The sequence below is a fragment of the Dipodomys spectabilis genome, unplaced genomic scaffold (assembly GCF_019054845.1).
Source record: "Dipodomys spectabilis isolate Male_0828 unplaced genomic scaffold, ASM1905484v1 ptg000030l, whole genome shotgun sequence".
NCBI lineage: Eukaryota > Metazoa > Chordata > Mammalia > Rodentia > Heteromyidae > Dipodomys > Dipodomys spectabilis.
Genome location: NW_024870707.1, coordinates 12,004,211 through 12,121,235, shown reverse-complemented (window position 1 = coordinate 12,121,235; position 117,025 = coordinate 12,004,211). Strand labels below are relative to the sequence as shown.

Here is a 117,025-nt window from a genome sequence, read left to right as displayed (position 1 = left end):
AGAAGCAAACCCAGGTCTTCATGTATGTCAGGCAAACACCCTACTACTAAGCCACTGTCCCAGCCCCATTTGAAGATTTTTTTTTTTTTTTTGGTCTGGTCGTGGGGCCTGAACTCTGGACCTGGGCGCTGTCCCTCAGCTCTTCAGCTCAAGGCTAGCTCTCTACAACGTGAGCCGCAACGCCACTTCCGGCTTTTTTCTTTTTGCTTATGTGGTGCTGAGGAATTGAACCCAGGGCCTCAGGCATGTAAGGCAAGCGGTCTACCACTGAGCCAACTTCCCAGCCCCCATTTGAAGAATCTTATCTCCAGTTTGCTGTTAATTAGCAAAAAGCTGGAAGTTGGGCTGATTCTCATATCTCTGCCTCTTGACTTTATAGTCAAAAGTCAATTTCCTTTCCATACGCAGACTATGGAAAGATCCTTCTGGGAGAGAGACCAGGCCCAGGTGTCTTTTTGTTGTGGTTACTGTTGAGTCTATCACTCCTAGCACAAAGGCAGGACTGCATGGAGAAACAGGAGTCAACATCGGCCTGGTGTAGAAGAAAAGAAAAGTATCTTCTACTAACCCAGCAGGAGTTGTAATGAAGGAAGTAAGGCCACTTAGCTCACGGAAAAGGCAGCGGAGGGGAAGGCCAGTCTTGAACATGGTATGTATGGAAGATGGGGGAAGGGATTGGCCCTGGAAATGTATCAGGAGTTCAGGATCAGGAGTTCTCTCCTGATGAACCCTCCCCTCTGCCCTCTAGCCTGGGCTTGGAGAGCAGAAGAGTGGCTCAAAGTTTCCATAGATTGTTCTGGAGAAACTCCTACCTAGCACGGCCAGCACTTCTCCAATGTTGGTGTCCGGTGGTGACAGGCTGTCAGTTTCTTTCCTTCCTTCATCCATTGAAGATAGTTGTTGAACAGATGGCACATGCCAGGCACTGGTGCTTGGCCTTGGGAATGGAATGCAGGAAGGGATAAAAGGAACACACTGCAGAATAATAACCACTGACACTTAAATCCCCGTGTGTGCAGGGCGCTGAACCCAGATGCCAGCTGGTCTCACTCAATGCTCCAAACATCCTTGAGGCCCAAGGCAAGCTATTCCATCTAGGAACCTCCTGCAGGTGAGGTCAGGGGGTCCTGAGGAAGGGCTATTTTCCCCGGAGCCAAGAAGGAGGGGCTGAGGAAGCATTTGTTAGGGATAAAAGAGGTTTTCAGAGGCCCTGAGGAAGGAAAGGGGCTTGGTTCTTATGGACGCCCCCACAACACCAGACTCAGGGCCTTTCTTTCCTTTTTTTTTTTCTTTTGGTCGGTGTGGGGCTTGAACTCAAGGCCTGGGCGCTGTCCTTGTGCTCTTCAGCTCAAGGCAAGCGCTCTACTTCTTGAGTCACAGCGCCACTTCTGGTTCTCTGGTGGTTAATTGGAGATAAGAGTCTCAGGGACTTTCCTGCCTGTGCTGGCTTTGAACTGTGATCCTCAGCTCTCAGACGCCTGAGTAGCTAGGATGACAGGCCCAGCTGTTGCTGCTGCTTCTTTTTTCTTCTTCCTTTTTCTTCCTCTTCCTCCTCCTCCTTCTCCTCTCCTCTTTTCCTCCTTTTTTCTTCTTCCTCTCTCTGTCTCTCTCTGTGTCTGTGCCCCCCTTTTCCCCTTCTCCCCCCCCCATCAGTCCTGGGGCTTGAACTCGGAGATAAGAGTCTCAGGGACTTTTCTGCGCGGGCTTGTCTTTGAACCGCGATCCTCCTAAGTAGCTAGGCGTGAGCCACCAGAGCCAGCTTAGGGCCTTACTTAGAAGTCCCTAGTGGACCGTGCCAGGACCTTTGACTCCTTCCTCCGCGACCCTTCAGAAGGTCACTGTGTCCCGGCTCTGTCCCGGGTGGCTGCCTCCGCGTCACCAAGTCTTTGCCGAGACCAGAGACTCAAGTCCTTTCCCTTCCGGCCTCCGCTGATCTCCGCCCGCCCCGCCCCGTCCCGCCCCGCCCACTTCCCCGCCTCCCCGCCCCGCCCCGCCCCGGTCCCTCCTCCGCCTCCCCGCCCCGCCTCCCGCCCCTCCCCGAGCGTCTAGTCCCCGCCCCCGCCGAGCGTCAGCACTCTTAGCCCCGCCCACACACGGCCGCGCCCTCCGGAGCCTATCGCGCATGCGTTCCGGTCTCGCGCGCGCCCGGCCGCCGTGCTTGGGGCTCGGTTTTCCCAGCCCGCCTGCGAGTTCCACCGCGAGCCCGTAGTCCCCACGCCGTGGCCGCTGGTATTTGCCGTGTGGGGTGGGGAGTGCGGTGGAAGAGATGGAGGGGACCTGGGGTTGGGTCCCAGCGCCACGTTCTCCTTTTTGCCGTTCCTGGGGCTCGAACCGCTCTTTTTAGAGCGGGTGCTCCCGGGACTGCGTGGGTTAAGGAGGTTGCAGCCGAGCTGGGCCGGCCTGCCGCGGGCCAGGGCCCCGGGGCGTCTTGGCCTGCCGCGCCCCACCTTTGCCTGTCCTTGCCCGGTTCTGGGCTCCGGGCGTGGTTCCCACCACCCAGCCCTCGGCCCGCAGCCTCTGCAGGGGAGGAGGCCGGGGCCTGACCGCCGCCCTGGGCAAGCATCGCAGCCGGCCGCTCCCGCCTCTGCTCCTTCCTTCCGAGGGTCTCCCCCGGGCGAGGGGGCTGCACCCCTGTGGCCTGGAGAGAGGGTGGAGGGGGTCCCCGCAGCCAGCCAGCGCCGGGCCTGGGCTTGTTCGCTGGGCCGAGGCGGCCTGGAGGGAGCTGGGAGGCTGCCCCCACCCCAGACCTGCTCCATCATTCCCAGGACCCTCAGAAAATCCGAATGTTCTGTTCAGAAGGCATTGACTTTTAGAATAGCAAGAGCCGAGCTTAGGAATAAGCTCCAGGCCTTGGCATACACAGCTGTTCGTCCATGAAACCATGAAGCTGGTCCTGCTAATCCTCTCCCCCCTTCCCCCCCCCCCCCCCATCTTTCCTCTTCTCCTCTTCCCCCACTCCTTTCTTCTCCTCCGCTTCCTCCTCGTTCTCCTGTTCTCCTTTGGTTTTGCTCAAGGCTGGCACTCTACCACTCAACCCACACACCTCCACTTCTGGCTTTTTGCTAGTTTATTGGAATTGAAGAGTCTCTGTTTTGTCTGCCAGATAGGGCTGGGTTCAGATCTCAGCCTTCTGAGTAGCTAGGATAACGGGAGCGAGCCTCTGGTGCCCCATTGTCATCTTTGATTACGTTCGTGATCTGAAAATTTCCTCATTTTCTCACTCCTGGGGCAGACCCAGGAGTAGAGCTAAGGCTAGCACCAGCAGTGTCAGAAAGGCACAGTGTGGGCCAGCAAGCCTGTGGACCAGGATGCTCAGCAGAGTACGTGAGATTGCAGTGTCCCAAATTTATCACTGGCTATTAGTCCCGACACTTCACCTCCTGTGGGTTTGTGCTCTGTAGGACTTCTGCAGCCTCAATAGCGCAAATTCCAGAGCCAGTCTCTGGATTTGGTTTTGAGTTAAGTAGCCCATGGCTGTCTTCAAATTTGTGATCCTCTTGCTTTAGCCTCTAGTAGTTGGGATTAGCGGTGTGAACTGCTACACTCGGCTGTCTCTGGTTTGACTAACCAAGTCACTTTGGGAGAACTGTTCAGTGTGTAAAGTTGTTTCTCATCTTTAAACGTGACAGTAGAGCTGCTCGCAGGTGATGCAATTTGGTGTGTCAGGTACTCAGAAAAGTGGCCACCAGTTAGAAAGGCCCAGTGGATGCCAGCTCTTGACACCATGTTGTTGCCTTTGAAGCAGTAGCCCTTCCTGGTTGGAGAGAAACAAGACAGGCTTCTAAAGACATGTTTGAAGGAAGGACAGACTTTTAGTTTTGGTAGAGGTGCAGGCTAAACCCAGCAAGCCTGGGGACCACTGAGGCAGCCAGTGGTTTGCAGCCCTTCTTAGCACCTGTGTGTGCACACAAGGCAGGACTAAAGAAGGGGAGGCCAGGGTGCAGTGTGTACTGCGGCGGCACTACTCAGGAAGCTGAGGGTAGCCTGAGCACAAAAGGACCTCTCCTCTTGAAAAAAAAGGAAGGCAGGGAAATAAATATGAGGTAGTAGAAAAGGCGATTGGATATTGGAAGGTTAAAGGAGTGTGCAGGTAACCAAGTGAGCTACTTGCAGTACTCAGCAGTGTTTCCTGGGTACTTATGTCCTCAGTTCTGTACCAGCTGATAGGTGAGCAAGACTGATCTCTGTCCCATGAAGTTTACAAGTCAGGTGGGCAGGCTGACTACTTAGAGGTACCCTCAAGACCAGAAGATTCCAGGAAATAGCTTTTGTTGTTGTTGCATTGGGGTTTGAACTCAGGGCCTCATTCTTGCTTGGCTTGCTTAGCTGGGACTTTACCACTTCAGCCATGCCTCTAGCCTAGCCTTTGGTTATGCTGTTGGAGTTGGAGTCCCCTGCCCCTGCCCAAGGCTAGCATTCTACCACTTGAGCTGCAGCTCCACTTCCATCTTTTTTGGTGTTTAATTGGGGATAGACCGGCTAGCTTTCAACTGTGATTCAGTTCTTAGCTTCCTGAGGAGCTAGGATTTTAGGCATGTTCTGGTTGTCAACATGGAAATAGGGTTGGACTGCAGGCTGCCAGATTGCTTAGGACTGTGGCTTCCACGTAGGGTGGCAGGGATGAGGATACCGAGAGGCACGTCTCTAAGATACCCAAGAGGCAAAATTGATGCTTTCTGCCTTCTGTTAACCACATCCATCATGGAGATCAACATCCTATCAGGTCATCATGGACTCAATGTCTTGTCAGTTTCTAGGATGCACAGCAGAACCAGAGAGGAACTCAAACAAGGCAGTGTGACCAATGCTTGCTTGCCTCAGGCCCTTCCAGGTTTCCAGCTCAACTTTCCTGAGACACACAAAGGGGTGCCGGTGTCTGGTCTTTGTTTAGAGGTTGAAAGCTTGTTCTCCACCTGCCAGACAGGAAATGCCAGCCATAGGGATGAAGTGGAGAAAATGCCAATCACAGCTGCTCTGCTTGGCAACTTCAGGCACTGCCTTGGGGGAGGAGGGCTTTCTGTAGCTTCATCCTGTTGCCTGTCAGGGGTGGGACATCAGGTACCTAGGCCTCTTCTAAGTACCATCCTTTTACTTCTTTTGCTTTGGGAGAGATTGAACATTTAAAAAAAAAGTTCACCTTGATGAAGCAAGTATGGTGTCTCTAGAAGTGTTGCTTTAAGCTTTTTTTTGTCACTGAAACAACAAAAAGCTAGTAAGGAGCGAGTCGGAGACGTGGGCACAGCGCTGCTGCCCGGCGGTGGCACCCTGGCCACGGCCACCAGCACCAGCCTGTGCGACCGGACTCATTCTCACAGACACACACGCCAAAGCAGAAAAAGGTTAGTTTTTGTTTTTAAAGTCTTTTTATTTAAAAACAAAAACAAAACAAAAACCCAAATCAAAATATTTCCCATTGGAGGCTATGTCTTTTTTTGTCTTTTAAAAATTTTATTACACAAATATCTCCCATTCCTATGTGTCAGAGGAAAGACATTCTTACTCTTTCTAAATCCCAAAGTGGAGAACTTTTAGAAAACAAAACAAAGTCCAACTAGCTTCCCTCCATCCCCTGGCCCAAAATAACCGTAATGTGTTGAGATAGTAAGATTCATCCCCTTAATGCTTACATTTAATTTAAAAATTTTAGCACAACATTGGAGATTGACTCTAAATCAGCAACAAAAAAATATATATTTACAATATTTTTCCCGAAAAACAAAAAACACAACCAAACCCTTTAAACATAGTGACTTTAGGAGTTTTATTTATGGAGCAGTTTTTTTAATCACCAAGTGATTTTATATTATTTATATATATGTATATATATATATAAATTTTCTTCCTTTCCTTTGTGGTTTTTTGCCCCGGTACATGGAAAGATGGAGGCAGAGGTCAGGCCCTACAGTCTGAGGGCAGGCTCTTCGGCACGGCTGCAGCTAAGAGTAGATGCAGGAATACGACGGAACTCCCCAGCTCCCCTGTTCCCAGAGATGTCTTCTCTTCCCCACGGGCCCACCCTCACCTCTTAAAACCATTCGTCCCTCACAGTCCCAAAGAAAGGGAAAAGCCAGCAAAGGTGTCGGTCCGTCTGCCACCATCCTGGGCTCCCTTACGGCTGACCAATTTACGTGCACGGTACAAATGCTTGTTTTTTTTTTTCCCAAACCAACCAATCAACAAACAAAAACAAAACCCAAAACAAACCATCAGTTTGGAAATTTCTGCGGGTGAAATGTCCCAAAGTCAGAGGCACTGTCCCGGCGCAATCCCTGCTCTGAAGGGGCCTCGCCTGCTCCCCTCCTTTATGAAAAGACAACAAAACTTAGTAATCTTTTTCAGTATTTTCCACAGGAGCAACCAAAAAGGGGAGGGCGAGGGGAGGAAGCGTCCGGTCATATAGGTCATTGACAATACTAAGGTTTCTGCTCAATACCCAGGGTTCTTTACAGAGAAGTTCCCCTAACTGAGGCACTCTGGAATAAGTCACTGGAATTTCCTCAAGGTTTTGGCCCCAGAATGCTAGGGCCTGGAGACCAATGGAAGGGGCGAAGGGTCACGGGAGCAAGCTGCTGCTGTTTTTAAGGTGCAGCCAAGAGAATCAGCAGATTGGAAGAAACAGACACAATGCTACCCCTACCAGACCCAGTTTTCCCTAAAATGGTGGCTTAATGCCAGGATCAAAGCTGGGCTAGGTGACAAAGAGGGAACCTCTCTGCTTCTATTGCTTTGGCAGTGGCAAGGGTGCAGTTGGCATCTCTCCTCAGGTGGCTCACACTTCAGACCCCTGGTGCTGGGGCTCTGTCCCCTCAGAATAGGGTTTGGGAGGAAAGCCCGAGACTGGGCTACAGTAAAGAGGGGGAAGGGGTGGGGCAAGGTTGTGCTATCAATCTCCTACAGATGGGGAGCAGAGTGCAAATTTGCATCTATCATATACACTTGCCACTGGCTGCTGCTACTGAGCATCTCCTCACACATTTAAATATTGACCCAAAACAAATTCCGACCTTTCTTCTCCTTCTCTTTTTAAAGTGCAAAAAGCTCTCTGCTGCCCTAGAGAGAGGATCTTTGGACAGGCCGTTCAATGCAAAGTAAAAGAGGGCAGCTGATGGGGCTTGACGAAGGGTGGTGGAGTGGGAATTCCATGCTCCCCTCTCCTGTACACACACGCGCGCAGCACACTCAGCCACTCACTCACTCACACTCACACACACACACACACACACACACACAGAGGCACATGCACACCCCCTTTCCACATCTGCGGGCAGAGGGTGGGTGACTGGCTTCCAAGCAAGACCCCTCTCCTCCCCTCAAAAGGTATCAGGTCCGCGAGCCACGAGGCAATGCACAGACCTGAGCTCAGGGGCTACACTAACCCAGAGGCCCAGAAAAGCCTGGTCTAGAGGCCACTCGTCTGCTCCCCTCACCCGGGGAACAGGCTGCTCCCTCTGGGGACATGCATCCTGGGAAAACCCAATTCAGGTGGGGACGAGGACACGTGGAAAAGGGCAGTGAGTGGGAGGCGAGAGGGGGACGAAGAGATGGTGCCTGTCTCAGAATCTGTCTGGGTAGCAATGAGATGGGGGTGTCCCTCGGGGTACAGTTCCATGCTCCTCTGAAGAGCTTCAACCCCAATAAGTGCAACAAGGACCTCACAGAGACTGGTGGGAAAGCTGGGTGGGGCAGGTGGGTCGCAGGGAGCCACGTGTGAATGAGCACGGGTGCTACTAGTGCTAGACAGCATCAAGCTCAGGGACAGGAAATGAGGACGAGCGTATAGACATTGGTGCGAGGCTTCAGTTATCACAGCACCAGTGGGACCTGCCGGGCCTGGCATCCTGGGGCTGCTGGCCCCTCCTGCAGAAGCCGGGAGAGTGAGATGGAGGAGACACGCACTGGACACCGCGAGGAGAACCTGGCCACGAGGACAGGGCACTTTCTTCCCTAGAGTTTGCACAGAACCAGGCGCTGCTGGGGACCACAGGTGGGAAAGCGGGTCGTGGGCCTGGTACAAGTGAAAGTTGCACAAACATCCCAAACTGAAAGCCTGGCCTCCTGACGGCACTGCCCGTGCTTTCCTCTTGGATCAACTGCTGTTCCTTTTTCCTTGGGAGGGAGAGGAGCAGGCAGGCAAGCCTGGCATCCACCACTCTCTCTGCCCCGCCTATGCGAGCGAGCAGGGCTCAGGGCAGGAGAGCAGAGAGGGAGTGTGCCGCTGGCCTGGAGCCTATGCAGGATCAGGGAAAGACTCTCCTCAGTGGGAAGGCAGGGGAAGATTGGTTTCCTGATGAGTCCAGGCTGGGTGTGTCTTAGCTGATTTTCTGTATCAGCTTCTCGTCAGACAGGCAGTACAGGCTGTTGATGGACAAGTCTGAGATGAAGTGCTCGCAGGCTTTTCGAGTGATCTGCTTGCATCCTCGAAGGTCAATCAAGGTGACATTGGCTATGCGCCGTAGGTAGATCAGGGTCTGGTCTGTCAATTTATTGCAACCTGTGGGCAAAATGAGCAAGAGAATCAAGTCACAAACACACAGCCCCAGATTCCTTCTTGCCATTCAGTTCCCATAACCCTCTCTAACGTGATGAAGGCTTTGTCAGTCTTGAAAGATCCTCTTTCAAAGAGCAGAAGTGCTGGCAGCAAGCACTGCGGCCTCTGAAGGCCTCCTGCTGCCTCCTTTGCAGTCCCACAAGGGTTGGCAGGCTCGAGGGTGCAGTTTGATGGTGGCCCTGCACAGAGCACCTCACTTAACTCCTCCATGCCTCAGTCTCCATCAGTTAAAAAAGAAGCAAAGCCTTTCTTGTGTTGATGGGAAGAAGTGAGCTAACATGGTTCAGTCAACTGACTGCAAATCATTCTGCTTACTGGTCAAGTTCCAAGAACACCCAGCTGGGTCTCCAGGAAGCAGGGGCACACTTAGCATGAACAAAGGTAGCAGCCTACCTGCCATATTGAGCTCAGTGAGGGAATAACGCGTGGAAGACCCGACAGCGGTGAGTAGGTTGGAGGACTGATCTGTAAGGTGGCTACAATGACTAAGGTCGAGTCGAGACAGGAGGGGCATGTGGCGAATGATGAGCCGAAGTGTGGCATCTGTGATGTCAAGTCCTGCCAGCCGGAAGTCAGTCATGTTCCGAAGCTTGCTGCGATTGTCCTGACCTGCATGGGCAAGCAAAGAACTTACAATAAAATTTCCTTTTTGGTGACAGTTCTGGGACTTGAACTCAGGGCCTAGGCATTGTTCCTGAGCATTTTTGTACAAGGCTGGTGCCCTACCACTTAAGCCACAGCTCCACTTCCAGGTTTGGGGTAGTTAATTGGAGATAAGAGTCTCATGGAGGGGCTGGTAATGTGGCTTAGTGGTAGAGTGCTTGCCTAGCATGCATGATGCCCTGGGTTTGATTCCTTAAGTACCACATAACCAGAAAAGGCCAGAAGTGGTGGTAGAGTGCTAGCCTTGAGCAAAAAGAAGCCCAGAGACAGTGCTCAGGCCCTGGCCAAAAAAAAAAAAAAAAAAAGTCTCATGGACTATCTTGCCCAGGCTAGCTTTGAACCGTGATTTTCAGATCTCAGCCTCCTGAATAGCTAGGATTACTGGGTGCCCAACCTTTTTTTTTTTTTTTTTTTTTTGCCAGTCCTAGGGCTTGAACTCAGGGCCTGCGCACTGTCCCTGAGTTTCTTTTGCTTAAGGCTAGCACTCTCCCACTTGAGACACAGCACCACTTCTAGTTTTTTCTGTGTATGTGGTACTGAGGAATCAAACCCAGGGCTTCATGCATGCTAGGCAAGCACTGTACCACTAAGCCACCTTCCCAGCCCCCCAACTTTTTCTTTAAAGTGGCAAAGCAAGGAAAAAGAAAACAGCAGGTTCCAGCTAGCTAGATGGCTCAAAAGCCAGGTTAAAGTAGAGAAAGAAGAGGAGAGAAACATTTCCTGCTCTCCAAGTAGGAAATGATAACTTTTAAAGATTCCAAAACTCTTCTATAATCCAGCTCCAAAGCCCCAGGCAGCATGTGTTGGCCCGGCCATCTTGACGTGATGAGGCTGAATTGCCCACACCCAACTCTGCTTCAGGGAGTGAGCAATGTCTAGGGACAGTTTCTAGAGAACAAGAGGAGTTTGCTTTCTTTGCAATGCGAGATTATGCTTCATTTTCATGGCTATATGCAGAATGCTCCTTTCCTTCCCACACTCCCGTGATTTTCTAGGCAGTCATTCGATGTTCCCCCTGAACCAGCCTTGTGAGACTTCCTTAGGCTTAGATTCTCTGGGCTTCAAACTCCAGTGACCCACAGAAGGGGCTTCTCCCTTTGTAGCAATTATCTACTTGTAAATAAGTTACAGTTGTGCAAGGCCCTTTACTCTTATCTTCATCTAGCACTCTTCCCTCCTCTCGTAGCTTCATTCTAAGATTACCTTGGAGTCAAGGAGTTCTGTTGAAAGACAAAGGTACCTTTCAAGATAAGCACACAGAAGCCAGGCCCAGAGCATACCTGGTTTATCAGCTGGTGGAGCCAGCAAATCTCGAATTTGAGGGTCCTTAATTCCTACTGCCCACCGAAGATCAAGGGTCCTGAGAAGGGGGCAGCTGGAAGTGCTGAGGGCAGAGACAGCAGACCAAGAGCAGCCAGCTAGGAGGAGGTCTTTCAGTCCTGCAAGCAACAGAAACAGAGCCATGCAACACACTGCTTAAGAGTTCATTGAGAGCCTCAATAACCAGCTGATCTGAATAAAATGAACAGGTTTCCAGTCTAAGGAGAGATAGATTATGCCCTAGTCAAGTCTAAAGATTTCTATGGTACTCTATTACTTCTGCTCTGGTGGTAGACTGATTGCTTGGCTTTCTCTCTGAGACCTCAAAATGCACAAGGACTTACAAGGGAACACTCCAGGCAACATCTGACTCAAGTTATCTCTCCAGTGGCTATACTACTGACTCCTCAGAGATGGATAGTTAAGGTGGCCCTGGGTAAATCTCATGCCAGGCAAAAGGTAACAATGACACAGGACCATAGCCACAAGCTGTCCTAAAGCAATGCTAAACGGTATTGCCAATGTTATCACCAACAGCAACATTCCCAGCTGTACCTTCTTGGGTTGTAGAAGGACAGGGCTGGCAGCTCACCTACCTGGCAATCTATTGACCAGCCACGTCAGTTGCTTTTTGGAGATGTTGGTCCAACTGAGGTCGAGACTAGCTGGCTGTCTCTTGATGATACCACTGAGAGCCTGGGGTACGATGGCCTTACACCTACTCAAGTCAATTTTTGTCCAAAGTCTCTTGTCGCAGCACCTGTGACAGAGGGAAGAGAACTAGCTCTTAATAACTCAATAGCCCTTGTCAGTGGAGCTCCCATCACAGGCTGCTGGAAGGCTTCTGGAAAAAGCAGTTCATCCGGAAGGTTATTCTAAGTTCCCCTACATGAATAGAAGGATCACACCCTTGCAGAATAGTAAAAAACTGCCTTTATCAACTATTCTTTATAACAAGTGTACATTTCACAAACCCATATGTTAAATAGTACATAACGACCAATGAACTTGGGACACACAGCAACAATACATATAAACCCTTCATTTGTAGTAAAATGGCATGGCTCCTACTGAAGGATGTATGAGAGAACATGTTAAAATTTCTGGACTTTTTCATTGCCTGAAGCTACTTGGCTTGCTCCGTTCTCTCCACTGACAGTCACTCATAGCTGAGAGAAATGCAGGGTGCTATTCAGAATCTCCACAACGCACTCTGCCGTAGCCAATTACTGTCTCAGGCCAAAGGAGCCTTCTCTATCAGGCCTAGAAGAGTCCTCTTCCACCCTCAGGTTTCTGCTTCAGCAGTAGCTTCACATTTTCTAGTCAGTCCAGGCCAGAACTGAAAGGAGAGGCCTGCCTTTCCACTGCAGTCTACAAATCCACATGCTACAGACAGCACTGCACCAAGCAAACTTCCACTTAGAATTTTATAGTCCCTGCCCCCAAGCCTGGCTCAGTCTGCTTGGCAGGAGACAGTGAGACATGCACACAATGAAAGTCTTATGGATGGTGGCCTGAAAAACAAGGGGTAGAAGCAGACAGGGCCACAAACTGTATAAAAAAGAATTTGGGTAATTACATATTAATTCTGATTTGGAACATAAACTCTTACTGACAAAAGAATAGGGTTATTTATTGTTTGAACAAAACTTTACCCATGGCACATCAAACTTCTATGGTAGAAGAGCTTCTCCAACTTGAGCACACAGCAGCATCCCTTAAAAGAGGGCGTGGGAGAGTATGCTCCAGGCCTGCCACAGAGATGGATTCAGCAGGTCTGGGATGGGCTCTGAAAACCTGCATTTCTGTTCTGTTCTGTCTGTGCTGGTCCTGGGGATTAAACTCAGGGCCTGGGCACTGTCCCTGGGCATTATTTTTTCCCTCAAGGCTAGCGTTTTACCACTTGAGCCACAGCACAGCTTCAGTATTTTTGCTGGTAAATTGGAAGATAAGAGTCTCACAGACTTTCCTGCCCAGGCTGGCTTTGAACTGCGATCCTTACATCCCAGCCTCTTCAGTAGCATTTCTTGTAAGTTACCCAAGAGAACATTCCCCAGGGATTTCCTTAACGAGCGTCTGTTCAACTTGAGAAGAAAATGGTTGGATTCATCAAGGACAATTAAGTCTCCAGACGCTTCACAACTGGACCCCGCTGGAGAAAGGAATTTGGATTCAGATTTTGGGGGATGAGAATTACAGTTGTGGAGAATTATGAACATCTTCAAATTCATTTGGAAAGCATGCCCACCATCTTGGGTGGGTGTCCTAGGCTCCCAATGAGTTTGTGATATGTTGAGGTAAGGGGGAAGTTTCAGGCCGGCAAGAGCCTGAAATTTTAGCAGGAACTGCACAAACCCACCCTCCGAATCAGTTGCCCTCCTTCCAGCAGTGCTGGAGAAGCATACAGCAGGGAAAGGAGGCGAAGGCCCCAATTCCCCTAATGGCATCTTCAGCCACGATGGACTACATCTTTAATAAGACCCAGGCTGGGCCCCTTTGCTCCTTACAGGAGGAACCCACAAGCCTTCAGGTGCCAAGGTACATGCCACTCTCATATGAAGCCCTGACACCTATTCCCATGCCCCTACATCTGACCCCGTGTATCCCTGCTCACCATTTATACCACGTCTTGCACACTCGCATACATTCACAAAGTTCTCTGCGGCTGAGGTAGCGGAAGACAGACATCCAGACCTCCCGCTGCATCCAGCTTTCGTCTCCATCCTGAGCCCAATTGCCCCGGCCATTCAGCCTGGCTGCACCCCCCTCCTCTGCACTGTCATCTTCCTCCTCCTCCTCCTCCTCCTCTTCCTCCTCTCCCCCCAGTCCCTCCTCATCCCCACGCTGGGGTGTTCGGGCTGGGCAGTGCTGCACTAGCACACGGGGGGAATGGCGAAGGTTGGCAGAGGAGGCCGTGATGGCCTGCAGCTTGGGCACAATGGATGTCCCGTGGAGCTCTTTGGTGGGCCTCTGTAGCGTGACAGTGAGGTACGATCCCCGGATCTTGGCCTTTTCAACTTCAGACAGCTCCTTTTTGCCGCTGGGATTGTTCTCCTTTTCCCGTACCATGGTGCGCTCTGTGGCCTGCAGCCGCAGCAACTGCCGCCGTTTGAAGCGCTCATCTCTGCTGGCACTGTGGTGGTCGCTGGGGCCAGCCCCAGGAGATGACCGAGTCACCATACCCCTGGGGGAAACGGGGTCATGGATAAGCTGCAGCATGGAAGTGGGGGAGTGAGGGGGGGGAGTGAGAGGCTCCTCGCAGCTCCGCAGGGGCCGCAGGACTTTGGCTTGCACAGCTTCTTCGTCGGTTTCTTCCATTTTCCGCTTCTACAAAACACACCCAGAAAAGCTACATCAGTGTTTCCTTTTCCCCAAATGTTCTAAAGTGACAGGGTCAGCCTGAGAGAAGATAGGTTACTGTTGCCAGAAAGGACCATCTTCTCAGAGCTCGTGTCTGTGTCAAGAGAATCCTACTTATGGAGCAAAAATCAGAAATTAGAAACCTACCTGTGACAAAAAGGTTTGTGTCCAAGTACAGAAGTGAAATCTAAAATATGAGCTACTTGATTCTATACCCTGGAGCCAAGCTAAAAAACTAAACTCTGGTCCTCTCCGGGTGCCTGGGTGGCCTTGGCCAAGTCACCATCTGGAGAACACAGCACTACGTGGGCCCTAAAGGGTTTCATTTCTGAGATTCCCATTCCCAGACTTTAAAGAAGATCAATGCCTGGCTAAGTGCACATCTATAATCCCAGAACCCAAGAAGGCTGAGGCGAGTTCAAGTTTGTTTTTTTTTTTTTTTAAAAAGGGGGTGGGTGGGGGAGGTGGCTTAGTGGTAGAGTGCTTGCCTTGCATGCATGAGGCCCTGGGTTCAATTCCTCAGCACCACATAAGCAGAAAAAGCTGGAAGTGCACTGTGGCTCAAGTGGTAGAGCGCTAGCCTTGAGCTGAGAGACAGCGCCCAGGCCCAGAGTTCAGCCTGGGCACTCTCCCTGAACTTTATCCTCTCAAGGCTAGCACTTTACCACTTCGGAGCCAGAGCACCACTTCCAGTTTTCTGGTGGTTAATTGGAGAAAGAGTCTCACCACAATCCTCAGATCTAACTCCTGAGTAGTTTAGGATTATGGGCAAGAGCCACCAGCACCTGGCTCTAGTCTCTTAATTTTGCGCCCCCACCCCCACCCCCATATTTTTGCTGGTCCTGGGGCTTGACCTTAGGACCTGGCACTATCCCTGAGCTCCTTTAGTCAAGGCTAGTGCTCTACCACTTGAGCTCCACTTCCAGCCTTTTGGTAGTTATTCAGAGATAAGAGTCTCACAGACTTTCCTGCCAGGGATGGCTTTGAACTGAGATCCTCAGATCTCAGTAGCTAGGATTATGAGCTACCAGTGCCTAGCCTACTTTTGCTCTTTCACCCAAATGATATGTCTATGTCTAATGTTAGACGAACTCAGGGCCTAGACATTGTTCCTGAGCTTTTTTGTGCTCAAGGCTAGCATCTTCCATTTGAGCCACAGTTTCACTTCTGGTTTTTGAGTAGTTTATTGAAGATTAGAGTCTTGAAGCCTGTCCCAGCTGGTTTTGAACTGTGATCCTCAGATCTTAGCCTGCTGAGTAGCTAGGATTATAGTCATGAATTACTAGTGCCCCAATTTTTTTTTTTTTTTTGTTTGGTCTTGGGCCTGGGAGCTGTCCCTCAGCTCCTCAGCTTAAGACAAGCGTTCCACCATTAGAGCCACAGTGCTACTTCCAGTTTTCTGAGTGGTTTATTGGACATAAGAGTCCCACAGACTTTTCCTGCCCGGGCTGGCTGAGCTAGCTTTGAACCTCAATCCTCAGATCTCAGCCTCCTGAGTAGCTAGGGAGACTAAAACTTTTCACAAACTCAGTTCCTAAGTAGAAAAAATAAGATAAGGGCATTCGCAGGGCACCGGTGGCTTGCGCCTGTAATCCTAGCTACTCAGAAAGCTGAGATCTGAGGATTGAGGTTCAAAGCCAGCCTGGGCAGGAAAGTCCGAGACTCTTATCTCCAATAAACCACTCAGAAAACCAGAAGTGGTAAGGCTCAAGTGGTAGAACGCTAGCTGAAGAGCTGAGGCACAGCGCAAAGCCCAGAGTTGGACTGACCAAAAAAAGAGAAGATAAGAAGGACATTCACCTATATCTACTTCCCCACTAGTAGAGACACTAGAGTGGCCACCCCTTTTAAATGCTCTCAGCAGATCTTATCTAGCCTTTGTCAGCAACCCTTCATTTTGGTCCATTGTCATTACTGGACTTAGACCAACAAAATTAGTTTACCTTGACCAAGGTCACAGAGCCAGTCCCTACCTCCCCTGGGGGCGGGATTGTCTTTGAATGGCAGGCACATTGGAGCATGTGGAATAGGCAGGTTTTTGTGAGGCCAAAAAAGGTGAAGATGACAAAAATGTGAACTGGCTTAACTGGAATCTCTAGTACACATTCTGGAAAACACCAGCAGCCTGTTACAGCCTCTCCTCCAGTTACACTCCTCAAGAGAGAACTGCATATTACCTAATTTTCCTTCCCAACAGACTAAAGGTGGTTCCGCCCTCTCTAGGGCCACAGAACATATAGCAAGGACTTCCAGCATTTGTGGACCCCAAGTTCAACATTCTGTTATATAAAAAGCAAAATCTAGAAACTCCCAGCCAGGTATCAGTGGCTCATGCCTGTAATCCTACTCAGGAGGCTGAGATCTGAGGATCACGGTTCAAAACCAGCCGGGGCAAAAAAAAAAAAAACTGTGAGACTCTTATCTCCAATAAATCACTCAGAAAACTGGAAGTGGCACTGTGGCTCAAGTGGTAGGGGGCTCTCCTTGAGCTGAAGAGCTGAGGGATAGCGGCCCAGTCCGAATTCAAGACCCACGACCGACAAAAAAATAAAAAAACCCAGGAAGTCAGGCTGAGATCTAAGGATTGTGGTTTAAAGCTGGCTCAGGCAGAAAGTACCTATGAAGAGACTCTTATCTCCAATGAACCACTCAAAAACAGGAAATGGTGCTGTGGCTCTAGTGGTAGAGCACTAGCCTTGAGCACAAAGAGGCTCTCTGAGGCTCTCTCAGGGTCTAGAGAGCCCAGGCCCTGAGTTCAAGCCCCACAGCTGACAATAAATATGTAAACAAACAAACATGCTCACAGACAATAAAAACAAAACCTCCCCCAAACAACAACAATAAAACCAAGGGGGGGGGGGAAATCAAACAAATAAAAATAATTTGTCTGTATTACAGGCAGCAATTTCCCAGACCTGACATTTACTTTCCTGTCACAAAGGCAGTATGGATATAGTCCTTTACCTGGGATTTCTCTGAGCTGTCTTCCTGGTAACACTTTGGACACTCCCAGCAATTTGGCAATTCCTCGTTAAGCAACCCTTCTCCATCCATCTATAGGAAGACAGGGATTTTTTTTTTTTTTTTAAACACACACACACACAAAATTCAGTCTCTTCTCTTCTGCCTTTACCACACAGCAACACAAGGTGGAAAAGAATTGGAATAGATACCATTTTGGTTCCCAAAGGAGGACAAAGTGAGAGCTAATTAGCTCCAAACAACCATTAAGACCCATTCCCAGACACTAAGTAACTGACCACTCTCAGCAATCTTCACTCCTGGCTATTTGACTAAAATTAGGCTCCATGGAGAGACTTCCACAGGTCTTTGTCAATCTGTGGTCTTCTCTCCTGACAGATTCTCCTGGGGGTCTATACCAGTGGCTTCAGATCTGATCTTAATGCCCAGTCATATTTATGACTATTTGACATCAGTGACTAATGATCCAGTCTCTGTAACTCAATGTTCTCAACTGTACAACGGGGATACGAGTAACAATATACCAGCTCAACTGTTTGGGATATGACACATACCATATTATAGGGTTGTGGTAAGAATCAAATCATGTATTATATAAAGTGTTTAGAAAGGTGGTTGGCATTTACTAAATGCTTTGTAATAAGTAGTCGGCACCTACATTCTCAGAAACCTATCTATCTATACATCTATCCTATGTGATTTCTGTTTTAAACTACAGAGCCTTCTGCTTGCTACACTGATGCTATACTACTCTGAGCTATGGCTCCAGCACTGCTTTTTGTTGGTTAAAAATGTTAAAAAAAAAAAAAAAAAAGGAGTCTAGTAAATTCTTCTGTTGGGGCTGGCTTCAAACTGCAGTCTTACAGATCTCAACCTCCTGGGATTTTATTTATGCAGTCCAGCTGAAAATATGTAATTAAAAAAAATAAATTTTGAGCTGGGAATGTGGCTTAGTGGTAGAGTACTTGCTTAGCATGCATGAAGCTTTGGGTTTGACTCCTCAGTACACATACTCCACATAATAGAAAAAGCTGGAAGTGGTGCTGTGGCTCCAGCCTTGAACAAAAGAAGCTCAGAGACAGTGCCTACAACCTGAGTTCAAACCCCAGGACTGGCAATAAACAAACAGCTCTACCACTTGAGCCACAGCACCACTTTCGGCTTTTTCTGTTTATGTGATACTGAGGAATTGAACCCAGGGCTTCATGCATGCTAGGTAAGCACTCTGCCACTAAGCCATATTCCCAGCCCACATTTTAATCTTTTGAAATTGGGCTGTTTCTCACAAATGACAGTCTAATACCACTGTCAGACAGGTGTTAGTCCTAACAGCTGATAGTTTCTGGCAAAGTAAAAAATGTACTAGTAACTATGTACTTTTTTTGAGACTGGGGTCTCACTACATTGCCCAAAATGACCTCAAACTCATAGGCTAAAGTGATATCCGTTAGCCTCCCAAATAACTAGACTACAAAGGCAGATATCACCATGCAAGCCACTTCTATATTGCAGACCAATTTCACAGGATTGTCTTAAAGATTAAGAAGAAAAATGCATGTAAAATGGTTGGTTTTCAGTGGGGTAACTGTGGCTCACACCTGTAATCTTAGCTACCCAGAAGGCTGAGATCTGAGGATAATAGTTGGAAGCCAGCCTGGGTAGGAAAGTCCATGAGAATCTTATCTCCAATTAACCAGCACAAAGCTAGAAGTAGAGCTGTGGCTCAAGTGGTAGAGCGCCAGCCTTGAGTGAAAAAGCTAAGGGACAGTGCTGGAACCCTGAACTCAAGCCCCAGTACCAATATATGTATGTGTGCGCGCGTTTGCGCGCGCGCGCGCGCGCACACACACACGCGCACACACACACGCGCACACACACACACACACACACACACACACACACACACACACACACACACACACACACACACACACACACACACACACACACACACACACACACACACACACCAGCCTAGTGGTATTCTGTTCTGACTATACATCAGGATCATCTGGGAGCTTTAGGAACACAGGACCTATGCTAGATCAGTAGACTCAAGTCTGAAGGTGAGTTCTGTTGGTGTGTGCCATCATGCCTGCATCCTTACTTTTTTTTTCTTTTTTTTTGACAGCCTGGGCTCTGACCTCTTCAGCTCAAGGTGAGTGCTCAACCACTTGAGCCACAGCACCACTTCTGGTTTTCTGAGTGGTTAATTGGAGATAAGAGTCTCACAAACTTTCCATTCCAGGGTTTGGCTTTGAATTCAGATCTCAGCCTCCTGAGTAGCTGGGATTACAGGCATGAGCCACTGGCACCCAGCTAACTACTTTTTAATAGCTCAGTTGTGTCCTAAGCCTGATATAGACAGTTGAAAATATTATTCTCACTTCCTATGGGAATCAGTGTCCAGAGAAACACTGAGATATATAGCAAAGACATCCTTAAATAAGAACCTGCAGTTTTACAATGGCCTAAGAATTCCAAACACAATATCCAGGGTAGACTATAAGTTCCACGAGGCTAGAACAGATTTATTTTGTATTTCATATTGTTTTATCAACTTCAAGGTCTAGTACAGAGCCTGACAGTAGATATGTGAATTAAAGGGCTAATGTTAGATCACTCTGCTAAGTGACCTCAGAGACGAGGGCCCAAGTGGGGATGGTGGCAGCCTCTCATGGCAGTGTCCCATCCTCCTGTTAGTACCAGCTGAGACTTCAGGAGCTTTTAGGCCTCTCCTCACCTGTAGGCAGCCGGGATGGACGATCTCATTGCAGATACAGCATTCCATAAGTTTTTTCTCGAAGTCCTGTGTCTCTTCATTTTGATCTACCTCTCCGCACAGGGAACATGTGACTGAGTGAGGCAATCTGGGCTATAAAAGGACAAAGAAACAAAAACATCAGGCTAGATCTTTCTTACTTCTGCTTCCCTTTAACTGAAGATGGGAAACTTGGTTGCTGTAACTCTATTACAAACATGTGAGGAGCATGGAGACAGTGTAGAGAGGAGAGGTTTTGGTAGAAAACTAGGGAAGAAGATAGAGGACTCACTAGAGACCAAAAGACCAATAAAATTATTTCACTTGGCTGGGAAGGTGGCTCAGTGGTAGAGTGCTTCCTTCGCATGCATGAGGCCCTGGGTCCAAGCAGAAAAAAGCCGGAAGTGGTGCTGTGGCTCAAGTGGTAGAGCGTTAGCCTTGAGCTGAAGAGCTGAGGGACAATGCCCAGGCCCAGGGTTCAGGCCCCATGACCGAGAAAAATAAATAAATAATTTCACTTGTTCTTGGACTATTTATTGGCTTGTCCTTGGTCTCACAAGCCTCTCTGGTCCACTTAAAGAGGGTACAGAAGGCAGTGACTTTCTCTTTAAATGCTGGTTTTTGTTTGAAAATTAGGTGAGGAAGCCCCAAATGCTAATTATTTTCACTACAAGGTACCTTTCTGAACTCAGAAAGAGGGGGACAAAATGAAGAAAGCCAAAGCGTAACTCCTTCTTAACTCTGCAATTGTACTCTCCCAACTGTATTCCAGTCCCCCAGTACCAGGGCACCCCCTCCCCGCAAGTCTTTACCCAGAATATTACTTACTGCTAAGCACTGTCGAAGGACACAGGACTGCTTCATGCGTCCAGGCCCCCCAAACTTCTTCATGTCCCTGCAGTAGTGGCAAACCCCACATTCCCCCTGCACACAGGCTTTGCATTTCCGACAGCGCACTCTTCTCCGCCTGGCTCCTGACACAATGGGAGAGGCAGCTGCAGGTCTCACAGGTGTTAACCGTGGAGCTGGCTTCATGGTGTGAGGTTTAGTGATGGGGATGGTAGGAACCCGCACCTTTGGCCTAGTGGGGAATTTAAGCTAGAAAAAGAAAGCAGTGAGGTCAACCATATCAGGTTGCTTTAAGACTGGAGAGGATAGAAGATTACATGGTAGTGCACCTAGCCCAGGAGTCAGCAAACTCTGGCCTGTGAGCAAATCACTACTTGTATTCATAAATAAATTTTATTGGAACATGGCCGTGCTCATTTGTTTATGTATTGTCTATGGCTGCTTTCCATGCTATGGTAGATCTGAGAAGTTGTGGTTGTATAGAGCCCAAACCTAGAATATTTACCAAGGCAACCTTCACAGAAAAATATGCCAGCCCTTGTCCTAGCCTATGGGCCTACCTACGTCTGCCATATCCTTTTCATTTTATAGAGTTGTAAGATCTGACCCTCCCTGAAGCTTGCTGGGGGTAATGTCAGATACTGAAGTTAGTCCAGAAGTTGGTGCTTCAGTATTTCCTTATACTGACTATTTAGAATCCACTCCTAAAGTACTGGACAGTGAGAAACTGGTCTCTTCATTTCTTTATCACTCCAAATTGGGGCACAGGACCTGGTTGGTACACAGCAAATATCCAATAACATTTTAATGTAGACTACACCTCTCAGATATATTTATTATAATGTAGTACTTATTTACCTTGCTAGTGACCTTTTCAAGGACAAGGACCATATCTTCTGCTTCTTTAATTTCCCACCATTTCTTAACACTTTCTGACACAAAATACTCAACAGCCAAAAATGACTGACTTGTTTTGAGGCAGTCCCACGTGGCCAAGTGGGACTCCTACACCTGGGAAGGGGGAGGAGGTTCTTTAAAAGACATCATTCAACTCCATTCTGCCTCAACACTCCTGGAATTAGATGGCTTTGCAAGTTTCAACTAGGAAACTAAAATTAAAGAGAAGACTAATTTATCTACCAAAAGCATGGTTAGACTCAGAAAAGTACCACTGAGTGCACCAATCAGGACAACATGGAAAAATATGGTAAAATAGTATAGATGACATAAACTAAATAGGCAAGAAAATTCATAACCAACAATTTAGTAGCTGAAAACAGTTCTTTTCTTCTCAGTTCCACACAGAAAAGTCTCAATTAAGTGGAATCTTAAGAACAAGGTGACAACAATAAACACTCTCGTCTCTCTACTATATATTTATTGTAAGGAGTTGTAAATCCTATCTGTGAAGATAACTGATTCACTAGATCAGCCAATTCACAACTTGGCATCTGAACTTGGAGGGAGGCCTGTCTCCCAGGGTGATAGTCCTGTTAAGAAAGTCACCTCCAAAGATAGCCAGTTGCTCTGACTTAAGAGTCAGGATGGAACTGAGTAATGATCTTCTGTTAGTTTGTACTCTAGTTGTCCTTTTGTTCTGGGAATGGTAATGATAAGCTGGCAAACAGTCTGGAGATCAAGCAGAAGAATTTCTTACCTTATCCCTTTTTGGCCACTGTACTATAGGAACTCCAGTCAGGGCTAACTTGGGGTCACTGTTGGCAAGCTCCTCCAGCAAAATCTATGCGTAGGAAAGAAGACAAAGAAAAAGCAGGACAGTGAAAGAGTCTATTCCTCCCAACAACATCCAGACTCAACCCCAATCCCCTCAAGTACCAAGGGGAACACCAAGCTGGCAACTATCTGCAATTTCCTCCATAGATTCATTACAAAGCAAATAAATCAAAGATAAAAGAAAAAAATGCAGGCTACTATAGTACAATCAAGACTTCAATTTTTTTTTTTTTGGCAGTCCTGGGCCTTGAACTCAGGGCCTGGGCACTGGCCCTGAGCTTCTTTTGCTCAAGGCTAGCACTCTACCACTTGAGTCACAATGTCACTTCTGGCTTTTTCTGTAGGTGGTACTGAAGAATCGAACTCAGGGCTTCATGCATGCTTGGCAAGCACTTGCTACATTCCCAGCCCAAGATTTCAATTTTTATCTGTCCACCCATCCTGGGTGTTCCTTTTGCTCAAGGCTGGCACTGTACCACTTGAGCATCACTTCCGACCTTTTCTGTGATTAACTGGAAATAAGAGTCTCAGGGACTTTCTTGCCTGGGCTGGCTTTGAACCATGATCCTCAGATCTCAGACCCCTGAGTAGCTAGGCCACTGGCACCCAGCTGATGGTGTTTTATTTTTTTGTTTTGTGGGTCATGGGGCTTGAACTCTGGGCCTGGCCGCTGTCCCTGAGCTCTTCAGTTCAAGACTAGCCTCTACCACTTGAGCCACAGTGCCATTTCGGTTTTCTGGTGGTTAATTGGAGATAAGAGTCTCATGGACTTTCCTACCCGGGCTGGCTTTGAACCATGATCCTCAGATCTCAGCCTCCTGAGTAGCTAGGATCAGAGGTATGAGAGCAACCAGTGCCTGGCCTTGTTTTGCTTTTTTTTTTTTTTTGGTTGGTCATGGGGCTTGAATTCTGGGCCTGGCCGCTGTCCCTCAGCTCTTCAGCTCAAGGTGAATGCTCTACCACTTGAGTGAGCCATGGAGCTACTTCCGGCTTTTTCTGCTTCTGTTGTGCTGAGGAATTGAACCTAGGGCCTCATACATACAAGGCAAGCACTCTACCACTAAGCCACCTTTCCAGGCACCTTCCCCCTGCTTTTTTAAAAAGCAGTATTGGGGAATGAACTCAGAGCCTTGCTACACAGACATTCTATCACTTGAGCCACAGTTCCAGCCCCAAGACTTCAACTCAACTTTGCTTCTAACATTATGTGCCTATTCCCACTAACATATCAAAGCATCTAGCTATTGTGGCAAGTGTTGTTATGCAGTTCTGTACAGAACAGTAAAACTTTATGTTGTTTCTTTACTTTTCTATGCCAGCCAGTGATGTTGTCGATATTAGCAAAGGGACATCAAGATGACTAGCTTAAGGGCTGGAAGCGTCACTTAAGGGGTAGAGTACTTGCCTTGTGATAGTACCACCAAAAATCAAAACAACAAAGCAACCAAACCAAGAAAGATTGGCTGATACTGCACTGTGTTAATAAGACAACAGCAGAACCTTAATATATTGATTCAACACTGATCTAAGGCTGATTACAGAAATAATTATACCCCCCTTTTAGTTAGAAACACATACATACACATTCAGCTATTTGCCTTTTTAATTATGCAGGAACAATCTTAGGCACAAGAGTTCTTAGGACTTTACCTGATCAATTGATGACTTAGAAAATACTACAATATGAAACTGCCATTTTAGTGAATTATCTCTTCAACTTGGGATAAATCTTTTTGTTGTTGTTTGAATGCCAATACTGGGGTTTGACTCAGACACTATCTCTTAGCATTTTTGCTCAAGGCTGGCATTCTACTGCTTGAGCCATAACTCCAATTCTGGCTTTTTCGTCATTAATAGGAGATAAGAATCTCACAGACTGGGGCTGGGAAGGTGGCTCAGTGGTAGAGCGCTTGCCTTGCATGCCTGAGGCCCTGGGTTTGATTCCTCAACACCACATAAGCAACAAGAAAAAAGCCGGAAGTGGCGCTGTGGCTCAAGTGGTACAGCGCTAGCCTTGAGGTGAAGAGCACAGAACCACAGTTCAGGCCCCACGACCGGACCCCCCTCCTCCCCAAAAAAAAGAATCTCACAGACTTTTTTTGCCTGGGTTGGCTTCAAACCATGCAGCCATCAGCATTATAGGTAGCAAGAACTACAGGCAAGAATCACTTCTTAAATGACTATATATTTTTGAAATTTTGTAATTTAAAATGTTAATTTACTTTTATTAAGTAGTTGTACAAAGGATTTTTCAATTCCAGGATTATTTTTATCTTTAAAGAAACTTTAATATCCTGAGAAGTTCCTTAACAAGATCTTCTGCCAAATCTCCAGATATTCCCTTCTTCCCCCAAACCAATCCCATTTCAGCCGTTTTATTTACTTCAAGTTGCTATGGTATCCTACAGTGGAGCCTCCGGTTAGCACCACAGTGCACGGGGGTAAAAAGGCAGGGTGTGGTAGCATGTGAGACATTGCTATAGTCTAGGCTCCTAATTTCCCTAAAGTGAAAAATTCAGGTTCATTCAAAATGTGTGCTGAGCGCATAGCTCCCCTCCCCCACTTTGCACTGCGTGGAGTAGGACTCTGCCCATTTCCTCTGCCGGAGAGAACTGAGCTCTGTCCACAAACAGGGACTTTCCACTTTCAGCAAAACAGATTACACAGAAAGATTTGTGATTGTTTGATAGAGCAGAAAAGGAACTTTACTGCTCACCAAAAGCTGTCTAATAATTCTACCTGTAAGGGGGGGGTGTTCAGGGAAGGGTAGGCGGAGAAACTGTGTTAGCAGCGTGGGGGGGGGCAGCTGTTCACACATGCACGGCTCAGTTACTGGGGTTATGTGTGGGAGTGGAGGGAAATGCAGATTTCCTTCCAAGCCTTATTTTACTGGGGCCATTTAGCCAAGCACACACTGCTTTCATCAAAAAAGGCAGACTCTAGCTGAGGCCCTATGAGAAACCATATAAAGAAGCCACCAACCTTCACCAGGGGAGGTTTGGGATGGGGGAGCAGGGGTGGAGTGTGGAAAAGCTGACGCCTAGTTAGGCTCCAGGCATTTGGGAGAAGATTCAAACACAGGCCCACACCCCACAGAACACAGAAAGGGAAAGAGGACTGAGGGCGTCAGGGCAGAAGGGAGAAGGATTCCCCGAAGCCAAGCGACCCAGTTCCAAAGCACATCCCACCAGCGAGGGAACAAGTGCAGCGACAGCAGAGCGAGCAGCACAAGTAACACTACGTCCCGGGCTCGCCCAGCAGCAGTTCTTCCGCCTCTGTGCAGAGACAAAGTCCCTACAGTTATACACACCCCAAACAAGAAAGGGTTTGCCGACCGCCCGACCGCCTGACCTTGTGTTTCTCGTTGCTCTGGAGCTGCGGAGGCTCTTGGGTGAAGTTTCCCCAGCGTCTTTGTTTTGTTTTCTATGTTGGAAGTTGTACGGAAGGAGTTGGGTTTTCTGCCTCTAGGTAAATCCTGATTTACTTCAAAATCCTAGAATCTCCCAGAGCACCTAAGGCAGGGCAGTCCGGTTCTAACCCGTCAGGGTGGTGAGAGCAGCGTGCAGTGCTCTGAGCTCCTTCTCAAGCCCTTCAGCTCAGCCGCGGCTTCCTGTGCCTGTGAACAATGCTGCTGCGTCACCCACATGCAGCTCCCAGAAATGCTTTGCAACGGAAGATGGCAGGAGGGGGAGCTGAGCTTGAGTGAGCCAGCCCGGCAGAGGGCCCAGCCGTTCTGCTGCAGCACCCGGAGGGGGTGTGTCCAGTGGCTGCTCTCCTCCCCATTGGAGGATGTGCTGCTGAGGGAGGGAGCTTTGCTACCCCGCCCAGGCTCCTTCCCTCCAACACCGCAATAGGAGAACCCACGGCCAGTCCCCTGAGGGCTCCCAGTAGCAGACTTGGAAGGCGCCAGCGGAAGGGAAGACTTTAACCCATTGTGCCAGCTGAGCTTAGGCACCCTAGCCCATATTTGTCCTTGTCTCAGCCCACACCCTACTCCTCAGGGTCAATTATTGTTGCAGCCCAAGCTCGCCCATTGAACAGCTGCCCCGTACTCAGTCAACACAGTTTCTCCGCCTACCCTTCTCTGTACATGAACACTCATGAACTCTCTCGTCCCCCACCTCTTTCAGCAAACTGGGATAGCTCCGTTAGATCTCTGAGGAGGAACCAGGCAGTAGGCTGGGCTCTTCTAGAGTTCTCTTTTCTTTCCCTGAATAGCACTGCTTCACCTGCCCATGATCAAGAACTAGCATATACGTTTCTGGAAAAACCTTCAGAAACAGCACCATTAGGGCCAATGCTGAGATAATCGACAACAGATGCCTGTTTCAGTTCCAGCAGTAAGGACCACCAGTATTCAAGATATGCCTACACAGCAATCTTTTTTCTTTTTGTTTTGTGTGTACCAGTGTTTAAACTCAAAAGCCTCAAACTGGCTCAGATGGTGCTCTGCCACTTAAGCCACACCTCCAAAGTGGCTTTTTTTTGGTGGTTATTTTTGGAGATGGAGTCTCAACAGATCTTTTTGTCCATGTTGGCCTCAAACTGAGACCCTCCACAACTCAGTTCCCTGAGTAACAAGGATTACTGGCATGAGATACTGGTGCTTGGCTATGCAACCACCTTGCACAGTGACCAAGTTAAATAGCAGAGGCACAACCTAAGGCTAAAGTGCTTTACTCTAGACAATGGTACCAAGCCGACCTCTACACAAGGTACAGAAAGCCATGGATTAAAACAAGTTTTCTCCCAACTCCAACAGATTCTGCCCATCAGAATGCTCCTTCTTCCTCTCCCCCTCCCCCCAATACTGTGGCTAGAACCTCCAGAACCTGGTGCATGTAATACATCTGGCTCTCTTATGTTGTTTTGAGACATGGTCTCTTCTTGTAGCTCAGGCTGGACTCAAACTAAAAATCCTCCAGCTTCAGTCTCCAAGTGCACTAAGTACAAACGTGCTTGCCTTATTCTTGACTTTGCACTCCATGAAGCACCCAGCACGAGCTCCTGTCGAACACTTCAATGCCACTTTGACAGCCATTCAACTGGTATGAGTTCCCGCCTCTAAGGACGAGTGAAGCTGACAGAATATATGCACTCTTGCTTTCTTTAGGCTTTAGGAGAAAAGGAAGGAGTGCCTACAAGTTGTTGTTCTTCAGAGATCTACAGTGTCCTATACACAAACACAGGGCAGGAGTAGAAGCCTAAGCAGCAGCAGTTTCTATCCAAATTTATGTAACTGTTCACACCCTCACAAATGTAACTTGGTTTTTCTTGAAATTACATGCACTGCTTTGACATAAATATCTAGCTTTTATCACTGAAACAGCCCCCCCCCATGCCATAGTTGTTTTAGTGAGTTTCTAGAACAGATTTAGTAGCTTAATACTTTCTGAAATCTGGGGCTTTGCTGCCAGAGACTGCATAAGAAACCTTTTGAGGGGCTGGGAAGGTGGCTCAGTGGCAGAGCGCTTGCCTTGCATGCATGAAGCCCTGGGTTCGATTCCTCAGCACCACATAAGCAAAAAGAAAAAATCCGGAAGTGGTACTGTGGCTCAAGTGGTAGAGCGCTAGCCTTGAGCTAAAGAGCTGAGGGACAGGGCTCAGGCCCAGAGTTCAGGCCCCACGACCAGACTCCCATAAAAACAAAAACCTTTTGAGACAAGGTCTCCTTGTCTTCCAGTCTAGTGTCCAATCCCTAGGGTTCAGTGATCTTCCTGCTTCAGCCCCCTAAGCAGTTTCAATTATAGGTGGGTAATACGTGCTACAAATGTTAAGTTTTACAATAGTTTACCTGAGATACTTTTGTGTTCTTGGTTGAGTTCTTCCTGGAAATAAGTATGTAGGCATCCTAATCCTAAATCTCTCCTTTGCACTTTAAGAATGAATGATCTAGGGCAATTTGCTTATTTCGTTTAAAAATCTTTCCTTCCTGGGTACTGGTAGGAGCTCATGCCTATAATCCTAGCTACTCAGGAAAGAGATGTAAAGATCATGGTTTGAAGCCACGCTAAGCAGAAATGGCCAAGCAGAAATGGCCATGAGATTCTTATCTTCATTAACTAGTAAAAAGCAGAAGTGAATGTATGGGTCAAGTGTAGAACACTATCCTTGAACAACAACAACAAAAAAAAACGGGACAGCGCCCAGGTCCTAAGTTCAAGCCACAGGACTAGGTGGTACACATGTACACACGTGCACACATGAACACACTCACACACACAACCATTATGCCAGGTGTCAATGGTTCACACCTGCAATCCTACCTACTCAGCAGTCTTTTTTTTTTTTTTTTGGTCAGTTGTAAGGCTTGAACTCTGGGCCTGGGCACTGTCCCTGCACTCTTCAGCTCAAGGCTAGCACTCTACCACTTGAGACACAGAGCCACTTTCGGTTTTCTAGTGGTTTATTGGAGATAAGAGTCTCAGAGTTTCCTGCCAGGGCTGGCTTTGCACTGAGATTCTCAGATCTCAGCCTCCTGAGTAGCTAGGATTATAGGCATGAGCCACCGGCACCCGGACTACTACTCAGCAGTCTTAAGAACTTAGTATAAATATTCAAAGCCAGCTCAAAGACTCCAATTAACTAGTAAAAATGCCTGTCTAAAGGCATGGCTCAAGGTAGCATGCATCCATGAGCAAGGAAGACAAGCAAGAGGACCAAAGCACCAAAATAGCTCCCCAACACTCTTATTAATGAAAACTATGAAGTTGCCGGGCGCTGGTGGCTCACGCCTGTAATCCTAGCTACTCAGGAGGCTGAGATCTGAGGATCACGGTTCAAAGCCAGCCCGGGCAGGAAAGACTGTGAGACTCCTATCTCCAATAAACCACCAGAAAACCGGAAGTGGCGCTGTAGCTCAAGTGGTAGAGTGCTCGCCTTGAGCTGAAGAGCTGAAGGACAGCGCCCAGGCCCAGAGTTCAAGCCCCACGACTGACCAAAAAAAAAAAAAAAAAAAAAACCAAAAAAACTACGAAGTTTTATTTCTTTTTTATTTTAGTTTTTGTTGGTTCTAGGGCTTGAACTCAGGGCCCAGATGCTATCGCTGGGCTTTTTTGCTCAAGATTAGTTCTACCACCACTAGAGCTACAGCTTTTGGGTGGTTAATAGAAGATGAGAGTCTCAAGGACTCTCTTGCCTGGAGCTGGTTTCCAGTCTCCACCCTAGATCTCGGTCTACTGAATAGCTAGGATACAGGTGTGAACCACCAGTACTTGGCTTAAAAGTTTGGTTTCTTTTTTTTTTTGGGGGGTGGGGGGGGAAGGGGAGGCCTGAACTCTAGGCCTGGGCACTGTCCCTCAGCTCTTCAGCTCAAGGCTAGCACTCTACCACTTGAGCCATAGCGTGGGCCACTTCCAGCTTTTTTTTTTTTTTCTGCTTATGTGGTGCTGAGGAATCGAACCCAGGGCCTCATACATGCAAGGCAAGCACTCTACCACTGAGCCACCTTCCCAGCCCCTAAATTTGGTTTCTAAAAGCTGGCTTAATGGCCAAGAATAGTGGCTAAAATCTATAATCCTAGCTACTTAGGAGGCCAGCCAGGCAGAAAAGTCCAAGAGATAAAATCTCCAAAACAACTACCAAAAAAACAGGGCTGGCATCGGTTAATTGGTAAAGCACCACCCTAGAAAGCTTGAGCCCCAAGTTCAAACCCCAATACCACTATGACCAAAAAAGGCTAAAAAGCAGATTATACAAGGTTTTCTATCAGTTCTTCTGTCAGATGAAAATTCTTGATTATTATTTTTTTTTTTGGTCTGGTCATGGGGCCTGAACTCTGGGCCTGGGCGCTGTCCCTCAGCTCTTCAGCTCAAGGCTAGCACTCTACCACTTGAGCCACAGCGCCACTTCCAGCTTTTTTCTTATGTGGTGCTGAGGAATCGAACCCAGGGCCTCATGCATGCAAGGCAAGCACTCTACCACTAAGCCACCTTCCCAGCCCAATTCTTGATTATAGTTACTTGTAACCATAACTCTTTGCTTTAATCCTGTCATACTATAAATATGTATAAATTTAGTATAAATTTTTAGTATTCATAGTATAAATTTTTAGATAATAATTACAAAAATGCTAGGATCTTAAGTGAGAGTAGCACAATGAACAGCTTTCTAATTTATAAATTGAGAATTATTATTTACATAAAATTATACTTCACAGTTTATGTTATCTACTAGGAAGTGAGAAGACTAATACCATCTCCATCCCATAGGCTAGGCTCTGCACCCTTTCAAAGTATTTGCCTTGTGCCCTGTGTCATGCATAGCACCTGCAAACTCAGACTCACTCACTTCACAGCCCACTTACACATCTGCTCTACCAGTAGACTGTGAGGTCATGGAGTATGAGACTGATGTTACTAGCATAGTTTTCCCTATAATACTCAGTCTGGTCTCTAGCACAAAGGAGGCAGGCTTTACTCATAGTAGTGGAATAAATTAACTTCATACATTTGTAACTCATTATACTAATGCTACTGGTTATTAAGTACTTTACTAATACTACTAGGTTTCTGTTGTTGTGGGCTGGAGGTAGGTGGTTGGCTAGTAAGTATAAGGCCTTGAGTTCAAACCTCAATACAGCCCAAAATTAAGTAAGTAAATGGCGCCTCCCACTTCCTTTTGATGCTGGGAACCCAAAACCTTGTACTTGGCTAAGCATATTTTACTCCATATCATTAATTTCAAGATATTATTATAAAGGAGAAAACAGACTTTCATATATACAGCAATTTGCCACAATTTATGCTTGACAGACTTATCAGAAAACTTACTTTATAAACATGAATATATTCTAAGAATTCCTTTACTCCCAAATAGATGCAAAGACCAATTGAAGTGTAAGGCCCTAAATTCAAACCCCAACACCAACAAAATAAACACCCTATACTTATTCAAATAAATCCCAGCAAGACACCAGTAATCCTAGCAAGGCTCCTGTAATCCTAGCTACTCAGGAGGCTGATACCTGAGCATCAAGGTTCCAGGAGACTCATCTCCAATTAACCACCAAAAAGCCAGATCTGGAGCTGTGGCTCAACTAGGAGAGCATAGCCTTGAGCAAAAAAAGAAAACTCAGGGACAGCGCCCAGGCTCTAAGTTCAAGACCCAAGACCAGCATATAGGTGAGCACGCACAAACACACACAAACTCAGGGACAGTGTATAGTCCTTGAGTTCAAGCCCTAGTACCTGAACAAATAGAGAGAAAAAAAAAAAAAAAACACCCTGTAGAAGAAGCCTGCTTCCCACCTCCAGTACACTGTTTCAGGAGTTGAGGTTACACCTTTTCCAAACAGAATTTCATCTTTACTGATTCATTTTAGCAGTAAGTCAACAACTTTTACTGAATTATTTCTGTTAATCTTCTCCTAATTCTATATATTTTAAATGTTAAAATGTAACATTTTTAGGGGCTGGGAAGGTGGCTCAGTGGTAAAGCACCTTGCATGCCTGAGGTCCTGGGTTTGATTACTCAGCACCACATAAGCAAAAAGAAAAAGCCAGAAGTGGCGCTGTGGCTCAAGTGGCAGAGCCCTAGCCTTGAGCTGAAGAGCTGAGGGACAGCGCTCAGGCCCAGAGTTCAGGCCCCACGACCGGACCCAAAAAAACAAAAACAACAACAACAAAAAATAACATTTTTAGGGCTGGGAAGGTGGCTCAGTGGTAGAGTGCTTGCCTTGCATGCCTGAGGCCCTGGGTTCGATTCCTCAGCACTACCACATAAGCAAAAAAAAGAAAAAAGCCGGAAGTGGTGCTGTGGCTCAAGTGGTAGAGCGCTAGCCTTGAGCTGAAGAGCTGAGGGACAGCGCCCAAGCCCAGAGTTCAGGCCCCATGACCGGACCCAAAAAAATAACATTTTTAGATCTTCCAATGCTCTCGGGGGAGGGGGGGGGGTTTCTTTGTACAACTCTTTTTTTTTTTTTTGGTCAGTCGTGGGCCTTGAACTCTGGGCCTGAGTGCTGTCCCTCAGCAATTTGCTCTACCACTTGAGCTACAGTACCACTTCTGGTTTTCTGGTGGTATACTGGAGATAAGAGTTTCACAGACTTTCCTGCCCAGGCTGGCTTTGAACTACAGTCCTCAGATCTCAGCCTCTTGAGTAGCTAGGATTACAAGCGTGAGCCACTGTAGCCTGGCTATTTTTTATTTTTATTTTTGTCATGGGCTTGAACTCTGAGCCTAGGTGCTGTCCTTGAGCTTTTCCGCTCAAGGTAAACACCCTACCACTTGAGCACAGGGCCACTTACAGTTTTCTGGTGGTTAATTAGGCATAAGAGTCTCACAGACGTTCCTGCCAAGGCTGACTTTGAATCGTGATCCTCAAATCTCAGTCTCCTGAGTAGCTAGGGTTACAGGTGTGAGCCACCAGCAGCCTGGCCTTATTTTTTATTTTTCAAAAGAACTTAAGTCCTAGGCTGGGAATGTGGCTTAGCGGTAGAGTGCTTGCCTAGCATACATGAAGCCCTCAGTACCACATAAACAGAAAAAGCTGGAAGTGGCGCTGTGGCTCAGGTGGTAGAGTAATAGTCTTGAGCAAAAGAACCTTAGGGACAGTGCCCAGGCCCTGAGTTCAAGGTCCAGGACTGGCAAAAAAAACCCCCAAAAAAACCAAAACAAACAGACAAAAAAAAACTTAAGTCCTCATTAGAGACACAAATTTTAGTATTTTCATATGTTATTCTAAGAATAAAAATACTGAGCATTAGCAAGCACATACACAAATTAACTTCTCTGTATTAAACCAAAGACTATTCTCCCTCCAAATCCAGAAATCGACTACCCTAGCCAAGTCAATAGTAGCTTACCTTTACGTCAGCAATGAGAGCATCTTCATCTTCTATTCCTGTGGGGACACACTTCTTGTGCAATGGAAGAGACTCCAACTTATCTACAAGGCAGCGAAGGCCTTCAAGCTCAAAATGGGTCAGATGCACTTGCCTGTCCTTTCGGGGACTACACTGGTGATCCCACACTTGGCCATTGTGGGAGCCCCGACCTGAGTCAGAGGAAGAGTCTCCGGACAAAGGTTTCTTCAGACTTGGAAGACCTCGGCAGGTTTTGCCGAGTCCGTCATAATCCAGGTTGATTCCATTTGGCACAGGGCTAGTGAGGACAGAGCGCCTACTGCTCAAGCGTCTGGATTCTCGGTCCGTTCCTTCCTCATCCCCATTTCCAGATTCCAATCCATTTAACTCCAGATCTACCAAGGTAAGACAAAAGCAGTAAGAGCATGCCAGTTGGCTATGTGATAAGAGAAACTAGGAGTATAATAATAGCCTTGTAGGGCCGGATGTATGGTTAACGCCTATAATCCTAGCTACTCATGAGGCTGAGATCTGAGGATCACAGTTCAAAGCCAACCTGGGCAGGAAAGTCCATTAAGACTCATCTCCAATTAACTACCAGGAAGCCAGAAGTAGTGCCGTGGCTCAAGTGGTAGAGCGCTAGCCTTGAACTGAAGAGCTGAGGGACAGCGCCTAGGCCCATAGTTCAAGCCCCACAACCAACAAACAAAACAAAAAAACAAAAGAATAGCCTTGAGGATATAAATGACAAGGCTGACATACTAAAACACAGTCTCTTCTGCCAGGTATAGGTGGCTCATACCTACAATCCTAGCTACTCAAGACGCTGAGATCCAGAGGATCACTCTGAAGCCAGTATGGACAGAAAAATCTGACACTGTCTCTAAAATAACCAGTAAAAACTGGGCTGACTGGGCAGTGGGTGGCTCATGTCTATAATCCTAATCAGGAGGTTAAGAGCTCAGGATCATGGTTCAAAGCCAACACCAGCAGAATAGTTCATGAGATTGTTGTTGTTGTTGTTCGTCTTGAGCTCTGGGCCTAGGTGCTGTCCCTCAGCTCTTCAGCTCAAGGCTAGCACTTTACCTTGTGAGCCACAGTGCCACTTCCAGTTTTCTGGTGGTTAACTGGAGATAAGAGTCTCAAGGACATTCCTGCCTGGGCTGGCTTTGAACCATGATCCTCAGATCTTGGCCTCCTGAGTAGCTAGGATTACAGGTATGAGCAACCAGCACCAGCAAAAGGCTGGAAGTAGAGTTATGACTCAAGTGGTACAGTGCTGGCCTTTAACCAAACCAAATCACCCCAAAACTAAGAGGAAGAAGCCCTGAGTTCAAGTCCCAGTATTGGTAGTAACTGGTGCACACACACGTGCATACACATGCTCATGTACAACCCCTCCACCCCACATACACATGGTATGGCTGAGGTGGTAAACTGCCAGCCAAGAAGGGAAGCCAAGCAAGTGTGAGTCCAGGTTCAAGCTCTAGTACTGGAAAAACAAAACAAAAATTCTCCTTATTTTAATCAATTTATCAATTATAGAAACTCAAGCATGGTTTTAGTAGAAATATAATAATAAACTGTTTGCTAGTAGCTCATGTCTGTAATTCTAGCTACTCAGGAGGCTGAGATCTAAGGATTATAGTTCAAAGCCAGCCCAGGCAGAAAGTACATGAATCCTGTATCTCCAAATAACTATCAAAAAAGCCAAACGTAGAGCTGTAACTCAAGTGGTGGCCTTGAGCAAAAATGCTGAGGGACAGTGCTCTGTCCCTGTGTTCAAGCGCCAGGACCAGTGCATACACATACACACAGACACACAGGCACACACATACATACATACACACACACACATAGAAATATGTATGCATACAATAATAGAAATAGGATCCTGTTCATTTTCTTTGTTTTTTTTGTTGTTGTTTTTATTTGGGTCCAGTCGTGGGGCCTGAACTCTGGGGCCTGGGCGCTGTCCCTCAGCTCTTCAGCTCAAGGCTAGCACTCTACCACTTGAGCCACAGCGCCACTACTGGCTTTTTTCTTTTTGTTTATGTGGTACTGGGGAATCAAACCCAGGGCCTCAGGCATGCAAGGCAAGTGCTCTACCACTGAGCCACCTTCCCAGCCCTCACAGAGCTTCTTGCCCAGGGTGACTTAAACTGCGATCCTTGGGGCTGGGAAGATGGCTCAGTGGTAGAGTGCTTACCTCACATGCATGAGGCCCTGGGTTGTATTCCTCAGCACCACATAAGCAGAAAAAGCCAGAAATGGCGCTGTGGCTCAAGTGGTAGACCGCTAGCCTTGAACTGAAGAGCCGAGGGAAAGCACCCAGGCCCAGAGTTCAGGCCCCATGAGGGACCAAAAAAAAGAAAAACAACAACAAAAAACAAAAAAGAACTGCGATCTTCAAATATCAGTCTCCTGAGTAACTAGGATTACAGGTGTGAATCATTGGTCTAGCTGGCCCTGAATTCTTGATTTTTCTAGGTACAACTGGCTTAACTGACAGTGTTTGTGGTGGTGGTGGTGATAGGAGAACTTCAATTTTAGGCTTCAAGCTCTTGTTCAGTTTTTTCCCCTTATAATTGGTGCTCTACTTCTTGAGTAACACTGTCACTTCCAGCTTTTCGCTGGTTAACTGGAGATAAACTGGGTTTGTCTGCCCCAGCAAGCTCCAGACACTGATATTTTAGATTTCACCTAACCAAGTAATTAGGATTTTAGGTGTGACTAAGCAGCACCTGGCTTCAATTCATTTTTAAAATGTAGGTTAGGTTAAAAGAGAGTCTTTGAACTGCATATTAGAAATAAGTTACTTATAGAAGTGTAGCTATCCTGATTATAAGTTTGAGCTTAAATTGAGAATTATGATTTTATACTATTCTAAAGGAGTAGACTATAAAGTTCATATACTTAAAAAGTAGTTTGACGCCAGGTGCTGGTGGCTCCGCCTGTCATCCTAGCTACTCAGGAGGCTGAGATCTGAGGATCACGGTTCAAAGCCAGCCTGGGCAGGAAAGTCCATGAGACTCGTATCTCCAATAAACCACCAGAAAACCGGAAGTGGTGCTGTGGCTCAAGTGGTAGAGCCCTAGCCTTGAGCTGAATTGCTGAGGGACAGCGCCCAGGCCCAGAGTTTAAGCCCCACAACCTACAAAAAAAAAAAAAAGTAGTTTGGGGGCTGGGAGTGTGGCTTAGTGGAAGAGCATGGGCCTAGCATGCATGATGCCCTGGGACTGATTCCTCAGTACCACATAAACAGAAAAGGCTGGGAGTAGCACTGTGGCTCAAGTGGTACAGTGTTAGCCTTGAACAAAAGAAGTTCAGGAATAGTGCCCAGGTTCTGAGTTCAAGCCCCAGGACTGGGGGGAAAAAAAGGTAGTTTTGTACAACGCTTGGAAATAGCAACACACATACAACAACAATAAAATTCCTAGCAAGTCAGAAAATGACTTTTTTGGTGTGCTTGCCCTGGAGCTTGAACTCAGGGCCTACACATTGTCCCCAGAGCTTTTCTGCCCAAGGCCTGGCATTCTACCACTTGAGACAGAGCTCTTGAATCTTAATGTTGCCATTGGTAAATTGAGGATAATTATACCTACACCTCATAATGAGATTTATAGATGAGAATTTGATGTAAGCTTTGTAGTACAGTACCAGGGAGAGTTAATTTGATGGCACATTTTCAGTTTTTATTGTACCAAGGACTATTTTTTATGTAATAAAACATATTAGGAAGTTATTAGCTTTTTTATTTTCCCTTCCCTTCATCTTTCTATGTACTGGTACTGGGACTTGAACTCTGAGCTTTTTTGTTTAAGGCTGGCACGTGTTGTATCACCACTTGAGCTACATACAACTCTATTTCTGGCTTTTATTTTATTTTTGTACCAGTCCTAATGCTTAAACTCAGGGCATGGATGCTGTCCCTGAGCTTTTTTGCTCAATGCTAACTCTCTACCACTTAAACCACAGCTCTAGTTCTAGCTTTTTGGTAGTTAGTTGGAGATCAGAGTCTCATGGACTTTCTAGCCCAGGCTGGCTTTGAACTGGGGTTCTCAGATCTCAGCCCCGAGTAGTTAGGATTATGGGTGTAGGCCTCAGGAGGCCTGCCAAACAAATTACTAGCTTTCTTGAGGATCTAGGTACTAGCAACCCAGATAAAGATCAGATCTACAGTATTTCACATTTAGCCTAGTAATCATACCTGGATGGGTATCTAGTATTCAATTCTAATGAATAAAACTGGTACTTCAAGTAGATAAGTAAAACCCCAAAACATAAGCAACAACCTCCTAAATATTCTTGGATAAGTTTTTTTTTTTTTTTTTTTTAGTCGGATGTGGGACTTGAACTTTGGGCCTGGGCGCCGTCCCTAAGCTCTTCAGGATCACTCAAGGTGAGTGCTCTACCACTTGAGCCACAACACCACTTCTGGTTTTCTGGTGGTTTATTGGAGATAAGAGTCTCATGGACTTTCCTGCCCAGGCTGGCTTTGAACCGTGATCTCAGCCTCCTGAGTAGCTAGGAATATAGGCATGAGCCACCAGGGCCTGGCTTGGATAAGGGTTTCTTGAAAGTGCATGTAGTCAGAACACTTACCCATACTGAGGGATTCTTTCTGAAATTCCTTAGTTAGGTGGGAGCGGTTGGTTATGCAGTATACATAGCGCTCCAACACGTACCAACACATCTCATAGTAGAATGGATAGCGGAATTTATTTGGAACCTGCACAGGAATAGAACAATGAAAGAAATAAGGAAAAATTATATTATTTTCCTTTTGTGTCAGCATTGAGGCTTCAACTCAGGATCTTAAGTTCTCCATTTACTGTTCTTTTCTTCTCCTTTACTCTTTTTTTAGGCCCAAGATAGACATGAGGGACTGGGAAGGTGGCTCAGTGGCAGAGTGCTTGCCTTGCATGCATGAGGCCCTGGGTTCGATTTCTCAGCACCACATAAGCAAAAAGAAAAAAGCCAGAAGTGGCGCTGTGGCTCAAGTGGGAGAGCTGAGGGACAGCGCCCAGGCCCAGAGTTCAGGCCCCACAACCGGACCCAAAAAAAGAAAAAGAAGATAGAGATGACCTCATACCTGTCACTTTTGCTCACTGGCTAGCATTCTACCAACTGAGCCATGCCTCCAACTCCTCAATCAGTGTTCTTGTTCATGGCTGGCACACAACTTGAGCCTTGCCTCTAGTCTAGCATTTTTTAAATTTAATTTTTGATTTTTATTTATTTATTTTTGCTGGTGGTATGGGCCTGGGTGCTGTCACTCAGCTCTTCAGCTCAAGGATAGTGCTTTACCACTTGAGCTACAGCACCACTTCCAGCCTTTTCTGCTTCTGTGGTGCTGAGGAATCAAACTCAGGGCCTCATGCATGCAAGGCAAATGCTTTACCACTGAGCCACCTTCCCAGCCCCTAAAATTTATTTTTATTGTAAAGGTGATGTACAGAGGGGTTACAATTACATAGGTCAGGTAATGAGTATATTTCTTTTTGAACAGTGTCACCTCTTCCCTCCAGTGTGGCATTTTGCTAGAGATGTGGTCTCACAGACATTTCTTTTTTTGGGGGGGGTCCGGTCGTGGGGCCTGAACTCTGGGCCTGGGCGCTGTCCCTCAGCTCTTCAGCTCAAGGCTAGCACGCTACCAATTGAGCCACAGCGCCACTTCCAGCTTTATTTCTTTTTGCTTATGTAGTGCTGAGGAATTGAACCCAGGGCCTCATGCATGCAAGGCAAGCGCTCTACCACTGAGCCACCTTCCCAGCCCCCACTCACAGACATTTCTGTCTGGACTGGCTTCAAACTGTGATCCTCTAAGTCTCAGCCTCCTGAATAGGTAAATTATAGGCATGACCCACCAGTACCCAAATGGCAACAGACAATTTTCAAGGACAGAGAGTAAGACAAATTGAATCACTGAAATAAGGAATCCAGGAAAAAAAACTTTTAAGTCAACATTCAAATTCAAGCTGGCATCTGAAGCAAGACTTTATCAATCTATCTACTTAAGAGAACGCTGGTCTTGAAAAATAAAAATAGAGAATACTCAAAAAGTCCTTGGCAGAAGTATTCAGAACCAAATTTTAAATAGGAAAGTTTATGGCTTTTGAGACAAGGGTAAAAAATGTTAAATTAGATATAACAGCTAGGAGTGGCATTAACACACTCTCAGCTGTTGGAGGGCTGAGGCGGGGGGGATTTTCAATTTAAGGCCAGGCTAGTTTGGACTACAGCAAAACTATGCCTCTGAACAGTAACAGGCTGGGCACTAGTGGTTTATACCTGTAATCCCAGCTACCCGGGAGACTAAGATCTGAGGATGGAGGTTCAAAGCTAGCACCAGCAGGAAGAGTCTGTGAGACTCTTATCTCCAATTAACCCCAAAACAACTGCAAGTGAAGCTGTGGCTCAAGTTGGTAGTATACTAGCCTTGAGCCCAAAAGCTCAGGGACAGTGCCCAGGCTCTGAATCCAAGACCCAGGGCGGGCACCAAAAATAAAAAACAAAAACAAAACAAGAAAAACTAAGACTTTTCCTTACTATCCAATCCATCTTCCATTTCCCTGCTATTTATTTTGTAGTAAGGAAAGATAATATACCACACTTGTTAATGTGATGTTAGATGCTGGTGGTGGTCATGGGGCTTGAACATTGGGGGGCCCCGCTGGGCACTGTTCCTGAGCTCTTCAGCTCAAAGCTAGCACTCTACCATTTGAGCCACAGCGCCACTTCGGTTTTCTGGTGGTTTATTGGAGATAAGAGTCTCACGGGGGGGGGGGGGGGGGGGGGGGGCCCTGAGAAGGTAGCTCAGTGGTAGAGCACTTGCCTTGCATGCCGGAGGCCCTGGGTTCGATTCCTCAGCAACACATAAGCAAAAAGAAAAAAAAAAGCCAGAAGTGGCGCTGTGGCTCAAGTGGTAGAGCCCTAGCTAGCCTTGAGCTGAAGAGCTGAGGGACAGCGCCCAGGCCCAGAGTTCAGGCCCCACGACCGGACCCCCCTGCCCCCCCCCAAAAAAAATAAAAAAGAAAAAAGAGTCTCACGGACTTTTCTGCCTGGGCTGGCTTCAAATCATGATCCTCAGATCTTAGCCTCCTGATTACAGCCTACGTGTGTGTGTGTGTGTGTGTGTGCGTGCGTGCGTGTGTGTGTGTGTGTGTGTGTGTGTGTTGTGTATTTTTTTAAATGTGGTGTTGAGCAATCGAATCGAACCCAGGACCTCATGCATGTGAGGCAAGCACTCTACACTGAGCCACCTTCCCAGCCTCCTAGCTGTATATTTTTAAATGGTTGCAAAAATAGGAAAGATCTAAAGCCGGGGATGTGGCATAGTTGTGAAATGCTTTTTTTTTTTTTTTTTGTCGGTTGTGGGGCTTGAACTCTGGGCTTGGGTGCTATCCCTGCACTCTTCAGCTCAAGGTGAGCGCTCTACCGCTTGAGCCACAGCACCACTTCCAGTTTTCTAGTGGTTTATTAGAGATAAGAGTTTCATGGACTTTCCTGCCTGGGCTGGCTTTGAACCGTGATCTCAGCCTCCTGAGTAGCTACGATTACAGACGTAAACCATTGGCGCCCAGCATAGTTGTGAAATTTGCTAGGCATACGTTAACTTGAGTATTTCACATCACAAGGCAGGATTAAAAAGTTACAACAAGGGCTGGGAAGGTGGCTCAGTGGTAGAGCGCTTGCCTTGCATGCATGAGGCCCTGGGTTTGATCCCTTAGTACCACATAAGCAAAAAGAAAAAAGCCGGAAGTGGCGCTGTGGCATAACTGGTAGAGTGCTAGCCTTGAGCTGAAGAGCTGAGGGACAGGGCCCAGGCCCAGAGTTCAGGCCCCACGACTAGAAGAAAAAAAAAAAAAACTATTAAAAAAAAAAAAAGGTTACAACAAACTAGGTACTAGTGGCTCAGGTCTGTAATTCTAGCTAGTCAGGAGGCTGAAATTTAAGGATCAGGGTTCAATAAAGCCAGACAAGGCAGTCAAAGTCCGTGAGACTATTATCTCCAATTAACAAGAAAACCAGAAGTGGTGCTGTGGTTGAGAGTGGTAGCACTAGCCTTGAGCAAAACAGCCCAGAGACAACATGACCAAGAACAACAAATAATTACAACAAATACACTATAGTCCACAAAGCCCAGAATATTTACTATCTGGTTCTTTTTTGATGGTATTAGGGTTAAAACTCAGGGCTTGTTAGGCTGACACTCTACAATTTGAGGCACATGAACCAGCCATTTTTTCTTTGGTTATTTTTTGAATCTGCTATTTGCCTAGGCTGATCTAGTCAAATATTTTAGACCACAATCACTTACCCTTCTCTTCTAGCTGGGACAATAGTCACACACCAATGTTATGTAGCTTTTTATTGGATGAGATGTGGTCATGCAGACTTTCTGCCTGGGCTGGCCTTGGACTGCAATCTTTCTGAGTAGCTAGGATTACAGGCACTAGCCACCATGCCCAGCTGATGTTACATTTTTATGAAAGTATACATTAGTTGTGCAAAGGGAAGATGCACTGTTAGCTTTCCACACATACCCAATGTACCCAGATCACTCATCTTTTCATCTTTTGGCCTCATCCCCCTTCCTGCCTTTTTAAAAACAACTTCAACAAGTTTCACTGTTTCATTTTCACACGTGTGTGTGTGTGTGTATATATATATATATATATATATATATATATATATATATATATATATATATATATATTTTTATAGTATTTCGGCCAAATTACCCTCATTTTACCCACAGGTACTGATAGTACCTGATAGTACCTGCTTCCCAACACTACTTTTTATGATTCTTTTTTAAATGTTTCAATCTGGTAATTTCCACATGAATATATTATGCTGTGTCAGATTAACCTGATCTGTTGTTCTCTTTCTCCATTCCTCAAACTGACATTGCATTTTCATTCCAAAAAAAGACTAGGAGTGGGGCTGGGAAGGTGGCTCAGTGGCTGAGTGCTTGCTTTGCATGCATGAAGTTCGATTCTTCAGCACCACATAAGCCGAAAAAGCCAGAAATGGCGCTGTAGCTCAAGTGGTAGAGTGCTATCCTTGAGCTGAAGAGCTGAGGAACAGTGCCCAGGCCGAGTTCAGGCCCACAACAGACCAAAAAAAAAAAAAAAGACTAGCAGCTGGGTGGGTGCTGGTGGCACTAGCTACTCAGAAGGCTGATCTGAGACACTTGAAGCCAGCTCAAGCAGGAAAGTCCATGAGACTCTTATCTTCATTTAAGCACCAGAAAACCAGAAGAGGCACTGGTTTATAGTGGTAGAGAGCTAGTCTTGGGCAAAAGAACACAGGAACAAAGCCCAGACCCTGAGTTTAAGCCCCACGACTGAACTCCCCCCACCCCCACCAAAAAAAAAAAAAGACCAGGGTTTTGAAACACTATCATGACCTTTTCTTCCCTTCCTCCCTCTCCCTTCCTTTCTTCTTCTTTCTTTCTTTTTTTTTTTTTGCCAGTACTAAGGCTTGAACTCAGGGTCTGGGCACTGTCCCTGAGCTTCTTTTGCTCAAGGCTGGCACTATACCACGAGCCACAGCGCCACTTCTGGCTTTTTCTGTTTATGTGGTACTGAGGAATCAAACCCAGGGCTTCATGCATGCTAGGTAAGCACTCACCACTAGGCCACATTCCCAGCCTCTCAAGAGTTTCTTTCCTGTTGGTCATGGGGCTTGAACTCTGGGCCTGGGCACTGTCCCTCAGTTCTTCAGCTCAAGGCTAGCATAGTACCACTTGAGCCACAATGCCACTTCTGGTTTTCTGAGTGGTTTATTGGAGATAATTGTCTCATGGATATTCCTGCCCAGGTTGGCTTTGAACCAGGATCCTCAGATCTCAGCTAGGATTACTGGCACCCAGCTACATGAGTTTCTTTTTTTTTTTTTTTTGGTCGGTCGTGGGGCTTGAACTCAAGGCTTGGGCACTGTCCCTGTGCTCTTGAGCTCAAGGCAAGCACTCTACCGCTTGAGCCACAGAGCCACTTCCAGTTTTTGAGTGGTTTATTGGAGATAAGAGTCTCATGGACTTTCCTGCCTGGGCTGGCTTTGAACCAGGATCCTCAGATCTCAGTCTCCTGAGTAGCTAGGATTACAGGCGTGAGCCACCAGTGCCTGGCCTACATGAGTTTCTTGTACTACTTTTTGTTTATCAAGAAAGGACCCTGAAAAGTAAAAACTAAAACCTTAAGGTTGAAAGTATGGCGCAATAGTGGAACACTAGCCTAGAAAGCACAGGCCCTGAGTTCAAACCCCAGTGCCAATAAAAGAGAGAGGAAAGAGGGGAGAGAGGGAGGAGAGAAAAGATAAGGGAAAGGGGGAAAAGAGGAGATGAAGAGAGACAGCTGAGGAGAGAGGGATGGGGAGAGAAAAAGAGAAGCAGGGACTGGGGCTGGCTATGTAGCCTAAATTATCCTCTCAAACTTTTTTTCCTAAGACTCCCAGAATACTAAGATTATAGGCATATCTCACCATGCCCCTACTAATTTGTACTTCATTAAATGGGGTAATCCCCTTCACACTCAACTGTTGTTACATAAAATTACTTACCCGTGTCCGATCTTCAATGCTATATATCTTTAATTGCATGGGGATGTTAAAGCTATGTAAAAAATTGCCTCCAAACACTAATGTATCTGTAGGAGTATACACAGCATGAATCCAGCCTAGAAGAAATGGAAGGGAAACAGAAACTGAAATTACATACTGAAGAATGCTTTTTTTTTTTTTGGGGGGGGGGGGGGTCCGGTCGTGGGGCCTGAACTCTGGGCCTGGGCGCTGTCCCTCAGCTCTAGCGCTCTACCACTTGAGCCACAGCGCCACATCCGGCTTTTTTCTTTTTGCTTATGTGGTGCTGAGGAATCGAACCCAGGGCCTCGAGCATGCAAGGCAAGTGCTCTACCACTGAGCCACCTTCCCAGCCCTCTTTTTTTTTTTTTTGGTCGGTCCTGGGGCTTGAACTCTGGGCTTGGGTGCTGTCCCTAAGCTCTTCAGCTCAAGGCAAGTGCTCTATTGCTTGAGCCATAGTGCCACTTCCAGTTTTTGAGTGGTTTATTGGAGCTAAAAGTCTCAGGGATTTTCCTGCCTGGTTGGCTTTGAAACATGATCCTCAGATCTCAGCCTCCTGAGTAAATAGGATTACAGGCGTGAGCCACCGGAGCCCAGCTTGCTTTTTCTTTTTGTCTAAGACTAGGACTTATACTTAGTACCTGATGCTTTCACTCATTGACTTGTTTTTACCACCTGAGCCATGCCTCCAATCTCTAAAGGATATATTTTCCCTTCTTTTTTTTTTTTTTTTTTTGGGGGGGGGGGCTTGAACTCAGGGTCTGGGCACTGTCCCTAAGCTTCTTTTGCTCAAGGCTAGCACTCTACCACTTGAGCCACAGAGCCACTTCTGGCTCTTTCTGTGTATGAGGTGCTGAGGAATTGAACCCAGGGCTTCATGCGTGCTAGGCAAGCCCTAACCATTAAACCACATTCCCAGCCCCAAGGATGCTTTTTCAAAGCAACAGCACAATGCTCCTGGATTATATCCTTTTTCTGAAAAAAAAAAAATTTTTTTTGAGACAGGAACTCATTATAAAGCTCAGGTTGGCCTCAGACTCTTGAGAGCTGGCTGGGATTACTGGTATGTACAAACATACTCATTTTATATTATATTCTTTTTTTTTTTTTTTTTTTTGGGGGGGGGGTCTGGTCATGGGGCCTGAACTCTGGGCCTAGGCGCTGTCCCTCAGCTCTTCAGCTCAAGGCTAGCTCTCTACCACTTGAGCCACAGCGCCACTTCCGGCTTTTTTCTTTTTGCTTATGTGGTGCTGAGGAATTGAACCCAGGGCCTCAGGCATGCAAGGCAAGCGCTCTACCACTGAGCCACCTTCCCAGCCCCTTTATATTATATTCTTTACTGTTTGACTCTGCTCCTTAGTGACTGGCCAAGTTACATAATCTCTCAAAGCCTCAAATTTCTCTTTAAAGCCAGGATCAATAGAATTTCATATGTCAGTTGAGAAAACACATGTAAGAAACTTTTTTGGTGACAAGGTCTTGTTTTCTTACCCAAGCTGGTAATGAACTTGTAAACTCAAGACATCCTCCCCAGAAGATGGATGTACGACCACACTCAGCATAACTAACTTCTTTGTGTGTTACTGGTGTCTACACTCAGAGCCGTGTGCATGCAAAGAAGTGGCAAGTGTTCTAACTCAGCTATTCTCCCCCTCATTGCTGCCTAAGAAATTTTGTGTGTGTGTAGTGTAGTACTCGGGTCTGAACTAAGGACTCATGCTTTCTAGGAGGTACTTTATTATCTGAATCATTCTGTCAATCCCACTCCAAGAAACTTTTATTTTATTTATTTATTTATTTTGGGTAAGGTCATGGGGCCTGAACTCTGGGTCTGGGCACTGTCCCTCAGCTCTTCAGCTCAAGGCTAGCGCTTTACCACTTGAGCCACACACAACGCCACATCCGGCTTTTTTCTTTTTGCCTATGTGGTGTTGAGGAATCGAACCCAGGGCCTAATGCATGCAAGGCAAGCGCTCTACCACTGAGCCACCTTCCCAGCCCATGCAAGAAACTTTTAATAAATATTGCTACCAATTATTGGAGTACCAATTATAAACCAGTTCTGTATAAAATAATTGACTCTTTTAAAATAAAATACAGAAATATTTGACTAAAGTAATATCTAGCAAGTAAATACATAGTCAAAATTCTCAAACAGAGCCATGCCCATGCCTGTAATCCTAGCTACTCAGGAGGCTGAGATCTGAGGATCATGGTTCAAAGCCAGCCTGGGCAGGAAAATCTGTCAGATTCTTATCTCCAATAAGTCACCAGAAAACTGACTCAAGTGGTAGCACACAAGCCTTGAGCTGAAGAGCTGAGGGACAGTGCCCAGGCCCAGAGTTCAAACTCTAAGACCAAAAACAAAAAAAAATCTCAAACAGGATGGTGACTCCAAAATCTGTGCTCTTTATAAGCACTTACTCTCAAACTAGAGACTGTCAAAGACAAATCCTTCACCACTATAGCTTAACTGTCATTGCTAGAACAGCAGACAATTCTCCAGCAGAGATGGTGTCCTTTTTGTAGAGATTCTCAACTACTTAGGGTAATGTCAGGTCCCTAAACATTCTGAGTGAATCAGTTTCAGAAGAACATACAACAGATCAAACTTACTAGCTATTCTTTGCTAGGGGACCCATGTGTTATCTTTTGAAAATCCTCCCCTGGCAATTCTGAGACATTGTTAAGCGAAGTTTTTTTCCCCCTCTAGGTCCAAGAACTCAGCATCTGCAGCTGCTTTCACTCATTGGCTAGGACTCTACCAACTGAGCCATACCACCAACTCCTTTTTAAAAATTTGTATTCAAAGCATCTACTCCATATCAATAAGAAAGGGGCTGGGAATGTGGCTTGGCAGTAGAGTGCTTGCCTGACATACATGAAGCCTTGGGTTGGCCTTTTTGGTACTATATAAACAGAAAAGGTTAGAAGTTTTGCACTGGCTCAGTGGTACAGTGCTAGCCATGAGCAAAAAAGAAGCTCAGGGACAGTGCCCAGGCCCTGAGTTCAAGCCCCAGGACTGGCCAAAAAAACAAGCAAGCAAGCAAACAAACAAAAAAACTGTAAGAAAGGGTATCATTGTTTGCTTCTCACCATAGCATATAGCCAGTGTTACTGATGGATCCATTACTTTCCCTGTCTTTAAGAAAATAAAATGGCAACAAACAACCTACTGTTCCCTTCCTTGCTTACCTGAAGGAATGACGAAGGTATACCCCTGCTTGAGCTCAATGCGTTGGCAATCTGATACCCGGTCACCCAGAAAGATGTCTCCCTGTTTCCCTGACAGCAGCCAATTCTCGTACAGCTCCAGGTTGTGGGCTGTAGGGGGGATGAGCCAGAAGACCTGTGAGTTAAAAAACTTCAGTCTGTTAACAGCCATTGACATGACCCAGTCGTCTCCCTCAACTGATAAACAGGTAAAGTTAAGATTACTAGGCAGAAGTAAGTCAGGCAAGCAATTCTCCCAGCCTACAGAATGTGACTATCTGGGTAACTCTCAGGGCTCAGGAAAGTAGATCTTTCTCATCAACCACTTTATCAAGACTTCCTTGAGGTGTAGAACTCAGAACCCATCCACACGACTCAGAGAAAAAGAGCCTAGAGCTCATTATCTGGATAATTTCTTATAAACTCTAGATATCTTGTTTCTGGAGTCCTAAAGAACACCATTATTTAGGTTCACTACCTTCAAGAGACTGGCCTGAAGCTGCTTTGTTCCTAGGCAAAACTAGTAAGACAAAACTGAAGATCTAAAGTAAACAAAGTGATTTTGAATTTGGATATACTGTAATCATAGATTAAGGCTTCACAAAATGTTTTTCATTCCGCTTCTACTTTTGCATTCACTTCTAGTAGGGGAAAAAGGCCTCACATGATAAAATTCTGACACATATTAATTCCAGATTTCATCCTTACATAGATTGCAGAAACACTTTGAAAAGCTGTAAAGGCTTTCTGTGGCTACATTTCAGACTCAAAACCTCCATATAGCTAATTTGTACCCTAATTTGTTGATTGCATTTGTATTCCCTTCTACTACCTATTAAACTTCAAAGTACAGAAATTATGTTGTCCTCCTAATCATCTCCTTGGTTTTGTTTGGAGAATTCCACTTTGGAGCCTAAAAAACAGGAATGTTAAGATTTCCTAAGTACTAGGCTAAGGCTGTTTAACAATGGACAAGATAAATACTACAACTCTACTGAACAATAGTCATGAAAGTAAATTAAATCTCTAAGCTTCTTCAGATATATAGAGGGCCAATATCTAGCAGATTCATCACTAGGGTATAATAAGCATGCATTAATTGAAGCAAAGCTACATAGTCAACTTCAGATTTCAATCCCCACAACAAGTATGACCATACCTTTCCACCTTGGTGGATGTGATACCAAACAGAGGTACCACCAAAGTCCACATGGAAGTCAGTATAGCAGCCTCGAACACTCATTAGACAGTATCTGACCCAAAGAAAAACAGCAGCATTAGTGCTCAGATGGATAAAGAGAACCAAGCCACACTCCTCCCTATCTTCCATCTAATCAACTACTAGTAGATGGAAGGAATACAATTTTAAGTCATCACACTTTTCCCCTCCTTAACTTGGGGCATCATAAAAGCTAAGATATTCTTACACATATTCTTTTTTTTTTTTTTTTTGGTGGTCATGAGTTTAAACTCTGGGCCTGGGCCCTATCCCTCAGCTCTTCAGCTCAAGGCGAGAGCTCTACCAATTGAACCACAGCACCATTTCCAATTTTCTGTGGTTAATTGGAGATAAGTCTCACAGACTTTCCTGACCCTCCTGGCTTTGAATCTCGATCCTCAGATCTCAACCTGCTGAGTAGCTAGGATTACAGGCACAAGCCACCGGGGCCTGGCACATATTCCTCTTTTTAAACATCTACTGTAATCCATCTTTCTGATAATTTAGTATATAGCAAAACTTGAAAGAGAGGAAATATAGCGTAAGTTACTTACTTCTGCACTTTAGGGTATTGCATCTCTAAAATGGCATTTGTTGATTCAGTCTGGCTTTCCTTCAAATGCCTTGGCCACATGTTGTCTACCCAGTCGATGAAATCCACCTAGGAGGAAGAAAAGGCAAATGGAAGAGTCAGTCAAGGGTCCAACAAAATATGAAAGGATAAAAAAAAATGTGTGCACTCATGTGCATGCACACAAGAACAGAGTGGAACATTACACAGCCATAAAGAAAAGATGAAATCATGTCCCTTGTAGGGAAACAGAAGCAATTGGAGGACAAACTCAAAAACCAATATATTACTGGTACCAGTGACTTATGCAAATAATCTTAGCCACTCAGGAGGCTGAGATTATGAGGATTGTTGAAAACAAGGCCACCAGCAACAAAAGTCAGAACCAGCTGGTGGTTCACGCCCATAATCCTAGCTACTCAGGAGCTGAGATCTCAGAGTCGGGGCAGGCAAGCCCATGATACTCTTATCTCCAATTAACTATAAGACAAGGCTGGAAATGAAGCTGTGACTCAAGTAGTAGTGCTAGCCTTAAGCAAAATAATCACAAAGATAGCATCCAGGCCCTGAGATCAAACTCCAGGAACGGACACGGGGAAGAGGGGGGGAGGGTAGAAATGGGCAGAGAAGAGAGCAGGCGAGGGGGGGGGCAGGAAGGGGGGGCCAAGGAGGGGGAGAAATCCAGGTTCCAAACCAGTTTGAGCATACAAATCCAAGAGACTTTTAACTCCAATTAACCATCAAAAAGTCAGAAACAGAGGTGTGGTTCAAGTAGTAGAGCATAAGCTTTGGATGAAAAGTTAAGCGCACACATACAGGCACCAGCGGTACTGGGCCTTGTACTCAGGGCCTTCACCTTCATTTATAGCTGGTGTGCTACCACTTAAGTCACACCAAGGTGGTTAACTGGAGTATCTCAAATTTGTTGTCCTGGCCTGGCTTTAAACCTCAGTCCTCATATTTCAGCCTCCTGAATAGCTAGGATTATAGGAGTAAGTCAACAGAGCCCTGTGATGCTAACTATTTTAACAATGACTCTGTGAATGCCTTTCTTCCCTCCATATAAACCTACTTTCTGGTAGTGGTTAGCAAATTGTAGCTCCTTATATTATCCTCTGAAAAGCCTTGGACAAAATAATGAAGCAATCTTCTTCAGTACACTATAAACTCTCCTGTGGAGAGTTCTTCCTTTGGGTGACAGGAAAGGTTTGGAACATTTAATTTTTTTTTTAAATCAAGTATTCATTCAAGAAAAGAACTTATCAGAATAGCAACAAGTTAGTTGAATCTTGCCTCCCTTTCTTTGGTATTATTAGGTATCTACTGACTACAGAAGGGCTTTGTCATAACATGTCTGTACTTTGGTATGGACATTTAATGCTTAGATTTTGGATAGGCTGTTTGCAAAATACCTCAGTTCATAAGACACTGTTCTGTACCAAAACTAGGCCCAAACAGAGTCCAGTACCTAAGATCTGATCTATTTATACTGCACATTACAAAACAAATGCACTCATGGCTGTAGCTTTTTTTGGGGTTGATGCTTGGGATAGAAAAGAGCCTCACATGTACTTGACAAGCATTCTACAACACCAAGCTCACTAACTGAGCTCACTGGTTCCCCAACTCATCTACTGTCATGTTTTACCCACCTGGTTTTGCTAATAGGACAGAAGCAAATAACCATTCTTCACAAGCAAGACATCCAAATTTATGCTTGCTGCTACAAAGGGCATGTAAAAGCTGTCCATCTTACTTCTCCACTATTATTTAACCTACGCTATTCCTTCTCCCTACAATTCTAGTCTTTCTTTTGTCTCCTAGTCTTTCTTTTGTATCAAACTTAGGGGTCATTTTCTACAAAGGGCTTGTACTTACTTTGTTTTACTTTAGATTGTATTGTCTTTCCTAAATATTAGGTATCTAATTCATTCATTTTTTTTGGGGGGGGGGGGGTCTGGTCGTGGGGCCTGAACTCTGGGCTTGGGCACTGTCCCTCAGCTCTTCAGCTCAAGGCTAGCGCTCTGCCACTTGAGCCACAGCGCCACTTCCGGCTTTTTTTCTTTTTTGCTTATGTGGTGCTGAGGAATCGAATCCAGGGCCTCTGGCATGCAAGCGCTCTACCACTGAGCCACCTTCCCAGCCCCTATCTATTCATTCTTTTTCCCCTAGCACTTGGGATTGAACCTAGGGCCTGTATTTATTCCCTTTTTTTTTTTTTTTGGTCGGTTGTGGAGCTTGAACTCTGGGCTTGGGCGCTGTCCCTGTGCTCTTCAGCTCAAGGCAAGCGCTCTACCTCTTGAGCCACAGCACCACTTCCAGTTTTCTAGTGGTTTATTGGAGATAAGAGTCTCACGGACTTTCCTGCCCGGGCTGGCTTTGAACCATGATCCTCAGATCTCAGCCTCCTGAGTAAGCTAGGATTACAGGCGTGAGCCACCAGCGCCGGGCTTATTTATTCACTTTTAAAATGTTCCCATACTGTAATTGCTTTTGTTTTTTTGTGCCAGTCCTGGGGCTTAAACTCAGTTTGACTCAAGGCTAGTATTCTACCGCTTGAGTCACAATCTCACTTCCAGCCTTTTCTTTTTTTTTCTTTTTTTTCTTTTTTTTTTTTTGGGTCTGGTCGTAGGGCCTGAAGTCTGGGCCTGGGTGCTGTCCCTCAGCTCTTCAGCTCAAGGCTAGCGCTCTACCACTTGAGTCACAGCGCCACTTCCAGCTTTCTTCTTTTTGCTTATGTGGTGCTGAGGAATCGAACCCAGGGCCTCAGGCATGCAAGGCAAGCACTCTACCACTGAGCCATCTTCCCAGCCCACTTCCAGCCTTTTCTGAGTAAGGCAATAAGTCTCATAGACTTTCTTGCCCAGACTGACTTCAAACCACAATCCATAGATATCAACCTCCAGAGTAGCTAAGATTACAGGAGCTCGTGAGCCACCAGCACCCAGCCCATACTGCAATTTATATAAATGTTTAGTTTTTTTGTCTTTCCTCTTTTGAGTATCTATGCTTTTTTTGTTGTTGTTGTTATAGTCTTGGGTCTTGAACTCAAGGCCTTGGCACTGTCTCGGAGCTTTTGTGCTCAAGGCTAGCACTGCCACTTGGGCCACAGCTCTACTAGCTCCACTTAAACGTTCTGTGGTTAATAGGAGGTAACAGCCTCACAGACTTTTCTGCCTGGGCTGGCTTTGAACTGTGTTCCTCAGATCTCAGCCGTTTTTTTTTTGGTTCAGTCGTGGGGCTTGAACTCTGGGCCTGGGCATTGTTTCTGAGCTCTCCAGCTCAAGGTGAGCACTCTACCACTTGAGCCACAGCGTCACTTCCAGTTTTATAATAGTTAACTGAAGATAAGTGTCTCACGGACTTTCCTGCCCCGGCTGGCTTTGAACCATGATCCTCAAATCTCAGCCTCCTGAATAGCTAGGATTACAGGCATGAGCCACTGGCACCCGGCTGGTCATGATTTTTATAAATATACTAGAACATTCCAAGTTCTTTTGTACCTGAATCAAGTGAATTCATTTATTGCTTTTGATAGTAGTACCAGAACTTGAACTCAGGATATCCTGCTCCTGTTAAACTTTCCCATGCATGGCTGGTGATCTACCCTTCTGAGACACATCCCTAGCCTGGTAAGAGTTTTTTTTGTTTTTGGTCAGGCTAGTCTTGAAGTCATGCACTCAAGTGATTCGTCTGTTACAGAGTCTTGAGTAGAAGGGATTACAAGGTTGCACCTGACCTCTAAGGCAAAATAAATGAAGGGCCTTGCCCTCAGAAAAAGAAGCAGCCTCAATATTATGTAGATGGCCACTACTATCCCAAAAGATGGGCTACATTGATGTTTTCCTTCAGAAGAATTAAAAAATAAATTAATACATGAAACTTACTTTGTATTAAATGGGTTGCCAGTTTAATATTACTAATCAGAAGTGGAGCTGTGGCTCAAGTGGTAGAACTCAAGCCTTGAGTAGGCCCTGATTTCAAGCCCCAAGACCTGAACCAAAAAAAAAAAAAAAATCATTTTGGCAACAATGACAATATGGAGTAAATGATCAGACTAACCGTGGAAGGCCTCTGTACCATGTTCTCCAGCCTGGTATGGCTAAATTCTAAGCTGATGACATTATAAAGTTTCTCTCGCTCCTCTTCTGGTGTCTCGTAGTAGCGTGTCCACTGAGCCATGGTCATTTCAATGCCTTTTTGTGTGTTCACATCCATAACATCCACCATCCGACGACTCCCTGTCATGAGAGAAGCATTTATCATCTCCACTGAGCCACTAATACTCTTAAAAATAGTAAGAATATAAAACACAAGTATAGAAGAAAACAAACCATCCATTCTTTTTTTTGTCTGTCCTGGGGCTTGAACTCTGGGCCTGGGCTCTGTCTCTCAGCTTTTCAGCTCAAGGCTAGCGCTCTACCACTTGAGCCACAGAGCCACTTCCAGTTTTCTGGTGGTTTATTGGAGATAAGAGTTTCACAGCTTTTCCTGCCCAGGCTGGCTTTGAACCATGATCCTCAGCTCTCAGCCTCCTGAGTAGCTAGGATTACAGGTGTGAGTCACCAGGGCCTGGCTCCATTCTTATTTAGATAAGGAGAAAGGTCCTTACTGGAGATGGGTAAGTATAACCAAAGTTCAGGAAATGAAAAAAGACAACAGGTACAGTTAAAAATGACAATCATTTCTTATGCTACATGTCAGGTAGTGAATTTTTTATTCAGTATCTAGCATTTAATTCTAATAATTTTAAATACTGTCAATCAATCTCTATTTTATTATAGGTGTCAGGTACCTTGCAAGACAAAGTAGGACAAGAACCTTGGCACTGACTCTAAACTTGAAAGTAAATGCTCTTACCCAGTGAGTTATATCCCTATGACAGCCTTGAAAACTGAGGTAATCTTTCCCATAATTTGAGAAAAGGACCTACTTCTTTGTGGATAGCAGGTATTAAAAACTAAATGTATGGGGGTGTGGGGGTGGGGTAGAAAGTTGGCTCAGTGGTAGAATGCTTGCCTCCTATGCATGAGGCCCTGGATTTGATTCCTCAACACCATGTAAGTAGAAAAAAGCCAGAAGTGGTACTGTGGCTCAAGTGGTAGGATGCTAGTCTTGAGCTGAAGAGCTAAGGGACAGCACCCAGACCCAGAGTTCAGGCCCCACGACTGACAAAAATAATAATAATAATAAATAAAAAATCTGAATGTAGAGGCTGGGAATGTGGTTTAGTGGTAGAGTGCTTGCCTAACATGCATAAAGCCCTGGGTTTGATTCCTCAGCACCACATAAACAGAAAAGGCTGGAAGTGGTGCTGTGGCTCAAGTGGTAGAGTGCTAGCCTTAAGCAAAATAATCACAAAGATAGTGCCAGGCCCCGAGTTCAAGCCCCATGATATACATATACATATATACATATATATATGCATACATGTGTATTTTTTTGCCCCTTAAGTGCCAATCCTGGAAGTTGAACTCAGGGACTGGGTACTGTCCCTAAGGTTTGGTGCTCAAGGCTAGCACTCTACCACTTGAGCTACAGCTCCATTTCTGGCTATTGGTTGGTTAAATGGAGATAAAAGTCTTGTGGATGAATGACTAGGTTGGCCTTGAACTGCAATCCTCAGAGTTCAGCCTCCTGAGTAAGATTGTAAGTGTGAACTACTGACACAGGGGAATTTATCTATTCTTACTTTTCAGCCCCTCCCCTATCCAAACCTGTCAATAATTACTTCTAATATAAACCATTAATTCCATGAATATTTGCAATCTGATTAGGGCATCATGATACACACAAAGGCCTTTTTTTTTTTGTCAGTCATGGGGCTTGAACTCTAGGCCTGGGCACTGTCCCTGCACTCTTCAGCTCGGGGCTAGCACTCTACCACTTAAGCCACAGAGCCACTTCCGGCTTTCTAGTGAAGATAAGAGTCTCACGAATTTTCTTGCCCCGGCTGGCTTTGAACCATGATCCTCAGATCTCAGCCTCTGGAGTAGCTAGGATTACAGGCGCGAGCCACCGGTGCCCGGCTACAAAGGCCTTTTCCATCAACTATAACAATAACAACAAAATATAGAACGACATTCCTTACTAGATAGGTTACATGATCAGGATGAGAAAACACTAGCTTTGTATCTAAAGATAATTAAGTATATATCTCAGCTCCAGTACTAGAGAAGACACATGACTGATCCCAAATGATCCCAAATAAATTCTTTGCTGTTTTTTTTTTTTCCTAACTGTATTTCTTTTGTCTTCTTTAGTACTGGGGATCAAACCCAGGATGTTCTACTTGCTGGGCAAGTGCTTTGCCACTGAGTACATCCTACCCCCCAAATACATTCTTGAGGGTTACTGTTAATGAAGTAAAATGTTTAGTACAAAGTACAGAAGTAAAAATGAAAGGAAAATTTCCTATTTCTATCATGCTGAATAGATGAGGATTTAAGAAAAGAGGTTCACTTGGCGACAGTGGCTCACACCTGTAACCTAGCTACTCAGGAGGCTGGGATCTGAGGATCGCAGTTTGAAGCCCACCTGGGCAGAAAACTGGTCTGTAAGACTTATCTCCAATAAGCTACCCAGAAAAAGCCAGCAGTGGTGCTGTGGTTGAAGTGGTAGAGCACTAGTCTTGAGCACCAAAGCTCAGGGACGGTGTTCAGGAGGACCTGAGTTCAAGCCCCAGGACCAGCAAAAAATAAAAAATAAAAAGAATAGGGCTGAGAATGTGGTTTAGTAGAGTGCTTGCCTCGCATGCATGAAAAACCCTAAGTTTGATTCCTCAGTACCATAAAAGCAGAAAAAATTGGAAGTGGCATTGTGGATCAAGTTGTAGAGTGCTAGCCTTGAGCAAAAGAAGCTCAGGGACAGCGCCCAAGGGCTGAGTTCAAGCCAAGAAAAAGAAAAGCGAAAAGGTTAAAAGATAAATAGAACTCTAATAAGGGAAGATTTAAAAACAAATCTAAGCAGAGGCAACAGCGTAAGAGAAAATTTGGAAAGGCAGGACAGTTATGATTCAGAATATGGTGATCGAGGAGAAAAAAAAAGACAGGAAAGAGTTGTTAAATATAGCCCACCTTGTAAGAACTTTATGTACTTGACTTCTTAATTATTCAGGTAATATTAGAACACAGTGCCCTGCATTCAAAACGTAAGAGAGCCGGACGCCAGTGGCTCACACCTGTAATCCTAGCTACTCAGGAGACTGAGATCTGAGGACTATAGTTCAAAGCCAGCAGGGGCAGGAAAGTCCCAAGACTCTTATCTCCCCCGCCAGAAAACTGCCAGTGGTGCTGTGGCTCAAAATGGTAGAGCACTAGCCTTGAGTGGAAAAGTTTAGGGACAGCACCCACACCCTAGTTCAAGCCCCACAACCAACGCCCCCCCCCCCAAAAAAAAAGGGCAATGGATTAAATAACCCTACTCTTCACATTTTTCAAGAAAAGGCCAATATTAGGGAGAGAAGTGATGGTAGGGAAAAAACGAAGGAGGAGGTAACAACGCTGGATAGGAAATATACTTATTACCTTACTCATGTAACTGTAACAGTATTTTTACAATAAAAAATATATACAAAAAAGAAGCCAATGTCAAAACTACCATGACTTCATTCACTAGGTTGACATAATTTTGTTTACTTATTTTTATTATTTTGTGCCAGTCCTAGGGGTTAAACTCAGGATCTGAGACTGTCTCTTAGCATTTTCACTCAATGCTGGTATAATATCTCTTAAGTCACAGCTTCATTTCCAGCTTTTTGTGGTTATCTGGATATAAGAGTCTCACAGCCTTTCCTGCCCTGGCTGGCTTCAAACTCTGATCATCAAATCTCAGCGGCTTGAATACACAGTATTACAGACATGAACCACTGGTACCTGGCCATTAATATACTTTTTAGTTCCCAAACTTCTGTTTAAGTTGTGTGCTTCCTTATTGATGTTTCCATGCTGTCAATACATTGTTTCCTGACTTTCTATAGTTTCCTTTATTTCTCTGAACATCTTTATGATAAGTTATTTGAAGGTCTGTCCCTTGCAGATCAGCCATCAGCTCTTTTTTTACTTTTTTACTTTTTGGTTGGTTGTGGGGCTTGAACTCTGAATGGGTGCTGTCCCTGTCAGCTCAAGGTGAGTGCTCTACCGCTTGAAGCCACAGTGCCACTTCGGTTTTCTAGTGGTTTATTGGAGATAAGAGTCTCACAGACTTTCCTGCCCAGGCTGGCTTTGAAGCGTGATCCTCAGATCTCAGCCTATTGAGTATCTGGGATTACAGGCGTGAGTCACTGGTGCCCGGCTTCTTTTTTACTTTTGAATAAATCACTATTTTCTTTCTTTTTTTGATTGTGGGGCTTGAACTCTGGGCTTGGGTACTGTCCCTCAGCTCTTCAGCTCAAGGCTAGCACTCTACCATTTGAGCCATAGGGCCACTTCCAGTTTTCTGGTGGTTAAATGAAGACAAGAGTCTCACGGACTTTCCTGCCCTGGCCGGCTTTGAACCAAGATCCTCAGATCTCTGCCTCCTGAGTAGCTAGGATTACAGGCGTGAGCCACCGGTGCCCAGCACCACTTGCCTTTTATATCTCTGATCAAGAGCAACAATCAATGATCATAGCAACAATTCCCAATATTTCTGTTTATCCTGACTTCTACAAGTTAGGTACTAATGGTTCCAGGAAACATACGCACTGTTGTGGTTGTCAGGGGGCTGGACGGGTGGCTATTACTGTGCTAAGATCTGAAACTGACTAGAATGAGTTGTACTATACTGTCCAAGTCCTCTGAAAGCAGCAACCTTTCAATATACCAGAGACAGCTACAAAACAGTTATATTAGATAGATTTCTACCAATGTAACTATCATCTTGAAGAGAAAAAAAGCTTCTTCTCTAGGAATCTATATTTTCAACAAATTTACAATAATAAATACCAGTAAGGTCATCTATGGCCCACAAACTGGAACACTGTGTAGCTAACAGAAAAAAGCTATGGTTCTATCTAAAACTATCTTATGGATTCAGGGTCTTGCTGATCTAGAAGTCCATTAAGAAAGGACACAAAATGATAAGGGTAATTATTCAAGTAGGCTATCTATCTGAGCTCCTGAGGGAGCTCTGCTTGTGAAGAGTTAGAAAGTATTTTTAATTATTCAGCATTTTACTAAGGGTTTACTACACTCCAAGAGCTGTGCTAGGTACTAGGAAATACATGGTGACAAACAGACGGCTAAAACCTAACCTAACCAAACCAAAAAAAAAGGAGGTGGAGGGTATGAATAACAGGGATTAGAAAGAAATTGGGCTACCTGTGACTTTCACCTGATTTTAAAAAAGTATCCAGAAATTTAACCAGAGCCCTCAAGTGGCCAAAAGATGGTACTATAATGCCTAACTTACCTTTTTTTCCCTTCCTTCCTTCTTTCCTTCCTTCCTTCTTTCCCTCCCTCTTTCCTTCCCTCCCTTTTTCTTTTGTTGGTCATGGAACTTAAACTCAGGGATTGGAAGCTGTCCCTGAGCTCTTTCCCTCAAGACTAACAGTCTACCACTGTGAGCCACAGCACCACTTCCAGGTTTGTGGTGGTTAATTAGAGATTAAGTCTCATTGACTCTCCTGCCACAGCTGGCTTTGAACCACAATCCTCAGATATCAGCCTCCTGAATAGTTAGGATTATAGATGTAAGTCACCAGTGCCTGGCTGCAATGCCTAATTTATTTTTTATTTATTTTTTTTGGGAGGTCGGTTGTGGGGCCTGTCCCTCGGCTCTTCAGTTCAAGGCTAGCGCTCTACCACTTGAGCCACAGCACCACTTCTGGGTTTTTCTGCTTATGTGGTGCTGAGGAATCGAACCCAGGGCATGCAAGGCAAGCACTCTACCACTGAGCCACCTTCCCAGCCCCGCAGTGCCTAATTTCTAAGGCAAAGAATTGCACTTGAGTTTCAGTGTTAGGAGAGAATAAGAATAATAATAACAACAACAAAAAAAAAAAACCCACTCCTCTTGTTTAACATCTTGTTGGAAATTTTTCTAAAGATCTTACTACATTTAAATGACTAATCATGTAAGAAGAGTTAACTTTTATGCCTATTGAGCAGTAAAACCGAGGATCTTGTTTTCTGATCCAACAAAGGGAGACAAATCTATGAGACCTTTATCTCCAATTAACCATCAAAAAGCTACAACTGGAGGCATAACTCAAATGGTAGAGATCTAGCCCTGAGGAGAAAAATCCCCTAAGAGCAAGCTCTAAAACACACACACACACACACACACACACACACACACACACACACACACACACACACACACACACACACACACACACACACACGCGCGCGCGCACGCGCGCGCACGCACGGGTATGAATAACACAGGGATTAGAAAGGAATTGGGCTACCTGTGACTTTCACCATTTTTTCCTCCCATCCCCATCAACAAGTTGTATAGTTCATTTTCAACAAGTGTCTAGTAAGTACCAACTATTACTGCATTTGTTCACCCGAAATAGTACATTCTAATCAAGTGTATACTTCAAAGTTTCTACGCCTTAAATGTCAGTCTCAAAATTACAGAAGCCAAAAAAAAGCTTCATACTTACCCACACACATTTTGACGTCATTCACAGTGAAGTCTGGATCAGGCATCCTATAAAACAAATACCAGTAAAACTAAATGGAAAGCACAACTTGTCTAGTTATTTTTTTTTTCTTATAGTACTGAGAACTTCCTAATTGGACACATCAATATTCACATTTAGTTTTTAAATTACTTTTTTTTGGGTGATTGACCTCAAGGCCTGGGCACTGTCCCTTAGCTTTTTATCCCAAAACTGAAGCTCTTATCACTTACGTCACTTATCTCCATCTTTTTTTTTTTTTTTTTTGCTAATCAAGTGAAGATTCTTCCCAGGCTGGCTTCAAACTGTGATCCTGAGATCCCAACCTCCAGAGTAGCTAGAATTACAGGCAAATGCCACTAGTGGCCAGCTAAAATTTCTTCTTAAATACAAGAGAATATATATATTTATCAGTATACTTAGGGAGAAAAAATTGTCAACTCAAAAACTTTCTGTAAAATGTTAACATGATGAATGAGAATCAAAAATGAAAAAAAAAAAAAAAAGCCAGGCATGGTAGCTCACACTCTTAATCCTAGCTACTTAGGAGGCTGAGATCTGAGGATCACAGTTCAAAGGCACCCAGGCAGGAAAGTCTGTGAGACTCTTCTCTCCAATAAACCCCTCAGAAAACCAGAAGTAGCACTGTGGTGCAAGTGATAGAGCGCTAGCTTTGAGCTGAAGAGCTGAGGGACAGTGTCCAGGCCCAGAGTTCAAGCCCCATGACCAACCAAAAAACAAAACAAAAAAACAGATTAACTCATCTGGATGCTGTACCTGAGTCTTTTGTATACTCAAGGCTAACATACTATCACTTGAACTACAGCTCTACTTCCAGTTTTTTGTAGTTAATAGGAGATAAGAGTCTTATAGACTTTCCTTTCCCAGGATGGCTTCAAACCACAATCCTCAGATCTCAGTCTCCTAAGTAGCTAGGATTATAGCTTTGATGCACTCACGCCCAGTTTGGTTCACTGCTTATTAATACAACAAATAAAATACTCAAAAATATATGAGCTTGGCTGGGAATGTGACTTAGTGGTAGAGTGCTTGCCTCGCCCTGAGTTCAAGCACCAGGACTGGCAAAAAAGAGAGAGAGAGAGAGAGAGAGAGAAATATGAGCCTATTTCATACAGGAAGCAATCTAGAAAAATACTTTAAAAAGTATCTGGGATTTCAATATCAAATCAGGCACACAACACTTACTTTATTCCAAGTCCATCAGAATTCTTGAAAATCAGAGGATCTCTTAAGCCTCCTCGTTGTATATATTCAACATTAAAATCTGTCAACATAAAAATCAATTATTACAAAGACTGGAGATATCCCTGGAAAAAATAAAAAGACCATAAAAACATCTAAGTAATAAGAGTATAGACATCTGGTATTCTGTATATATGATTGTGTTCTGTTAGATGCTAATGTATGCTTCTTCACTAAGAAGCTTCTAAGAAAGAGGGAGAGCAAACTGAGAAACAGAGCTTGAGAGTTTAAGACTTAAGCAACAGAGGGAAGCAAAAAATTAATTCTGACCCTAAATTACATATATCGGGCCGGGAAAGTGGCTTAGTGGTAGAGTCCTTGCCTGCCATGCATGAAGCCTAGGTTCTATTCCTCAGTACCACATAAACAGAAAAAGTCAGAAGTGGTACTGTGGCTCAAGTGGTAGAGTGCTAGCCTTAAGCAAAAGAAGTACAGGGACACTGTCAGGCCCTGAGTTCAAGCCCAGGACTGGCAATAAATAAATAAATAAAATAAAATATACATATCATCTTTGTTAATTAGCTAAGGATCAAAACTTCATGATACATGAGCAATTCCACCTATATTTTCATAGGTGTATATGAATAAATTCTTATGTAATTTGAAGGAGATATGTGGTACTGAGGTTAGAATTCAAGGGCCTCCTGCTTGCTAGACAGACAAAATGTCACTTGAGCTATTCCATCAGCCCTTTTGCAGTGGTTCTTTTCTTCTACTGCTTCTTTTTTTTTTTTTTGGTCGGTCGTGGGGCTTGAACTCTGGGCCTGGGCACTGTCCCTGTACTCCTTTTGCTTAAGGCTAGCACTCTACCACTTGAGCCACAGCGCCACTTCCGGTTTTCTGGTGGCTAATTGGAGATAAGAGTCTCATGAACTTTCCAGGCTTTGAACTGATCCTCAGATCTCAACCTCCTGAGTGGCTGAATTATGGGTATGAGCCACTGGCGCCTGGTGCACTAGCTGTTTTCAAGTTAGGGTCCTGCTTTATTGCTCAGGATCCTTTATTGCTGGGGATTCTTCCTGATGCTGCTGGGGTTAACTGGCACCCAACACCATGTCCAGCCATTGTGTTTCTGTAGCTGGGATAACAGGTACATGCTACTATGCCTAGCTACTGGCTGAGACAAGTCTTTTGAACCTCTCTTTGCCCAACCTGACTTCAAACCCCTTATCTGGCTATACCTACAAAGTGTTTAGGATTACAGGCCTGAGTCATTGCACCAGGCTTACATTGTGTTTTTTTGTTGTTGTTTGTTTTTTGTCGGTCATGGGGCTTGAACTCTGGGCCTGGGCACTGTCCCTCAGCTCTTCAGCTCAAGGCGAGCGCTCTACCACTTGAGCTACAGTGCCACTTCCCGTTTTCTGGTGGTTTATTGGAGATAAGAGTCTCACGGTCTCTCCTGGCCGGGCTGGCTTTGAACCACGATCCTCAGATCTCAGCCTCCTAAGTAGCTAGGATTACAGGCGTGAGCCACCAGCGCCCGGCTACATTGGTTATTTTCTTGAACTAGGGTTTTGCCTTATGCCTGGGCCTTGCTCCTTCTGTTTGTGCTTCCCTGTGTAACTGGGAAGATATGAGTATTACATTAATTATTGGTTAAGATGCAATCTCATCAACTTTTTGGTCTTGAACTGTGATTTCCCCTATTTATACTTCCGAAGAGTTAGGAGTTACAGGCTTTATCCACCAATGTCCAACCTTGCACATTTCTTTGGGAGTATGGGGGGTAATCAGGGTTTGAACTCAAGAGTCTTACTTGGCTTGCTTGTTCAGCTGGCACTCTACCACCTGAGCCATGCCTCCAGTCTGACTTCGTGCTGGTTATTCTGGAAATGGTGTCTAACTTTGCCTGGGCTGGGAGCAAATCTCAATCCTCTGGATTTCAGCCTCCTGAATAGCTAGAATTATAGACCTGCACAACTGGCACACAGCCTACTGAACTATTTTTTATTTGGTTTGGTTTGGTTGTGAGGCTTAAACTAAGGGTCTGGGCATTGTCCCTGACTCTCTTTGTGCTCAAGGCTAGCATTCTACCACATGAGCCACCACTTGAGCCACAGCACCACTTCTGGTTTTCTGGTGGTTAACTGTTGATAAGAGGCTAACAGCCTGGCACCTGTGGCTCATGCCTGTAATCCTAGCTACTCAGGAGGCTGAGATCTGAGGATTGCGGTTCAAAGCCAGCCCGGGCAGGAAAGTTCATGAGACTCTTATCTCCAATAAACTGCTAGAAAACCGGAAGTGGTGCTGTGGCTCAAGCGGTAGAGCGCTTGCCTTGAGCTGAAGAGCACAAGGACAGCGCCCAAGCCCAGAGTTCAAGCCCCAGGACCGACCAAAAAAAAAAAAAAAGAGTAACAGACTTTCCTGCCATGGCTGGCTTTGAGCTGCTATCCTCCTATCTCAGCCTCCTAAATAGCTAGGAATACAGGTGTAAGCCACTAGTGCCTGACCTACTGTACTATTATTTATTTATTATTTTAATTTTTTTTGTTGTTGGACATGGGGCTTGAACTCTGGGCCTGGGTGCTGTCCCTTAGCTCTTCAGCTCAAGCCTAGCGTTCTACCACTTGAGCCACAGCACCACTTCTGGTTTGCTGGTGGTTTATTAGCCATAAGAGTTTCACGGGACTTTCCTGTCCAGGCTGGCTTTGAACCACAGTCCTCAGATCTCACCAACCTGAGTATGATTACAGGCATTAGTCATCAGTGCCCGGCTATTGTACTATTTTTAATTAAAAAGAAACCAAGGGATGAAAGAAGGAAAAAGCCTTAGGGGAAAAAACTCCCAACAACATTCCTACCCTAATAAAATGCTACAGGGCTGGGAAGATGGCTCAGTGGTAGAGTCCTTGCCTTGTATGCATGAGGCCCTGGGTTCAATTCCTCAGCACCACATAAACAGAAAAAGCTGGAAGTGGCACTGTGGCTCAAGTGGTAGAGTGCTAGCCTTGAGGTGAAGAACTAAGGGACAGCACCCAGGCCTAGAGTTCAAGCCTCACAACCGACCGGGGGGGGGGGAAAAAAAAGGATACTACAAATAGAGAACGAGGCAAAGGTAGGAGAATGAGAGAATCATGTATAAGTGGCTTTCTGTAACAAAAGGAAATAAATGATATCAACAGGAAGTTTAGCTGCACAGATGCTAAACCCACAGTTCTGAATGTACAACTCTTATATTAAGGGGCAGGAGGGATGAATCAAAATCATACTGACCTTTTCCCTCCATAAAAGTAACAAAATTAGCATTATATTTGTTGGTGTGGAGTTTCTCTTCTAAGTCAAAGGTTCTTTTTCCTTCAATTTCATCATCTGAAATGCCATCATCTTCATATCGTCGTCGCATGGTGCCACGCTGAGAAAAAAGGAACATCAAAATGAAATGGTGTAGTTTCACGCTTCTTTAACAAGTCAGTGTTCTCTACATGTATAGAGTGCTTCTTTCAATCCCAGATGCCATGTGAAACATTAATTTTCCTTGTTGTATGGATCTTTTGTTTTTCTCAATTCAAGACCAACTGATGTCTCAAAAGCACTGGTATAACCAAGTTTTAATGAGCCACTGTTTTTCCTACCTATGAATTTTACCCTTTGCCAGTAACTCTATCCTAGAGATATACATTCATAATGAAAGCATAATCAAATAGGATCTATAATGTTTTGTCAAAGGACGATAAACTGCTTTAATCAATATTCAAGTGAAGATACAAAATATAATTGCTCCTGGAAAAAAACAGTTCAAAGCCAGCCAGGGCAGGAAAAGTCCATGGAATTCTTATCTCCAATTAACCACCAGCAAACCAGAAGTGGCGTGGCTCAAGTGGTAGAGCGCTAGCCTTGAGCTGAAGAGCTGAGGGACAGCACCCAGGCCTAGGACTGAACAAAATAATAATAATAATAATAATAATAATTGATATGGCTGCGATTTGAAATCTACTCAAAGTTGTTTCTTTAATGTGCTACTTTTTTGTTTTTTTTTTTGGTCCGGTCGTGGGGCCTAAACTCTGGGCCTGGGCGCTGTCCCTCAGCTCTTCAGCCCAAAGCTAGCGGTCTACCACTTGAGCCACAGCGCCACTTCCGGCTTTTTTCTTTTTGCTTATGTGGTGCTGAGGAATGGAACCCAGGGCCTCAGGCATGCAAGGCAAGCGCTCTACCACTGAGCCACCTTCCCAGCCCCTACTTTTGTTTAATATTCTACCATTCCTTATTTCTGTATCTAGCTTCTATTTGACAAATTCCTTTGCTGATCACTCAGCTACTGTGGCTGAAAAAAAATTGCCATTCCTGACCAGAGACTTTTTTATATACTGAAATGTTTGAAAATCAGATATATGAAAATATTGTACTTTATATTTGCATTCAGTGACATTCATATAATACCTCTAAAAGAATTGTATCATTAATAGTATTTTTTTTTTTTTTTTTGGTCAGTTGTGGGGCTTGGACTCTGGGCCTAGGCACTCTTCCTCAGCAATTCAGCTCAAGGCAAGCACTCTACCACTTGAGCCACAGCACCACTTCAAATTTGCTGGGTAATTGGAGATAAGAGTGTCAACGACTTTCCTGCCCAGGCTGCCTTGGAACCACGATCCTCAGATCTCAGCCTCCTGAATAGCTAGGATTATAGGTGTTGAATTACTAGTGCCCAACTAGCATTTTCTTGTAACCAAGATGTTTTCTCTATCTATATTCTGTTAGGAATTAAAGATTCTGCTCTAACTCCACTTCCAGAAAGCAGAGTTTTAGAGTAACTTGCTGGTGATGATATAAGAAATCAAGTAACAGCTGGGTGCTGATGGCTCAAACCTGTAATCCTAGCTACTCAGGAGGTTGAGATCTGAGGATCACAGTTCAAAGCCAGCCTGGGCAGGAAACTCCTTGAGACTCTCCCCCCCCCCCCCCCCCCACCAGAGCTGAGGACCGAACCCAGGGCCTTGCGCTAGCCAGGTGGGCGCCCTTCTGCTGAGCTAAACTCCTAGCCCCAAAAATGTAATTTTTTTTTTTTGTCGGTCATGGGGCTTGAACTCTGGGCTTGGGCGTAGCTCAAGGTGAGTGCTCTACCACTTGAGCTACAACGCCACTTCCTCCATGAGACTCTTGTATCTCCAATAAACCACTAGAAAACCGGAAGTGGAGCTGTGGCTCAAGCGGTAGAGTGCTTGTCTTGAGCTAAAGAGTGCAGAGACAGCACCCAAGCCCAGAGAGTTCAAGTCCCATGACCAACCAAAAAAGAAAGAAAGAAAGGGAAGGAAGGAAGGAAGGAAGGAAGGAAGGAAGGAAGGAAGGAAGGAAGGAAGGAAGGAAGGGAAAGAAATCAAGTAACCATGGTAGCTTCATGTCTCACATTGTGAAAACACTTTTCAAAGTCCTCACAGCACAGCCTTAATGTGTACTTCTACACTTTTTTTTTTCCTTACACTGTCACACAAGTCTTGCTGAATATGGAATGTCAGATACTTGACATACAGAAATAAACAGGCATAGATCTCAGCGCTTAAGGAGACTTTTGGCTAACAGGGGGAGAAAACATGCAAATAAACTATTGTTCTTTATTGACAAAGGGCTCCATATAAGGAAAGGCTCCACATAAACAAAGATGTTTATTCATTTATTATAACTACTGAACATCTATGAAGTCCCTAGAGCTATGTGTATAATATACTCTTTTGTTCTTCTGTCAAGTGAAGCAAAATACTTCTTTGGGGTTTCTCTTTACTACTGGATTTCTCACTATTTTCTCATTAATAATATATATTTTAGCCCTTCCCCCTAAAAAAGGTTATGAAGCCATTAAAAATTGAATCATTTATTAGTACAAGCACAGTGAAAATCATGGCTTTACAGTGCTGAACCTTGGGCCCAGATTTTTACCATTTTATCTAAATAAGAGACTTGAGCACAGGGAAAAAATGTTAACATAATATAATTGCTTTATTACAAAAAAGATGAACTTGCATAGAGGTCAGCAGTACATAGGATGTGTTCCACATATGAAAAAATATTAGCAGATAACACCAAGTCCAACAACATAACATAAAAGCATCACCTACACATACCTATATATTTTAGCAATAGGCTTATATATACCCGTTTCTTCTGAACAGACACAAGGGAGGGAAGGAGGGTAATAAAGCAGAATGTTCAAGGGAAGAGGAATATAGATAAAATGAAACTTTAACCTAAAAAATTTAGGTGGTAGGATAAAGATCTTCAAGGTCAGCCTGGGCTATGTAGCAAAAAAACTTGATCTCAAAAGAAAACACAAAACACTTATTCATCTTTTTTCATGTGTCCTGGTGTAAGGGCTTGAATCCAGGGTCTGGTGTCTGAAAGCCACCATTCCAGAAGACCACAGGGACAGAGTTACATATAGCAAAGGGGTTTGTTGTCAGACAGGGCTGACAAGGCCACCTCCCTCATGGGAGAGAAATGGTGCCTGTCCTTGTTCAGAGGCATCCTTATACAGTCATGGGACTAGAGGGGGGAGGTATTCCGCATGTGCATCTGGTCCCTGAAGATAGCACCATAGGCAGGACAGAATTTAGGTCTGGGTGGAGAGCAGGGAATACAGACTAAATCCTGGAGAAACTGGTAGGAGTCACAGGGATTGTCTTTTCTTTGTGAAGGGCACGGTTGAATTCAGTTCTAGGTGGAAGAAGTTCTGCTGATAAAGTTGAGGGCTAGAAATACATGCTCAGGGCCTAGGATACTGTAAGCCCTAAATGGAAGAGGACATACTAACAGTGCTCTTGCTCCACCCTGCTGTGTCATTGCTGGTGCTCTATCACTTGAGCCATTCCTCTACTTTTAGATTTTTGCTGGTTAATTGGAAACAAGTGTGTCAGATTTGTGTGCCTAGGCTGGCTTCAAACCTTGATTTTGGGATTTCAGCCTCCTTTAGTAGCTTGGATTATAGGCATGTAACACTGGCACCTACTGTTATAAACCTAGCTACTCAAAAGGCTGAGATCTGAGGATTGAAGCTGGGGGTAAAAAAGAGATGTCTCACTATAACCTAAGCTAGCTTTAACCTTCCCAATGCTGTGATTATAGGGGTTTTGTTTGTTTGGGGGGTGAGGGTCGGTCATGGGGCTTGAACTCAAGACTGAGGCATTGTTGTCCCGGAGCTCTTTGTGCTTAAGGCTAGTGCTCTACCACTTGGAGCCACACTCCACTTCCAGTTTTTGAGAGGTTAATTAAGAGTCCCAAGGGGACTTTTCAGGCCAGGCTGGCTTCAAAACAAAATCCTCAGATCTCAGCCTCCTGAGTACCTAGGATTACAGGCATGAGCCTAAGGAGATTTTAAAAGGCCCAAACACTGAGAAATAATTATGTAGTTATACCTACACCAAAAAATGGAAACAGTAACATCTCAGAAATTTTGTTCTTTTTTCAAGTCAAACAATTTAACTTCATTTGCATTAGCCAATGAAATATCCAGAGATTCAAACACTCCTGAATATGTTTGTACTGACTGATTCCTATAGCACACTTCCAACACAGAAACAAAATAGTACTCAGATTTATTTATTTAGTGCTGGTCCTGAGGCTTGAACTCAGAGCCTGAGCTATTTTTTGCTCAAGGCTAGAAGTGCTCTATCACATGAACCATAGCTCCATTTCTGGCTTTTTGTGATTAACTGGAGATAAGTCTCAGGGACTTTACTGCCTGAGCTGGTTTTGAACCATGATCCTTAGATCTTTGCCTCCTGAGTAGCTAAGATTATTGGTATGAGCAAGCAACCAGTGGGATTCCCCGCCCCACAATGTTTTTTAGTACTTTTTCTAGGATACATAGTGCAGGCTGTGCCAATTTAGTTCCTCAAGAGTCAGGATTGGCATTACTGTTACACAAGAAGAACTTATAGAAAAAGAAAAGCTGAAAACAGGTATGGATGGCTCAATGGTAAAGTAAACATGAGGCCCTGATTTCAAATCTCAGTACCACCAAAAAAAGAAGACAACAACAAAAAAAAAAGCCTGAAATTTATCTGAAAGCTAAACCTAGCTGCCCAGAGGCTGAGATCTGAGAATTGAGATTCAAAGCTAACCTGGGCAGATAAATCCTCAAGACTCTTATCTCTAATTTACTAGAAAAAAGCCAGAACTAAAGATAGGGTTCATTTGATTAGAGTATCAGTGTGAATGAAAAAAAACAAGTGAGCAGCACTGGGCCCTGAGTTCAAGCCCTAGTACCAACACACACACACACACACACACACACACACACACACACACACACACACTGTAAATGAAAAAAACAAATGAGCAGCACTGGGCCCTGAGTTCAAGCCCTAGTATCAGCTAACACACACACACACACACACACACACACACACACACACACACAGTGTAAATGAAAAAAACAAGTGAGCAGCACTGGGCCCTGACTTCAAGCCCTAGTATCAGCTCACACACACACACACACACACACACACACACACACACACACACACACACACACACACCAGTGTGAATGAAAAAAACAAGTGAGCAGCACCGGGCCTTGTCAAGCCCTAGTATCAGCTATCACAGACACACACACACACACACACAGTGTAAATGAAAAAAACAAGTGAGCAGCACCGGGCCCTGAGTTCAAGCCCTAGTATCAGCTAACACACACACACACACACACACACACACACACACACACACACACACACAGTGTAAATGAAAAAAACAAATGAGCAGCACTGGGCCCTGAGTTCAAGCCCTAGTACCAACACACACACACACACACACAGTGTAAATGAAAAAAACAAGTGAGCAGCACTGGGCCCTGACTTCAAGCCCTAGTATCAGCTAACACACACACACACACACACACACACACACACACACACACACACCAGTGTGAATGAAAAAAACAAGTGAGCAGCACCGGGCCTTGTCAAGCCCTAGTATCAGCTATCACAGACACACACACACACACACACACACACAGTGTAAATGAAAAAAACAAGTGAGCAGCACCGGGCCCTGAGTTCAAGCCCTAGTACACACGTATGTACACACACACACACACACACACACACACACACACACTGGGCCCTGAGTTCAAGCCCTAGTATCAGCTAACACACACACACACACACACACACACACACACACACACACACAGTGTAAATGAAAAAAACAAGTGAGCAGCACTGGGCCTTGTCAAGCCCTAGTATCAGCTAACACACACACACACACACACACACACACACACACACACAATGTAAATGAAAAAAACAAGTGAGCAGCACTGGGCCCTGAGTTCAAGCCCTAGTATCAGCTAACACACACACACACACACACACACACACACACACACACACAATGTAAATGAAAAAAACAAGTGAGCAGCACTGGGCCCTGAGTTCAAGCCCTAGTATCAGCTAACACACACACACACACACACACACATACACACACACACACACGAAGAATGAAAAAGGGTGACTTCTTTTTTTGCATCTACCAAGAACAGAACTACAAACTTGAAAGGACAGCTTGTCCTAAAAAGCATTAACTGTAGATATTTGCTCGGTAAATGATATTACCCATCAATGTGTCACATACAGGCTGCTTCTCCTGCATCTTTAGGTGAGATCAGGGAAATTGCAAGCAGTCATTTGAGAGACTGGAAGATATCATAACAATTCCCTTTCTCTGGAGCTGTGATTAATGTTTTGATTCACAGACAAAAGTTAATCTCTTAATCAACATTATGACCTCTTCTGAAACAGATTCATAAAATTTCACATCTAGGATCAAAGTAAAGCTTTAGAAGGAAGAAGCATAAGACCAAAAGCATGTTTTATATATGTCTTCACAAACATATACATTCCTCTCCTTTACCACCATATTAAAATTTCCTGGGCTGGGAAGGTGGCTCAGTGGTAGAGCGCTTGCCTTGCATGCATGAGGCCCTGGGTTCCATTCCTTAGCACCACATAAGCAAAAAGAAAAAAGCCGGAAGTGGCGCTGTGGCTCAAGTGGTAGAGCGCTTGCCTTGAGCTGAAGAGCTGAGGGACAGCGCCCAGGCCCAGAGCTCAGGCCCCACTACCGGACCCAAAAAAAAAAAAAAATTTCCTGCAAGATCTCTTCCCTTCCGAAAAGTCAAGTTCCCTCATTGTGATAACAAAAGGTAAAGTAGAGTCTAGTGCCAGTTGCTCTTGCCAGTAATCCTATCCTAGTCTGCCAGGAGACTGAGATCTTAAGACTGTGGTTCCAAGCCAGTCCAGGCAAGAAAGATTGCCTGACTTTGCATCTGGGTGCTGTCCTTGAACCTTTGTGCTCAAGGCTAGCACTCTACTACTTGAACCATAGCTGTACTTCCAGCTTTTTTGGTAGCTGATTGGAGATAAGAATCTCACTGACTTTACAGCCCAGACTGACTTTGAACCATGATCCTTAGCCTTCAGCCTCCTAAATTACTGGATTACAGGTGTGAGCCACTGTACCTAGCAACTGTGAGGTTTAAAAGAGAATGTATTTTCAGGTGTTTGCAAACCTGTCTTATAAATGAAAAGGCTAATGTAAAACACAAGGGCATGGTTGAGATGGGTTTCTGGGTTCAATTCCTGTCTCAAGCTGGGTGTCAGTGGTGTATGCCTATAATCCTTAACTACTTAGGAGACTAAGAAAATGATTTCAATTCAAAGCCATCTGAGCAAAATAGTCCCCACTCTTATCTCTAATTAGCAAAATACCAGATTGGAGGCATGACCCAAGTGGAAGAGTACCATCCAGCAATGAAAAAGTTGAATGACATGTGCACTCTTCATGTTGCCTTCATTGGAGCTTGGAAAACTGAAGTAAAAATTCTGATACTTGAGAAATGCTAAATAATAAGCTCTTGCACATTTCTGATCCAGGAATAAGTATGTCTTCCTCTGTAAATGGATTTTTATAGGATGACTGTCTTTGTTTGGAAAGGGAAACTTTTATGGGAGTAAACAATAAAATTTTAGATAAATAGAACTGATAAATAACACAAATGTAGCATAGCATTTTCATTATATATTCATAGTATGTAAAATTTAGGTTTTCAGATAAAACCTATCAGTCTAATAATTTATATTTGTGAGTTTCTTGGCTTGTTGTACAATGTTTTGTCCATTCTCTTAAAGAAGTATAAGAAGTCCTTTTTCTAGTAATTGTCCATTATATTTTAATATAATATCTTAAATCTCTATTAACTCTGTTGTTTTTTTTAAATATGTTCCCCCCAAATAGACTTAATTATCTCAAAACCATTTAAGCCCATACTTACCTAATTTCTGAAAACATTCTTTTAAATAATAAAAGCATATAGGTATTAAAAAGAAAAAAAAAAAAGTTGAGTGAGAGTAAGAGACCCGGAGTTGAAGCCCTGGTAATCAGCATACAGGCACGTGACTCTCACTAAACAATTGTCCAGAGTAACAAAGATATAAAGCACAAAGATAAAAAGCAGTAACACAGCTAAAACTATATCCACAATTGTGGTTTTGAGCAAGAATTAAGATTGGAATAGCCGGGTTTGATGCCTCACACCTGTAATCCTAGCTACTCAGGAGGCTGAGATCTGAGGATCGCGGTTCACAGCCAGCCCAGGCAGGAAAGTCCGTAAGACTCCTATCTCCAATAAACCACTCACAAAACCAGAAATGACACCGTGGCTCCAGAGGTAGAGCGCTAGCCTTGAGCTGAAGAGCTGAGGGACAGTGCACAGGCCCAGAGTTCGGGCCTCACAACCGACCAAAGAAAGAAAAAAGAGAAATTATTAAGTTCTGGTCCTAGGGCTTGAACTCAGGGCCTGGGTACTGTCCTTGAGCTTCTTTTGCTCACAGCTAGAGCTCTACCAGAACCACGGCTCCACTTCTGGCTTTTTGGACAACTAGTTTATTGGAGATGAGGCTATCAAGGACTTTCCTGCCCAGGCTGGCTTCAAACTGTGATCTTCAGAGCTCAGCCTCCGGAGTAGTTAGGATTACAGGCATGAACCACTGACACCTGGTTTAGGGATTAATTCCTCTGCAACTTCAAAGTGTTAGCAATTAAAGATGAGGTACTCATCTGTAACACAAAAGTGTTGCTTAAATAGAAATGCCTGTTCTAAGCGGTTGCTTTCGGCTATCTATGCTGAGAGCATGAAGGAGCGGTCAAACATAAACAGGGGATGTGTAGAGCAGTAAGATATAACCACCAGCACTGGGCTCTTTTTTTTTTTAAGTCTAGTCTGCAAGACTGATGTATATCTTACACTCACATCTCAAATCAGACTAGTTCCTTCTCCTGTTTCATATGTCCAAAAACCATAGGTGGCAGGTGACTGCCATACTGGACAGCACACAACTATTGAAAGCAGCAGCAAAACCAGGTGGGGACTGGTTAACCTAGCTACTCAGGAGGCTAAGATCTGAAGATCAAGATTTGAAGTTATCCTCAGCAGAAAAAAATGGCAGACTCCCACCTCCAAAAATAACCAGCAAAATGCCAGACTGGAGGCATGGCTCAAGTGGACAATGTTAGCCATGAGCCAAGTAAGAAAGAGTACAAAGCCTTGAGTTCAAGCCCTGAACTGGTGCATGTGTATATGCACATAAATGCACACACATGCACACACACAAATGCAGCAGAACCAATGCTGAGAAAATCAGCCACTGGTAAGACAATTCGATATGCATAACTTATTGGGACGGCAACATATACTGAAACTGCACTATATTTTTGGTAGGATAATCAGCCTTACAAGTATAATTTACAGTTAATACAACCTCTGCTTCTGGTATCCTCTAAGACATCGTACCAGCAAAGGACAATTTCTATTTTGCTTTTGCTTTTTTTTTTTTTTTTTTTGGGGGGGGGGGTCCAGTCATGGGCCTTCACTCTGGGGCCTGGGCGCTGTCCCTCAGCTCTTCAGCTCAAGGCTAGCACTCTACCACTTGAGCCACAGAGCACTTCCGGCTTTTTCCTTTTTGCTTATGTGGTGCTGAGGAATCGAACCCAGGGCCTCAGGCATGCAAGGCAAGCGTGCTACCACTGAGCCACCTTCCCAGCCCCACTTTTTTTTTTTTTTTGGGTCCGGTCGTGGGGCCTGAACTCTGGGCCTGGGCGCTGTCCCTCAGCTCTTCAGCTCAAGGCTAGCGCTCTACCACTTGAGCCACAGCACCACTTCTGGCTTATTTGCTTTTTGCTTATATGGTGCTGAGGAATCGAACCCAGGGCCTCATGCATGCAAGGCAAGCGCTCTACCACTGAGCCACCTTCCCAGCCCCCAGGCCCACGATTTCTATTTTGAATAGGTACTACTACATATTCCCTCCACTCATGCTGAGTGGACAATAGCCAAGAGGTTTGCCCCTTGGCATCATCACTTAAGTTCAGTCTACAGTCCAGGATGAAAGAAGAAGGGCTGAATCTTAAACTCTACTCTCCAGCACCCCACCCTAGTCCCCCAAATAGTTAGAATTAGAATTAACATTCTAACTGGACAATTTCTTTTCTCTTGACTGTTCTCCCAGTTTTCTCAACTGACCTCTAATTCTCTGAAGAAGAGAGATCATGTCAAATCCACATTCTCCAGCTTTTTGTGTGTGTTGGCATTGTCTTTGAGCTTCCTTTACTTAAGACTAGTGCTTTACCACTTGAGCCACAGTTCTACTTCTGGCTTTTTCAGTAGTTTATTGGAGAGAAGTATCACAACTTTTCTGACCAGGTTGGCTTCAAGCTGCAATCCTCAGATCTCAGCCTCCTGAGCAGCTAGGATTACAGGATTACATAAATCACTAGGGCCTGCATCCAACTTTTAAATCTTGTTCCCAAAGTAACTATGGCCTCTTAACATTCTGTCAACTGGAAGCTAAGTCAGTCTCAACAGTGGCTTTAGGATTAAGATCAATATCCAATTCTGGAGATATGACTCAAGTAGAAAACTTACCTAGAGCACTGAGTTCAAATTCAGCTCCTCAAGGGTAAAAAAATAATCTTTTCTGAGTGCCCTGGGACCTATTCTCAATGTGTACATATTACAAATAAAATATAGGGCTGGGAATGTGGCTTAGTGGTAGAGTGCTTGCCTAGCATGCATGATGCCATAGGTTCCTTTCCTCAGTGCCACATACACAGAAAAAGCCAAAGTGGTGCTGTGGCTCAAGTGGTACAGTACCATCCTTGAGCAAAAGAAATTCAAAGACAGTGCCTAGACCCTGAGTTCAAGCCCTAGGAGTGGAAAAAAATAAAATAAAATACCATAATTAACTACAAACAATTTTTTTTTTTGGGGGGGGGTCCGGTCATGGGGCCTGAACTCTGGGCCTGGGCGCTGTCCCTCAGCTCTTCAGCTCAAGGCTAGCACTCTACCACTTGAGCCACAGCGCCACTTCCAGCTTTTTTCTTTTTGCTTATGTGGTGCTGAGGAATCCAACCCAGGGCCTTATGCATGCAAGGCAAGCGCTCTACCACTGAGCCACCTTCCCAGCCCCTACAAACATAATTTAAATACACTAAAGAACCAATGAAATTCCTGCCCTTGCCTCATAATTTTTATTTGCTGGGCTACCAAACAAGTATGACCCCTCTAGTTGTGGATTTTAAGGTAAACAAAGTAATGATGAATATTCTAAGTCTTATCTATTTACTGGCCAGAAAAGCAAATGTGTTGCTCAAAAGCTGAAGCTATGTTTCTTCTTCCAGTTTTTTTCCTTTAATTAAACCAATCTAGGCTTAAATATAGTGTAAGGTAAGTCAACACAAAATAAACTGCTGAATGTTACTGTTCTTGGTTAGTCTAAAATACAGATTCCAATTCATAATATTAAATTATCTATTTTATTCCTGGTTGTGTATGTGTGTATACGTAAAATATTTAAAAAAGACATGGAAGGAGGCCTGGTGCTGGTGGCCCACACTTGTAATCCTAGGTACTCAAGAGGCTGAGATCTGGGCTGGGAATGTGGCTTAGTGGCAGTGCTAGCCTTGAGCAAAAGCAGCACAGGGACAGTGTCCAGGCCCTGAGTTCAAGCCCCAGGAATGGCACAAAAAAAAAAAAAAAAAAAAGACTGAGATCTGAGGATCCTGGTTCAAAGCCAGATCAGACAGGAAAATCCTGAGACTCTTATCTCCAATTAACCATCAAAAGGCTGGAAGTGGCTCAGTGGTAAAGCAAAAAAGTTCAAGAACAATACCTAGGTCCTGAGTTCAAACACCAGAACCAGAGGTGGCAGGGCAGGAGAGGGGCCAAATGGAAATATAAACTCGTAAAATAGTTACTTACAGTGAAGGCATTGTGATTGGTGAGGCCAAGGGTGCTTTTTAGCCATATTTATAATATTTTGATTTTGCACAATAATGAATCCATGTTATCTATATAGTTAAAAATCAGATTTGAAAGCTATAAAACCACTATGTGATTTAAGCTTTGAGAATTTTAACAGATTGTATTGTTTGACTGTGTGCAAAACAGTCTACATTTATTAATCCATCAGCCCTCAAAAGATAATTGTTACTGCAATTTAAAATGAGAAGATGAGACCTGACTCAGAATTTAAGAGGTACCCTGGTTTTAAAGTTTTTGCAAAGATCTATTTATTTTAGTAAACAGGGTGAAAGTAAGGAGAAATGGAAAAGAGAGGAAAACATTTTTTTTTTTTTTTGGCGGTGGTGGAGTTTGAACTCTTGGTTTAGGCACTACCCCTCAGCTCTTCAGCTCAAGGCAAGCATTCTACTGCTTGAGCCACAGCACCACTCAGAGCTCAGCCTCCTGAGTAGCTAGGATTACAGACGTGAGCCACCGGCGCCCAGCAAGAGGAAAACATTTTTTGCTCTCCATGCATGAAATGGAAGCTAAAGACTCCAAGGATACTGTTTAAGGTCATACAAATATTAGGGCCTGGAATGTCGACTGTACTAAAAATCAGGTTAAAGCCCTATTAAGGAAATATTCAATTGTTTCAGTAAGGGAATATTCAGTTAGTTCAGGAGTAAAAAGAAAATACTTTTAAACTTTTGCCATTGTTGAAGAGAGGGGAGTAGAGATTCTGCTTATTTAACCAACTTCAGCAAAGAAATTAAAAATAAGCATTTTTGGTTATTTCCTGACTGGCTTACTAACCATGTTGAACATGTAACAGCCCAAACCTAGTGCTAGCCTTGAGCTGAAGAGCTGAGGGACAGCGCCTAGGCCCAGAGTTCAAGACCCACAAACGGGCAAAAAAAAAAAAAAAAATCAAGCTGGGCACTGTAATCTTAGCTATTCAGAAAACTAAGGATCTAAAGATCATGGTTTTAAGCCCACCTGGGCAAGGAAGTCCATGAGATTCTTTTTTTTTTGTCGGTTGTGGGGGGGCTTGAACTCTGGGCCTGGGCGCTGTCCCTCAGCTCTTCAGCTCAAGGCGAGCACTCTACCACTTGAGCTACAGTGCCACTTCCGGTTTTCTGGTGGTTTACTGGAGATAGGAGTCTCACGGTCTCTCCTGCCCGGGCTGGCTTTGAACCACGATCCTCAGATCTCAGCCTCCTGAGTAGCTAGGATTACAGGCGTGAGCCACCAGCGCCCGGCTGAGATTCTTCTTATCTCCAGTTAACCACCTAAAACAGCCAAGTGGAACTGTGGCTCAAGTGGTGGAGTGCTAACCTTGAGCAAAAAACCTCAGGAACAGCACCTATGCCCTGAGTTCAAGCCCTAAGACCAGGGAACTGGGGGGAGAGACTTTAAGAAGATTTGTAGAACTGAACAAGTGCCTACCCCAGGGACTTAGTTAATTCTAGGGCAAAGACTAGTGGACAGGTGAACAGCACCTTAGGTAGGAACTAGTTGTTTCTGATAGAGGGTTCTATTAGACTTTTAAAATTATAGAGAATTGAGCGTGTGGTTCAAATGGCAGAACACTTTTCAACCAAGCAAGAGTCTTTGAGTTCAATCCACTGTTCTGCCAAGGTGTTGGGTGGCTCAATTATGTTTTCCTACTGTGTGCAAGGTCTAGTATAAGAAAAGTGACACTAACAAATACTCAATTTATCTTGTTTTAAATTATAAAATAAGCATCAGTATTACAGTAACAACCACACATAAAAGTTTTATACTAACCAATAGGAAAAACAATTTAATAATAAGTAATAGCCAATATAATAGTCAATAGGAAAACCAATTTTTCCTATTTTTAAGACCAGTCTGTGCAAGGAAGTCCGTAACACTCTTATCCCCAATTAAGCACCAAATCAACCAGATATGGAGCTATAGTTTAAGTAGCAGAACACTAGCCTTGAATAAAATAGCTCAGTACCAGCACCCATGCTCTAAGTTCAAGCCGAAGGAGGAGGAAGGGGAGAAAGGGGAGGAGGGGGAAGAAGAGGAGGGGGGGGGGGGGTTGGTGTCAGCCTGTAAGTATCAGGCATATATATGTGTATGTTTAGGTAGGCATATTTTTCCATGTACATCAAACCATCGGAAAGTTCAAAATACCATGGCCTTATACTCCTAACTTAAGTCTATTGTTTTCTAACAATAAGAACATATTCTTATCTAATAGCTCAAGTTGCCAACTTAATTTTATGTTACTTTTTAAGAAATCTGCCAGGTGCTGGTGGCTCACGCCTATAATCCTAGCTACTCAGGAGGCTGAGATCTGAGGATCATGGTTCAAAGCCAGCCCGGGCAGGAAAGTCCGTGAGACTCTTATCTCCAATAAACAACTAGAAAACTGGAAGTGGCGCTGTGGCTCAAGCGGTAGTGCGCTGGCCTTGAGCTGAAGAGCTGAGGGACAGCGCCCAAGCCCCCCGACCGACAAAAAAAAAAAAAAAAAGATTTCTAACTTTTTAAAAAATCATCTACTTTTTCGTGTTTCCAGTATCAGGTAGTGACCCTGTGGCTAAACAGGTTCTATAGCTTGGCAATGGCTAGAGCTGGTGGGCCATACCCATCATTAACTAGACAAAAAAGCTGCCTGCTTACTACACCAGACAGAGGGCCCACACTGGCTGACCATTAAGGGATCAGTCACTAAACTATGTACTTCAGGGGCAGGGACCATGTTGCAGTCATCTTTTCTCCTCCTGCTTCAAACAGAGTTGGGATTCAGTAGGTATTCAAGAAATACAGAGAGGGGCTGGGAAGGTGGCTCAGAGGTAGAGCGCTTACCTTGCATGCCTGAGGCCCTGGGTTCGATTCCCCAGCACCACATAAGCAAAAAGAAAAAAGGCGGAAGTGGCGCTATGGCTCAAGTGGTAGAGCGCTAGCCTTGAGCTGAAGAGCTGAGGGACAGCACCCAGGCCCAGAGTTCAGGCCCTATGATCGGACCCCCCCCCGCCTGCCAAAAAAAAAAAACTAGAAATACAGAGTGGCCAGCCACTAGTGGCTCATATCTGTAACTAGAAACTGGACTTTATTTCTTACAGACTCTTGCTCCTATGACATACATCTTCTGATTTCCATTGTTACCACTGTAGCACAGAACTTTTCTGGGGGAACTTGGATGAAAAAACAAGACCATCTTAGGGAAGCAGAGTTGCACTTTGGTGATCTCAACAAGCTGTAGGTTTGGGACCTAGCAGCTAGTCAGTAGACCACAGAGCTCAAGGAAGAGAACAAGGTCTTTGTAGACAAACTGGCCATCATTTCATAAAACAGTTGGTAGCCTAAACTGAGCTTTTTGAAAAAGAAGTCAAAAGTGAAAAGATGAAGGCCATCAGTGTTTAAAACTTTCTCAAACCCAGAGCAAAATAGAGAGTAGCATAACAGCAATTTCAAGCACAAATAGTAGGAGCCAAAAAAAAAAAGCTGGGAGCCATAGCTCATGCTAGTAATACTAATTATTCAAGAGGCTGAAATCTGAGGATATCACTTTGAAGCCAGCTCTGGGAGAAAAGATCATGAAACTCTTACCTCCAATTAACAACCAAAAGCTGAAAAGTAGAAGTGTGGGTCAAGTGGTAGAGTGCTAGCCTTGAAGGAAAAAAAAAAAAAAAGCTAAGTGAGAGCACAGGCATTCAGTCAAGCCCCAGTGCCAAAACTAAAGGAAAAAGAAAATATAAGTATGCCTAGAAAAGTACTGAGTTGAATATAAATGTATGTAAACTAAGCCAGGAACTGGTGGCTCATGCCTATAATCCTACTCAGGAGGCTAAGATCTGAAGATCGCAGAAAGCCAGCCCAGGCACGAAAATCTGTGAGACTCTTATCTCCAATAAATAACTCAGAAAAAGCCCAATGTGGCACTCTGGCTCAATGGTAGAGTGTTAACCTTGAGCACAAAGAGGCTCAGAGACAGCATCCAGGCCCTAAGTTCAAGCCCCTAAACTGGGGGGAAAATTGTGTAAACTAGAAGCAGAACAAAATTACAAGAGTGCTCGCCTTGAGCTGAAGAGCTGAGGGACAGCGCCCAGGCCCAGAGTTCAGGCCCAACGGCCAGATCCGGGGGAAAAAAAAAAAATTACAGATCATTTTACTTTTCAGAAATGAATTGAAAACTTCACATTTTTTGTACATACACATTCATATGCTGGCACATATTTACACAATGGAATTTACCCAACACCAGAAAAAGAAAAAAACAACCACAAGGACAACTCTCAAAGCTTAATACTAAATGGAAAAGGCCTCTTACAGAAAAGCAAATGCTATAATTAACTATATGTGATAAAACAAGAAAACTCTTCTCTGATGATGTCAGATACAGAGATAATTAAGACATTAACTTGAAGGGGCATGAGGAAACTTTCCATGGGGATACATCACTCTAGTTTGTATCTATCTTGTTTTCAACAATGAATTATGCCATCAAATTCACCAAACTGAACATGGGAGATTTATGCACGTTGTTAGTTCCATGCCCTGGGGGGTGGAGGGTATATTGGAGTTCAAGGCTACAAGTGCCTCACAGATGCTAAGCAAGCACTCTACCCCTGAGCTATGTACTCTAACCCCATATTTTAATTTATTTTTATTTTTGCCAGTCATAGGGCTTGAACTCAGGGCCCGGCCCTAGCACTGTCCCTGAGGTTCTTTTGCTCAAGGCCTAACACTGCCATTTGAGCCACAGTGCCAATTCTGGCCTTTTCTGTTTATGTGGTACTGAGGAATTGAACCCAGGGTTTCATGCATAAAAGGCAAGCACTCAGCCACTAAACCACATTCCCAGCCCTATATTTCAATTTTTTAATCCCTTTAAAAAAAAAAGAGAGAGAGAGGCTGGGAAGAGAGGGCTTGCCTGGCATGCATCAGGCCCTGGGTTCAATTCCTCAGCACCACATAAGCAAAAAGAAAAAAGCCAGAAGTGGGGTTGTGGCTCACGTGGTAGAGTGCTAGCCTTGAGCTGAAGAGCTGAGGGACAGCGCCCAGGCCCAGAGTTCAGGCCCCACGACCGGACCTCCCCCCCAAATAAAAAAGAGGTACGCTATAGGTCAACAAAGACTTTGTAGACATTTAGATATTTGTCACATACAGTGGATATTCATGGCTTCAGACCAACTAATCACTAGAAAAGGAGCAACAATTGAGAGGAATTTAAACAATGAAAGATAATACTGTAATAACAGTAATGTGCTTTTTTCTTTTTTGGGGTATGTGTGCCAGTCCTAGGGCTTGAACTCAGGGCTTTGGCACTGGCCCTGAGCTTTGTGCTCAAGTCTACTGCTTTATCACTTGAATCACAGTGCCACTTCCATGTCTATTTTTAAACGTCATGTGTGTGTGTGAATGTGCATATACATGCACACACCCATGATATTGGAGTTTGAACTTAGGGCCTTGTGCTTAGCTAGGCGGGTTCTCTACAATTTGAGCCATCCAGAATGCTTTTATTTTCACCCCTCTAATAGGGTCTCACTTTTTTCCCACGCTGGCCTAAAAATGTTGCCTAAATATCTGGAATGAGAGGTGCCCACTACTCTACCCAACTCTTACTTGTTGAGATGAAAACTCCCAAATATTTTGCTCAGGCTCTCTTTGAACAGCAATTCTTCTGATCTCACACTCCTGAGTAGCCAGCGATATAGGTATGAACTACGGAGCATAGCTTAAGAGTATATGAAGCACCAGTAGCTCATGATTGTAATCTTAGTTACTCAAAGGCTAAGATCTGAGGATTGCAATTTAAAGCAAGCCCAAGCAGGCAATTCCATGAGACTTATATCTTCAATTAACTACCAAAAAATAAAAAAGTGGTTATATTACAAAGTTAATACTACAGAGCAACATAGATGAATATTGCAATGCTGACTTAAAGGGAAAGTAGACACAAGGAATACATGGTATTCCTTTTCTTGGGGGAGGTAACAGGCACAGGAACTGAACTCACACTTGCTAGGCAGGTGCTTTTACTGCTGAGCCATGCCACTAGTCATGATTTTTGCCAGTGCTTTTGAAACAGAGCCTTACTTCCTGTCCACACACTCTTGGAAGCAACTTGCTTGTTAGGTTTCCTATGTGGCTAAGAAAACAAGAACATGCCACCTTGACTAGCTCTGTTGAGAAGAGGTCTTCTAAACTTTTTTGTTCATGCTGGCCTTGAACTAGTTGTTCCAATCTCAACCTTCCAAGTAGCTAGGATTATAGGCCACCAGCACCCAACTATTTTTAAAAGTTTAAAACAAAATTATAATGCTAGAAGTCACTGAGGGGAAAAAATAGGAACTCATGAGTCATGAACAAGTTTCTGTGATAGTTGCAATTTCAAATCTTTAATATCAGTGCTGCTAGTGGAGTTTGATCTCAGTGCCCAGACACTATTCCTTAGATAACAAGGATTATAGGCATAGGCATTTCTACTTAGCCCAGGCTAGCCTCAAACTCACTATCCTTCTGCTTCAGCTTCCCAAGTTCTAGGATTACATGTATGCACTTCCATACCCATCTTGCATTTTTGCTGGGCACCAGTGGCTCTTGGTTGTAATCCTAGCTACTCAGGAGGCTGAGATCTGAGAATCAAAGCTCAAAGCTCAAAGTCAGCCTGAGACTCTTATCTCCAATTAAATCAACTACCAAAAAGCCAGAGGAGGAGCTGTGGCTTAAGCAATAAAGTGACGTGACAGTGCCCATGCATAGAGTTCACACACACACACAAACACACAGGTGCACACAAGAGAAAAATGGGGCTAGAGGTACGACTCAAGCAGTAGAGCACTTTTTCAGCAAATGTAAAGATCTGAATCAGTCAAATACAACCAAAAAAAAAAAGGGCTGGGAAGGTGGCTCAGTGATAGAGTGCTTGCCTTGCATGCATGAGGCCCTGGGTTGGATTCCTCAGCACTACATAAACAGAAAGGGCTGGAAGTGGCGCTGTGGCTCAAGTGGTAGAGCACTTAAGCCGAAAAGCCCAGGGACAGCGCCCAAGCCTAGAGTTCAAGCCCCACAACTGACCAAAAAGAAAGAGAGATCTAGAGATTCAATGCTTCCCCTGATCTACAACTATAAATGACTTTAGACTACAATGCTTGAAAGTCTACTTTTTAATTCTACGTTTATCCAGCAAAGTTCTTTGGTTCATGGCTGATAACTGACAATGGCACAAATATCAACAGCAACTATCCTGAGTGTGTTCTTACAATGTCCAATTTCTTCAGAAAGGAAGAAAGTTTTAAATTTTAACTTGTGTTTCCATAAATAATATAAAAGATATAGTGTAAGCTCATGGATAGTGCCCAAGCCCTGAGTTCAAGCCCAAAAACCAATACAAAAACAAATCGACAATCAAATATAGTATCTTTCCAAATACAGAGATTAACTAAGAAAGAACCTGCAGGATAAAGAGTAGTAGCATATAACTAACCCTTTAGTAGGCAAGAATGAGGTAACAAGCCTGAAGAAAACAAAGTAATTGGTGTTATTAAAATATAATGATTGGGGGGCTGGGAGGTGGCTCAGTGGTAGAGCGCTTACCTTGCATGCATGAGGCCCTGGGTTCGATTCCTTAGCACCACATAAACAAAAAGCAAAAGGCCAGGAGTGGCGCTATGGCTCAAGTGGAAGAAAGCTAGCCTTGAGCTGAAGAGCTGAGGGACAGCGCCCAAGCCCAGAGTTCAGGCCCCACGACCGGAACCCCCCTCCCAAAAAAAGAAAATATAATAATTGGACTGAGATGTAGCTCAGTGGCAAAGCGCTTGCCTAGCAAGTGCAATGTCCTGGGTTTGATCCCCAGTACCAAAAAAGAAAAGACAAAAATAAATAAATAAAATAAATAAAATATAACGATTTCTGCCAGCATGGTGGTTTACATCTGTAATTCTAATGCTCAGGGTGCTGAGGCAGAATATTGACTTACACACTAGCCAGTACTATATAGCCTGCCTGTCTCAAAAAAAAGGGCTGGGATGGGTTGGGAAGGTGGCTCAGTGGTAGAGTGCTTGCCTTGCACGCATGAGGCCCTGGGTTCAATTCCTCAGCACCACATAAGCAGAAAAAGCCAGAAGTCCTACTGTGGCTTACATGGTAGAGCACTAGCCTTGAGCTGAAGAGCTGAGGGACAGCGCCCAGGCCCAAAGTTCAGACTCCATGACCCATGACTGGCCAAAAAAATAAAAAGAAGTATGTGTGAGTGAGTGAGAGAGAGAGAGAGAAAGAGAGGGAGAGAGAGTGTGTGTGTGTGTTAATTTCTGAATCAGTGCTACCCAATGTTAAGTCATCCAAACCTACATTGATGCCTCACGACATTAGCTTACTGTGGTAGGATTCTTCATAAAGTAGGCTAAATAATTGGTAAATTAAATATGCTTAGGTTAAATATGTAAAGATTAATATAAAAGAAACTAAATTCAACCTTTATACAAACTACAGTATTCTCTCTCAAGTAGGGACATCACCTACCAATCAGGAACTAAGAATCATTCTCCTGTCCTGAGTACCTAATAGCTTATTGCAAAATGCCTTAAGTAACTGCTCTAGGTCCATGCTTAGTGGCAAGACTTAAACTCATATCTATCTGGTTTCTGCAATCCTTTCCTCACTACATTTTCCTTCCCAATACCCTCTAAGGATTTTTTTTTTAACAGAAATGATTATGAGATAGGTTTGCTGAAAGGTCTGAGATAAAATAGAGATAAGGTTTACTAAATCCTGGAAGTGCTCAATCAGAGAACAATGCTCCATCCTAACAGTTCTTTTTTAGAAACTCCAATTTTATAAGGTTTCCTCTATTTTACAGAATAAACTTAAAAACACTGTTAAGCCAAAATAGTAGTGGAAATAAAGCTCTAAACCTATTGCCAAGCACAAAATATACATTTGATAAAACTTACTATTGTTTCCAAGTTGTGTGCAACTCTCTTTATAGAGAATGAGTGATTATCAACAATAATCAGCCCTTTTCAGTCTACAAACAACTTGTATGTACCACAATGAAGTAAATATTGTTATTGTTGGTGGTGACAAGGGCCTCAGGGCCTGGGTGCTGTTCCTGAGCTCCTTTGCTCAAGGCTAACACTCTACCACTTTGAGCCCTGGTGCCACTTCCCATTTTCTGGTGGTTAATTGGAGATAAGAGTTGCAAAGGAGAGGGGGGGAGGGGAGGATGGGAAGGGATGGGAAGGGGAAACAAAGGAGGAGGCTACAATGCTTGATAAGAAATGAACTCATTATCTTGCCCACGTAATTGTAACCCCTCTGTACAGTATTTTCACAATTAAAAAAAAAAAAAAAGTTGCAAAGGACTTTCCGGTGGAGGCTGGCTCTGTGGCTTTGAACCTCTTCCCTCCTATTTCAGACTTTTGAGTAGCTAAGATTATAGGCATAAGTCGCCAGCATTCTTGCTTTCTGGGCTAGAGATGTGGGTAGACAGGGCTAGAGCCCCAGGCTAACAATACTTGGCCAAGAGTTCAAATCACTCCAATCAAATGTCTATCTGCTGCTACCAAAAAAGAGGCAACCTTTACTTTTGATACTTTTTACTCCAGTCTGTCAACAAAAGGCCTGTCCTTTACTTTTATCTTCTCTTCTCATTATGGAGAAAACATACAGTGATAAAAAGCATCCATATAGGCTGTGAATGTACTAGGTAATGCTTGCCTAGTATGCATGAAGCCCTGGGTTCAATTCCTAAGTACCACATAAACATAAAAGGCTAGAAGTGGCATAGTGGCTAAAGTAGTATAATTCTAGCTTTGAACAAAAAAGCAGCTCAGGGGCTGGGAAGGTGGCTCAGTGGTTGAAGGTGGCTCAGTGGTAGAGCGCTTGCCTTGCATGCCTGAGGCCCTGGGTTCCATTCCTCAGTACCACATAAGGAAAAAGATAAAAGCCAGAAGTGGTGCTGTGGCTCAAGTGTAGATTGCTAGCCTTGAGCTGAAGAGCTTAGGAACAGCACTCAGGCCCAGAGTTCAGGCCCCACGACCGGACCCAAAAAAAAAAAGGAAGCTCAGCCTAGGTCCTGAGTTCAAGTTCCAGGATTGGCAAAAAAAAAAAAAAAAAACCCAAAAAACAAAAAACTACTAAATATACTGTCTCTGATTCTACTCTGATACTATAGCTACCTATGTAACTATTTTCAGACTTTTTTTTTCCTGTCCTTGGGCTTGAACTCAGGGTCTAAGTATTGTCTATCAAGTTTTTTTTTTTTTTCCTCAAGGCTAGTGCTCTAACTCTTTAACCATCTACTTTTTGGTGGTTAATTAGAAAAAAAAAAAAGTCTCATGGACTTTTCTGCCACAGCCAGCTTTAAATGGTAATCCTCAGTTCTTAGCTTCCTGAGTAGCTAGGGTTAAAAGGCATGATCCACTGGCATCTGGCAGTAATTTCTTGGGTAAGCAAAGAAGAATCCTAACAATGTATATGAAGAAGTCTGGTTTGTTGCTTGTTTGGTTTTATTTTTGACCCGAGATGGGTTCTTGTTATGTTGCCCAGGCTGGTCTCCTATTTGTAGGCTCAAGTGATCTTCCTGCTTCAGCCTCCTAAGTAACTGGGAATATGTGGACACCACTATACTAGAAAAAAAAAGAAGGGTTTTAGGCAATTTTAAGTCATAAAGTTTGAGGTTAAAAGTTATTTGTAGCTATTATTTCTAAAACAGAAAAACAGACTAACAATTTCCAGTGGTTATCAAGCTTTGTTATCTATCAGAATCATCTAGGGCTAGAGATATATACCTCAGTGGTAGAGGGGTGGCCTATCATGTCTAAAGACCCTTAGAACCCTTAGATTCAAACCCCAGAACCCACAGATGGATGGATGGATGGAAGGAAGGGAGGGAGGAAGAGAGGGAGGTAGGGAGGGGGGGGAAGGAAGGGAGGGAGGAAGGGAGGGAGGAGAGACAGAGATAGAGACCGAGGCACTGGTGGCTCATGCCTATAGTCCTAGCTGCTCAGGATCTGAGGATCTCGGTTCAAAGACAGCCTGGGCAGGAAAGTCCAAGAGACTCTTTATTGCTAATTAACCACCAGAAATCCAGACTAGGCACTGTGACTCAAAGTGCTGGAGTACTAGCCTCGAGCAAAAGGAGTTCAAGTATGGAGTTCAAATCCCACAACTAACGAAAAAGAAGGGAAGGAAGGAAGGAAGGAAGGAGGGAGGGAGGGAGGGAGGGAGGGGAGCCCAAAGCATAGCTCAGGTGGGTGGAAGAGTGCTAGCCAATGAGTGGAGAGTCAGTTATGGAGTTCTCAATCGCAGGGAAGAGAGGGGAAGGGAAAAGGAAAAGATAAAAGGAAAAGGAAGAGAGGAGAAGAGAAGCAGAAGAGGAGCTTAGCTCTAGTGGAACCCATGCTATGTCCCCACTCTCGGTTTCTTAGTTTTGTCTTTTTGTTCTGGTACTGAAGTGTGATTCAACTCAGGGTCTCACATTGTCACTTTTTCACTCAAGAATGGAATCTTTCACCTGAGCAACACCTTTACTTCCAGCTTTTTGCTGGTTAATTGGAGATAAGAATTTCTTGAACTTGTCTGCCTGGGATGGCTTTAAACCTCAAGCTTCAGATGTCAGCCTTCTGAGTAGCTGGGATTATAGAAATGAGCCACTGGTACCCAGGTACTCCCAGAGTTTCTGACTTCATCATTCTCCTTTTTGATTTTTTTTTTGGGGGGGGGTCCAGTCATGGGGCCTGAACTCTGAACTCTGGGCCTGGGCGCTGTCCCTCAGCTCTTCAGCTCAAGGCTAGCGTTCTACCACTTGAGCCACAGCGCCACTTCCGGCTTTTTTCTTTTTGCTTATGTGGTGCTGAGGAATAGAACCGAGGGCCTCAGGCATGCAAGGCAAGCGCTCTACCACTGAGCCAACTTCTCAGCCCTTTTTGATTTTTTTGTGGGTTTTTTTGCCAGTCCTGGGGCTTGAACTCAGGGCCTCAACACTGTCCCTGAGCCTCTTTTGCACAAGGCTAATAACATTCTGCCACAGCACCACTTCTGGCTTTTTCTGTTTATGTAGTACTGAGGAATAGAACTCAGGGCATTATCATGCTACTAGGCAAGCACTCTACCACTAAATCACATTCCCAGCCCCCTGATCATTCTATTTCTAACTATTTTCCAGTAAATGCAGTAAATGGCACTTGGAAAACAACTGATTTAAACTATTACAACTGAATGAAAAAAATAAAGCTAAGTAATCAACCCAGGCTTCCTAATTAGCAATCTTGGGTTCTTTCCATTTATAGGACTCGGGTACAACACTTTTTTTTGGTCGTGGTCTTGAATGCCTGGCTCAGATACTAGCTACTCAGGAGGCTGAGATCTGAGGATCACGGTTCAAAGCCAGCCTAGTCAGGAAAGTCCCTGAGACTCTTATCTCCAATTAACGACCAGAAAACCAGAAGTTGTGCTGTGGCTCAAGTGGCAGAGTGCTCGCCTTGAGCTGAAGAGCTCAGGGACAGCAGCCAGGTCCAGAGTTCAAGACCCATGATTGACAAAAAAAAAATCTATTTTTTAATATACTTTTATATAAAGTACTAAACCCGTATTTGAACAGACATTTTGGAGCACTTTAATAAGACACAGGCTTGCCTTTAAAAAGTAAACTTTTTCTGCGTAAAGAAAGGATTAGTTATGCCTGCAATCCTAGCTACTCAAGAGGCTGAGACTTGTAGGACTATAGTTTGAAGCCTGAACAGAGACCTCGTAACTCCATTTCCAGTTAACCAGTAAAAAGCCAGGCTGAAGGTAAGGCTCTAGGGACTCAAGAGTACCAGTTGTGGGCTGGGAATGTGGCTCAGCTTGCCTTGCATGTATGAGGCCCTGGGTTCGATGCCTCAGCACCACATAAGCAGAAAAAGCCAGAAGTAGCGCTGTGGCTCAAGTGGTAGAGCACTCACCTTGAGCTGAAGAGCTTACGGACAATGCCCAGACCCAGAGTTCAGGCCCCACGATCAACAAAAATTAAATAAATAAATAAATAAAATTAAATAAAATAACTTTTAAAAAAACTGTTTTAAAAAAAAAAAGAGTACCAGTTGTAGCCAGGCACCAGTGGCTCACACCTGTAATCCTAGCTACTCAGGAGGCTGAGATCTGAGGATCATGGTTCAAAGCCAGCCCAGGCAGGAAAGTCTGTGAGACTCTTATCTCCAATAAACCACTAGAAACCGGAAGTAGAAGTGGCGCTGTGGCTCAAGTGGTAGAACACTTGCCCTGAAGAGCGCAGGGACAGAGCCCAAGCCCAGAGGTCAAAAAAAAAAAAAAAAAGAGTACCAGTTGTGAGCAAGAAAGACAAGTGAAACCAGCCTGTGTCTCACACCTGTAATCCTAGCTACTAAGGAAATCAAGATCTGAGGATCACGGTTTAAAGCCAGCCAGGATGGAAAGCTTTTTTTTTTTTTTGGGGGGGGGGGGGGGAATGGGGGGGCGGGGAGGGGATCAGCCCTGCACTTGAATTCAGGGCCTGGGCCCTGTCTTTTGAGCTCTTTTTGCTCAAGTCTAGTGCTCTACCACTTTGAGCCAAAGCTCCACTTCCAGTTTTCTGGTGGTCAATTAAGAGTCTCATGGACTTTCCTGCCCAGGCTGGCTTTGAACTGTAATCCTCAGATCTAAGTCTCCAGAGTAGCTAGGATTACAAGTGTGGCTAAAAGCACCCAACAACCCATGAAACTCTTATCTCCAAAAGCTGGAAGTAGTGCTGTGGCTTAAGTGGTAGAGTGCTGGAGCAAAAAGGAGCTTGGGGACAGTGCCCAGGCCAAGTTCAAGCCCCAAAACCTACAAGGGGAGAACACTTCAGGGATATCACCCAAACCTTGAGGTTCAAGCCCCAGGACCTGCACCAAAACAAAATTTAAAAAACAGCCTGGGTGGGGCTGGGAAGTTGGCTCAGTGGTAGTGCGCTTGCCTGCATGCATGAGGCCCTGGGTTCCATTCCTCAGCACCACATAAGCAAAAAGAAAAAAGCCGGAAGTGGCGAGTGGCTCAAGTGATAGAGTGCTAGCCTTGAGCTGAAGAGCTGAGGGACAGCGCCCAGGCCCAGAGTTCAGGCCCCACAACCGGACCCCCCCCCCCCCCCAACAAAAAAAAAACAGCCTGGGCTACCTGACACTTTCTGTCAAAAGGAAACAAAAAATTCTGGCCAGATGGCAGAGGCTCATGCCTATAATCCTAGCTACTCAGGAGGCTGAGATCTGAGGATCTCGGTTCAAAGCCAGCCTGTGCAGGAAAGACCATGAGACTCTTATCTCCAATAAACCACTCAGAAAACTGGAAGTGGTACTGTGGCTTAAGTGGTAGAGTGCTAGCCTTGAGCTGAATTGCTCAGGGACAGCACCCAGGCCCAGAGCTCAAACCCCATGACTGACCAAAAAAAAAAAAAAAGGAAACAAAAAATTCTGAAAGAGCAGGCTATTACTAGGGTACAGACAAAGGAAAGGTTAGAACTAAGAGTGACAGCAGGAACTACAAGAGGATAGTATTAGAAACCAACTGGTCTCACCAACAACTTAAGCCTAGAAGGCTAACAGAATCATCAAAGCAGTATATACTAATAATATCATTAACATCCCCCCCCAAAAAAAGTATTCTCTCTCACCTTAAAACAAAAACTTTAGGATAGCCTCTTCTGGATCTTATAATTTGTCATACTTAACATTTTAGCTATAACTTGCTCCTCTTCTTCCTCTTCCTTCCCCCTTCATGCAACCCAAATTTACTTGAACTTACTTTTTGGTATCACATTTATTTTGAAGAATGTTTTTTGCCCAAAATGGCACTGTCCCAAAGTTACCAATAACCTCTATGCTGCCAAATCCAACGGAAACTTCTTAATAGTGTATTAAACCTAAGCAGCATCAACCTCAATGAACCACTCCTTCCTCTTTGAGAGACTAGCAGGAGGCTGGGAATACAGCTCAGTGATACAGCACTTGGATGCTATGCATGAGGCCTTCGTTTTGATCTAAGACAGAAGGGAAAGGAAGGGTGAGAAAAGAGAAAATAAAAGGGTAGTTGACATAAGCTGGTAGCTGGGCCAGGTGGCATACACTTGTAATCCCAGCCTTCAAGAGGCCTAGGCAGAGGTATAGCAAGTTTCAGACATAGACTGATTACACAGTGAGTCTCAAGAAAAAGGAAGAGAAGAGAAGCCAAGCGAAGCAAAGACAGGCATAGGTGGCTCAGGCCTGTAATCCTAACTACTCAGGAGGCTGAGATCTGAGGATCGGCAGTTCAAAGCCAGCCCAGGCTGGCCAGTCCTGGAGACTCTTATCTCCAATTAACCACCAGAAAACTGGAAGAGTGCTCCCCTTGAGCTGAAGAGCTGAAGGATAGTGCCCGGGCCCAGAGTTCAAGCCCCAGGACAAAAAAAAAAAAGAGAGAGAGGAAAAGGACAGGGAGGACAAGGAAGGAGAATACAAACTAGAACCAAATGTCCCAAAATACAACTTCTCATCAAGTGCCAATGGCTCACATCAATAATCATAGATATTCAGAAGACTGAGATAGAGAAACTACACGAGTAGGAAGATCTTGATTTAGAACTAGAGGTGTTACTCAAGTGATAAAGAGTACCAGCTTTGAGTATAAAAGCTGTGAGGGTTCAAGGTCCTGAGTTCAAGTCCCAGTACCCTCACAAAACCCAAACAAACTTAGTGAGTGATAAGATACCCATGATAAGATACCCACGACAAACTTTACTATCTGGTAATCTTAGACAAGTGGAATAGTGATGTCTTCTGGCATTTTCTTTGTTTTGAAAATATTTATTTCAAGGCTTATGAGCATTAAATAAATAAAAACATACACACTTAGAACAGTTTTGTGGTTGTAGCTTCTGGGGGCTTGAACTCAGGGCTTAAGCATTGTCCTTGAGCTCTTTTGCTCCAAGCTAGTGCTCTACCACTTGAACTAGGGAGCTACTTCTGGTTTTCTAGTACTTAATTGGAGATAAGAGTCTCAGAACTTTCCTGCCTGGGCTGGCTTCAAACTGCACTCCCCAGATCTCAGCCTCCAGAGTAGCTAGGATTACAGGCATGAACAACCAGCACCCAGCACGGACCAGTTCTTTTTTTTTTCTAATGTAAGAACTAAGTAATCATTCAAATTTTTATTTTAATGTAGTTCTTGATGTGTACTATAAGTGCTACATACAGTCTCTTGGCTTCCATAGCTAAATCCTCTCATTGTCCTTCTCCTTACACTCTTTGCAGAACATCAGTGCTACCCTACTTCAATTATATTTATATGCTTCTGAGGCCCAGAAGCACATCTAATCACAAACTCCAAAGTTATACTACAATGTTTCACAGGTACTTCATAGTCAACCAATTCAAACTTACTCAACACTAAATTTATGGCTGGGGATGTAGCTCAATGGTAGACAACATGCCAATATGTGAAAGCATAAGGGAGGGGGAAAAAAGTCACACAAGGGTCTAGGAAAGTGGCTCAGTGGTAGAGCACTTGCCTTGCATGCGTGAGGCCCTGGGTTCGATTCCTCAGCACCACATAAACAAAAAGAAAAAAGTTGGAAGTGGCGCTGTGGCTCAAGTGGTAGAGCGCTCTTGAGCTGAAGAGCTGAGGGACAGAGCCCAGGCCCAGAGTTCAGGCCTCACGACCGGAACCAAAAAAAAAAAAAAGTCACACAAGAGGAAACTTGAGAATCATACTTATATATACCTTTTTACACTTACTAACCTTAATACATTTGATAAGCCAAAGTTCTATGATACTATTTTGTAAATATTCTTTTCAGATTATCTCCTCTTTTCGGTGTCCTGTCCGGGCTTGAACTCAAGGCCTTGCACTCTTGCTCTGCTTTTTTGTTCACAGCTGACACTCTACCACTTGAACCACACCTCCAGTGTTTTTGCTAAAAAGTCTAAAGGATTTTTCTGCTCAGGCTGAGTTTGAATGGTGATCCTTAGATCTGTCTCCCAGGTAGCTAGAATTACAGGTTTGGCCTTACCTCCTGTTATCAGTTCTTTTTTTTTTTTTTTGGGTCCAGTCGTGGGGCCTGAACTCTGGGCCTGGGCACTGTCCCTCAGCTCTTCAGCTCAAGGCTAGCACGTTCTACCACTTGAGCCACAGCGCCACTTCCAACTTTTTTCTTTTTGCTTATGTGGTGCTGAGGAATCGAACCCAGGGCCTCATGCATGCAAGGCAAGCACTCTACCACTGAGCCACCTTTCCAGCCCCCGTTATCAGTTCTTTAATCCATACTAGATATTACAACTTACCTGAACCATTGCAGACCTCCCCAGAGCTATTCTTGTACTCTCCCTGATCCTTTCTCTACAATTCAGCTACTGATCCCAAACATACTATTCACTCCTCAGCTAAACTACATTCTCACTGTATATATGGTAACACCTTATTTAACATGACTCTGACTACCAATCAAGATTGTCTTCCACTCATATCTCTGTAGTTCCGGTTTTTTGTCTTTTTTTATGTGTGGCCTTTTTATGTTTTTGGTCAGACCTGGGGCCTGAACTCAGGGGCCTGGGCACAGTCCCTGAGCTTCATGTGCTAGCACTCTACCACTTGAGTCACAGCATTTCTGGCTTTTTCTATTTATGTGGTACTGAGGAATCAAACCCAGGGCTTCATCTATGCTAGGCAAGCACTATATCACATTCCCCAGCCTTCTGCAATGATTTCCTGGGTTTTGTTTTGGTTGGCTTGTAAGTGTCTCAAACATGTCAAATTCATTCCAACTTGGATTTTTTGCATTAAATAAAAACTCCTGCTGGGTATCAAAGGCTCATGCCTATAATCCTAGCTATTTAGGACACAGAGATCTGGAGATCTCTGCTCAAAACCAGCCCCTGCTTTATCTCCAATTAACCATCAAAAGGCTGTAAGTGGAGCTGTAGCTCAAGTAGCAGAGTGCTAGACTAGAGTACAAATGTCAGGGACAGGAGCCAAGCCCTGAGTTCAAGTCCCAGGACCAGCACCAAAAAAGAAAAAAATCTTCCACTATGCCTAGATACCTCTTATCTCACACTTCAGGAATTACCCTTAAAACCTTTTTTAGGGAAAGTGTCCAATGATGTCTCAGCCCACTACTAAAGTTTAAATTAGAGTACCTTATTATATATATGCTTTTTACTACATCACATTTACCACTGTAACCCTTTGTATAACCTACCAAAAAAAAGAACATTTTCCCAGTCTAATAATCAGAAATGTCTCCAAAATTATTCAGCGTCTCCAGAGAAGCAAAATTAGGTCCAGTTTAAATAAATCTCCAACAAGACTCTTGGCATTTATACACAAATAGTAAGACTAAAGGAAGATATTCTTAGGGGAGGAATCCAAAGAAGTAATACCTCTCTCTGAATATTTAAAATACAATTTACAAAACAAATTCCTGGAAATGAAAATAGTTTTTTTGTTTTTGGTAATGGTGGTGGTAATGTTTTTGCCTTTTTTAAAATGTATTTTGGGGCTGGAAATGTGGCTTAGTGATAGAGTGCTTGCCTAGCATGCATGAAGCCCTGGGTTCAGTTCCTCAGTACCACATACACAGAAAAAGCTGGAAGTGGTGCTGTGGCTCAAGTGGTAGAGTGCTAGCTTTGAGCAAAAAGAAGCTGAGGGACAGTGCCCAGGCCCTGAGTTTAAACCCCATGACCAGCGAAAAAAAAAAAAAAGTATTTTATTCTGCCTTTTGGGGAAGGGGAGTCACAGAAATGGAGGGAGGATTGAGGAACAAATGCAGTCACTCAGTAGACACTATATGGAAAAAGAACTATGTAATTTGTAACTGGGTAAAAGTAAAGGAAGGGATAACATCGTCCAAAAAGAAATGTACTCATTACCTGATGTATGGAACGGTAAACCCTCTGCATAACACCTTAATGATAATACAATAAAAATAAATAATCTCCTAATCTCCAACTTCCAAAACATCCACCATCATTCTCTATCCCTTTCAAAAAGTCCTACCTGCCAGGTGCCCATGGCTCATGGCTGTAATCCTAACTACTCAGGGATCAGGGTTCAAAGGCAGTCTGGTCAGGAAAGCCTATGAGACTCTTTTCTTTCTGTTGGTCATGGGCCTCAACTCTGGGCCTGGGTGCTGTTCCTCAGCTCTTACGCTCAAGGCTAGCACTCTAATACTTGAGCTATAACACCATTTCTGGCTTTTTCTGCATATGTGGTGCTGAGGAATCGAAGCTAGGGTCTCATACATGCAAGGCAAGCACGCTACCACTGAGCCACCTTCCTAGCCCCCCCACCATGAAACTCTTATCTCCAATTAACTGCCAGAAAATTGGAAATGGTACTTTGGCTCAAGTAGTAGAGCACTAGCCTTGAGCTCAGGGACAGGGCCCAGGCCACAAGTTCAAACTCCCCCACCTCCTCCGGCAAAAAAAAAAAAAAAACACAAAAAAATTCCTAGGTATGGGCTTTACGGTAACCCATGAGTACCTGGAATACTTAAATTCATTTGCCTTTGCCTCCAATATTAGTAAGAGTTGATGCTAGAAACTCAGGACTTATTATCCCTGATTAAGTACTCTCCACTTAATTCTGTCAGTCCTTCACTATCAATATATTTTGCTTCTAACTCTTCCTTGCCATATTTCCACTACTTATGTCCAGAATAGTGGCTCTCAAACCTTACTAACCATGCATCAATCATTTATCTCATTAAAATACAGCTTACAATACCTGGTGGCTGACACCTATATCCCTAGCTACTCAGGAGGCTGAGAATGAGAAGATCTTGGTTTGAAGCCAGTCCACGTAGAAAAGTTCACAAGACTTCATATCCAATAAACCAGCAAAAAGTCAAGCTAGAGGCATAGCTCAAGTGGTAGCTGTGATCAAAATTTCAAACCTGGAACCAGCTGAATGAATGAATGAACAAATAAATTAATATTAAAATACCCTGCTCAGCAGGGTACAGTGACACACAGCTGTAATTCCAACACTCAGGTAGCAAAAGCTGGAAGTTCAGGAATTCAAGGTCACTTTGGACTACACAGAAAATATGAGATTGGACTGGTCTATTCAACCATACACTGTCTCTGGCTGGAAAGGTGGCTTAGTGGCAGAGTGCTTGCCTAGCATACATGAAGCACTGGGTTCCATTCCTCAGCACCACATAAATAGAAAAAGCCACAAGTGGCACTGTGGCTCAAGTGGTAGAGTTCTGGCCTCAAGCAAAAGCAGCTCCGGGACAGTGCCCAGGCCCTGAGTTCAAGCCCCAGGATTGTCCCTCCCACCCCCCCCCCCAAAAAAAAATACACTCTCAAAAAATAAAAAAGCCAACAACAACAAGCTGACATAGTAATGTTAGCTACTTAGGAGGCTAAGACCTAGAGGACTAAGGTTCAAAGCCAGCCTGGACAGAAAAATCTTAAGAGACTCTATCTCTAATTAACCATCAAAATGATGGCTGAAAACTAAGAGGTGTGGCTCAGCCATCCAGCACTTGCTTAGCAAAATTATGAACCAAGTAAAACCCTTACTACTGCCAAAAACAAAAACAGGGAGATGTTAGAAGATTTATTTATGTTTAATTATTATTAAGGTACTGTACAGATAGGTTACCGGTTCATAAGTCAGGTAATGAGTACATTTCTTTTTGGGCAATGTCATCCCTTCCTTCACTTTTCCCCAGTTATCCCTTTCCATCCCTGTCTACAAATCGCATAGTTCACTTTCCACACAGTATAGAATGTAGCTGAATGGTACAGCACAGTTAGCAGGCTCAAGATGCAAAGTTAACTAAACAAGATGAGAAGAAGAAGGGGAAAAAAAAATTTTGGCAGGCGGTGGTGGTTTGTACCTGTAATCCTAGCTACTCAGACGGTTGAGATATGAGCATCATGGTTCAAAGCCTGTCCAGATAATAAAGTCCTGAGATTATGTCTAATTAAAAAAGCTGGAAGGGGCTGGAAGGTGGCTCAGTGGTAGAGCGCTTGCCTTGCATGCATGAGGCCCTGGGTTCCATTCCTCAGCACCACATAAGCAAAAAGAAAAAAAGCCAGAAGTGGCACTGTGGCTCAAGTGGTAGAGCGCTAGCCTTGAGCTGAAGAGCTGAGGGACAGCGCCCAGGCCCAGAGTTCAAGCCTCACAACAGGACCCAAAAAAAAAGCTGGAAGTAGCTCAAGTGGTAGGCTAGAGTGTCAGCCTTGAGTGAAAAAACTGAGGGACAGTGCCCAGACCCTGAATTTCAAGCCCTAGCGCTGGTAACCAAAAGACAAACACAAAAGCTGGACTTGAAGGCATGCCATAAGTGTAGAGTCAGCTGTGGAGGGGAGGAAAAAAGCCCATCAAGGGCAGGAGGCCCTAAGTCCTAGCAGTCTCCTTTGATGCACACACAAAAAAAGAAAAAAACATCAAATAAACAACTACATATTTGTAGGCCCAACACCAGGCTTTCTGATTCCATAAGTTTGAGGTAAGACCCAAGTATATATACTTCCAACATGTCTCAGATACATAGAAAATGGATGCTGATGATGATACTTTTGAGAATCACTGCCTTAAGAGTTCAAGAAGTTTCAAAGGATACCTTATTTTTGACATTCTACAGTCTGGGACTTGAACCTGCCAAATTATTCCTAGAAAATGTAACCTTAAACTATAGCTGGGTGTGATGGTGTATGTATATCTGTAATTCCAGCTTGCAGAAGGTGGAAACAAGAGAATAGCTTCATCTAGTTCGGACTAGGTTACTTAGAGAGTCTATCTCAAAAAGAAAGAAAGAAACAAACAAACAAACCCCACCCCACCCCGCCCCGCCCTTTTTTTGTCAGTCATGGGCCTAAACTCAGCCTGGGCGCTGTCCTTCAGCTCAAGGCTAGCACTCTATCTACCACTTGAGCCACAGCACTACGGCTTTTTCTGCTTATGTGGTACTGAGGACTTAAACTCAGAGCCTCATGCATGCAAGGTAGCACTCTACCACTGAGCCATCTTCCCAGCCCCAAAAAGCCCTTTTTTTGTGTACCAGTGCTGGGCCTTGAACTTAGGGCTTAGACACTGCTTTTTTTTTTTTTCAAAGCTGGCAATCTGCTACTTGAGCCACTTCTCTACTTCTGGGTTTTTGGTGTTTAATTGGAGATGAGAGTCTCACTGTCCTACGTGGCTTTGAACTGTGAGATAAGAGTCCCACTGTCAGGCTGGGAATGTGGCTTACTGGTGGAGTGCTTGCCTAGCATGCATGAAGCCCTGGGTTCAATTCCCAAGTACCACATACATAGAAAAAGCCGAAGTGACACTGTGGCTCAGGTGCTAGAGTATTAGCCTTTAGCAAAAGAAACTCAGGACCAGTGCCCAGGCCCTGAGTTCAAGCCCCAAGACTGGCCATTAAAAAAAAAGTCTCAGCTGGGTGCCAGTAGCTCACACCTGTAACTCCAGCTACTCAGGAGGCTGAGATCTGTGGATCATGTTTCAAAGCCAGCCTAGGCAGGAAAGTCCGTGAGACTCTTATCTCCAATAAACCACCAGAAGAAAATTGAAAGTGGCTCAAGTGGTAGAGTCATGAGATGAACAGCTAAGGGACAGCACCCAGGACCACAGTTTAAGCCCCATGACTGACCAAAAAAACAGCCCCACTGTCCCAGGTGGCTTTGAACTGTGATCCTCAGATCTCAACCTCCTGAGTGGCTTGAGCCACCCGCTCCTGGCTTGGAAATAACATTTTAACCTTCAAAAGACTCTTCTAGCTAGAGCTGGTGTCTCAAGCTTACAATCCTAGCTGCTCAGGAGGCTGAGATCTGAAGATTACAGTTCAAAGCCAACCTGGGCAGGAAAATATATGAGACTCTTTTTTTTTTTTTTGTCTTTTTTGGTACTGGGGATCGAACCCAGGACGTTGCACTTGCTAGGCAAGCACTTTGCCACTGAGCTACATCCCAGCCCATGAGACTCTTATCTCCAATGAATCACCATAAAACTGGAAGTGATGCTATGGCTCAAAGTGATTGATCACTATCTTTGAGCAAAAGAGCTTAGGGACAGTGCCCAGGCCAAGGGTTTAAACTCCATAACCTACCAAAAAAAAAAAGTTATTTCCAGAGGTGGAAGCTGGTGGCTCACATCTGTAATTCTAGCAACTACTTAGGAAGCTAAAATTTAAGGATTTCATTTCAAAGCTAGTCAAAGCAGGAAAGTCTATGAGAATCTTGTCTCCAATTAACCTCCAAAAAACCCAGAAATGGAGTTATGGCTCAAGTGGTAGAGAACTAGACTTGAATTCAGATCTGTGCCCAGGGCTTCCGTTCTAGCCCCAGTACCAGCACATGCATACATAAAGTGTATTCTGACATCATTATCAGTGCCTCCCAAAATACACCGCCTATTTTAGTCCTACCATTCTAATACCCATATGATGCAGACTTTATACAAACCATAGTAATGCTTATACTGTTGTCTTTACAACTTGAAAGGAAACCCACTTCCCTCCTCCTCTCTACCTACCTGCAGGAGGCCTTCACCACTGTATTTGCCAAAACCATTCGTTTGGTCACTATTTGCTGCCTTTTATCTTTAGGAAGTTTAAGTTTTTACCAAATACTCATAGACAGAGAAAACCCCCAAGAACCTAAAATTTAAAACAGAAAACAAGGATATGAGTGTCATGCATAAGTTAAAAACTTAACATACACACAAACTGTGCAACACTATAATTTTAATAGGTTAAGTATAGTAAGCTCAAAGTTATTTTTTTAATGTGCCAGTTTATTTTAAACAAAGTCTAACACTGGCTATCAAATATTTATAACTAGATTTATATGTTTAGATGTTTATCACACAGTTGTTAGGAAAGAAATTTTAGATGTAGCCTCAAACCACAAGTTCAAGACTTGCTTGAACTCACAGTGATACTGTGTCTCAATGCCAGTGGTTCACACCTGCAATCCTATCTACTCAGGAGGCTGAAACCTGAGGATCTGCAGCTTCAAAGCCAGCCTGGGCCAGGCATCAGTGGCTCACACCTGTAATCCTAGGTACTCAGGAGGCTGAGATCTGAGGGTCGAGGTTCAAAGCCAGCCAGGGCAGGAAAGTCCGTGAAACTCTTATCTCCAATAAACTACCAGAAAACCGAAAGTGTCACTGTAGCTCAAGTGGTAGAGCGCTAGCCTTCAGCTCAAGAGCTAAGGGACAGCCCACAGGCCCAGAGTTCAAGCCCCACAACTGACCAAAAAAAAAAAAAAAAAGCCAGCCTGGGTAAGAAAGTCCTTGGGACTCATCTCCAATTAATCACCAGAAAACTGGAAGTGGATCTTCGGCTCAAAGTGGTAGAGCACTGGCCTTGAGCAAAAAAGTGCTTGGAAGGGGGCTGGGAAGGTGGCTCAGTGTTAGAGCGCTTGCCTTGCATTCATGAGGCCCTGGGTTCCATTCCTCAGCACCACATAAGCAAAAAGAAAAAAGCCGGAAGTGGCGCTGTGGCTCAAGTGGTAGAGCACTAGTCTTGAGCTGAAGGGCTGAGGGACAGCGCCCAGGCCCAGAGTTCAGGCCCTATTACCGGACCCAAAAAAAAAAAAAAAAAGAGCTTGGGAACATCACCAAGGCCATGAGTTCAAGCCCCACAACCAATCCAAAAAAAAAAAGGAATATGAGCCATGTACTGGTAGCTTACACCTGTAATCCTAGCTACTCAGGAGGCTAAAGATGTGAGGCTCACAGTTTGAAACCAGCCCAGGCAGGAAAGTCCATGAGTCTCCTATCTCCAACAAATTAACTCAGAAAAAGCCAAGAGTATTGCTATGGCTCAAGTGGTACAGCACTTGTCTTGAGCACAAAAATGCTCAGGAACAGTACCTAGGCCCTGAGATCAAGCCCCAGGTCTGGCAAAAATAAAAAGGACATGTATGTGCCCCTGCATGACATACTGTAAACATATCAAATACTAACTACTGGCCAAAACTAAGAATTTTATTGTTTTTGGTTGGTAGTGAAGCCTGGGTGCTGACCCTCAGCTCTTCAACACAAGGTTAGTGCTCTACCGCTTGAGCCATGACACCACTTCTGGCTTTTTCTGCTTATGTGGTGCTGAGGAATGGAGCCACCTTCCCAGTCCCTAAGAATTTCTAATACAAACACAATCCATTATGTTACAGATTTAAGGCTGTCTAAAGATCAGCAAAAACCTTGATGTAGAAGGTTTATCTCAGGAGAACTTAAAATTCAGGCGCTCCATTTTTTTTCTTTTTGGTCAGTCCTGGGGCTTAAACTCCGGCCCTGGGCCCTGATCCTGAGCTCTGTTGTTCAAAGCTAGTTCCTTTAGACTTTGAGCCACAGCTCCACTTCCCATTTTTGAGTGCTTAATTAGAGATGAGCATCTCAAGAGGACTTTTCTGCCCAGACTGGGGCTGGCTTCGAACCACGATCCTCAGATCTTAGCCTCCAGAGCAGCTAGGATTACCCGGTTTCAGGTGTGTGTGTGTGTGTGTGTGTGTGTGTGTGTGTGTGTGTGTGTCAGTGTGTGTGTGTGTGTGTGTGTGTGTGTGTGTGTGTGTGTGTGTGTGTGTGTGTGTGTGTGTGTGTGTGTGTGTGTGTGTGTGTGTGTGTGTGTGTGTGTGTGTGTGTGTGTGTGTGTGTGTGTGTGTATGCCAGTCCTGTGGCTTGAACTCAGGGCATGGGAATTGTCCTAAGCTTCTTTAGCTCAAAGCTAACCTTCTACCACTTGAGCCACAGAGCCACTTCCTGCGTTTTCTGTTTATGTGGTACTCAGGAATTGAACCCAGGGATTCATGAATTCAAGGTTAGCGCTCTACCACTAAGCCTCATTCCCAGCCCCAGGCTCTACTTTTAAACTCAACCAAATATTCTCTTATTTGTGCTAATGGCCAAATACCAAAAAGGTGTTTATCTGACACGTGTTAAACATTACATTTTTGCTATACTTTATGTCTTCTAGTTCTTACCTCGTCTGCAAAACCCAGTACTTAGGTATCTTGCTTACCCACGTATACTAACCTCTCCTGCATTTTTGTGGCCTAGCACTCAAGAAAATTTGTACCTAGGCAGGGTGGTATTCACCTATAATACCAGCACTTGGTAGGTTAAGACAGGAAGAATATGAGCTTGAGGCCAGTCTGTATTATATAACAAGATCCTGACCATAAAAAGTCTTTTAAATGTCGTTAATTGTCTTTTAAAAAGAAAAATATAGCCAAGCATCGGTGGCTCATGCCTGTAATATCCTAGCTACTCAGAAGGCTGAGATCTGAGGATCTTGGTTCAAAGCCAGCCCGGACAGGAAACTGTGAGACTCTTGTCTCCAGTAAACCACTCAGAAAACTAGAAGTGGCCCTGTAGCTCAAGTGGTGGAGTGCTCACCTTGAGCCGAAGAGCTGAGATAGTGCCCAGGCCCAGAGTTCAAGCCCCACAACCAATAAAAATAAAACTAAAAGAAAAAGAAAAATATATGTATCACAGATTTCAATGATTTCTACAAGTACTTACAGACCCCATTTGCTGTTGGAGGTACTCAGTATGTATGTAGCATGTACAAAACATCCTCTCACAAAGTTTACGCTAATGGAAGGCTATACCAAACAAGCATAAATGCAGTAGCAATTAGCACTCAGAAAAATAAAACAAGAGAAAGTGATAGGGCATAAATATAGTCCTCTTGCTGGGTGCCCAAAATACAGCTTAATGTATAAGAATAATTAGTTCTCTCGAATGCATTTGGAGCCACACAAAAATGAGCAACAAGCGGGGCACCGGTGGCTCACGTCTGTCATCCTAGCTACTCAGGAGGTTGAGATTTGAGGATCACGGTTCAAAACCAGCCCAGGCAGGAAAGTCCGTGAAACTCTTTATCTCCAATAAACCACCAGAAAACTCGAAGTGGCGCTGTGGCTCAAGTGGTAGAGCGCTCGCCTTGAGCTGAAGAGCTCAGGGACAGCACCCAAGCCCAGAGTTCAAGCCCCAGGACCAAAAAAAAAAAAAGAGCAACAAGCTGGGTGCCCGGTGGCTCACACCTATAATCCTAGCTAGTCAGAAGGCTAAGAGTTGAGGATTACAATTCAAAGCCAGCCTAGGTAAGAAAGTCCATGAGACTCTTGATCTCCAATTAACCACCAGATGAGGCTGGGAAGGTGGCTCAGTGGTAGAGTGCTTGCCTCACATGCATGAGGCCCTGGGTTTGATTCCTCAGTGCCACATAAACAGAAAAGGGTGGAAGTGGTGCTATGGCTCAAGTGGTAGAACGCTGGCCTTGAGCTGAAGAGCTGAGAGAGACAGCACCCAGGCCCAGAGTTCAAGCCTCTTGACCACCCAGGCCCAGAGATCAAGAGATCAAGCCCCACAACTGACCAAAAAAAGTAAAAATAAATTTTAAAAACCACCAGAAAACCAAAAGTGGCGCTGTGGCTCAAAGTGGTAGAGCACTAGCCTTGAGCTCAGGAATGGTGCCCAGGCCCAGAGGTTCAAGCCCCATGACTGGCAAAAAAAAGAAAAGAAAAAAGAATGAGCAACAAGTTTCTCCTGTAACAACCACAATAGTGTACTCCTCTAACAGACAAAATCCCATGAAATAATTATGAATAAGCAAGTGAATTTTTTTCTAATTGTTAAGATACTCTCATTTTAAAGAAAAAGACTTCAGTACTCCATTTTGCCTAGCCTATTCTCAGTGACAAAGATATCAGACAAGAGCAAAGTGAAAGCATTTATAAGAAAGGATAATCTGTGGGGTGCCAGTGGCTCACACCTGTAATCCTAGGTACTCAAGTGGTTGAGATCTGAGGATCATGGTTCAAAGCCAGCACAGGCAGGAAAGTTCGTGAGACTTTTATCTCCAATAAACCACAAAAAAAACAGAAGTGGCACTGTGGCTCAAGTGGCAGAGTATTTGCCTTGAGCTTCAGAGCGTAGGAACAGTGCCCAGAGCTCACGCCCCATGATTGACAAAAGAGAAAAAGAAAGAAAAAGGATAATCTGAAAGCTGCTGAATCTGAAAACAACAATTTTAAGGATAACCCAAGGAGAGATGGGAATATCACTATGACTGCATTCAACTAGCCCCTAATGAAGATTAACAGTGCTGAGATAGTTTTACAGAGAATCATATGCAACTCCTATTAGCAGAATTGAACATCCAATAGGGTGTTAAGAAAAAATTCTTAATCTCATCAAGATTGATAAGCAAAATGAATTCTCAAGTATATCAACACTTTACCACCACCACTGCCCAGATAATAGATGAAATTTAGGTAAAATCAAGAAAAAGCACTCAGGCTACATAATTTTACTCTTAAGTATATTGTATTTACTTTCACACTGATTTGCATTTTCATTTGTTTCTACAATTACCATTGGCAGGAGCTAAATTCACTAGAAGGAGCTAGGAATCTTTTTCCATACTAAACATAAATATATGTGCAATTTGCTACACAGGTTAGAGACCGATACTACAGTTGATATTAACATATGTAACAAAGGTCATCTTTCCAATAAAAACAAAAATAGTTCCAAGTAAAACCTGAAGGTCAGGGGCTGGGAAAGTGGCTCAGTGGTAGAGCGCTTGCCTTGTATGCATAAGAACTTGGGTTCGATTCCTCAGCACCACATAAGCAAAAAGAAAAAGCCGGAAGTGGTGCTGTGGCTCAAGTGGTAGAGCGCTAGCCTTGAGCTGAAGAGCTGAGGGACAGCGGCCAGGCCCAGAGTACAGGCCCCACGACCCGACTCAAAAAAAAAAAACAAAAACAAAAAACCTGAAGGTCATTCAGGCACTGGTAGCTCATGCCTGTAACCCTAGCTTCTCAGAGGAGGCTGAGATCTGAGGATTGTGATTTGAAGCTATCCTGGGCAGGAAAGTACACAAGACTCTTATCTCCAAATAACTACCAGAAACTGGAAGTGGTACTGTGGTTCAAAGTGGTAGAGAACTAGCCTTGAGCAAAGAAGTTTAGAGATAGCACCAGGCTGAGTTCCCCAAAACCAACAAAATATATATATATATTTGACAACCTAGACAGAAAAGTCTATGAACTTCTTTTTGTTTTGTTTTGTCAGTTGTGGGGCCTGAACTCTGGGCCTGGGCGCTGTCCCTCAGCTCTTCAGCCCAAGGCTAGTGCTCTACCACTTGAGCGTCAGCCCCGTTTCTGGCTTTTTCCGCTTATGTGGTGCTGAGGAATTGAACTCAGGGCCTCATGCATGCCAGGCAAGCAAGCACTCTACCACTAAGCCACCTTCCCAGCCCCATCTATGAACTTCTTATCTCGAATTAACTACCAAAGGACAGCACCAGGCCTTGAGGTTCAAATCTCAATAATGGTAGGTACGCATGCACGCGCGCGCGCACACGCACGCACGCGCGCGCACACACACACACACACACACACTTCAAGGGTCACTGCACTGCATCACTATAAATCTCATGTATTAACTTTTTTTTTTGGTGGTGGTCTATGGGTTTGAACTCAGGACCTAATGTTTGCTAGAAAGATGCTCTTACCTCTTAACCTATGCCCTCAGCTCATTCTTACTTTTTTTAGTAATCTCTTATAAAAGGTCCACCAATTTACACTTTCCATGTAGCTACAATGAAAGGCATATACCACCTTAACCAGCAACTAATTGAGATAGGGTATCAAACTTATACCTGGACTGGCCTGGAACTCTGAACTTCCTGATCTCAGTCTCATGTAGCTAGGATGTCAAGTGTATATCACTATACTCCACTATTAATTGATGAGTCTCATGTACATGCCTGGGCTGGGTTAGAACTTCAATCCTCCTAATAGCCATCTGCCTCTCAAGTAGCTAGGATTATATGCATGAGCCAAAGGCGGCTAGTCTACACACTGACTTTTGACTCATGTTATTTAATTTTTGGCTTTTCTAGACAATAAAAAAAATTATATAAGGATAATTCTCTTATCCCTAAGGAAAGTGTAAGGTCCATTCCTGGACGGCGAACAGACCTCACCCAGTACCTGCGTTACCTAGGCAACTGGGACACCTGGAAGAGGTCACATCCGCATCCGCTGAGGTCACATCTGAATTTGATGTGGCCACACCTTTCCCCGCCCATACCCTAGATAAGGGCTAGCCCAGGCCCAGACTCTCTCTTTCTCTCTCTGTTCGTTTCTAGCTCTTGCTCTTCTTTTCTAGCTCTCTCTGCTCTCTCTCTGCTCTAGCTCTTTCCTCTCTCTTTCCCAGCCACGTGGAGTGCAAACCTTGCCTGGTCCCAGCAGGTCTACTGAATAAACCTACCCCTTACCTGAATACCACGTGCGTGCTGGTGCTGTTCTTACTCGGCTACCTCTTTTTAAAAACCTAACAGAAAGTTGGAAGAGAAGATATGGCTCAAGTGACAGAGTGCCAACCTTGAATGAAAAAGCCAAAGGATAACAGCCAAGCTCTGAGTTCAAGCCCTACTACTACCAGAAAACAAAACAAAAAACTCTAAGTGTTCATTTAAGCAAATCGAAGAGCATACTCACTTTGTTATCTCCTAGCTGTTCAACTCCAACAGTACAAAATAATCATTCTAGTTCAAGAAAGTAGAGTTTATGCCCTAAATCTATCCATCTATCCATCTACCCATCCATCCATCCACACCCCCTTCAAAGGTAAAAAAATAAAATAAAATGAAATTGGTCCAGTACAGGTGGCTCACACCTGTAATTCTAGCTACTCAGGAGGATCTGAGGATCATGGTTCAGAGCCAGTCTAGACAGAAAAAAACGTGAGATGGGGATGGGAAGGTGTCTCAGAGGTAGAGCGCTTGCCTTGCATGCATGAGGCCCTGGGTTCGATTCCTCAGCACCACATAAATAAAAAGAAAAAAGCCAGAAGTGGCGCTGTGGCTCAAGTGGTAGAGCACTAGCCTTGAGCTGAAGAGCTGAGGGACAGTGCCCAGAGTTCAGGGCCCATGACCGGACCCAAAAAAAAAGAAAAAAGAAAAAAACCATGAGAACCTTCTCTCCAATTAACCACCAGAAAACCAGAAGTGGAGCTGTGGCTCAAAGTGGTAGAGTGCTAGCCTTGAACAAAAGTGCCTGAGTTCAAGCCCCTGAGTTCAAGCCCCACAACAACAAAAAAAAAAACCCACAAGATTATTTCTATACATTGCAGACAGACACAATGGGGCTAACCATTCAACTCAGTGGTAAACCATTTGTCTAGCATGCATAAGCCTGTATTTGAACCTAGCAAGAAGGAAGGGGAAAAAAAAAAAAAAACCACACGATGTTAAATATGTACATATTTACATATGTAATTTACATATATGTACATATACAGAATTAATATAAAAATGAGCCTATAACGCCGGGCGTCAGTGAATCATGCCTGTAATCCTAGCTACTCAAGAGGCTGAGATCTGAGGATCAAGATGGCCATGGAACCCTTATCTCCAATTAACTACTAAATAGCCAGAAATGGAGCTGCAACTCAAAGTGGTAGAGCACTAGCCTTGAACACAAAAGCTCAGGAACAATGCCCAGGACCTAAAGTCAAATCCTAGAACTGTCACCAAAAAGAATAAGAAAAAGAAAAGTTGCTCAGTATTTTCATTTAATGGAAGTTCTTCACCTGCCTTTGTGTATTTTTTAATTTACTTTTGTGTTGGTACCGTTGCTTGAAATCAGGGCCTGGGTACTATCCATGAGCTTTTTTTGCTCAAGTCTATTCTACCACTTGAACCACCATAGCTCCACTTACAGTGTTTTAGTGATTAGTTGGAGATGAAGGTCTCAGGACTTTCCTGCCTATGCTGGCTTCAAACCATGATCCTCAGACTTCAGCCTCCTGAGTAGTTAGGATTACAGTTGTGAGCTACTGGTGCTCAGCCCAGACCGTGTGTGTGACTTTTAAAACTCCACAAATAAAACCTAAATTAATCTGGGCGCTGGTGGCTCATGCCTGTAATCCTAGCTACTCAGGAGGCTGAGATCCGAGGATCAGTTCAAAGCCAGCCAGCCCAGGCAGGAAAATGAGACTCCAATCTCCAATAAACCACTCACAAAACCAGAAGTGGCGCTGTGGCTCAAGCGGTAGAGCAGTAGAGCGGTAGAGCGCTTGCCTTGAGCTGAAGAGCTGAGGGACAGGACAGGGCCTAGGCCCAGAGTTCAGGCCCCACGACCGGACCCCCCAGGAAAAAAAAAAAAAAGCTCAGGGACAGCACCCAGGCCCTGAGTTCAAGCCCTACAACCAACAACAACAACAAAAAAAAAAAAAAAAAAAAAAATTCTGTAATATGAACACTCACTACATAGAGACTATATAGAGACACTGGCAGTCAAATAAGCTATAACACACTCCCTACCAAAAGTTTTGTTATAGAAGGAATTTATACTTAAAATACAGCTTTAACTGCAATCTTAGAAGACACAAGTCACCAAAAACTTCAAAATTATTACTCAAAATTCTAAGAAAGCTCCACCAAAATATCTGATGTACCCTTTTCCACAACAGTCCAACAATAGCACATTAACCAAAAGAACAAAATATGCTAGATAAGGAAAAGGTGAATGTGTGCAATAGGTAGAAATTACTTTAAATAAAAGAAAGGCCAACCACTGGAGGTTCGGAAGTGTGATCTTAGTTACTTGAGAATCTGAGATGGGGGGAAATCAAGGTTGGATGCCCACTAGGGCATACACTCCAGATCCCCTTCTCAATCAATACCTAATTGCAATGCAACCTGTCATTCCAACTATGCAGAAGGCTGAAATAGGGAGGATCCTGGCTCCAGACCAGCTACAGCAGAAAAGTCTGAGACTCCATCTCAATATAAAAAGCAGAGTATGTAAGCATATAAAAAAGTGAATTACAGGGCTGGGAAGGTGGCTCAGTGGTAGAGCGCTTGCCTTGCATGCCTGAGGCCCTGGGTTCGATTCCTCAGCACCACATAAGCAAGAAGAAAAAAGCCGAAAGTGGCACTGTGGCTCAAGTGGTACAGTGCTAGCCTTGAGCTGAAGAGCTGAGGGACAGCGCTCAGGACCACAGTTCAGGCCCCACGACCGGACCCCAAAAAAAAAAAAAAAAAAAAGTGAATTACAAGCTGGGTGCTGGTGGCTCCCGTCTATAATCCTAGCTACTCAGGAGGCTGAGATCTGAGGACCACGGTTCAAAGCCAGCTCAGGCAGGAAAGTCCATGAGACTCTTATCTCCAATTAACCACCAGAAAACCGGAAGTGGCACCATGGCTCAAAGTGCTAGAGCACTAGCCTAGAGCTGAAGAGTTCAGGGACAGAGTCCAGGCCCAGTTCAAGCTCCAGGACTGGCAAAAAAAAAAGTAAACTTTGGGCTGGGAATGTGGGTTAGTGGTAGAGTGCTTGTCTAGCACACATAAAGCCCTGGGTTCAATTCCTCAGCACCACATAAGCAGAAAAAGCCAGAAGTGGCACTGTGGTTCAAGTGGTAGGTTCAGTGCTAGCTTTGAGCAAAAGCAGCTGGGAGACAGTGTCCAAACCCTGAGTTCGAGCCCCAGGTCTGGCAAAAGAAAAAAAAAAAGGAAGATATGGAAAATACACAATACACAAAAGATGAGCATTGCCCCTCAGCAAGGATGACATGCAAATTCATAAAGTGACCCCTATTAAAAACAAAAGATGTTTGCTGAAAGGCTCTTCCTTTAAAGACTGTATTTCGGGGCTGGGAACGTGGCTCAGTGGTAGAGCGCTTGCCTTGCATGCATGAGGCCCTGGGTTCGATTCCTCAGCACCACATAAGCAAAAAGAAAAAAGCCGGAAGTAGCGCTGTGGCTCAAGTGGGAGAGTGCTAGCCTTGAGCTGAAGAGCTGAGGGACAGTGCCCAGGCCCAGAGTTCAGGCCCCATGACCGGACCCAAAAAAAAAAAAGACTGTATTTCAAGTTTCTTCAGATATCTATCAAACAGTTCAACGATTCTAAGTCTATATACTTGACATGATAAAAATGAATTTCATGTAGCAAAAACTACCTCAGAAGGGAGTTCTGCAGCACTGTCTCTTTTCTGTTACCAAATAAAAGTTTAATTCAAGAAATGTCAAGCCAGGCATCAATAGCTCACACTTACAATCCTAGATACTTAGAAGACCAAAATTGAGACTCCAAGTTCAAAGTCATCCTGGGCAGACAAATCTACAAGACTGTTATCTCCAATGAACCAGCAGAAAGACAAGACCTAGAGATGTGGCTCAAGTGATAGATGTGCCAGCCTTGAGTGAAAAAGCTGAGTGAAAGTTCAAGGGCCAGCCGGGCAACAGTGGCTCAAGCCTGTATTCCTAGCTGAGATCTGAGGATCAAAGTTCAAAGCCAGCCTGAGAAGAAAAGTTCCACAGGAGACTCTAATCTCCAATTAACCACCTGAAAACCGCAAGTGGAGCTGTGGCTCAAAGTGGTAGAGATCCAACCTTAAGCAAAAAAAGCTCAGGGACAATGTCCAGACCCTGAGTTCAAGCACAAGGACTGACAAAAAGAAGAAGAAGAAAAGAGGCAGGCACTGGTGGCTCACACCTGTAATCCTAATATGGAAGCTAAGGACTGAGGATCACAGCTCAAAGCCAATCCTAGCAGGGAAGTCTGTGAGATTCTTATTTCCAATTAACCATCAAAAAGCTGGAAGCAAAGCTGTGGCTCAAGTGGAAGTGTTCCAGCCTTGAGTGAAAAAGCTAACATTTAAAAAAGAATTACAATGGGGCTGGGGAAGATGGCTCAGTGGTAGAGTGCTTGCCTTGCATGCCTGAGGCCCTGGGTTCGATTCCTCAGCACCACATAAGCGAAAAGAAAAAAGCCGGAAGTGGCACTGTGGCTCAAGTGGTAGAATGCTAGCCTTGAGCTGAAGAGCTGAGGGACAGCGCCCAGGCCCAGAGTTCAGGCCCCACAACCGGACCCAAAAAAAAAAAAGAATTACAAAAACAACACATAGGGGCTGAGAATGTAGCCAAGCCCAGTGGTAGAGTGCTTGCCTAGTGTTCATGAAGCCCTGGGTTCAATTCCTCAGAACCACATAAACAGAAAAAGCTGGAAGTGATGCTGTGGCTCAAGTGGTAGAATGCTCAGGGACATTGCCCAGGCCTTGAGTTCAAGCCCCAGGACTGGCCAAAAAATAATTAACACATAGATAAGGAACAAAAGGCAATCTCTGAATAAGGCCCACCAAACTATATACTTGCTGTATGCACATGCTAATATATGCCAAACCTTTTTAACAATCACATCAAAAAAGAAAAGCTGCCTGGTGCCAGTGGCTCACGTCTGCAATATTAGGTACTCAGGAGGCTGAGATCTGAAGATCATGAATTGCAGTTCGAGGTTCAAAGCTAGCCAGGGCAAGAAAGTCCATGGGAGTCTTATCTCCAATAAACTACCAAAAAAGCTGGAAGTTGAGCTGTGGTTCAAGTTGTAGAGCACTAGCCTTTAGAAAAAGAAGCTTAGGGACAGCACCAGGCCAAGTTCAAACCCAGAGACCAGGGCCCCCCCCAAAAAAAGTTTATTTGTAATAAAAAAATAAATTTAAAAAGACAGTGAACCTTTTCTCTAAAAGAAGGAAGATCATCAGAAAAATGTATTCAAAAGCAAGTTTTTTCCAAATTCAGTGTAAAACAGAACAAAATAAAACCACCATAAATTTCTATAGTTATATAGACCTTTTAGTTCAGCAAATTCCACATACTACCTACAATTCAGTGACTTTCCTAATATCCCACTCTAAAAACATGAATTAAAATTAATTTTATTAATAAATAATTAATTTATTAATAAATTTATTTTTTTGCTGGTACTTGGGCTTAAACTCAGAGCCAAAATGCTTTCCCTTATTGCCCCCCCCCCCCCCAAGGCTAACACTCTACCACTAGAGCCACAGTCCTACTTCTGGCTTTTTGCTGATTAACTGGAGATAAAAGAGTTTCATGGACTTCTCTGCTTGGGCTGGTTTTAAACTGCAATCCTCTTATCTCAGCCTCCTGAATAGCTAGGATTACAAGCATCAGCCACTGGTGCCCCAGCACAAATATTTGAAATGAATACAGGATAAAATGATTAATAAAGGGGCTGGAAGGTGGCTCAGCGGTACATTGTTTGTGATGCATGCACCATGCACAAGGCCCTGGGTTCGATTCCTCAGCACCACATAAGCAGAAAAGGCCAGAAGTGGCATTGTGGCTCAAATGGTAGAGCGCTAGCCTTGAGCTGAAGAGCTGAGGGACAGCGTCCAGGCCCCATAACCAACCCAAAAAAAAAAAAAAAAAAAGATTAATAAAGTTCTCTGATTACAGAAAACAAAATCGGTTCTAAAAGTCCGGGAATTAAAAGTATTTACATACACAGTTACCCCTCCCAATAAGTAAAATATATTTCAACAAAATATATCTCATACATTCTTTCCAAAATACAGAACCTTAGCAGCATCTAGTACTCTGTATTTCCTCAATCAATACCCTCTACAATCCTCCAAACATACCAAAAGTGCTAACTTGTTAAAATAATCCAGTTTCTCCCAGCTCAAACATTATCTTGAAAAACTATATAGAACTATCCCTACAGTTTTATCCCTATTATTACTATTCTAATATAACTTATCCAACTAAGTTTATTATAACATCAATATGGTAAATTTGGAATCATTATCATTTTAAATGCACAAAACCATTTGATCTGCATTGGTTTCTACCCAACACAAGAAATATTAAGGCTCTAATTACTTGACCAAACCCTTACCTCCCCATTCCTCTGGTACACAGAAAGCCACCTGAAAAGTTTAGCAACACTAAGTTCACAAGAGGAAACAAAATAACTACTTTAAAACTAAGAGCAGAGAAAAGGGAAGGGGGGAATACTAACCAGTCTCTGGCTGTAACGAATCCTTTCTTCTTCGGGTTCCATCTCTTACTCTTCTGTGCAAAGTAGTGTAATGAAACCACTCCAGGGCTGCCTTCCTCTTTCTCCTTAGGAACCAGATTGCAACACTAGAGAATAATGATATGAGCAGACATGAGAACATTTCTCAAACTTAGGCTTTCTTCTCATAGAAAGCAGTATTTAAGATGTGTATTAAATTAGAGGCTAGAAAAAAAATCACGTTCCTTTTCACAAGTTTGGGATCTTTCTGCTCTTAGGCAAGTAGTTCCTTGTCATGTTCAACATTAACCACATTACACCACTGGAGGCCTAGGCAAAAGGAAATGTTGGGGTTTCTGTTCCTATGACAGGCCATACCACTTATTTCTGCCCACGAAATTAGCAAAGGTCCCCTTCATTAGCCAAACATAAATAAAATAAATAAATTGAATTCTAAGTTAAATTTCCAAAAGAAGACTCTAGGACTTGTATCTCCAGAGAGCTAGCTGACCAGATGAGCTGAACTAATCCGGATCTTAAGCAAATTGGTTCTCACACCATCGATTAGAAACTAAGTTGGAAAGAAGGGCAGACTTAACTATACAAAAAAAAAAAACAAACCAACAAATTTAAAGAAGACTCGGAAACAATCACCCATACCCCTCCCTGAGACTGTACACAATCATCACCTTCCTCTCCTACCCGTACCCTCCAGCCCAACACTAGATGTGTACAACTCTGAAACAAATTTGAGTTGCAAATCAAGAGACCAAAATATGGTCTGTGCTTGATAAAGTAGAAAATGAAATGATTCGATCTATGAATACGAGTAAACAGCACTCTTTCCAAAAACTAAAGTGTCACAGTCGAGCCACATCACCAAGTACGGATTTTCATTTTTATAAAAATTCTCAGATAATGGCTTCCATTGGGAATGCAGGTTTTTTTTTCTTTTTGTAACTACATTACAGCCACGTTAACGGCATCCTTTCAAAACTGCTAGGAGACCTGAGGACCTGATGACACAGTTTGCAGTTCGTGGCACTGCCCTCCCGGAGGAAGCCAGTCCTCACCCACGGTCGCGAGGGACCCTGTGTCTGCACCCCCTGAGCAAGGGCCACACGGGCCGGACGGGGAAAACAAGCGATCTACGGTTCCCCCATCGCAAAGAAGAAATAGAAACTTTACATTGTCTTCAGGTAACACAGAGCACCAAACTTCCCAAGGCGGGAGGGGGGGGGGGGAATCTCACCGGGGATTTTGCTCTTGACTTCTTGTCCAAGTGAGAAGTAAAAGATTCCAAAACCAGAGGAAAATTTTGTTTAATCCCACACGTCGTCTTCTGTTTTTTCCGTGGGTTAATCCAGTATCCAGAAAGGGTCAGAGCGACCCAGAAAAGAGAGGAAACAGTTGCAGGATCAAACCTCCTCTTCTGGCTTCGGAGATCCGGCGTCGGAGGCGTCAGGCGCGGGGAGCGCGACCCCTCTGCGCCGAGCCCGGGGCGCCCCCGCCTCCCCCGGGCCGGCGGTCGGCAGTCCGGGCACGAGCCGGGGCCGGGGCCCGAGCCCCGGGTCACACAGTCGCGGGAGCGCCTTCCTCGCGGAGCCCTGGGCCGGCCGCCTCCGGAGCCCGGGAGCGGCGGCCGATCAGCTGAGACCGGCTGGGCCGAGGCTCCCCGCGCCGCCCGGCCCCCCGGAACGCGGGCCCCCGCCCCGGGGGGCGGAGAGGGCGGGAGCGGTGCGGCGCGCCGGCCGGGGGCCCGGGCTGCCCTCGCGTCTCCCCTTCAGCCCGGGCTCCGCGCTGCGGGACGAGCCCCCGTCTACTCCCCAGTCGCAGAGGGAAGACTCCGGGATGTGGGCCCCCTGGCCTTGTCCCTCCTCCCGGGGCGCCCCCTTCCCAGGGGAGGCAGAGTGGCGACAAGCCCGGGAGCTGGGAAGGTGCTCTGCGAGCCGCAGCCGCCGCCGCCGCCGCCGCCGGGGAGGGGTGTTGTTTCCCTCACACAGGAGGAGCCGCCGAAACAGCCGCCGCCATTTTGAACCCGTCAGACTCTCACATACACACAGCTCTCCGCCGCGCACTGCGCAGGCGCCGCCCTCCACCCCTCCTCCCGTCGCCTCTCCACCTTCCCCCGCCCCCACCTCCTTCCAGCCTCCCTTTGCTGCTTACCGCTCTCCCGGGCGCACGTGAACGCGCACGCGTCACTCCCCTCTAAGGCGGACACACCGCCGGCGCGCGCACGCGCGGATGCGTCCGCCTCGAATCGCCCGCGACGCCGACGCGGCTCCCGGCTCCCCACCCCTCGAGTCAGCCCGCACGCCCTCCCGCCCCCGCTCCCCGCCGGCCTCCTCCCAGGGCCCGGGCCTGGCCCACTGCTCGCGCCTGCGCACCGAGCGCTGTCCTCCTCCGCGCGCTCCCTCCCCCCACACAGCCTCGCCTGAACACACACTTCGCCTCTGTGACCCCGCCCATCGCCGGCCAGCTGCGCCGGCCGCCCTCCCCCCACCTCTCCCCGGAGGGCGGTGACCCCCGACCCCCACAAAGCACAACACCCCTCCAAGCACCCGGGAGCAGCTCCCCTTCCCCGCCAGCCCCCCCTCTGCCCCAGGTGGCCCTTTACAGTCACACGGCCCTGAAGGCCGAGCAGCCTGGGCCGGGCGCCCGTGGCCCGTCTCAAAGCGGGGTCCCCCGAGGTCAGGCCCGCCGGGCCCAGGCCGCCCGAGCCGGGCGTCCCACTCGGGCCTGCACGGAATAGGGAGGCGCGGGGGGCCGGCGCATTCTGCCGGCTGTTGTCCCTCGCGCGCCGGCCAGCGGGCCGAGGCCGGCCTGCCCGCCATCCCGGGGCAGGCCGCGGGGGCCCCCGCCGCGGGGCCCGGCCGCCCGGGGCTCGGAGGGCTCCGCGGTGCAGAAGCCCGGCCCCGCCTCACCCACTCCTCGCCGCTCCGAAGGGGCAGGAACCAGGAGTAGCCTGTCTGTCCAGGGCTCGGCTCCCCCAGGGGAGCTCGGGGCGCTCCACAAGGGCGTCCACGGGTTGCGGGGCGCGGGAGACGTCTCCGCGACGGCCCGGGGGCGGCGGCGGCCGGCGCGCCCACCGCGGGCCGCGGGCGCCCGGGGAGGTGGCCCAGGAAGCCCCCGCTGTCGGCCACGTTCAGGTTTTCCGCAGCGCCGGTGCCCCCGGCGGCCCGGGTGGGACGTGACCCCGCCCCCGGCGGGTCGGGGGCGCCCCCCCACCGTGGGGTCCGGGGGCCGTCCTCCCCCCCAGCTCCCGGGCGGACCCCGCCGCCCCGGGCCGCGGCGGGCGCGGGAGGCCCAGCCGGGAAGATGTCTCCTCTCGGTCCGCGCAGCTTTGCGCGAGGGTCAGCGACGGGGCAGCCGCGGCCCGAGCTGCGCCGGCCCTGCCCACGGACGGGCCCCGGCGGCTCGACAGCCGCCCGACGGGCCAGCGGGCTCCAGACGTCGACGGAGCGGGGCCGGAGGAGGCGGCGGTGCCATGCGAGCAGCCCGAGCCCCGAGCCTGATCGGGGCCGTTCCCCCAGCCAATCTCGTGCTCCGGGGCCCGTTTAAATGAGAAACCCCACAAAGGACGGTGACTTGGGCACTGAGTCGCCCGGGGCTCGGGGTTGGCCCGGGCCGAGCGCAGGCACAACAGATCTTTTTTTTCTTTCTTTCTTTCTTTTCTTTCCCCTGAGTTGATTTCCTTAATTCCTGGGAATCAGGATTGAAGGCGCGAGGAAGGGCATGGTGAAACTTACGGACACCTTCATCTCCTTTAGGAAGACGCTTGTGAGAGACCAATGAAATAAGGATGCTTTCTATCATAAACCCAACGGAGCATTTATTACAGAATGAGGATTTTTCTACATGCAAACTCTGGGAATGACAAGTGAAAGTACTTTTTGTGTCTTTGTTTTAAAGATTGACAACTGGAGTGTAAGGTTAAACAGCTTGCATAATTACTCTGAGGGAAGAGTCAGTTCCTTGCATTCGGACACAGCAATATCATTATTTTGATAACATTTCCAGACTTAGGTGTTACAGAGTGCTGATAACGAAGAAGAGAGTCACCTAAATGTATCGGATCTAAAGCCTTTTTCAATCTTCCCGCGATGTTAAAACATACTTAAAAATCATTGGTCAGTCATTTATACTGAGAATATGAGCTAGAAACGGCCATAGGGAATTTGGCACCCTGTGACTACCAAAAAAAGTCAATAACTTGTATAAAAGAAGAGAAAGATTTTTGTCATTGTCAGATTAGTAAATATTGGGCCTCATTGTTATTTGCAAAACCTACAGCTCTATTTCTTGCCCCTTTCTCCCTGTTACTCAGGGAATAGAAGAGGGCGAGCGAAGAAAGAGGAGGGGTCTCTAGCAGTAACTTCATTTTGTCTTGATTTTGTCTTGCCTTTTTCCCTAAAGCTCAGACCCCCTCCAGCAAAAATGCAAGGACCTCCTACAAGTTTTAGGCCCATAGCACTTATTTCGAAGAGGACTGCAAGTAGAA

The 117,025-nt window shown here is 44.9% G+C and overlaps 1 protein-coding gene across 2 annotated transcripts; it reads right to left on the bottom strand.

The window, feature by feature from the left end:
• Positions 1 to 5,736: 5,736 nt before the first annotated feature.
• On the bottom strand, positions 5,737 to 114,026 carry Kdm2a (lysine demethylase 2A). 2 transcript variants are annotated; one of them, XM_042675590.1, is made up of 22 exons: positions 113,777 to 114,026; positions 112,528 to 112,652; positions 99,218 to 99,341; positions 63,697 to 63,835; positions 60,427 to 60,505; positions 59,203 to 59,249; positions 52,674 to 52,852; positions 48,595 to 48,701; positions 47,981 to 48,074; positions 46,804 to 46,957; positions 43,591 to 43,706; positions 37,627 to 37,753; positions 33,022 to 33,416; positions 22,141 to 22,224; positions 20,463 to 20,732; positions 19,617 to 19,748; positions 16,856 to 16,945; positions 13,146 to 13,858; positions 11,128 to 11,291; positions 10,492 to 10,650; positions 8,942 to 9,157; positions 5,737 to 8,491 (listed from the first exon to the last, which is right to left on the bottom strand). In XM_042675590.1, the coding sequence occupies exons 4-22, from the start codon at positions 63,824 to 63,826 to the stop codon at positions 8,310 to 8,312; spliced, it is 3,438 nt and encodes a 1,145-aa protein (XP_042531524.1). In that variant the 5' UTR covers positions 63,827 to 63,835; positions 99,218 to 99,341; positions 112,528 to 112,652; positions 113,777 to 114,026; the 3' UTR covers positions 5,737 to 8,309. The 2 variants fall into 2 exon arrangements, with proteins under 2 accessions (XP_042531524.1, XP_042531523.1); XM_042675589.1 differs by lacking the exon at positions 99,218 to 99,341.
• Between the last annotated feature and the right edge of the window lie 2,999 nt (positions 114,027 to 117,025).

Coding starts and splice junctions, on each gene's coding strand:
- Kdm2a (XM_042675589.1), bottom strand. CDS start 112,569: ATGGAACCCGAAGAAGAAAGGATTCGTTACAGCCAGAGACTG. Junction 33,417..37,626: donor GAAAGAATCCCTCAGTATGG/GTAAGTGTTCTG, acceptor TTACCTTGGTAG/ATCTGGAGTTAAATGGATTG. Junction 9,158..10,491: donor TCCACCAGCTGATAAACCAG/GTATGCTCTGGG, acceptor TTGCCCATGCAG/GTCAGGACAATCGCAGCAAG.